Raw genomic sequence first — 144,179 nt, forward strand, 5'->3', positions numbered from 1 at the left:
TCCTGCCTCCCAGCCGAAATTATCAGTTCCCATCCGAAATTATCGGTTCTCAGAATCCACAAAAACAGTGCTAGGAAACGGCTCCAAGACACAGTGATGTAAATCTGGGAGCTGAAGTCTCGTATCTGCAAGCAATTCCCGAGGAAGCTTCTTTCATTTCTTATCTGAGGATATTTCCTTTGTCACCGAAAGCTGCTAGCGCTGAGAAGTATCTCATCGCAAGCTTCAAGAAAACGGTGTTGGCAAACTGATCACTGAAGAGAAGAGTGTAACTCCGTGAGGTGCATTCACACACCGCAATGCCGTTTCTCAGAAAGCTTCTTTCCGCTTCTTATCTGAGGATATTTTCTTTTCCCCGTAGCCCACTATGAGCTCCCAAAGATCACTTTGCAGAATCCACGGCAACAGTGTTAGCAAACTGCTACAAGAAGGTAAAGGTGAATCTCTGTGTGGTGGATTCAACATCACAGAGCAATTTCTGAGACTGCTTCTTTCTAGTTAATATCGGAGGATGTTTCCGTGTTCACTATGGGCCTCAATGCGCCCCCAAATATCACTTTGCAGATTCCACGAAAACGGTGTTAGCAAACTGCTTCCTGAAGACTCAGTTGTAACTCTGTGTGATGAATTCACGTATCACAGAGAAGTTTCTCACACAGCTTCGCTCACGTTTTGCATCGAGGGTATTTCAGCGTAGGCCTGAATTCGAACCGAAGTAGCCCTTCTCAGGTTCCTCAGAGACAGCGTTAAATGACTCTTCCACGAAAGGGGTGTGTAACTCTGTGAGATGAATTCTCACATCACGATCCAGTTTCTAAGACAGCTTCTTTTCTCATTTTATCTGAGGCTATGCCCTCTGTAAGCTTCATTGCGCTAAGAAATATATGCCATGGCAGATTTCAGGAAAACTGTGTGAGCAAGTTGATCACTGAAGAGAAAACTGTAACTCCGTGAGTTGCATTCACACATCCCAACGCCGTTTCTCAAAACACTTCTTTCTTGTTTGTGTCTGTGGATATTTCCCTTTTCACCATAGGCCTCAATGAGCTCCCAAACATCCCTTTGCGGAATCCATGAAAACAATGTTAGCATACTGCTACAAGAGGGTAAAGGTGAAGCTCCGTGTGGGGAATTCAACATCACAAAGCAATGTCTGAGTCAGCTTCCTTCTACTTATCATCCGCGGATGTTTCCTTTGGCACCATGGGCCCTGAATGCGCCCCCAAATATCACTTTGCAGATTCCCGGAAAACAGTGGTGGCAAACTGCTTCCTGAAGATTCAGCTGTAACTCTATGTGTTGAATTCACGTAGCACAGAGAAGTGTCTCACAAAGTTTCCCTCAAGTTTTTAATGGGGGATATGTCCTTCATCAGCGTAGGCCTCAATTCCATCCAAAGTAGCCCTTCTCGGGTTCCTGAGAGACAGTGTTAAACGACTGCCCCACGAAACGCCGATGTAACGCTGGGAGATGATTTCACACATCGCAAACCAGTTTCTAAGAAAGCTTCTCTTAATGTTTTCTGAGGAGATTTCCTTTGTCACCGTAAGCTTCATTGCGCTAAGAAGCATCCCAAGGCAGATTTCAAGGAAACTGTGTGAGCAAACTGGTCACTGAAGAGACAAGTGTCACTCTGTGAGTTGCATTCACACATCGCAATGCAGTTTCTCAGAACGCTTCCTTCCAGTTTTTATCTGAGGCTATTTCCTTTTCCCCGTAGCCCTCAATGAGCTCCCAAATATCACTTTGCAGAATCCAGGGAAACAGTGCTGGCAAAGGGCTACAAGAAGGGAAGGTGAATCTCTGTGTGGTGAAGTGACACATCACAAAGCAATTTCGGAGACAGCTTCTTTCTCGTTACGATCTGAGGATGTTTCCGTTTTCACCGTGGGCCCTCAATGCGCTCCCAGATAGTACTACGCAGATTCCAGGAAAACGGTGTTAGCAAACTGCTTCGCGAAGACTAAGTGGGAACTCTGTGAGATGAATTCACGTTTCACTGAGAAGTTTCTCACAAAGCTTCTTTCCAGTTTTCATTTACGATATTTCCTGGGTCACCGTAAGCTTCATTGCGCTGAGAAATAGCCCAGTGCAGACTGCAATCAAACAGTGTTAGCAAACGGGTCAGTGAAAAGTTGCGTGGAAGTCTAGGAGTCGCATTCACATGTCACAATGCAGTTTCTCCGAAGGCTTCTTTCCAGTTTTTATCTGAGGACCTTTCTTTTCTCACCATATCCCTCCGTGTGCTCCCAAGAGTGGTGAAAGCCTTTGAAATGAACTCACACGTCACAAAGCTGTTTCTCAGAAAGCTGCACCCTGCTTTTTCTCGGAGGATAATCCCTTTCTCCCCACACTCTCCAAACCCATCCGAAATATCAGTTCTCAGAATCCACATAAACAGTGCTGGGAAACGGCTCCAAGAAACAGTGATGTAACTCGGTCAGATGAAGTCACGTATCTGAAAGCAATTTCTGAGGAAGCTTCTGTCATTTTTATCTAGGGATACTTCCTTTGTCACGGTAAGCTGCGTAGCTCCAAGAAGTCTCCCATTGCGGATTTCAAGGAAACGGTCTTGTCAAACTCATCCCTGAAAAGTGTAACTCTGGGAGGTGCACTCACACAGCGCAATGCAGTTTCTCACAAAGCTTCTTTCCTGTGTGCATCTGAGGCTATTTCCTTTTCACCGGAGCCCTCAGTGAGCTCCCAAATATCACTTTGCAAATTCCACGAGAACAGTCTTCGCGAAGGGCTTCATTAGGAGAAAGCTGCAATTCTGTGAGAAGAATTCACAGATCACAAAGAAGTTTCTCAGAAAGCTTCTTTCTCCTTTGTAACGGAGGATATTTCCTTTGGCCCCGTAGTCCTCAAAGGGGTCTGAAATATCAGTTTCCAGATTCCACAGAAACGGGGGTAGCCAACGGCTCCATGAAACGCAGGTGTAATTCAGTGAGTTGAAGTCACACATCACAAAGCAGTTTCTCAGAAAGCTTCTATTTGTCGTTTTCGAGCTGAGGTTATTTGTGGTCTCGGAGCCCCACTGTGTGTCTTAGAGCAGATTCTGCGAAAACACTGTTAGCAAGCGTCTCAAGGGAAACAATGGTAGAACTCTGTGAGCCGAAGTCACCCACAGCAAAGGAGTTTCAGAGGAGGCCTCCCTGCAGATTTGTCTGAGGAGATTTCATGATTCACCATGGGATTCAACGCTATCCAAGATATCACTCGTGAGATTCTACAAACACAGTGCTAGCAAACTCCTCATGAAAGAGTGGTGTAACCCTTTGAAATGAATTCACACATCACAAAGCAGTTTCTCAGAAAGCTTCCTTCCGCTTTTTCTCGGAGGATAGTTCCTGCCTCCCAGCCGAAATTATCAGTTCCCATCCGAAATTATCAGTTCTCAGGATCCACAAAAACAGTGCTAGGAAACGGCTACAAGACACAGTGATGTAACTCTGGGAGCTGAAGTCTCGTATCTAAAAGCAATTCCCGAGGAAGCTTCTTTCATTTCTTATCTGAGGATACTTCCTTTGTCACCGTAAGCTGCTAGTGCTGAGAAGTATCTCATCGCAAGATTCAAGAAAACGGTGTTGGCAAACTGATCACTGAAGAGAAGAGTGTAACTCCGTGAGGTGCATTCACACACCGCAATGCAGTTTCTCAGAAAGCTTCTTTCCGCTTCTTATCTGAGGATATTTTCTTTTCCCCGTAGCCCACAATGAGCTCCCAAAGATCACTGTGCAGAATCCACGGCAACAGTGTTAGCAAACTGCTACAAGAAGGTAAAGGTGAATCTCTGTGTGGTGGATTCAACATCACAGAGCAATTTCTGAGACTGCTTCTTTCTAGTTAATATCGGAGGATGTTTCCGTGTTCACTATGGGCCTCAATGCGCCCCCAAATATCCCTCTGCAGATTCCACGAAAACGGTGTTAGCAAACTGCTTCCTGAAGACTCAGTTGTAACTCTGTGTGATGAATTCACGTATCACAGAGAAGTTTCTCACACAGCTTCGCTCACGTTTTGCATCGAGGGTATTTCAGCGTAGGCCTGAATTCGAACCGAAGTAGCCCTTCTCAGGTTCCTCAAAGACAGTGTTAAATGACTCTTCCACGAAAGCGGTGTGTAACTCTGTGAGATGAATTCTCACATCACGATCCAGTTTCTAAGACAGCTTCTTTTCACATTTTATCTGAGGCTATGCCCTCTGTAAACTTCATTGCGCTAAGAAATATGCCATGGCAGATTTCAGGAAAACTGTGTTAGCAAGTTGATCACTGAAGAGTAAACAGTAACTCCGTGAGTTGCATTCACACATCCCAACGCCGTTTCTCAAAACACTTCTTTCTTGTTTGTGTCTGAGGATATTTCCCTTTTCACCATAGGCCTCAATGAGCTCCCAAACATTCCTTTGCGGAATCCATGAAAACCGTGATAGCATACTGCTACAAGAGGGTAAAGGTGAAGCTCCGTGTGGGGAATTCAACATCACAAAGCAATGTCTGAGTCAGCTTCTTTCTAGTTATCGTCTGAGGATGTTTCCTTTTGCACCATGGGCCCTGAATGCGCCCCCAAATATCACTTTGCAGATTCCCGGAAAACAGTGGTGGCAAACTGCTTCCTGAAGATTCAGCTGTAACTCTATGTGTTGAATTCACGTAGCACAGAGAAGTGTCTCACAAAGCTTCTCTCACGTTTTTAATGGGGGATATTTCCTTCATCAGCGTAGGCCTCAATTCCAGCCAAAGTAGCCCTTCTCGGGTTCCTGAGAGACAGTGTTAAACGACTGCCCCACGAAACGCCGATGTAACGCTGGGAGATGATTTCACACATCGCAAACCAGTTTCTAAGAAAGCTTCTTTTAATGTTTTCTGAGGAGATTTCCTTTCTCACCGTAAGCTTCATTGCACTAAGAAGCATCCCAAGGCAGATTTCAAGGAAACTGTGTGAGCAAACTGGTCACTGAAGAGACACGTGTCACTCTGTGAGTTGCATTCACACATCGCAATGCAGTTTCTCAGAACGCTTCCTTCCAGTTTTTATCTGAGGCTATTTCCTTTTCCCCGTAGCCCTCAATGAGCTCCCAAATATCACTTTGCAGAATCCAGGGAAACAGTGCTGGCAAAGGGCTACAAGAAGGGAAGGTGAATCTCTGTGTGGTGAACTGACACATCACAAAGCAATTTCGGAGACAGCTTCTTTCTCGTTACGATCTGAGGATGTTTCCGTTTTCACCGTGGGCCCTCAATGCGCTCCCAGATAGTACTACGCAGATTCCAGGAAAACGGTGTTAGCAAACTGCTTCGCGAAGACTAAGTGGGAACTCTGTGAGATGAATTCACGTTTCACTGAGAAGTTTCTCACAAAGCTTCTTTCCAGTTTTCATTTACGATATTTCCTGGGTCACCGTAAGCTTCATTGCGCTGAGAACTAGCCCAGTGCAGACTGCAATCAAACAGTGTTAGCAAACGGGTCAGTGAAAAGTTGCGTGGAAGTCTAGGAGTCGCATTCCCATGTCACAATGCAGTTTCTCCGAAGGCTTCTTTCCAGTTTTTATCTGAGGACCTTTCTTTTCTCACAATATCCCTCCGTGTGCTCCCAAGAGTGGTGAAAGCCTTTGAAATGAACTCACACGTCACAAAGCTGTTTCTCAGAAAGCTGCACCCTGCTTTTTCTCGGAGGATAATCCCTTTCTCCCCACACTCTCCAAACCCATCCGAAATATCAGTTCTCAGAATCCACATAAACAGTGCTGGGAAACGGCTCCAAGAAACAGTGATGTAACTCGGTCAGATGAAGTCACGTATCTGAAAGCAATTTCTGAGGAAGCTTCTGTCATTTTTATCTAGGGATACTTCCTTTGTCACGCTAAGCTGCGTAGCTCCAAGAAGTCTCCCATTGCGGATTGCAAGGAAACGGTCTTGTCAAACTCATCACGGAAAAGTGTAACTCTGGGAGGTGCACTCACACAGCGCAATGCAGTTTCTCACAAAGCTTCTTTCCAGTGTGCATCTGAGGCTATTTCCTTTTCACCGGAGCCCTCAGTGAGCTCCCAAATATCACTTTGCAAATTCCACGAGAACAGTCTTCGCGAAGGGCTTCATTAGGAGAAAGCTGCAATTCTGTGAGATGAATTCACAGATCACAAAGAAGTTTCTCAGAAAGCTTCTTTCTCCTTTGTAACGGAGGATATTTCCTTTGGCCCCGTAGTCCTCAAAGGGGTCTGAAATATCAGTTTCCAGATTCCACAGAAACGGGGGTAGCCAACGGCTCCATGAAACGCAGGTGTAATTCAGTGAGTTGAAGTCACACATCACAAAGCAGTTTCTCAGAAAGCTTCTATTTTTCGTTTTCGAGCTGAGGTTATTTGTGGTCTCGGAGCCCCACTGTGTGTCTTAGAGCAGATTCTGCGAAAACACTGTTAGCAAGCGTCTCAAGGGAAACAATGGTAGAACTCTGTGAGCCGAAGTCACCCACAGCAAAGGAGTTTCAGAGGAGGCCTCCCTGCAGATTTGTCTGAGGAGATTTCATGATTCACCATGGGATTCAACGCTATCCAAGATATCACTCGTGAGATTCTACAAACACAGTGCTAGCAAACTCCTCATGAAAGAGTGGTGTAACCCTTTGAAATGAATTCACACATCACAAAGCAGTTTCTCAGAAAGCTTCCTTCCGCTTTTTCTCGGAGGATAGTTCCTGCCTCCCAGCCGAAATTATCAGTTCCCATCCGAAATTATCAGTTCTCAGGATCCACAAAAACAGTGCTAGGAAACGGCTACAAGACACAGTGATGTAACTCTGGGAGCTGAAGTCTCATATCTAAAAGCAATTCCCGAGGAAGCTTCTTTCATTTCTTATCTGAGGATACTTCCTTTGTCACCGTAAGCTGCTAGCGCTGAGAAGTATCTCATCGCAAGATTCAAGAAAACGGTGTTGGCAAACTGATCACTGAAGAGAAGAGTGTAACTCCGTGAGGTGCATTCACACACCGCAATGCAGTTTCTGAGAAAGTTTCTTTCCGCTTCTTATCTGAGGATATTTTCTTTTCCCCGTAGCCCTCAACGAGCTCCCAAATATCACTTTGCAGAATCCAGGGAAACAGTGCTGGCAAAGGGCTACAAGATGGGAAGGTGAATCTCTTTGTGGTGAACTGACACATCACAAAGCAATTTCGGAGACAGCTTCTTTCTCGTTACGATCTGAGGATGTTTCCGTTTTCACCGTGGGCCCTCAATGCGCTCCCAGATAGTACTATGCAGATTCCACGAAAACGGTGTTAGCAAACTGCTTCGCGAAGACTAAGTGGGAACTCTGTGAGATGAATTCACGTTTCACTGAGAAGTTTCTCACAAAGCTTCTTTCCAGTTTTCATTTACGATATTTCCTGGGTCACCGTAAGCTTCATTGCGCTGAGAAATAGCCCAGTGCAGACTGCAATCAAACAGTGTTAGCAAACGGGTCACTGAAAAGTTGCGTGGAAGTCTAGGAGTCGCATTCCCATGTCACAATGCAGTTTCTCCGAAGGCTTCTTTCCAGTTTTTATCTGAGGACCTTTCTTTTCTCACCATATCCCTCCGTGTGCTCCCAAGAGTGGTGAAAGCCTTTGAAATGAACTCACACGTCACAAAGCTGTTTCTCAGAAAGCTGCACCCTGCTTTTTCTCGGAGGATAATCCCTTTCTCCCCACACTCTCCAAACCCATCCGAAATATCAGTTCTCAGAATCCACATAAACAGTGCTGGGAAACGGCTCCAAGAAACAGTGATGTAACTCGGTCAGATGAAGTCACGTATCTGAAAGCAATTTCTGAGGAAGCTTCTGTCATTTTTATCTAGGGATACTTCCTTTGTCACGGTAAGCTGCCTAGCTCCAAGAAGTCTCCCATTGCGGATTTCAAGGAAACGGTCTTGTCAAACTCATCACGGAAAAGTGTAACTCTGGGAGGTGCACTCACACAGCGCAATGCAGTTTCTCACAAAGCTTCTTTCCAGTGTGCATCTGAGGCTATTTCCTTTTCACCGGAGCCCTCAGTGAGCTCCCAAATATCACTTTGCAAATTCCACGAGAACAGTCTTCGCGAAGGGCTTCATTAGGAGAAAGCTGCAATTCTGTGAGATGAATTCACAGATCACAAAGAAGTTTCTCAGAAAGCTTCTTTCTCCTTTGTAACGGAGGATATTTCCTTTGGCCCCGTAGTCCTCAAAGGGGTCTGAAATATCAGTTTCCAGATTCCACAGAAACGGGGGTAGCCAACGGCTGCATGAAACGCAGGTGTAATTCAGTAAGTTGAAGTCACACATCACAAAGCCGTTTCTCAGAAAGCTTCTATTTTTCGTTTTCGAGCTGAGGTTATTTGTGGTCTCGGAGCCCCACTGTGTGTCTTAGAGCAGATTCTGCGAAAACACTGTTAGCAAGCGTCTCAAGGGAAACAATGGTAGAACTCTGTGAGCCGAAGTCACCCACAGCAAAGGAGTTTCAGAGGAGGCCTCTCTGCAGATTTGTCTGAGGAGATTTCATGATTCACCATGGGATTCAACGCTATCCAAGATATCACTCGTGAGATTCTACAAACACAGTGCTAGCAAACTCCTCATGAAAGAGTGGTGTAACCCTTTGAAATGAATTCACACATCACAAAGCAGTTTCTCAGAAAGCTTCCTTCCGCTTTTTCTCGGAGGATAGTTCCTGCCTCCCAGCCGAAATTATCAGTTCCCATCCGAAATTATCAGTTCTCAGAATCCACATAAACAGTGCTAGGAAACGGCTCCAAGACACAGTGATGTAACTCTGGGAGCTGAAGTCTCGTATCTGAAAGCAATTCCCGAGGAAGCTTCTTTCATTTCTTATCTGAGGATATTTCCTTTGTCACCGTAAGGTGCTAGCGCTGAGAAGTATCTCATCGCAAGCTTCAAGAAAACGGTGTTGGCAAACTGATCACTGAAGAGAAGAGTGTAACTCCGTGAGGTGCATTCACACACCGCAATGCAGGTTCTCAGAAAGCTTCTTTCCGCTTCTTATCTGAGGATATTTTCTTTTCCCCGTAGCCCACAATGAGCTCCCAAAGATCACTTTGCAGAATCCACGGCAACGGTGTTAGCAAACTGCTACAAGAAGGTAAAGGTGAATCTCTGTGTGGTGGATTCAACATCACAGAGCAATTTCTGAGACTGCTTCTTTCTAGTTAATATCGGAGGATGTTTCCGTGTTCACTATGGGCCCCAATGCGCCCCCAAATATCACTCTGCAGATTCCACGAAAACGGTGTTAGCAAACTGCTTCCTGAAGACTCAGTTGTAACTCTGTGTGATGAATTCACGTATCACAGAGAAGTTTCTCACACAGCTTCGCTCACGTTTTGCATCGAGGGTATTTCAGCGTAGGCCTGAATTCGAACCGAAGTAGCCCTTCTCAGGTTCCTCAAAGACAGTGTTAAATGACTCTTCCACGAAAGGGGTGTGTAACTCTGTGAGATGAATTCTCACATCACGATCCAGTTTCTAAGACAGCTTCTTTTCTCATTTTATCTGAGGCTATGCCCTCTGTAAGCTTCATTGCGTTAAGAAATATATGCCATGGCAGATTTCAGGAAAACTGTGTGAGCAAGTTGATCACTGAAGAGAAAACTGTAACTCCGTGAGTTGCATTCACACATCCCAACGCCGTTTCTCAAAACACTTCTTTCTTGTTTGTGTCTGAGGATATTTCCCTTTTCACCATAGGCCTCAATGAGCTCCCAAACATCCCTTTGCGGAATCCATGAAAACAGTGTTAGCATACTGCTACAAGAGGGTAAAGGTGAAGCTCCGTGTGGGGAATTCAACATCACAAAGCAATGTCTGAGTCAGCTTCTTTCTAGTTATCGTCTGAGGATGTTTCCTTTTGCACCATGGGCCCTGAATGCGCCCCCAAATATCACTTTGCAGATTCCCGGAAAACAGTGGTGGCAAACTGCTTCCTGAAGATTCAGCTGTAACTCTATGTGTTGAATTCACGTAGCACAGAGAAGTGTCTCACAAAGCTTCTCTCACGTTTTTAATGGGGGATATGTCCTTCATCAGCGTAGGCCTCAATTCCATCCAAAGTAGCCCTTCTCGGGTTCCTGAGAGACAGTGTTAAACGACTGCCCCACGAAACGCCGATGTAACGCTGGGAGATGATTTCACACATCGCAAACCAGTTTCTAAGAAAGCTTCTTTTAATGTTTTCTGAGGAGATTTCCTTTGTCACCGTAAGCTTCATTGCGCTAAGAAGCATCCCAAGGCAGATTTCAAGGAAACTGTGTGAGCAAACTGGTCACTGAAGAGACAAGTGTCACTCTGTGAGTTGCATTCACACATCGCAATGCAGTTTCTCAGAACGCTTCCTTCCAGTTTTTATCTGAGGCTATTTCCTTTTCCCCGTAGCCCTCAATGAGCTCCCAAATATCACTTTGCAGAATCCAGGGAAACAGTGCTGGCAAAGGGCTACAAGAAGGGAAGGTGAATCTCTGTGTGGTGAACTGACACATCACAAAGCAATTTCGGAGACAGCTTCTTTCTCGTTACGATCTGAGGATGTTTCCGTTTTCACCGTGGGCCCTCAATGCGCTCCCAGATAGTACTACGCAGATTCCAGGAAAACGGTGTTAGCAAACTGCTTCGCGAAGACTAAGTGGGAACTCTGTGAGATGAATTCACGTTTCACTGAGAAGTTTCTCACAAAGCTTCTTTCCAGTTTTCATTTACGATATTTCCTGGGTCACCGTAAGCTTCATTGCGCTGAGAACTAGCCCAGTGCAGACTGCAATCAAACAGTGTTAGCAAACGGGTCAGTGAAAAGTTGCGTGGAAGTCTAGGAGTCGCATTCCCATGTCACAATGCAGTTTCTCCGAAGGCTTCTTTCCAGTTTTTATCTGAGGACCTTTCTTTTCTCACCATATCCCTCCGTGTGCTCCCAAGAGTGGTGAAAGCCTTTGAAATGAACTCACACGTCACAAAGCTGTTTCTCAGAAAGCTGCACCCTGCTTTTTCTCGGAGGATAATCCCTTTCTCCCCACACTCTCCAAACCCATCCGAAATATCAGTTCTCAGAATCCACATAAACAGTGCTGGGAAACGGCTCCAAGAAACAGTGATGTAACTCGGTCAGATGAAGTCACGTATCTGAAAGCAATTTCTGAGGAAGCTTCTGTCATTTTTATCTAGGGATACTTCCTTTGTCACGGTAAGCTGCCTAGCTCCAAGAAGTCTCCCATTGCGGATTTCAAGGAAACGGTCTTGTCAAACTCATCACGGAAAAGTGTAACTCTGGGAGGTGCACTCACACAGCGCAATGCAGTTTCTCACAAAGCTTCTTTCCAGTGTGCATCTGAGGCTATTTCCTTTTCACCGGAGCCCTCAGTGAGCTCCCAAATATCTCTTTGCAAATTCCACGAGAACAGTCTTCGCGAAGGGCTTCATTAGGAGAAAGCTGCAATTCTGTGAGATGAATTCACAGATCACAAAGAAGTTTCTCAGAAAGCTTCTTTCTCCTTTGTAATGGAGGATATTTCCTTTGGCCCCGTAGTCCTCAAAGGGGTCTGAAATATCAGTTTCCAGATTCCACAGAAACGGGGGTAGCCAACGGCTCCATGAAACGCAGGTGTAATTCAGTGAGTTGAAGTCACACATCACAAAGCCGTTTCTCAGAAAGCTTCTATTTTTCGTTTTCGAGCTGAGGTTATTTGTGGTCTCGGAGCCCCACTGTGTGTCTTAGAGCAGATTCTGCGAAAACACTGTTAGCAAGCGTCTCAAGGGAAACAATGGTAGAACTCTGTGAGCCGAAGTCACCCACAGCAAAGGAGTTTCAGAGGAGGCCTCTCTGCAGATTGGTCTGAGGAGATTTCATGATTCACCATGGGATTCAACGCTATCCAAGATATCACTCGTGAGATTCTACAAACACAGTGCTAGCAAACTCCTCATGAAAGAGTGGTGTAACCCTTTGAAATGAATTCACACATCACAAAGCAGTTTCTCAGAAAGCTTCCTTCCGCTTTTTCTCGGAGGATAGTTCCTGCCTCCCAGCCGAAATTATCAGTTCCCATCCGAAATTATCGGTTCTCAGAATCCACAAAAACAGTGCTAGGAAACGGCTCCAAGACACAGTGATGTAACTCTGGGAGCTGAAGTCTCGTATCTGAAAGCAATTCCCGAGGAAGCTTCTTTCATTTCTTATCTGAGGATATTTCCTTTGTCACCATAAGCTGCTAGCGCTGAGAAGTATCTCATCGCAAGCTTCAAGAAAACGGTGTTGGCAAACTGATCACTGAAGAGAACAGTGTAACTCCGTGAGGTGCATTCACACACCGCAATGCAGGTTCTCAGAAAGCTTCTTTCCGCTTCTTATCTGAGGATATTTTCTTTTCCCCGTAGCCCACAATGAGCTCCCAAAGATCACTTTGCAGAATCCACGGCAACGGTGTTAGCAAACTGCTACAAGAAGGTAAAGGTGAATCTCTGTGTGGTGGATTCAACATCACAGAGCAATTTCTGAGACTGCTTCTTTCTAGTTAATATCGGAGGATGTTTCCGTGTTCACTATGGGCCTCAATGCGCCCCCAAATATCACTCTGCAGATTCCACGAAAACGGTGTTAGCAAACTGCTTCCTGAAGACTCAGTTGTAACTCTGTGTGATGAATTCACGTATCACAGAGAAGTTTCTCACACAGCTTCGCTCACGTTTTGCATCGAGGGTATTTCAGCGTAGGCCTGAATTCGAACCGAACTAGCCCTTCTCAGGTTCCTCAAAGACAGTGTTAAATGACTCTTACACGAAAGGGGTGTGTAAATCTGTGAGATGAATTCTCACATCACGATCCAGTTTCTAAGACAGCTTCTTTTCTCATTTTATCTGAGGCTATGCCCTCTGTAAGCTTCATTGCGCTAAGAAATATGCCATGGCAGATTTCAGGAAAGCTGTGTGAGCAAGTTGATCACTGAAGAGAAAACTGTAACTCCGTGAGTTGCATTCACACATCCCAACGCCGTTTCTCAAAACACTTCTTTCTTGTTTGTGTCTGAGGATGTTTCCCTTTTCACCATAGGCCTCAATGAGCTCCCAAACATCCCTTTGCGGAATCCATGAAAACAGTGTTAGCATACTGCTACAAGAGGGTAAAGGTGAAGCTCCGTGTGGGGAATTCAACATCACAAAGCAATGTCTGAGTCAGCTTCTTTCTAGTTATCGTCTGAGGATGTTTCCTTTTGCACCATGGGCCCTGAATGCGCCCCCAAATATCACTTTGCAGATTCCCGGAAAACAGTGGTGGCAAACTGCTTCCTGAAGATTCAGCTGTAACTCTATGTGTTGAATTCACGTAGCACAGAGAAGTGTCTCACAAAGCTTCTCTCACGTTTTTAATGGGGGTTTTGTCCTTCATCAGCGTAGGCCTCAATTCCATCCAAAGTAGCCTTTCTCGGGTTCCTGAGAGACAGTGTTAAACGACTGCCCCACGAAACGCCGATGTAACGCTGGGAGATGATTTCACACATCGCAAACCAGTTTCTAAGAAAGCTTCTTTTAATGTTTTCTGAGGAGATTTCCTTTGTCACCGTAAGCTTCATTGCGCTAAGAAGCATCCCAAGGCAGATTTCAAGGAAACTGTGTGAGCAAACTGGTCACTGAAGAGACAAGTGTCACTCTGTGAGTTGCATTCACACATCGCAATGCAGTTTCTCAGAACGCTTCCTTCCAGTTTGTATCTGAGGCTATTTCCTTTTCCCCGTAGCCCTCAATGAGCTCCCAAATATCACTTTGCAGAATCCAGGGAAACAGTGCTGGCAAAGGGCTACAAGAAGGGAAGGTGAATCTCTGTGTGGTGAACTGACACATCACAAAGCAATTTCGGAGACAGCTTCTTTCTCGTTACGATCTGAGGATGTTTCCGTTTTCACCGAGGGCCCTCAATGCGCTCCCAGATAGTACTATGCAGATTCCACGAAAACGGTGTTAGCAAACTGCTTCGCGAAGACTAAGTGGGAACTCTGTGAGATGAATTCACGTTTCACTGAGAAGTTTCTCACAAAGCTTCTTTCCAGTTTTCATTTACGGTATTTCCTGGGTCACCGTAAGCTTCCTTGCGCTGAGAAATAGCCCAGTGCAGACTGCAATCAAACAGTGTTAGCAAACGGGTCAGTGAAAAGTTGCGTGGAAGTCTAGGAGTCGCATTCCCATGTCACAATGCAGTTTCTCCGAAGGCTTCTTTCCAGTTTTTATCTGAGGACCTTTCTTTTCTCACCATATCCCTCCGTGAGCTCCCAAGAGTGGTGAAAGCCTTTGAAATGAACTCACAAGTCACAAAGCTGTTTCTCAGAAACCTGCACCCTGCTTTTTCTCGGAGGATAATCCCTTTCTCCCCACACTCTCCAAACCCATCCGAAACATCAGTTCTCAGAATCCACATAAACAGTGCTGGGAAACGGCTCCAAGAAACAGTGATGTAACTCGGTCAGATGAAGTCACGTATCTGAAAGCAATTTCTGAGGAAGCTTCTGTCATTTTTATCTAGGGATACTTCCTTTGTCACGGTAAGCTGCCTAGCTCCAAGAAGTCTCCCATTGCGGATTTCAAGGAAACGGTCTTGTCAAACTCATCACGGAAAAGTGTAACTCTGGGAGGTGCACTCACACAGCGCAATGCAGTTTCTCACAAAGCTTCTTTCCAGTGTGCATCTGAGGCTATTTCCTTTTCACCGGAGCCCTCAGTGAGCTGCCAAATATCACTTTGCAAATTCCACGAGAACAGTCTTCGCGAAGGGCTTCATTAGGAGAAAGCTGCAATTCTGTGAGATGAATTCACAGATCACAAAGAAGTTTCTCAGAAAGCTTCTTTCTCCTTTGTAACGGAGGATATTTCCTTTGGCCCCGTAGTCCTCAAAGGGGTCTGAAATATCAGTTTCCAGATTCCAAAGAAACGGGGGTAGCCAACGGCTCCATGAAACGCAGGTGTAATTCAGTGAGTTGAAGTCACACATCACAAAGCCGTTTCTCAGAAAGCTTCTATTTTTCGTTTTCGAGCTGAGGTTATTTGTGGTCTCGGAGCCCCACTGTGTGTCTTAGAGCAGATTCTGCGAAAACACTGTTAGCAAGCGTCTCAAGGGAAACAATGGTAGAACTCTGTGAGCCGAAGTCACCCACAGCAAAGGAGTTTCAGAGGAGGCCTCTCTGCAGATTGGTCTGAGGAGATTTCATGATTCACCATGGGATTCAACGCTATCCAAGATATCACTCGTGAGATTCTACAAACACAGTGCTAGCAAACTCCTCATGAAAGAGTGGTGTAACCCTTTGAAATGAATTCACACATCACAAAGCAGTTTCTCAGAAAGCTTCCTTCCGCTTTTTCTCGGAGGATAGTTCCTGCCTCCCAGCCGAAATTATCAGTTCCCATCCGAAATTATCAGTTCTCAGAATCCACATAAACAGTGCTAGGAAACGGCTCCAAGACACAGTGATGTAACTCTGGGAGCTGAAGTCTCGTATCTGAAAGCAATTCCCGAGGAAGCTTCTTTCATTTCTTATCTGAGGATATTTCCTTTGTCACCGTGAGGTGCTAGCGCTGAGAAGTATCTCTTCGCAAGCTTCAAGAAAACGGTGTTGGCAAACTGATCACTGAAGAGAAGAGTGTAACTCCGTGAGGTGCATTCACACACCGCAATGCAGTTTCTCAGAAAGCTTCTTTCCGCTTCTTATCTGAGGATATTTTCTTTTCCCCGTAGCCCACAATGAGCTCCCTAAGATCACTTTGCAGAATCCACGGCAACGGTGTTAGCAAACTGCTACAAGAAGGTAAAGGTGAATCTCTGTGTGGTGGATTCAACATCACAGAGCAATTTCTGAGACTGCTTCTTTCTAGTTAATATCGGAGGATGTTTCCGTGTTCACTATGGGCCTCAATGCGCCCCCAAATATCACTCTGCAGATTCCACGAAAACGGTGTTAGCAAACTGCTTCCTGAAGACTCAGTTGTAACTCTGTGTGATGAATTCACGTATCACAGAGAAGTTTCTCACACAGCTTCGCTCACGTTTTGCATCGAGGGTATTTCAGCGTAGGCCTGAATTCGAACCGAACTAGCCCTTCTCAGGTTCCTCAAAGACAGTGTTAAATGACTCTTACACGAAAGGGGTGTGTAAATCTGTGAGATGAATTCTCACATCACGATCCAGTTTCTAAGACAGCTTCTTTTCTCATTTTATCTGAGGCTATGCCCTCTGTAAGCTTCATTGCGCTAAGAAATATGCCATGGCAGATTTCAGGAAAGCTGTGTGAGCAAGTTGATCACTGAAGAGAAAACTGTAACTCCGTGAGTTGCATTCACACATCCCAACGCCGTTTCTCAAAACACTTCTTTCTTGTTTGTGTCTGAGGATGTTTCCCTTTTCACCATAGGCCTCAATGAGCTCCCAAACATCCCTTTGCGGAATCCATGAAAACAGTGTTAGCATACTGCTACAAGAGGGTAAAGGTGAAGCTCCGTGTGGGGAATTCAACATCACAAAGCAATGTCTGAGTCAGCTTCTTTCTAGTTATCGTCTGAGGATGTTTCCTTTTGCACCATGGGCCCTGAATGCGCCCCCAAATATCACTTTGCAGATTCCCGGAAAACAGTGGTGGCAAACTGCTTCCTGAAGATTCAGCTGTAACTCTATGTGTTGAATTCACGTAGCACAGAGAAGTGTCTCACAAAGCTTCTCTCACGTTTTTAATGGGGGTTTTGTCCTTCATCAGCGTAGGCCTCAATTCCATCCAAAGTAGCCTTTCTCGGGTTCCTGAGAGACAGTGTTAAACGACTGCCCCACGAAACGCCGATGTAACGCTGGGAGATGATTTCACACATCGCAAACCAGTTTCTAAGAAAGCTTCTTTTAATGTTTTCTGAGGAGATTTCCTTTGTCACCGTAAGCTTCATTGCGCTAAGAAGCATCCCAAGGCAGATTTCAAGGAAACTGTGTGAGCAAACTGGTCACTGAAGAGACAAGTGTCACTCTGTGAGTTGCATTCACACATCGCAATGCAGTTTCTCAGAACGCTTCCTTCCAGTTTGTATCTGAGGCTATTTCCTTTTCCCCGTAGCCCTCAATGAGCTCCCAAATATCACTTTGCAGAATCCAGGGAAACAGTGCTGGCAAAGGGCTACAAGAAGAGAAGGTGAATCTCTGTGTGGTGAACTGACACATCACAAAGCAATTTCGGAGACAGCTTCTTTCTCGTTACGATCTGAGGATGTTTCCGTTTTCACCGAGGGCCCTCAATGCGCTCCCAGATAGTACTATGCAGATTCCACGAAAACGGTGTTAGCAAACTGCTTCGCGAAGACTAAGTGGGAACTCTGTGAGATGAATTCACGTTTCACTGAGAAGTTTCTCACAAAGCTTCTTTCCAGTTTTCATTTACGGTATTTCCTGGGTCACCGTAAGCTTCCTTGCGCTGAGAAATAGCCCAGTGCAGACTGCAATCAAACAGTGTTAGCAAACGGGTCAGTGAAAAGTTGCGTGGAAGTCTAGGAGTCGCATTCCCATGTCACAATGCAGTTTCTCCGAAGGCTTCTTTCCAGTTTTTATCTGAGGACCTTTCTTTTCTCACCATATCCCTCCGTGTGCTCCCAAGAGTGGTGAAAGCCTTTGAAATGAACTCACAAGTCACAAAGCTGTTTCTCAGAAAGCTGCACCCTGCTTTTTCTCGGAGGATAATCCCTTTCTCCCCACACTCTCCAAACCCATCCGAAATATCAGTTCTCGGAATCCACATAAACAGTGCTGGGAAACGGCTCCAAGAAACAGTGATGTAACTCGGTCAGATGAAGTCACGTATCTGAAAGCAATTTCTGAGGAAGCTTCTGTCATTTTTATCTAGGGATACTTCCTTTGTCACGGTAAGCTGCGTAGCTCCAAGAAGTCTCCCATTGCGGATTTCAAGGAAACGGTCTTGTCAAACTCATCACGGAAAAGTGTAACTCTGGGAGGTGCACTCACACAGCGCAATGCAGTTTCTCACAAAGCTTCTTTCCAGTGTGCATCTGAGGCTATTTCCTTTTCACCGGAGCCCTCAGTGAGCTCCCAAATATCACTTTGCAAATTCCACGAGAACAGTCTTCGCGAAGGGCTTCATTAGGAGAAAGCTGCAATTCTGTGAGATGAATTCACAGATCACAAAGAAGTTTCTCAGAAAGCTTCTTTCTCCTTTGTAACGGAGGATATTTCCTTTGGCCCCGTAGTCCTCAAAGGGGTCTGAAATATCAGTTTCCAGATTCCACAGAAACGGGGGTAGCCAACGGCTCCATGAAACGCAGGTGTAATTCAGTGAGTTGAAGTCACACATCACAAAGCAGTTTCTCAGAAAGCTTCTATTTTTCGTTTTCGAGCTGAGGTTATTTGTGGTCTCGGAGCCCCACTGTGTGTCTTAGAGCAGATTCTGCGAAAACACTGTTAGCAAGCGTCTCAAGGGAAACAATGGTAGAACTCTGTGAGCCGAAGTCACCCACAGCAAAGGAGTTTCAGAGGAGGCCTCTCTGCAGATTGGTCTGAGGAGATTTCATGATTCACCATGGGATTCAACGCTATCCAAGATATCACTCGTGAGATTCTACAAACACAGTGCTAGCAAACTCCTCATGAAAGAGTGGTGTAACCCTTTGAAATGAATTCACACATCACAAAGCAGTTTCTCAGAAAGCTTCCTTCCGCTTTTTCTCGGAGGATAGTTCCTGCCTCCCAGCCGAAATTATCAGTTCCCATCCGAAATTATCAGTTCTCAGAATCCACATAAACAGTGCTAGGAAACGGCTCCAAGACACAGTGATGTAACTCTGGGAGCTGAAGTCTCGTATCTGAAAGCAATTCCCGAGGAAGCTTCTTTCATTTCTTATCTGAGGATATTTCCTTTGTCACCGTGAGGTGCTAGCGCTGAGAAGTATCTCTTCGCAAGCTTCAAGAAAACGGTGTTGGCAAACTGATCACTGAAGAGAAGAGTGTAACTCCGTGAGGTGCATTCACACACCGCAATGCAGTTTCTCAGAAAGCTTCTTTCCGCTTCTTATCTGAGGTTATTTTCTTTTCCCCGTAGCCCACAATGAGCTCCCAAAGATCACTTTGCAGAATCCACGGCAACGGTGTTAGCAAACTGCTACAAGAAGGTAAAGGTGAATCTCTGTGTGGTGGATTCAACATCACAGAGCAATTTCTGAGACTGCTTCTTTCTAGTTAATATCGGAGGATGTTTCCGTGTTCACTATGGGCCTCAATGCGCCCCCAAATATCACTCTGCAGATTCCACGAAAACGGTGTTAGCAAACTGCTTCCTGAAGACTCAGTTGTAACTCTGTGTGATGAATTCACGTATCACAGAGAAGTTTCTCACACAGCTTCGCTCACGTTTTGCATCGAGGGTATTTCAGCGTAGGCCTGAATTCGAACCGAACTAGCCCTTCTCAGGTTCCTCAAAGACAGTGTTAAATGACTCTTACACGAAAGGGGTGTGTAAATCTGTGAGATGAATTCTCACATCACGATCCAGTTTCTAAGACAGCTTCTTTTCTCATTTTATCTGAGGCTATGCCCTCTGTAAGCTTCATTGCGCTAAGAAATATGCCATGGCAGATTTCAGGAAAGCTGTGTGAGCAAGTTGATCACTGAAGAGAAAACTGTAACTCCGTGAGTTGCATTCACACATCCCAACGCCGTTTCTCAAAACACTTCTTTCTTGTTTGTGTCTGAGGATGTTTCCCTTTTCACCATAGGCCTCAATGAGCTCCCAAACATCCCTTTGCGGAATCCATGAAAACAGTGTTAGCATACTGCTACAAGAGGGTAAAGGTGAAGCTCCGTGTGGGGAATTCAACATCACAAAGCAATGTCTGAGTCAGCTTCTTTCTAGTTATCGTCTGAGGATGTTTCCTTTTGCACCATGGGCCCTGAATGCGCCCCCAAATATCACTTTGCAGATTCCCGGAAAACAGTGGTGGCAAACTGCTTCCTGAAGATTCAGCTGTAACTCTATGTGTTGAATTCACGTAGCACAGAGAAGTGTCTCACAAAGCTTCTCTCACGTTTTTAATGGGGGTTTTGTCCTTCATCAGCGTAGGCCTCAATTCCATCCAAAGTAGCCTTTCTCGGGTTCCTGAGAGACAGTGTTAAACGACTGCCCCACGAAACGCCGATGTAACGCTGGGAGATGATTTCACACATCGCAAACCAGTTTCTAAGAAAGCTTCTTTTAATGTTTTCTGAGGAGATTTCCTTTGTCACCGTAAGCTTCATTGTGCTAAGAAGCATCCCAAGGCAGATTTCAAGGAAACTGTGTGAGCAAACTGGTCACTGAAGAGACAAGTGTCACTCTGTGAGTTGCATTCACACATCTCAATGCAGTTTCTCAGAACGCTTCCTTCCAGTTTGTATCTGAGGCTATTTCCTTTTCCCCGTAGCCCTCAATGAGCTCCCAAATATCACTTTGCAGAATCCAGGGAAACAGTGCTGGCAAAGGGCTACAAGAAGGGAAGGTGAATCTCTGTGTGGTGAACTGACACATCACAAAGCAATTTCGGAGACAGCTTCTTTCTCGTTACGATCTGAGGATGTTTCCGTTTTCACCGAGGGCCCTCAAAGCGCTCCCAGATAGTACTATGCAGATTCCACGAAAACGGTGTTAGCAAACTGCTTCGCGAAGACTAAGTGGGAACTCTGTGAGATGAATTCACGTTTCACTGAGAAGTTTCTCACAAAGCTTCTTTCCAGTTTTCATTTACGGTATTTCCTGGGTCACCGTAAGCTTCCTTGCGCTGAGAAATAGCCCAGTGCAGACTGCAATCAAACAGTGTTAGCAAACGGGTCAGTGAAAAGTTGCGTGGAAGTCTAGGAGTCGCATTCCCATGTCACAATGCAGTTTCTCCGAAGGCTTCTTTCCAGTTTTTATCTGAGGACCTTTCTTTTCTCACCATATCCCTCCGTGTGCTCCCAAGAGTGGTGAAAGCCTTTGAAATGAACTCACAAGTCACAAAGCTGTTTCTCAGAAAGCTGCACCCTGATTTTTCTCGGAGGATAATCCCTTTCTCCCCACACTCTCCAAACCCATCCGAAATATCAGTTCTCGGAATCCACATAAACAGTGCTGGGAAACGGCTCCAAGAAACAGTGATGTAACTCGGTCAGATGAAGTCACGTATCTGAAAGCAATTTCTGAGGAAGCTTCTGTCATTTTTATCTAGGGATACTTCCTTTGTCACGGTAAGCTGCGTAGCTCCAAGAAGTCTCCCATTGCGGATTTCAAGGAAACGGTCTTGTCAAACTCATCACGGAAAAGTGTAACTCTGGGAGGTGCACTCACACAGCGCAATGCAGTTTCTCACAAAGCTTCTTTCCAGTGTGCATCTGAGGCTATTTCCTTTTCACCGGAGCCCTCAGTGAGCTCCCAAATATCACTTTGCAAATTCCACGAGAACAGTCTTCGCGAAGGGCTTCATTAGGAGAAAGCTGCAATTCTGTGAGATGAATTCACAGATCACAAAGAAGTTTCTCAGAAAGCTTCTTTCTCCTTTGTAACGGAGGATATTTCCTTTGGCCCCGTAGTCCTCAAAGGGGTCTGAAATATCAGTTTCCAGATTCCACAGAAACGGGGGTAGCCAACGGCTCCATGAAACGCAGGTGTAATTCAGTGAGTTGAAGTCACACATCACAAAGCAGTTTCTCAGAAAGCTTCTATTTTTCGTTTTCGAGCTGAGGTTATTTGTGGTCTCGGAGCCCCACTGTGTGTCTTAGAGCAGATTCTGCGAAAACACTGTTAGCAAGCGTCTCAAGGGAAACAATGGTAGAACTCTGTGAGCCGAAGTCACCCACAGCAAAGGAGTTTCAGAGGAGGCCTCTCTGCAGATTGGTCTGAGGAGATTTCATGATTCACCATGGGATTCAACGCTATCCAAGATATCACTCGTGAGATTCTACAAACACAGTGCTAGCAAACTCCTCATGAAAGAGTGGTGTAACCCTTTCAAATGAATTCACACATCACAAAGCAGTTTCGCAGAAAGCTTCCTTCCGCTTTTTCTCGGAGGATAGTTCCTGCCTCCCAGCCGAAATTATCAGTTCCCATCCGAAATTATCAGTTCTCAGAATCCACATAAACAGTGCTAGGAAACGGCTCCAAGACACAGTGATGTAACTCTGGGAGCTGAAGTCTCGTATCTGAAAGCAATTCCCGAGGAAGCTTCTTTCATTTCTTATCTGAGGATATTTCCTTTGTCACCGTGAGGTGCTAGCGCTGAGAAGTATCTCATCGCAAGCTTCAAGAAAACGGTGTTGGCAAACTGATCACTGAAGAGAAGAGTGTAACTCCGTGAGGTGCATTCACACACCGCAATGCAGGTTCTCAGAAAGCTTCTTTCCGCTTCTTATCTGAGGATATTTTCTTTTCCCCGTAGCCCACAATGAGCTCCCAAAGATCACTTTGCAGAATCCACGGCAACGGTGTTAGCAAACTGCTACAAGAAGGTAAAGGTGAATCTCTGTGTGGTGGATTCAACATCACAGAGCAATTTCTGAGACTGCTTCTTTCTAGTTAATATCGGAGGATGTTTCCGTGTTCACTATGGGCCTCAATGCGCCCCCAAATATCACTCTGCAGATTCCACGAAAACGGTGTTAGCAAACTGCTTCCTGAAGACTCAGTTGTAACTCTGTGTGATGAATTCACGTATCACAGAGAAGTTTCTCACACAGCTTCGCTCACGTTTTGCATCGAGGGTATTTCAGCGTAGGCCTGAATTCGAACCGAACTAGCCCTTCTCAGGTTCCTCAAAGACAGTGTTAAATGACTCTTCCACGAAAGGGGTGTGTAAATCTGTGAGATGAATTCTCACATCACGATCCAGTTTCTAAGACAGCTTCTTTTCTCATTTTATCTGAGGCTATGCCCTCTGTAAGCTTCATTGCGCTAAGAAATATGCCATGGCAGATTTCAGGAAAACTGTGTTAGCAAGTTGATCACTGAAGAGAAAACTGTAACTCCGTGAGTTGCATTCACACATCCCAACGCCGTTTCTCAAAACACTTCTTTCTTGTTTGTGTCTGAGGATATTTCCCTTTTCACCATAGGCCTCAATGAGCTCCCAAACATCCCTTTGCGGAATCCATGAAAACAGTGTTAGCATACTGCTACAAGAGGGTAAAGGTGAAGCTCCGTGTGGGGAATTCAACATCACAAAACAATGTCTGAGTCAGCTTCTTTCTAGTTATCGTCTGAGGATGTTTCCTTTTGCACCATGGGCCCTGAATGCGCCCCCAAATATCACTTTGCAGATTCCCGGAAAACAGTGGTGGCAAACTGCTTCCTGAAGATTCAGCTGTAACTCTATGTGTTGAATTCACGTAGCACAGAGAAGTGTCTCACAAAGCTTCTCTCACGTTTTTAATGGGGGATATGTCCTTCATCAGCGTAGGCCTCAATTCCATCCAAAGTAGCCCTTCTCGGGTTCCTGAGAGACAGTGTTAAACGACTGCCCCACGAAACGCCGATGTAACGCTGGGAGATGATTTCACACATCGCAAACCAGTTTCTAAGAAAGCTTCTTTTAATGTTTTCTGAGGAGATTTCCTTTGTCACCGTAAGCTTCATTGCGCCAAGAAGCATCCCAAGGCAGATTTCAAGGAAACTGTGTGAGCAAACTGGTCACTGAAGAGACAAGTGTCACTCTGTGAGTTGCATTCACACATCGCAATGCAGTTTCTCAGAACGCTTCCTTCCAGGTTGTATCTGAGGCTATTTCCTTTTCCCCGTAGCCCTCAATGAGCTCCCAAATATCACTTTGCAGAATCCAGGGAAACAGTGCTGGCAAAGGGCTACAAGAAGGGAAGGTGAATCTCTGTGTGGTGAACTGACACATCACAAAGCAATTTCGGAGACAGCTTCTTTCTCGTTACGATCTGAGGATGTTTCCGTTTTCACCGTGGGCCCTCAATGCGCTCCCAGATAGTACTACGCAGATTCCAGGAAAACGGTGTTAGCAAACTGCTTCGCGAAGACTAAGTGGGAACTCTGTGAGATGAATTCACGTTTCACTGAGAAGTTTCTCACAAAGCTTCTTTCCAGTTTTCATTTACGGTATTTCCTGGGTCACCGTAAGCTTCCTTGCGCTGAGAAATAGCCCAGTGCAGACTGCAATCAAACAGTGTTAGCAAACGGGTCAGTGAAATGTTGCGTGGAAGTCTAGGAGTCGCATTCCCATGTCACAATGCAGTTTCTCCGAAGGCTTCTTTCCAGTTTTTATCTGAGGACCTTTCTTTTCTCACCATATCCCTCCGTGTGCTCCCAAGAGTGGTGAAAGCCTTTGAAATGAACTCACACGTCACAAAGCTGTTTCTCAGAAAGCTGCACCCTGCTTTTTCTCGGAGGATAATCCCTTTCTCCCCACACTCTCCAAACCCATCCGAAATATCAGTTCTAAGAATCCACATAAACAGTGCTGGGAAACGGATCCAAGAAACAGTGATGTAACTCGGTCAGATGAAGTCACGTATCTGAAAGCAATTTCTGAGGAAGCTTCTGTCATTTTTATCTAGGGATACTTCCTCTGTCACGGTAAGCTGCCTAGCTCCAAGAAGTCTCCCATTGCGGATTTCAAGGAAACGGTCTTGTCAAACTCATCACGGAAAAGTGTAACTCTGGGAGGTGCACTCACACAGCGCAATGCAGTTTCTCACAAAGCTTCTTTCCAGTGTGCATCTGAGGCTATTTCCTTTTCACCGGAGCCCTCAGTGAGCTCCCAAATATCACTTTGCAAATTCCACGAGAACAGTCTTCGCGAAGGGCTTCATTAGGAGAAAGCTGCAATTCTGTGAGATGAATTCACAGATCACAAAGAAGTTTCTCAGAAAGCTTCTTTCTCCTTTGTAACGGAGGATATTTCCTTTGGCCCCGTAGTCCTCAAAGGGGTCTGAAATATCAGTTTCCAGATTCCACAGAAACGGGGGTAGCCAACGGCTCCATGAAACGCAGGTGTAATTCAGTGAGTTGAAGTCACACATCACAAAGCAGTTTCTCAGAAAGCTTCTATTTTTCGTTTTCGAGCTGAGGTTATTTGTGGTCTCGGAGCCCCACTGTGTGTCTTAGAGCAGATTCTGCGAAAACACTGTTAGCAAGCGTCTCAAGGGAAACAATGGTAGAACTCTGTGAGCCGAAGTCACCCACAGCAAAGGAGTTTCAGAGGAGGCCTCTCTGCAGATTGGTCTGAAGAGATTTCATGATTCACCATGGGATTCAACGCTATCCAAGATATCACTCGTGAGATTCTACAAACACAGTGCTAGCAAACTCCTCATGAAAGAGTGGTGTAACCCTTTGAAATGAATTCACACATCACAAAGCAGTTTCTCAGAAAGCTTCCTTCCGCTTTTTCTCGGAGGATAGTTCCTGCCTCCCAGCCGAAATTATCAGTTCCCATCCGAAATCATCAGTTCTCAGAATCCACATAAACAGTGCTAGGAAACGGCTCCAAGACACAGTGATGTAACTCTGGGAGCTGAAGTCTCGTATCTGAAAGCAATTCCCGAGGAAGCTTCTTTCATTTCTTATCTGAGGATATTTCCTTTGTCACCGTGAGGTGCTAGCGCTGAGAAGTATCTCATCGCAAGCTTCAAGAAAACGGTGTTGGCAAACTGATCACTGAAGAGAACAGTGTAACTCCGTGAGGTGCATTCACACACCGCAATGCAGGTTGTCAGAAAGCTTCTTTCCGCTTCTTATCTGAGGATATTTTCTTTTCCCCGTAGCCCACAATGAGCTCCCAAAGATCACTTTGCAGAATCCACGGCAACGGTGTTAGCAAACTGCTACAAGAAGGTAAAGGTGAATCTCTGTGTGGTGGATTCAACATCACAGAGCAATTTCTGAGACTGCTTCTTTCTAGTTAATATCGGAGGATGTTTCCGTGTTCACTATGGGCCTCAATGCGCCCCCAAATATCACTCTGCAGATTCCACGAAAACGGTGTTAGCAAACTGCTTCCTGAAGACTCAGTTGTAACTCTGTGTGATGAATTCACGTATCACAGAGAAGTTTCTCACACAGCTTCGCTCACGTTTTGCATCGAGGGTATTTCAGCGTAGGCCTGAATTCGAACCGAACTAGCCCTTCTCAGGTTCCTCAAAGACAGTGTTAAATGACTCTTCCACGAAAGGGGTGTGTAACTCTGTGAGATGAATTCTCACATCACGATCCAGTTTCTAAGACAGCTTCTTTTCTCATTTTATCTGAGGCTATGCCCTCTGTAAGCTTCATTGCGCTAAGAAATATGCCATGGCAGATTTCAGGAAAACTGTGTGAGCAAGTTGATCACTGAAGAGAAAACTGTAACTCCGTGAGTTGCATTCACACATCCAACGCCGTTTCTCAAAACACTTCTTTCTTGTTTGTGTCTGAGGATATTTCCCTTTTCACCATAGGCCTCAATGAGCTCCCAAACATCCCTTTGCGGAATCCATGAAAACAGTGTTAGCATACTGCTTCAAGAGGGTAAAGGTGAAGCTCCGTGTGGGGAATTCAACATCACAAAACAATGTCTGAGTCAGCTTCTTTCTAGTTATCGTCTGAGGATGTTTCCTTTTGCACCATGGGCCCTGAATGCGCCCCCAAATATCACTTTGCAGATTCCCGGAAAACAGTGGTGGCAAACTGCTTCCTGAAGATTCAGCTGTAACTCTATGTGTTGAATTCACGTAGCACAGAGAAGTGTCTCACAAAGCTTCTCTCACGTTTTTAATGGGGGATATGTCCTTCATCAGCGTAGGCCTCAATTCCATCCAAAGTAGCCCTTCTCGGGTTCCTGAGAGACAGTGTTAAACGACTGCCCCACGAAACGCCGATGTAACGCTGGGAGATGATTTCACACATCGCAAACCAGTTTCTAAGAAAGCTTCTTTTAATGTTTTCTGAGGAGATTTCCTTTGTCACCGTAAGCTTCATTGCGCCAAGAAGCATCCCAAGGCAGATTTCAAGGAAACTGTGTGAGCAAACTGGTCACTGAAGAGACAAGTGTCACTCTGTGAGTTGCATTCACACATCGCAATGCAGTTTCTCAGAACGCTTCCTTCCAGGTTGTATCTGAGGCTATTTCCTTTTCCCCGTAGCCCTCAATGAGCTCCCAAATATCACTTTGCAGAATCCAGGGAAACAGTGCTGGCAAAGGGCTACAAGAAGGGAAGGTGAATCTCTGTGTGGTGAACTGACACATCACAAAGCAATTTCGGAGACAGCTTCTTTCTCGTTACGATCTGAGGATGTTTCCGTTTTCACCGTGGGCCCTCAATGCGCTCCCAGATAGTACTATGCAGATTCCACGAAAACGGTGTTAGCAAACTGCTTCGCGAAGACTAAGTGGGAACTCTGTGAGATGAATTCACGTTTCACTGAGAAGTTTCTCACAAAGCTTCTTTCCAGTTTTCATTTACGATATTTCCTGGGTCACCGTAAGCTTCATTGCGCTGAGAACTTGCCCAGTGCAGACTGCAATCAAACAGTGTTAGCAAACAGGTCAGTGAAAAGTTGCGTGGAAGTCTAGGAGTCGCATTCCCATGTCACAATGCAGTTTCTCCGAAGGCTTCTTTCCAGTTTTTATCTGAGGACCTTTCTTTTCTCACCATATCCCTCTGTGTGCTCCCAAGAGTGGTGAAAGCCTTTGAAATGAACTCACACGTCACAAAGCTGTTTCTCAGAAAGCTGCACACTGCTTTTTCTCGGAGGATAATCCCTTTCTCCCCACACTCTCCAAACCCATCCGAAATATCAGTTCTCAGAATCCACATAAACAGGGCTGGGAAACGGCTCCAAGAAACAGTGATGTAACTCGGTCAGATGAAGTCACGTATCTGAAAGCAATTTCTGAGGAAGCTCCTGTCATTTTTATCTAGGGATACTTCCTTTGTCACGGTAAGCTGCCTAGCTCCAAGAAGTCTCCCATTGCGGATTTCAAGGAAACGGTCTTGTCAAACTCATCACGGAAAAGTGTAACTCTGGGAGGTGCACTCACACAGCGCAATGCAGTTTCTCACAAAGCTTCTTTCCAGTGTGCATCTGAGGCTATTTCCTTTTCACCGGAGCCCTCAGTGAGCTCCCAAATATCACTTTGCAAATTCCACGAGAACAGTCTTCGCGAAGGGCTTCATTAGGAGAAAGCTGCAATTCTGTGAGATGAATTCACAGATCACAAAGAAGTTTCTCAGAAAGCTTCTTTCTCCTTTGTAACGGAGGATATTTCCTTTGGCCCCGTAGTCCTCAAAGGGGTCCGAAATATCAGTTTCCAGATTCCACAGAAACGGGGGTAGCCAACGGCTCCATGAAACGCAGGTGGAATTCAGTGAGTTGAAGTCACACATCACAAAGCCGTTTCTCAGAAAGCTTCTATTTTTCGTTTTCGAGCTGAGGTTATTTGTGGTCTCGGAGCCCCACTGTGTGTCTTAGAGCAGATTCTGCGAAAACACTGTTAGCAAGCGTCTCAAGGGAAACAATGGTAGAACTCTGTGAGCCGAAGTCACCCACAGCAAAGGAGTTTCAGAGGAGGCCTCTCTGCAGATTTGTCTGAGGAGATTTCATGATTCACCATGGGATTCAACGCTATCCAAGATATCACTCGTGAGATTCTACAAACACAGTGCTAGCAAACTCCTCATGAAAGAGTGGTGTAACCCTTTGAAATGAATTCACACATCACAAAGCAGTTTCTCAGAAAGCTTCCTTCCGCTTTTTCTCGGAGCATAGTTCCTGCCTCCCAGCCGAAATTATCAGTTCCCATCCGAAATTATCAGTTCTCAGAATCCACATAAACAGTGCTAGGAAACGGCTCCAAGACACAGTGATGTAACTCTGGGAGCTGAAGTCTCGTATCTGAAAGCAATTCCCGAGGAAGCTTCTTTCATTTCTTATCTGAGGATATTTCCTTCGTCACCGTAAGGTGCTAGCGCTGAGAAGTATCTCATCGCAAGCTTCAAGAAAACGGTGTTGGCAAACTGATCACTGAAGAGAACAGTGTAACTCCGTGAGGTGCATTCACACACCGCAATGCAGGTTGTCAGAAAGCTTCTTTCCGCTTCTTATCTGAGGATATTTTCTTTTCCCCGTAGCCCACAATGAGCTCCCAAAGATCACTTTGCAGAATCCACGGCAACGGTGTTAGCAAACTGCTACAAGAAGGTAAAGGTGAATCTCTGTGTGGTGGATTCAACATCACAGAGCAATTTCTGAGACTGCTTCTTTCTAGTTAATATCGGAGGATGTTTCCGTGTTCACTATGGGCCTCAATGCGCCCCCAAATATCACTCTGCAGATTCCACGAAAACGGTGTTAGCAAACTGCTTCCTGAAGACTCAGTTGTAACTCTGTGTGATGAATTCACGTATCACAGAGAAGTTTCTCACACAGCTTCGCTCACGTTTTGCATCGAGGGTATTTCAGCGTAGGCCTGAATTCGAACGGAAGTAGCCCTTCTCAGGTTCCTCAAAGACAGTGTTAAAAGACTCTTCCACGAAAGGGGTGTGTAACTCTGTGAGATGAATTCTCACATCACAATCCAGTTTCTAAGACAGCTTCTTTTCTCATTTTATCTGAGGCTATGCCCTCTGTAAGCTTCATTGCGCTAAGAAATATGCCATGGCAGATTTCAGGAAAACTGTGTTAGCAAGTTGATCACTGAAGAGAAAACTGTAACTCCGTGAGTTGCATTCACACATCCCAACGCCGTTTCTCAAAACACTTCTTTCTTGTTTGTGTCTGAGGATATTTCCCTTTTCACCATAGGCCTCAATGAGCTCCCAAACATCCCTTTGCGGAATCCATGAAAACAGTGTTCGCATACTGCTACAAGAGGGTAAAGGTGAAGCTCCGTGTGGGGAATTCAACATCACAAAGCAATGTCTGAGTCAGCTTCTTTCTAGTTATCGTCTGAGGATGTTTCCTTTTGCACCATGGGCCCTGAATGCGCCCCCAAATATCACTTTGCAGATTCCCGGAAAACAGTGGTGGCAAACTGCTTCCTGAAGATTCAGCTGTAACTCTATGTGTTGAATTCACGTAGCACAGAGAAGTGTCTCACAAAGCTTCTCTCACGTTTTTAATGGGGGATATGTCCTTCATCAGCGTAGGCCTCAATTCCATCCAAGGTAGCCCTTCTCTGGTTCCTGAGAGACAGTGTTAAACGACTGCCCCACGAAACGCCGATGTAACGCTGGGAGATGATTTCACACATCGCAAACCAGTTTCTAAGAAAGCTTCTTTTAATGTTTTCTGAGGAGATTTCCTTTGTCACCGTAAGCTTCATTGCGCTAAGAAGCATCCCAAGGCAGATTTCAAGGAAACTGTGTGAGCAAACTGGTCACTGAAGAGACAAGTGTCACTCTGTGAGTTGCATTCACACATCGCAATGCAGTTTCTCAGAACGCTTCCTTCCAGTTTTTATCTGAGGCTATTTCCTTTTCCCCGTAGCCCTCAATGAGCTCCCAAATATCACTTTGCAGAATCCAGGGAAACAGTGCTGGCAAAGGGCTACAAGAAGGGAAGGTGAATCTCTGTGTGGTGAACTGACACATCACAAAGCAATTTCGGAGACAGCTTCTTTCTCGTTACGATCTGAGGATGTTTCCGTTTTCACCGTGGGCCCTCAATGCGCTCCCAGATAGTACTACGCAGATTCCAGGAAAACGGTGTTAGCAAACTGCTTCGCGAAGACTAAGTGGGAACTCTGTGAGATGAATTCACGTTTCACTGAGAAGTTTCTCACAAAGCTTCTTTCCAGTTTTCATTTACGATATTTCCTGGGTCACCGTAAGCTTCATTGCGCTGAGAACTAGCCCAGTGCAGACTGCAATCAAACAGTGTTAGCAAACGGGTCAGTGAAAAGTTGCGTGGAAGTCTAGGAGTCGCATTCACATGTCACAATGCAGTTTCTCCGAAGGCTTCTTTCCAGTTTTTATCTGAGGACCTTTCTTTTCTCACCATATCCCTCCGTGTGCTCCCAAGAGTGGTGAAAGCCTTTGAAATGAACTCACACGTCACAAAGCTGTTTCTCAGAAAGCTGCACCCTGCTTTTTCTCGGAGGATAATCCCTTTCTCCCCACACTCTCCAAACCCATCCGAAATATCAGTTCTCAGAATCCACATAAACAGTGCTGGGAAACGGCTCCAAGAAACAGTGATGTAACTCGGTCAGATGAAGTCACGTATCTGAAAGCAATTTCTGAGGAAGCTTCTGTCATTTTTATCTAGGGATACTTCCTTTGTCACGGTAAGCTGCGTAGCTCCAAGAAGTCTCCCATTGCGGATTTCAAGGAAACGGTCTTGTCAAACTCATCACGGAAAAGTGTAACTCTGGGAGGTGCACTCACACAGCGCAATGCAGTTTCTCACAAAGCTTCTTTCCAGTGTGCATCTCAGGCTATTTCCTTTTCACCGGAGCCCTCAGTGAGCTCCCAAATATCACTTTGCAAATTCCACGAGAACAGTCTTCACGAAGGGCTTCATTAGGAGAAAGCTGCAATTCTGTGAGATGAATTCACAGATCACAAAGAAGTTTCTCAGAAAGCTTCTTTCTCCTTTGTAACGGAGGATATTTCCTTTGGCCCCGTAGTCCTCAAAGGGGTCTGAAATATCAGTTTCCAGATTCCACAGAAACGGGGGTAGCCAACGGCTCCATGAAACGCAGGTGTAATTCAGTGAGTTGAAGTCACACATCACAAAGCCGTTTCTCAGAAAGCTTCTATTTTTCGTTTTCGAGCTGAGGTTATTTGTGGTCTCGGAGCCCCACTGTGTGTCTTAGAGCAGATTCTGCGAAAACACTGTTAGCAAGCGTCTCAAGGGAAACAATGGTAGAACTCTGTGAGCCGAAGTCACCCACAGCAAAGGAGTTTCAGAGGAGGCCTCTCTGCAGATTTGTCTGAGGAGATTTCATGATTCACCATGGGATTCAACGCTATCCAAGATATCACTCGTGAGATTCTACAAACACAGTGCTAGCAAACTCCTCATGAAAGAGTGGTGTAACCCTTTGAAATGAATTCACACATCACAAAGCAGTTTCTCAGAAAGCTTCCTTCCGCTATTTCTCGCAGGATAGTTCCTGACTCCCAGCCGAAATTATCAGTTCCCATCCGAAATTATCAGTTCTCAGAATCCACATAAACAGTGCTAGGAAACGGCTCCAAGACACAGTGATGTAACTCCGGGAGCTGAAGTCTCGTATCTGAAAGCAATTCCCGAGGAAGCTTCTTTCATTTCTTATCTGAGGATATTTCCTTTGTCACCGTAAGCTGCTAGCGCTGAGAAGTATCTCATCGCAAGCTTCAAGAAAACGGTGTTGGCAAACTGATCACTGAAGAGAAGAGTGTAACTCCGTGAGGTGCATTCACACACCGCAATGCAGTTTCTCAGAAAGCTTCTTTCCGCTTCTTATCTGAGGATATTTTCTTTTCCCCGTAGCCCACAATGAGCTCCCAAAGATCACTTTGCAGAATCCACGGCATCGGTGTTAGCAAACTGCTACAAGAAGGTAAAGGTGAATCTCTGTGTGGTGGATTCAACATCATAGAGCAATTTCTGAGACTGCTTCTTTCTAGTTAATATCGGAGGATGTTTCCGTGTTCACTATGGGCCTCATGCGCCCCCAAATATCACTGTGCAGATTCCACGAAAATGGTGTTAGCAAACTGCTTCCTGAAGACTCAGTTGTAACTCTGTATGATGAATTCACGTATCACAGAGAAGTTTCTCACACAGCTTCGCTCACGTTTTGCATCGAGGGTATTTCAGCGTAGGCCTGAATTCGAACCGAAGTAGCCCTTCTCAGGTTCCCAAAGACAGTGTTAAATGACTCTTCCACGAAAGGGGTGTGTAACTCTGTGAGATGAATTCTCACATCACGATCCAGTTTCTAAGACAGCTTCTTTTCTCATTTTATCTGAGGCTATGCCCTCTGTAAGCTTCATTGCGTTAAGAAATATATGCCATGGCAGATTTCAGGAAAACTGTGTGAGCAAGTTGATCACTGAAGAGAAAAGTGTAACTCCGTGAGTTGCATTCACACATCCCAACGCCGTTTCTCAAAACACTTCTTTCTTGTTTGTGTCTGAGGATATTTCCCTTTTCACCATAGGCCTCAATGAGCTCCCAAACATCCCTTTGCGGAATCCATGAAAACAGTGTTCGCATACTGCTACAAGAGGGTAAAGGTGAAGCTCCGTGTGGGGAATTCAACATCACAAAGCAATGTCTGAGTCAGCTTCTTTCTAGTTATCGTCTGAGGATGTTTCCTTTTGCACCATGGGCCCTGAATGCGCCCCCAAATATCACTTTGCAGATTCCCGGAAAACAGTGGTGGCAAACTGCTTCCTGAAGATTCAGCTGTAACTCTATGTGTTGAATTCACGTAGCACAGAGAAGTGTCTCACAAAGCTTCTCTCACGTTTTTAATGGGGGATATGTCCTTCATCAGCGTAGGCCTCAATTCCATCCAAAGTAGCCCTTCTCGGGTTCCTGAGAGACAGTGTTAAACGACTGCCCCACGAAACGCCGATGTAACGCTGGGAGATGATTTCACACATCGCAAACCAGTTTCTAAGAAAGCTTCTTTTAATGTTTTCTGAGGAGATTTCCTTTGTCACCGTAAGCTTCATTGCGCTAAGAAGCATCCCAAGGCAGATTTCAAGGAAACTGTGTGAGCAAACTGGTCACTGAAGAGACAAGTGTCACTCTGTGAGTTGCATTCACACATCGCAATGCAGTTTCTCAGAACGCTTCCTTCCAGTTTGTATCTGAGGCTATTTCCTTTTCCCCGTAGCCCTCAATGAGCTCCCAAATATCACTTTGCAGAATCCAGGGAAACAGTGCTGGCAAAGGGCTACAAGAAGGGAAGGTGAATCTCTGTGTGGTGAACTGACACATCACAAAGCAATTTCGGAGACAGCTTCTTTCTCGTTACGATCTGAGGATGTTTCCGTTTTCACCGTGGGCCCTCAATGCGCTCCCAGATAGTACTACGCAGATTCCAGGAAAACGGTGTTAGCAAACTGCTTCGCGAAGACTAAGTGGGAACTCTGTGAGATGAATTCACGTTTCACTGAGAAGTTTCTCACAAAGCTTCTTTCCAGTTTTCATTTACGATATTTCCTGGGTCACCGTAAGCTTCATTGCGCTGAGAACTAGCCCAGTGCAGACTGCAATCAAACAGTGTTAGCAAACGGGTCAGTGAAAAGTTCCGTGGAAGTCTAGGAGTCGCATTCCCATGTCACAATGAAGTTTCTCCGAAGGCTTCTTTCCAGTTTTTATCTGAGGACCTTTCTTTTCTCACCATATCCCTCCGTGTGCTCCCAAGAGTGGTGAAAGCCTTTGAAATGAACTCACACGTCACAAAGCTGTTTCTCAGAAAGCTGCACCCTGCTTTTTCTCGGAGGATAATCCCTTTCTCCCCACACTCTCCAAACCCATCCGAAATATCAGTTCTCGGAATCCACATAAAGAGTGCTGGGAAACGGCTCCAGGAAACAGTGATGTAACTCGGTCAGATGAAGTCACGTATCTGAAAGCAATTTCTGAGGAAGCTTCTGTCATTTTTATCTAGGGATACTTCCTTTGTCACGGTAAGCTGCGTAGCTCCAAGAAGTCTCCCATTGCGGATTTCAAGGAAACGGTCTTGTCAAACTCATCACGGAAAAGTGTAACTCTGGGAGGTGCACTCACACAGCACAATGCAGTTTCTCACAAAGCTTCTTTCCAGTGTGCATCTGAGGCTATTTCCTTTTCACCGGAGCCCTCAGTGAGCTCCCAAATATCACTTTGCAAATTCCACGAGAACAGTCTTCGCAAAGGGCTTCATTAGGAGAAAGCTGCAATTCTGTGAGATGAATTCACAGATCACAAAGAAGTTTCTCAGAAAGCTTCTTTCTCCTTTGTAACGGAGGACATTTCCTTTGACCCCGTAGTCCTCAAAGGGGTCTGAAATATCAGTTTCCAGATTCCACAGAAACGGGGGTAGCCAACGGCTCCATGAAACGCAGGTGTAATTCAGTGAGTTGAAGTCACACATCACAAAGCAGTTTCTCAGAAAGCTTCTATTTTTCGTTTTCGAGCTGAGGTTATTTGTGGTCTCGGAGCCCCACTGTGTTTCTTAGAGCAGATTCTGCGAAAACACTGTTAGCAAGCGTCTCAAGGGAAACAATGGTAGAACTCTGTGAGCCGAAGTCACCCACAGCAAAGGAGTTTCAGAGGAGGCCTCTCTGCAGATTGGTCTGAGGAGATTTCATGATTCACCATGGGATTCAACGCTATCCAAGATATCACTCGTGAGATTCTACAAACACAGTGCTAGCAAACTCCTCATGAAAGAGTGGTGTAACCCTTTGAAATGAATTCACACATCACAAAGCAGTTTCTCAGAAAGCTTCCTTCCGCTTTTTCTCGGAGGATAGTTCCTGCCTCCCAGCCGAAATTATCAGTTCCCATCCGAAATTATCAGTTTTCAGAATCCACAAATACAGTGCTAGGAAACGGCTCCAAGACACAGTGATGTAACTCTGGGAGCTGAAGTCTCGTAACTGAAAGCAATTCCCGAGGAAGCTTCTTTCATTTCTTATCTGAGGATATTTCCTTTGTCACCGTAAGCTGCTAGCGCAGAGAAGTATCTCATCGCAAGCTTCAAGAAAACGGTGTTGGCAAACTGATGACTGAAGAGAAGAGTGTAACTCCGTGAGGTGCATTCACACACCGCAATGCAGTTTCTCAGAAAGCTTCTTTCCGCTTCTTATCTGAGGATATTTTCTTTTCCCCGTAGCCCACAATGAGCTCCCAAAGATCACTTTGCAGAATCCACGGCAACAGTGTTGGCAAACTGCTACAAGAAGGTAAAGGTGAATCTCTGTGTGGTGGATTCAACATCACAGAGCAATTTCTGAGACTGCTTCTTTCTAGTTAATATCGGAGGATGTTTCCGTGTTCACTATGGGCCTCAATGCGCCCCCAAATATCACTTTGCAGATTCCACGAAAACGGTGTTAGCAAACTGCTTCCTGAAGACTCAGTTGTAACTCTGTGTGATGAATTCACGTATCACAGAGAAGTTTCTCACACAGCTTCGCTCACGTTTTGCATCGAGGGTATTTCAGCGTAGGCCTGAATTCGAACCGAAGTAGCCCTTCTCAGGTTCCTCAAAGACAGTGTTAAATGACTCTTCCACGAAAGGGGTGTGTAACTCTGTGAGATGAATTCTCACATCACGATCCAGTTTCTAAGACAGCTTCTTTTCTCATTTTATCTGAGGCTATGCCCTCTGTAAGCTTCATTGCGCTAAGAAATATGCCATGGCAGATTTCAGGAAAGCTGTGTGAGCAAGTTGATCACTGAAGAGAAAACTGTAACTCCGTGAGTTGCATTCACACATCCCAACGCCGTTTCTCAAAACACTTCTTTCTTGTTTGTGTCTGAGGATGTTTCCCTTTTCACCATAGGCCTCAATGAGCTCCCAAACATCCCTTTGCGGAATCCATGAAAACAGTGTTAGCATACTGCTACAAGAGGGTAAAGGTGAAGCTCCGTGTGGGGAATTCAACATCACAAAACAATGTCTGAGTCAGCTTCTTTCTAGTTATCGTCTGAGGATGTTTCCTTTTGCACCATGGGCCCTGAATGCGCCCCCAAATATCACTTTGCAGATTCCCGGAAAACAGTGGTGGCAAACTGCTTCCTGAAGATTCAGCTGTAACTCTATATGTTGAATTCACGTAGCACAGAGAAGTGTCTCACAAAGCTTCTCTCACGTTTTTAATGGGGGATATGTCCTTCATCAGCGTAGGCCTCAATTCCATCGAAAGTAGCCTTTCTCGGGTTCCTGAGAGACAGTGTTAAACGACTGCCCCACGAAACGCCGATGTAACGCTGGGAGATGATTTCACACATCGCAAACCAGTTTCTAAGAAAGCTTCTTTTAATGTTTTCTGAGGAGATTTCCTTTGTCACCGTAAGCTTCATTGCGCTAAGAAGCATCCCAAGGCAGATTTCAAGGAAACTGTTTGAGCAAACTGGTCACTGAAGAGACAAGTGTCACTCTGTGAGTTGCATTCACACATCGCAATGCAGTTTCTCAGAACGCTTCCTTCCAGGTTGTATCTGAGGCTATTTCCTTTTCCCCGTAGCCCTCAATGAGCTCCCAAATATCACTTTGCAGAATCCAGGGAAACAGTGCTGGCAAAGGGCTACAAGAAGGGAAGGTGAATCTCTGTGTGGTGAACTGACACATCACAAAGCAATTTCGGAGACAGCTTCTTTCTCGTTACGATCTGAGGATGTTTCCGTTTTCACCGTGGGCCCTCAATGCGCTCCCAGATAGTACTATGCAGATTCCACGAAAACGGTGTTAGCAAACTGCTTCGCGAAGACTAAGTGGGAACTCTGTGAGATGAATTCACGTTTCACTGAGAAGTTTCTCACAAAGCTTCTTTGCAGTTTTCATTTACGGTATTTCCTGGGTCACCGTAAGCTTCCTTGCGCTGAGAAATAGCCCAGTGCAGACTGCAATCAAACAGTGTTAGCAAACGGGTCAGTGAAATGTTGCGTGGAAGTCTAGGAGTCGCATTCCCATGTCACAATGCAGTTTCTCCGAAGGCTTCTTTCCAGTTTTTATCTGAGGACCTTTCTTTTCTCACCATATCCCTCCGTGTGCTCCCAAGAGTGGTGAAAGCCTTTGAAATGAACTCACACGTCACAAAGCTGTTTCTCAGAAAGCTGCACCCTGCTTTTTCTCGGAGGATAATCCCTTTCTCCCCACACTCTCCAAACCCATCCGAAATATCAGTTCTCAGAATCCACATAAACAGTGCTGGGAAACGGATCCAAGAAACAGTGATGTAACTCGGTCAGATGAAGTCACGTATCTGAAAGCAATTTCTGAGGAAGCTTCTGTCATTTTTATCTAGGGATACTTCCTCTGTCACGGTAAGCTGCCTAGCTCCAAGAAGTCTCCCATTGCGGATTTCAAGGAAACGGTCTTGTCAAACTCATCACGGAAAAGTGTAACTCTGGGAGGTGCACTCACACAGCGCAATGCAGTTTCTCACAAAGCTTCTTTCCAGTGTGCATCTGAGGCTATTTCCTTTTCACCGGAGCCCTCAGTGAGCTCCCAAATATCACTTTGCAAATTCCACGAGAACAGTCTTCGCGAAGGGCTTCATTAGGAGAAAGCTGCAATTCTGTGAGATGAATTCACAGATCACAAAGAAGTTTCTCAGAAAGCTTCTTTCTCCTTTGTAACGGAGGATATTTCCTTTGGCCCCGTAGTCCTCAAAGGGGTCTGAAATATCAGTTTCCAGATTCCACAGAAACGGGGGTAGCCAACGGCTCCATGAAACGCAGGTGTAATTCAGTGAGTTGAAGTCACACATCACAAAGCAGTTTCTCAGAAAGCTTCTATTTTTCGTTTTCGAGCTCAGGTTATTTGTGGTCTCGGAGCCCCACTGTGTGTCTTAGAGCAGATTCTGCGAAAACACTGTTAGCAAGCGTCTCAAGGGAAACAATGGTAGAACTCTGTGAGCCGAAGTCACCCACAGCAAAGGAGTTTCAGAGGAGGCCTACTGCAGATTGGTCTGAAGAGATTTCATGATTCACCATGGGATTCAACGCTATCCAAGATATCACTCGTGAGATTCTACAAACACAGTGCTAGCAAACTCCTCATGAAAGAGTGGTGTAACCCTTTGAAATGAATTCACACATCACAAAGCAGTTTCTCAGAAAGCTTCCTTCCGCTTTTTCTCGGAGGATAGTTCCTGCCTCCCAGCCGAAATTATCAGTTCCCATCCGAAATTATCAGTTCTCAGAATCCACATAAACAGTGCTAGGAAACGGCTCCAAGACACAGTGATGTAACTCTGGGAGCTGAAGTCTCGTATCTGAAAGCAATTCCCGAGGAAGCTTCTTTCATTTCTTATCTGAGGATATTTCCTTTGTCACCGTAAGCTGCTAGCGCTGAGAAGTATCTCATCGCAAGCTTCAAGAAAACGGTGTTGGCAAACTGATCACTGAAGAGAACAGTGTAACTCCGTGAGGTGCATTCACACACCGCAATGCAGGTTGTCAGAAAGCTTCTTTCCGCTTCTTATCTGAGGATATTTTCTTTTCCCCGTAGCCCACAATGAGCTCCCAAAGATCACTTTGCAGAATCCACGGCAACGGTGTTAGCAAACTGCTACAAGAAGGTAAAGGTGAATCTCTGTGTGGTGGATTCAACATCACAGAGCAATTTCTGAGACTGCTTCTTTCTAGTTAATATCGGAGGATGTTTCCGTGTTCACTATGGGCCTCAATGCGCCCCCAAATATCACTCTGCAGATTCCACGAAAACGGTGTTAGCAAACTGCTTCCTGAAGACTCAGTTGTAACTCTGTGTGATGAATTCACGTATCACAGAGAAGTTTCTCACACAGCTTCGCTCACGTTTTGCATCGAGGGTATTTCAGCGTAGGCCTGAATTCGAACCGAACTAGCCCTTCTCAGGTTCCTCAAAGACAGTGTTAAATGACTCTTCCACGAAAGGGGTGTGTAACTCTGTGAGATGAATTCTCACATCACGATCCAGTTTCTAAGACAGCTTCTTTTCTCATTTTATCTGAGGCTATGCCCTCTGTAAGCTTCATTGCGCTAAGAAATATGCCATGGCAGATTTCAGGAAAACTGTGTGAGCAAGTTGATCACTGAAGAGAAAACTGTAACTCCGTGAGTTGCATTCACACATCCCAACGCCGTTTCTCAAAACACTTCTTTCTTGTTTGTGTCTGAGGATATTTCCCTTTTCACCATAGGCCTCAATGAGCTCCCAAACATCCCTTTGCGGAATCCATGAAAACAGTGTTAGCATACTGCTACAAGAGGGTAAAGGTGAAGCTCCGTGTGGGGAATTCAACATCACAAAACAATGTCTGAGTCAGCTTCTTTCTAGTTATCGTCTGAGGATGTTTCCTTTTGCACCATGGGCCCTGAATGCGCCCCCAAATATCACTTTGCAGATTCCCGGAAAACAGTGGTGGCAAACTGCTTCCTGAAGATTCAGCTGTAACTCTATGTGTTGAATTCACGTAGCACAGAGAAGTGTCTCACAAAGCTTCTCTCACGTTTTTAATGGGGGATATGTCCTTCATCAGCGTAGGCCTCAATTCCATCCAAAGTAGCCCTTCTCGGGTTCCTGAGAGACAGTGTTAAACGACTGCCCCACGAAACGCCGATGTAACGCTGGGAGATGATTTCACACATCGCAAACCAGTTTCTAAGAAAGCTTCTTTTAATGTTTTCTGAGGAGATTTCCTTTGTCACCGTAAGCTTCATTGCGCTAAGAAGCATCCCAAGGCAGATTTCAAGGAAACTGTGTGAGCAAACTGGTCACTGAAGAGACAAGTGTCACTCTGTGAGTTGCATTCACACATCGCAATGCAGTTTCTCAGAAAGCTTCCTTCCAGGTTGTATCTGAGGCTATTTCCTTTTCCCCGTAGCCCTCAATGAGCTCCCAAGTATCACTTTGCAGAATCCAGGGAAACAGTGCTGGCAAAGGGCTACAAGAAGGGAAGGTGAATCTCTGTGTGGTGAACTGACACATCACAAAGCAATTTCGGAGACAGCTTCTTTCTCGTTACGATCTGAGGATGTTTCCGTTTTCACCGTGGGCCATCAATGCGCTCCCAGATAGTACTATGCAGATTCCACGAAAACGGTGTTAGCAAACTGCTTCGCGAAGACTAAGTGGGAACTCTGTGAGATGAATTCACGTTTCACTGAGAAGTTTCTCACAAAGCTACTTTCCAGTTTTCATTTACGATATTTCCTGGGTCACCGTAAGCTTCATTGCGCTGAGAAATAGCCCAGTGCAGACTGCAATCAAACAGTGTTAGCAAACGGGTCAGTGAAAAGTTCCGTGGAAGTCTAGGAGTCGCATTCCCATGTCACAATGCAGTTTCTCCGAAGGCTTCTTTCCAGTTTTTATCTGAGGACCTTTCTTTTCTCACCATATCCCTCCGTGTGCTCCCAAGAGTGGTGAAAGCCTTTGAAATGAACTCACACGTCACAAAGCTGTTTCTCAGAAAGCTGCACCCTGCTTTTTCTCGGAGGATAATCCCTTTCTCCCCACACTCTCCAAACCCATCCGAAATATCAGTTCTCGGAATCCACATAAAGAGTGCTGGGAAACGGCTCCAGGAAACAGTGATGTAACTCGGTCAGATGAAGTCACGTATCTGAAAGCAATTTCTGAGGAAGCGTCTGTCATTTTTATCTAGGGATACTTCCTTTGTCACGGTAAGCTGCGTAGCTCCAAGAAGTCTCCCATTGCGGATTTCAAGGAAACGGTCTTGTCAAACTCATCACGGAAAAGTGTAACTCTGGGAGGTGCACTCACACAGCACAATGCAGTTTCTCACAAAGCTTCTTTCCAGTGTGCATCTGAGGCTATTTCCTTTTCACCGGAGCCCTCAGTGAGCTCCCAAATATCACTTTGCAAATTCCACGAGAACAGTCTTCGCGAAGGGCTTCATTAGGAGAAAGCTGCAATTCTGTGAGATGAATTCACAGATCACAAAGAAGTTTCTCAGAAAGCTTCTTTCTCCTTTGTAACGGAGGATATTTCCTTTGACCCCGTAGTCCTCAAAGGGGTCTGAAATATCAGTTTCCAGATTCCACAGAAACGGGGGTAGCCAACGGCTCCATGAAACGCAGGTGTAATTCAGTGAGTTGAAGTCACACATCACAAAGCAGTTTCTCAGAAAGCTTCTATTTTTCGTTTTCGAGCTGAGGTTATTTGTGGTCTCGGAGCCCCACTGTGTTTCTTAGAGCAGATTCTGCGAAAACACTGTTAGCAAGCGTCTCAAGGGAAACAATGGTAGAACTCTGTGAGCCGAAGTCACCCACAGCAAAGGAGTTTCAGAGGAGGCCTCTCTGCAGATTTGTCTGAGGAGATTTCATGATTCACCATGGGATTCAACGCTATCCAAGATATCACTCGTGAGATTCTACAAACACAGTGCTAGCAAACTCCTCATGAAAGAGTGGTGTAACCCTTTGAAATGAATTCACACATCAGAAAGCAGTTTCTCAGAAAGCTTCCTTCCGCTTTTTCTCGGAGGATAGTTCCTGCCTCCCAGCCGAAATTATCAGTTCCCATCCGAAATTATCAGTTTTCAGAATCCACAAATACAGTGCTAGGAAACGGCTCCAAGACACAGTGATGTAACTCTGGGAGCTGAAGTCTCGTAACTGAAAGCAATTCCCGAGGAAGCTTCTTTCATTTCTTATCTGAGGATATTTCCTTTGTCACCGTAAGCTGCTAGCGCAGAGAAGTATCTCATCGCAAGCTTCAAGAAAACGGTGTTGGCAAACTGATGACTGAAGAGAAGAGTGTAACTCCGTGAGGTGCATTCACACACCGCAATGCAGTTTCTCAGAAAGCTTCTTTCCGCTTCTTATCTGAGGATATTTTCTTTTCCCCGTAGCCCACAATGAGCTCCCAAAGATCACTTTGCAGAATCCACGGCAACAGTGTTGGCAAACTGCTACAAGAAGGTAAAGGTGAATCTCTGTGTGGTGGATTCAACATCACAGAGCAATTTCTGAGACTGCTTCTTTCTAGTTAATATCGGAGGATGTTTCCGTGTTCACTATGGGCCTCAATGCGCCCCCAAATATCACTTTGCAGATTCCACGAAAACGGTGTTAGCAAACTGCTTCCTGAAGACTCAGTTGTAACTCTGTGTGATGAATTCACGTATCACAGAGAAGTTTCTCACACAGCTTCGCTCACGTTTTGCATCGAGGGTATTTCAGCGTAGGCCTGAATTCGAACCGAAGTAGCCCTTCTCAGGTTCCTCAAAGACAGTGTTAAATGACTCTTCCACGAAAGGGGTGTGTAACTCTGTGAGATGAATTCTCACATCACGATCCAGTTTCTAAGACAGCTTCTTTTCTCATTTTATCTGAGGCTATGCCCTCTGTAAGCTTCATTGCGCTAAGAAATATGCCATGGCAGATTTCAGGAAAGCTGTGTGAGCAAGTTGATCACTGAAGAGAAAACTGTAACTCCGTGAGTTGCATTCACACATCCCAACGCCGTTTCTCAAAACACTTCTTTCTTGTTTGTGTCTGAGGATGTTTCCCTTTTCACCATAGGCCTCAATGAGCTCCCAAACATCCCTTTGCGGAATCCATGAAAACAGTGTTAGCATACTGCTACAAGAGGGTAAAGGTGAAGCTCCGTGTGGGGAATTCAACATCACAAAACAATGTCTGAGTCAGCTTCTTTCTAGTTATCGTCTGAGGATGTTTCCTTTTGCACCATGGGCCCTGAATGCGCCCCCAAATATCACTTTGCAGATTCCCGGAAAACAGTGGTGGCAAACTGCTTCCTGAAGATTCAGCTGTAACTCTATATGTTGAATTCACGTAGCACAGAGAAGTGTCTCACAAAGCTTCTCTCACGTTTTTAATGGGGGATATGTCCTTCATCAGCGTAGGCCTCAATTCCATCCAAAGTAGCCTTTCTCGGGTTCCTGAGAGACAGTGTTAAACGACTGCCCCACGAAACGCCGATGTAACGCTGGGAGATGATTTCACACATCGCAAACCAGTTTCTAAGAAAGCTTCTTTTAATGTTTTCTGAGGAGATTTCCTTTGTCACCGTAAGCTTCATTGCGCTAAGAAGCATCCCAAGGCAGATTTCAAGGAAACTGTGTGAGCAAACTGGTCACTGAAGAGACAAGTGTCACTCTGTGAGTTGCATTCACACATCGCAATGCAGTTTCTCAGAACGCTTCCTTCCAGGTTGTATCTGAGGCTATTTCCTTTTCCCCGTAGCCCTCAATGAGCTCCCAAATATCACTTTGCAGAATCCAGGGAAACAGTGCTGGCAAAGGGCTACAAGAAGGGAAGGTGAATCTCTGTGTGGTGAACTGACACATCACAAAGCAATTTCGGAGACAGCTTCTTTCTCGTTACGATCTGAGGATGTTTCCGTTTTCACCGTGGGCCCTCAATGCGCTCCCAGATAGTACTATGCAGATTCCACGAAAACGGTGTTAGCAAACTGCTTCGCGAAGACTAAGTGGGAACTCTGTGAGATGAATTCACGTTTCACTGAGAAGTTTCTCACAAAGCTTCTTTCCAGTTTTCATTTACGGTATTTCCTGGGTCACCGTAAGCTTCCTTGCGCTGAGAAATAGCCCAGTGCAGACTGCAATCAAACAGTGTTAGCAAACGGGTCAGTGAAATGTTGCGTGGAAGTCTAGGAGTCGCATTCCCATGTCACAATGCAGTTTCTCCGAAGGCTTCTTTCCAGTTTTTATCTGAGGACCTTTCTTTTCTCACCATATCCCTCCGTGTGCTCCCAAGAGTGGTGAAAGCCTTTGAAATGAACTCACACGTCACAAAGCTGTTTCTCAGAAAGCTGCACCCTGCTTTTTCTCGGAGGATAATCCCTTTCTCCCCACACTCTCCAAACCCATCCGAAATATCAGTTCTCAGAATCCACATAAACAGTGCTGGGAAACGGATCCAAGAAACAGTGATGTAACTCGGTCAGATGAAGTCACGTATCTGAAAGCAATTTCTGAGGAAGCTTCTGTCATTTTTATCTAGGGATACTTCCTCTGTCACGGTAAGCTGCCTAGCTCCAAGAAGTCTCCCATTGCGGATTTCAAGGAAACGGTCTTGTCAAACTCATCACGGAAAAGTGTAACTCTGGGAGGTGCACTCACACAGCGCAATGCAGTTTCTCACAAAGCTTCTTTCCAGTGTGCATCTGAGGCTATTTCCTTTTCACCGGAGCCCTCAGTGAGCTCCCAAATATCACTTTGCAAATTCCACGAGAACAGTCTTCGCGAAGGGCTTCATTAGGAGAAAGCTGCAATTCTGTGAGATGAATTCACAGATCACAAAGAAGTTTCTCAGAAAGCTTCTTTCTCCTTTGTAACGGAGGATATTTCCTTTGGCCCCGTAGTCCTCAAAGGGGTCCGAAATATCAGTTTCCAGATTCCACAGAAACGGGGGTAGCCAACAGCTCCATGAAACGCAGGTGGAATTCAGTGAGTTGAAGTCACACATCACAAAGCCGTTTCTCAGAAAGCTTCTATTTTTCGTTTTCGAGCTGAGGTTATTTGTGGTCTCGGAGCCCCACTGTGTGTCTTAGAGCAGATTCTGCGAAAACACTGTTAGCAAGCGTCTCAAGGGAAACAATGGTAGAACTCTGTGAGCCGAAGTCACCCACAGCAAAGGAGTTTCAGAGGAGGCCTCTCTGCAGATTTGTCTGAGGAGATTTCATGATTCACCATGGGATTCAACGCTATCCAAGATATCACTCGTGAGATTCTACAAACACAGTGCTAGCAAACTCCTCATGAAAGAGTGGTGTAACCCTTTGAAATGAATTCACACATCACAAAGCAGTTTCTCAGAAAGCTTCCTTCCGCTTTTTCTCGGAGCATAGTTCCTGCCTAACAGCCGAAATTATCAGTTCCCATCCGAAATTATCAGTTCTCAGAATCCACATAAACAGTGCTAGGAAACGGCTCCAAGACACAGTGATGTAACTCCGGGAGCTGAAGTCTTGTATCTGAAAGCAATTCCCGAGGAAGCTACTTTCATTTCTTATCTGAGGATATTTCCTTTGTCACCGTAAGCTGCTAGCGCTGAGAAGTATCTCATCGCAAGCTTCAAGAAAACGGTGTTGGCAAACTGATCACTGAAGAGAAGAGTGTAACTCCGTGAGGTGCATTCACACACCGCAATGCAGTTTCTCAGAAAGCTTCTTTCCGCTTCTTATCTGAGGATATTTTCTTTTCCCCGTAGCCCACAATGAGCTCCCAAAGATCACTTTGCAGAATCCACGGCATCAGTGTTAGCAAACTGCTACAAGAAGGTAAAGGTGAATCTCTGTGTGGTGGATTGAACATCACAGAGCAATTTCTGAGACTGCTTCTTTCTAGTTAATATCGGAGGATGTTTCCGTGTTCACTATGGGCCTCAATGCGCCCCCAAATATCACTGTGCAGATTCCACGAAAATGGTGTTAGCAAACTGCTTCCTGAAGACTCAGTTGTAACTCTGTATGATGAATTCACGTATCACAGAGAAGTTTCTCACACAGCTTCGCTCACGTTTTGCATCGAGGGTATTTCAGCGTAGGCCTGAATTCGAACCGAAGTAGCCCTTCTCAGGTTCCCAAAGACAGTGTTAAATGACTCTTCCACGAAAGGGGTGTGTAACTCTGTGAGATGAATTCTCACATCACGATCCAGTTTCTAAGACAGCTTCTTTTCTCATTTTATCTGAGGCTATGCCCTCTGTAAGCTTCATTGCGTTAAGAAATATATGCCATGGCAGATTTCAGGAAAACTGTGTTAGCAAGTTGATCACTGAAGAGAAAAGTGTAACTCCGTGAGTTGCATTCACACATCCCAACGCCGTTTCTCAAAACACTTCTTTCTTGTTTGTGTCTGAGGATATTTCCCTTTTCACCATAGGCCTCAATGAGCTCCCAAACATCCCTTTGCGGAATCCATGAAAACAGTGTTCGCATACTGCTACAAGAGGGTATAGGTGAAGCTCCGTGTGGGGAATTCAACATCACAAAGCAATGTCTGAGTCAGCTTCTTTCTAGTTATCGTCTGAGGATGTTTCCTTTTGCACCATGGGCCCTGAATGCGCCCCCAAATATCACTTTGCAGATTCCCGGAAAACAGTGGTGGCAAACTGCTTCCTGAAGATTCAGCTGTAACTCTATGTGTTGAATTCACGTAGCACAGAGAAGTGTCTCACAAAGCTTCTCTCACGTTTTTAATGGGGGATATGTCCTTCATCAGCGTAGGCCTCAATTCCATCCAAAGTAGCCCTTCTCGGGTTCCTGAGAGACAGTGTTAAACGACTGCCCCACGAAACGCCGATGTAACGCTGGGAGATGGTTTCACACATCGCAAACCAGTTTCTAAGCTTCTTTTAATGTTTTCTGAGGAGATTTCCTTTGTCACCGTAAGCTTCATTGCGCTAAGAAGCATCCCAAGGCAGATTTCAAGGAAACTGTGTGAGCAAACTGGTCACTGAAGAGACAAGTGTCACTCTGTGAGTTGCATTCACACATCGCAATGCAGTTTCTCAGAACGCTTCCTTCCAGTTTGTATCTGAGGCTATTTCCTTTTCCCCGTAGCCCTCAATGAGCTCCCAAATATCACTTTGCAGAATCCAGGGAAACAGTGCTGGCAAAGGGCTACAAGAAGGGAAGGTGAATCTCTGTGTGGTGAACTGACACATCACCAAGCAATTTCGGAGACAGCTTCTTTCTCGTTACGATCTGAGGATGTTTCCGTTTTCACCGTGGGCCCTCAATGCGCTCCCAGATAGTACTACGCAGATTCCAGGAAAACGGTGTTAGCAAACTGCTTCGCGAAGACTAAGTGGGAACTCTGTGAGATGAATTCACGTTTCACTGAGAAGTTTCTCACAAAGCTTCTTTCCAGTTTTCATTTACGATATTTCCTGGGTCACCGTAAGCTTCATTGCGCTGAGAAATAGCCCAGTGCAGACTGCAATCAAACAGTGTTAGCAAACGGGTCAGTGAAAAGTTCCGTGGAAGTCTAGGAGTCGCATTCCCATGTCACAATGCATTTTCTCCGAAGGCTTCTTTCCAGTTTTTATCTGAGGACCTTTCTTTTCTCACCATATCCCTCCGTGTGCTCCCAAGAGTGGTGAAAGCCTTTGAAATGAACTCACACGTCACAAAGCTGTTTCTCAGAAAGCTGCACCCTGCTTTTTCTCGGAGGATAATCCCTTTCTCCCCACACTCTCCAAACCCATCCGAAATATCAGTTCTCGGAATCCACATAAAGAGTGCTGGGAAACGGCTCCAGGAAACAGTGATGTAACTCGGTCAGATGAAGTCACGTATCTGAAAGCAATTTCTGAGGAAGCTTCTGTCATTTTTATCTAGGGATACTTCCTTTGTCACGGTAAGCTGCGTAGCTCCAAGAAGTCTCCCATTGCGGATTTCAAGGAAACGGTCTTGTCAAACTCATCACGGAAAAGTGTAACTCTGGGAGGTGCACTCACACAGCACAATGCAGTTTCTCACAAAGCTTCTTTCCAGTGTGCATCTGAGGCTATTTCCTTTTCACCGGAGCCCTCAGTGAGCTCCCAAATATCACTTTGCAAATTCCACGAGAACAGTCTTCGCGAAGGGCTTCATTAGGAGAAAGCTGCAATTCTGTGAGATGAATTCACAGATCACAAAGAAGTTTCTCAGAAAGCTTCTTTCTCCTTTGTAACGGAGGATATTTCCTTTGGCCCCGTAGTCCTCAAAGGGGTCTGAAATATCAGTTTCCAGATTCCACAGAAACGGGGGTAGCCAACGGCTCCATGAAACGCAGGTGTAATTCAGTGAGTTGAAGTCACACATCACAAAGCAGTTTCTCAGAAAGCTTCTATTTTTCGTTTTCGAGCTGAGGTTATTTGTGGTCTCGGAGCCCCACTGTGTTTCTTAGAGCAGATTCTGCGAAAACACTGTTAGCAAGCGTCTCAAGGGAAACAATGGTAGAACTCTGTGAGCCGAAGTCACCCACAGCAAAGGAGTTTCAGAGGAGGCCTCTCTGCAGATTTGTCTGAGGAGATTTCATGATTCACCATGGGATTCAACGCTATCCAAGATATCACTCGTGAGATTCTACAAACACAGTGCTAGCAAACTCCTCATGAAAGAGTGGTGTAACCCTTTGAAATGAATTCACACATCAGAAAGCAGTTTCTCAGAAAGCTTCCTTCCGCTTTTTCTCGGAGGATAGTTCCTGCCTCCCAGCCGAAATTATCAGTTCCCATCCGAAATTATCAGTTTTCAGAATCCACAAATACAGTGCTAGGAAACGGCTCCAAGACACAGTGATGTAACTCTGGGAGCTGAAGTCTCGTAACTGAAAGCAATTCCCGAGGAAGCTTCTTTCATTTCTTATATGAGGATATTTCCTTTGTCACCGTAAGCTGCTAGCGCAGAGAAGTATCTCATCGCAAGCTTCAAGAAAACGGTGTTGGCAAACTGATGACTGAAGAGAAGAGTGTAACTCCGTGAGGTGCATTCACACACCGCAATGCAGTTTCTCAGAAAGCTTCTTTCCGCTTCTTATCTGAGGATATTTTCTTTTCCCCGTAGCCCACAATGAGCTCCCAAAGATCACTTTGCAGAATCCACGGCAACAGTGTTGGCAAACTGCTACAAGAAGGTAAAGGTGAATCTCTGTGTGGTGGATTCAACATCACAGAGCAATTTCTGAGACTGCTTCTTTCTAGTTAATATCGGAGGATGTTTCCGTGTTCACTATGGGCCTCAATGCGCCCCCAAATATCACTTTGCAGATTCCACGAAAACGGTGTTAGCAAACTGCTTCCTGAAGACTCAGTTGTAACTCTGTGTGATGAATTCACGTATCACAGAGAAGTTTCTCACACAGCTTCGCTCACGTTTTGCATCGAGGGTATTTCAGCGTAGGCCTGAATTCGAACCGAAGTAGCCCTTCTCAGGTTCCTCAAAGACAGTGTTAAATGACTCTTCCACGAAAGGGGTGTGTAACTCTGTGAGATGAATTCTCACATCACGATCCAGTTTCTAAGACAGCTTCTTTTCTCATTTTATCTGAGGCTATGCCCTCTGTAAGCTTCATTGCGCTAAGAAATATGCCATGGCAGATTTCAGGAAAGCTGTGTGAGCAAGTTGATCACTGAAGAGAAAACTGTAACTCCGTGAGTTGCATTCACACATCCCAACGCCGTTTCTCAAAACACTTCTTTCTTGTTTGTGTCTGAGGATGTTTCCCTTTTCACCATAGGCCTCAATGAGCTCCCAAACATCCCTTTGCGGAATCCATGAAAACAGTGTTAGCATACTGCTACAAGATGGTAAAGGTGAAGCTCCGTGTGGGGAATTCAACATCACAAAGCAATGTCTGAGTCAGCTTCTTTCTAGTTATCGTCTGAGGATGTTTCCTTTTGCACCATGGGCCCTGAATGCGCCCCCAAATATCACTTTGCAGATTCCCGGAAAACAGTGGTGGCAAACTGCTTCCTGAAGATTCAGCTGTAACTCTATGTGTTGAATTCACGTAGCACAGAGAAGTGTCTCACAAAGCTTCTCTCACGTTTTAATGGGGGATATGTCCTTCATCAGCGTAGGCCTCAATTCCATCCAAAGTAGCCCTTCTCGGGTTCCTGAGAGACAGTGTTAAACGACTGCCCCACGAAACGCCGATGTAACGCTGGGAGATGATTTCACACATCGCAAACCAGTTTCTAAGAAAGCTTCTTTTAATGTTTTCTGAGGAGATTTCCTTTGTCACCGTAAGCTTCATTGCGCTAAGAAGCATCCCAAGGCAGATTTCAAGGAAACTGTGTGAGCAAACTGGTCACTGAAGAGACAAGTGTCACTCTGTGAGTTGCATTCACACATCGCAATGCAGTTTCTCAGAACGCTTCCTTCCAGTTTTTATCTGAGGCTATTTCCTTTTCCCCGTAGCCCTCAATGAGCTCCCAAATATCACTTTGCAGAACCCAGGGAAACAGTGCTGGCAAAGGGCTACAAGAAGGGAAGGTGAATCTCTGTGTGGTGAACTGACACATCACAAAGCAATTTCGGAGACAGCTTCTTTCTCGTTACGATTTGAGGATGTTTCCGTTTTCACCGTGGGCCCTCAATGCGCTCCCAGATAGTACTACGCAGATTCCAGGAAAACGGTGTTAGCAAACTGCTTCGCGAAGACTAAGTGGGAACTCTGTGAGATGAATTCACGTTTCACTGAGAAGTTTCTCACAAAGCTACTTTCCAGTTTTCATTTACGATATTTCCTGGGTCACCGTAAGCTTCATTGCGCTGAGAAATAGCCCAGTGCAGACTGCAATCAAATAGTGTTAGCAAACGGGTCAGTGAAAAGTTCCGTGGAAGTCTAGGAGTCGCATTCCCATGTCACAATGCAGTTTCTCCGAAGGCTTCTTTCCAGTTTTTATCTGAGGACCTTTCTTTTCTCACCATATCCCTCCGTGTGCTCCCAAGAGTGGTGAAAGCCTTTGAAATGAACTCACACGTCACAAAGCTGTTTCTCAGAAAGCTGCACCCTGCTTTTTCTCGGAGGATAATCCCTTTCTCCCCACACTCTCCAAACCCATCCGAAATATCAGTTCTCAGAATCCACATAAACAGTGCTGGGAAGCGGCTCCAAGAAACAGTGATGTAACTCGGTCAGATGAAGTCACGTATCTGAAAGCAATTTCTGAGGAAGCTTCTGTCATTTTTATCTAGGGATACTTCCTTTGTCACGGTAAGCTGCGTAGCTCCAAGAAGTCTCCCATTGCGGATTTCAAGGAAATCGTCTTCTCAAACTCATCACGGAAAAGTGTAACTCTGGGAGGTGCACTCACACAGCGCAATGCAGTTTCTCACAAAGCTTCTTTCCAGTGTGCATCTGAGGCTATTTCCTTTTCACCGGAGCCCTCAGTGAGCTCCCAAATATCACTTTGCAAATTCCACGAGAACAGTCTTCGCGAAGGGCTTCATTAGGAGAAAGCTGCAATTCTGTGAGATGAATTCACAGATCACAAAGAAGTTTCTCAGAAAGCTTCTTTCTCCTTTGTAACGGAGGATATTTCCTTTGGCCCCGTAGTCCTCAAAGGGGTCTGAAATATCAGTTTCCAGATTCCACAGAAACGGGGGTAGCCAACGGCTCCATGAAACGCAGGTGTAATTCAGTGAGTTGAAGTCACACATCACAAAGCAGTTTCTCAGAAAGCTTCTATTTTTCGTTTACGAGCTGAGGTTATTTGTGGTCTCGGAGCCCCACTGTGTGTCTTAGAGCAGATTCTGTGAAAACACTGTTAGCAAGCGTCTCAAGGGAAACAATGGTAGAACTCTGTGAGCCGAAGTCACCCACAGCAAAGGAGTTTCAGAGGAGGCCTCTCTGCAGATTGGTCTGAGGAGATTTCATGATTCACCATGGGATTCAACGCTATCCAAGATATCACTCGTGAGATTCTACAAACACAGTGCTAGCAAACTCCTCATGAAAGAGTGGTGTAACCCTTTGAAATGAATTCACATTTCACAAAGCAGTTTCTCAGAAAGCTTCCTTCCACTTTTTCTCGGAGGATAGTTCCTGCCTCCCAGCCGAAATTATCAGTTCCCATCCGAAATTATCAGTTCTCAGAATCCACAAATACAGTGCTAGGAAACGGCTCCAAGACACAGTGATGTAACTCTGGGAGCTGAAGTCTCGTATCTGAAAGCAATTCCCGAGGAAGCTTCTTTCATTTCTTATCTGAGGATATTTCCTTTGTCACCGTAAGCTGCTAGCGCTGAGAAGTATCTCATCGCAAGCTTCAAGAAAACGGTGTTGGCAAACTGATCACTGAAGAGAAGAGTGTAACTCCGTGAGGTGCATTCACACACCGCAATGCAGTTTCTCAGAAAGCTTCTTTCCGCTTCTTATCTGAGGATATTTTCTTTTCCCCGTAGCCCACAATGAGCTCCCAAAGATCACTTTGCAGAATCCACGGCTACAGTGTTAGCAAACTGCTACAAGAAGGTAAAGGTGAATCTCTGTGTGGTGGATTCAACATCATAGAGCAATTTCTGAGACTGCTTCTTTCTAGTTAATATCGGAGGATGTTTCCGTGTTCACTATGGGCCTCAATGCGCCCCCAAATATCACTTTGCAGATTCCACGAAAACGGTGTTAGCAAACTGCTTCCTGAAGACTCAGTTGTAACTCTGTGTGATGAATTCACGTATCACAGAGAAGTTTCTCACACAGCTTCGCTCACGTTTTGCATCGAGGGTGTTTCAGCGTAGGCCTGAATTCGAACCGAAGTAGCCCTTCTCAGGTTCCTCAAAGACAGTGTTAAATGACTCTTCCACGAAAGGGGTGTGTAACTCTGTGAGATGAATTCTCACATCACGATCCAGTTTCTAAGACAGCTTCTTTTCTCATTTTATCTGAGGCTATGCCCTCTGTAAGCTTCATTGCGTTAAGAAATATATGCCTTGGCAGATTTCAGGAAAACCGTGTTAGCAAGTTGATCACTGAAGAGAAAACTGTAACTCCGTGAGTTGCATTCACACATCCCAACGCCGTTTCTCAAAACACTTCTTTCTTGTTTATGTCTGAGGATGTTTCCCTTTTCACCATAGGCCTCAATGAGCTCCCAAACATCCCTTTGCGGAATCCATGAAAACAGTGTTAGCATACTGCTACAAGATGGTAAAGGTGAAGCTCCGTGTGGGGAATTCAACATCACAAAGCAATGTCTGAGTCAGCTTCTTTCTAGTTATCGTCTGAGGATGTTTCCTTTTGCACCATGGGCCCTGAATGCGCCCCCAAATATCACTTTGCAGATTCCCGGAAAACAGTGGTGGCAAACTGCTTCCTGAAGATTCAGCTGTAACTCTATGTGTTGAATTCACGAAGCACAGAGAAGTGTCTCACAAAGCTTCTCTCACGTTTTTAATGGGGGATATGTCCTTCATCAGCGTAGGCCTCAATTCCATCCAAAGTAGCCCTTCTCGGTTTCCTGAGAGACAGTGTTAAACGACTGCCCCACGAAACGCCGATGTAACGCTGGGAGATGATTTCACACATCGCAAACCAGTTTCTAAGAAAGCTTCTTTTAATGTTTTCTGAGGAGATTTCCTTTGTCACCGTAAGCTTCATTGCGCTAAGAAGCAACCCAAGGCAGATTTCAAGGAAACTGTGTGAGCAAACTGGTCACTGAAGAGACAAGTGTCACTCTGTGAGTTGCATTCACACATCGCAATGCAGTTTCTCAGAACGCTTCCTTCCAGTTTTTATCTGAGGCTATTTCCTTTTCCCCGTAGCCCTCAATGAGCTCCCAAATATCACTTTGCAGAATCTAGGGAAACAGTGCTGGCAAAGGGCTACAAGAAGGGAAGGTGAATCTCTGTGTGGTGAACTGACACATCACAAAGCAATTTCGGAGACAGCTTCTTTCTCGTTACGATCTGAGGATGTTTCCGTTTTCACCGTGGGCCCTCAATGCGCTCCCAGATAGTACTACGCAGATTCCAGGAAAACGGTGTTAGCAAACTGCTTCGCGAAGACTAAGTGGGAACTCTGTGAGATGAATTCACGTTTCACTGAGAAGTTTCTCACAAAGCTTCTTTCCAGTTTTCATTTACGATATTTCCTGGGTCACCGTAAGCTTCATTGCGCTGAGAAATAGCCCAGTGCAGACTGCAATCAAACAGTGTTAGCAAACGGGTCAGTGAAAAGTTGCGTGGAAGTCTAGGAGTCGCATTCACATGTCACAATGCAGTTTCTCCGAAGGCTTCTTTCCAGTTTTTATCTGAGGACCTTTCTTTTCTCACCATATCCCTCCGTGTGCTCCCAAGAGTGGTGAAAGCCTTTGAAATGAACTCACACGTCACAAAGCTGTTTCTCAGAAAGCTGCACCCTGCTTTTTCTCGGAGGATAATCCCTTTCTCCCCACACTCTCCAAACCAATCCGAAATATCAGTTCTTGGAATCCACATAAACAGTGCTGGGAAACGGCTCCAAGAAACAGTGATGTAACTCGGTCAGATGAAGTCACGTATCTGAAAGCAATTTCTGAGGAAGCTTCTGTCATTTTTATCTAGGGATACTTCCTTTGTCACGGTAAGCTGCGTAGCTCCAAGAAGTCTCCCATTGCGGATTTCAAGGAACGGTCTTGTCAAACTCATCACGGAAAAGTGTAACTCTGGGAGGTGCACTCACACAGCGCAATGCAGTTTCTCACAAAGCTTCTTTCCAGTGTGCATCTGAGGCTATTTCCTTTTCACCGGAGCCCTCAGTGAGCTCCCAAATATCACTTTGCAAATTCCACGAGAACAGTCTTCGCGAAGGGCTTCATTAGGAGAAAGCTGCAATTCTGTGAGATGAATTCACAGATCACAAAGAAGTTTCTCAGAAAGCTTCTTTCTCCTTTGTAACGGAGGATATTTCCTTTGGCCCCGTAGTCCTCAAAGGGGTCTGAAATATCAGTTTCCAGATTCCACAGAAACGGGGGTAGCCAACGGCTCCATGAAACGCAGGTGTAATTCAGTGAGTTGAAGTCACACATCACAAAGCAGTTTCTCAGAAAGCTTCTATTTTTCGTTTTCGAGCTGAGGTTATTTGTGGTCTCGGAGCCCCACTGTGTGTCTTAGAGCAGATTCTGCGAAAACACTGTTAGCAAGCGTCTCAAGGGAAACAATGGTAGAACTCTGTGAGCCGAAGTCACCCACAGCAAAGGAGTTTCAGAGGAGGCCTCTCTGCAGATTGGTCTGAGGAGATTTCATGATTCACCATGGGATTCAACGCTATCCAAGATATCACTCGTGAGATTCTACAAACACAGTGCTAGCAAACTCCTCATGAAAGAGTGGTGTAACCCTTTCAAATGAATTCACACATCACAAAGCAGTTTCGCAGAAAGCTTCCTTCCGCTTTTTCTCGGAGGATAGTTCCTGCCTCCCAGCCGAAATTATCAGTTCCCATCCGAAATTATCAGTTCTCAGAATCCACATAAACAGTGCTAGGAAACGGCTCCAAGACACAGTGATGTAACTCTGGGAGCTGAAGTCTCGTATCTGAAAGCAATTCCCGAGGAAGCTTCTTTCATTTCTTATCTGAGGATATTTCCTTTGTCACCGTGAGGTGCTAGCGCTGAGAAGTATCTCATCGCAAGCTTCAAGAAAACGGTGTTGGCAAACTGATCACTGAAGAGAAGAGTGTAACTCCGTGAGGTGCATTCACACACCGCAATGCAGGTTCTCAGAAAGCTTCTTTCCGCTTCTTATCTGAGGATATTTTCTTTTCCCCGTAGCCCACAATGAGCTCCCAAAGATCACTTTGCAGAATCCACGGCAACGGTGTTAGCAAACTGCTACAAGAAGGTAAAGGTGAATCTCTGTGTGGTGGATTCAACATCACAGAGCAATTTCTGAGACTGCTTCTTTCTAGTTAATATCGGAGGATGTTTCCGTGTTCACTATGGGCCTCAATGCGCCCCCAAATATCACTCTGCAGATTCCACGAAAACGGTGTTAGCAAACTGCTTCCTGAAGACTCAGTTGTAACTCTGTGTGATGAATTCACGTATCACAGAGAAGTTTCTCACACAGCTTCGCTCACGTTTTGCATCGAGGGTATTTCAGCGTAGGCCTGAATTCGAACCGAACTAGCCCTTCTCAGGTTCCTCAAAGACAGTGTTAAATGACTCTTCCACGAAAGGGGTGTGTAAATCTGTGAGATGAATTCTCACATCACGATCCAGTTTCTAAGACAGCTTCTTTTCTCATTTTATCTGAGGCTATGCCCTCTGTAAGCTTCATTGCGCTAAGAAATATGCCATGGCAGATTTCAGGAAAACTGTGTTAGCAAGTTGATCACTGAAGAGAAAACTGTAACTCCGTGAGTTGCATTCACACATCCCAACGCCGTTTCTCAAAACACTTCTTTCTTGTTTGTGTCTGAGGATATTTCCCTTTTCACCATAGGCCTCAATGAGCTCCCAAACATCCCTTTGCGGAATCCATGAAAACAGTGTTAGCATACTGCTACAAGAGGGTAAAGGTGAAGCTCCGTGTGGGGAATTCAACATCACAAAGCAATGTCTGAGTCAGCTTCTTTCTAGTTATCGTCTGAGGATGTTTCCTTTTGCACCATGGGCCCTGAATGCGCCCCCAAATATCACTTTGCAGATTCCCGGAAAACAGTGGTGGCAAACTGCTTCCTGAAGATTCAGCTGTAACTCTATGTGTTGAATTCACGTAGCACAGAGAAGTGTCTCACAAAGCTTCTCTCACGTTTTTAATGGGGGATATGTCCTTCATCAGCGTAGGCCTCAATTCCATCCAAAGTAGCCCTTCTCGGGTTCCTGAGAGACAGTGTTAAACGACTGCCCCACGAAACGCCGATGTAACGCTGGGAGATGATTTCACACATCGCAAACCAGTTTCTAAGAAAGCTTCTTTTAATGTTTTCTGAGGAGATTTCCTTTGTCACCGTAAGCTTCATTGCGCCAAGAAGCATCCCAAGGCAGATTTCAAGGAAACTGTGTGAGCAAACTGGTCACTGAAGAGACAAGTGTCACTCTGTGAGTTGCATTCACACATCGCAATGCAGTTTCTCAGAACGCTTCCTTCCAGGTTGTATCTGAGGCTATTTCCTTTTCCCCGTAGCCCTCAATGATCTCCCAAATATCACTTTGCAGAATCCAGGGAAACAGTGCTGGCAAAGGGCTACAAGAAGGGAAGGTGAATCTCTGTGTGGTGAACTGACACATCACAAAGCAATTTCGGAGACAGCTTCTTTCTCGTTACGATCTGAGGATGTTTCCGTTTTCACCGTGGGCCCTCAATGCGCTCCCAGATAGTACTATGCAGATTCCACGAAAACGGTGTTAGCAAACTGCTTCGCGAAGACTAAGTGGGAACTCTGTGAGATGAATTCACGTTTCACTGAGAAGTTTCTCACAAAGCTTCTTTCCAGTTTTCATTTACGGTATTTCCTGGGTCACCGTAAGCTTCCTTGCGCTGAGAAATAGCCCAGTGCAGACTGCAATCAAACAGTGTTAGCAAACGGGTCAGTGAAATGTTGCGTGGAAGTCTAGGAGTCGCATTCCCATGTCACAATGCAGTTTCTCCGAAGGCTTCTTTCCAGTTTTTATCTGAGGACCTTTCTTTTCTCACCATATCCCTCCGTGTGCTCCCAAGAGTGGTGAAAGCCTTTGAAATGAACTCACACGTCACAAAGCTGTTTCTCAGAAAGCTGCACCCTGCTTTTTCTCGGAGGATAATCCCTTTCTCCCCACACTCTCCAAACCCATCCGAAATATCAGTTCTCAGAATCCACATAAACAGTGCTGGGAAACGGATCCAAGAAACAGTGATGTAACTCGGTCAGATGAAGTCACGTATCTGAAAGCAATTTCTGAGGAAGCTTCTGTCATTTTTATCTAGGGATACTTCCTCTGTCACGGTAAGCTGCCTAGCTCCAACAAGTCTCCCATTGCGGATTTCAAGGAAACGGTCTTGTCAAACTCATCACGGAAAAGTGTAACTCTGGGAGGTGCACTCACACAGCGCAATGCAGTTTCTCACAAAGCTTCTTTCCAGTGTGCATCTGAGGCTATTTCCTTTTCACCGGAGCCCTCAGTGAGCTCCCAAATATCACTTTGCAAATTCCACGAGAACAGTCTTCGCGAAGGGCTTCATTAGGAGAAAGCTGCAATTCTGTGAGATGAATTCACAGATCACAAAGAAGTTTCTCAGAAAGCTTCTTTCTCCTTTGTAACGGAGGATATTTCCTTTGGCCCCGTAGTCCTCAAAGGGGTCTGAAATATCAGTTTCCAGATTCCACAGAAACGGGGGTAGCCAACGGCTCCATGAAACGCAGGTGTAATTCAGTGAGTTGAAGTCACACATCACAAAGCAGTTTCTCAGAAAGCTTCTATTTTTCGTTTTCGAGCTGAGGTTATTTGTGGTCTCGGAGCCCCACTGTGTGTCTTAGAGCAGATTCTGCGAAAACACTGTTAGCAAGCGTCTCAAGGGAAACAATGGTAGAACTCTGTGAGCCGAAGTCACCCACAGCAAAGGAGTTTCAGAGGAGGCCTCTCTGCAGATTGGTCTGAAGAGATTTCATGATTCACCATGGGATTCAACGCTATCCAAGATATCACTCGTGAGATTCTACAAACACAGTGCTAGCAAACTCCTCATGAAAGAGTGGTGTAACCCTTTGAAATGAATTCACACATCACAAAGCAGTTTCTCAGAAAGCTTCCTTCCGCTTTTTCTCGGAGGATAGTTCCTGCCTCCCAGCCGAAATTATCAGTTCCCATCCGAAATCATCAGTTCTCAGAATCCACATAAACAGTGCTAGGAAACGGCTCCAAGACACAGTGATGTAACTCTGGGAGCTGAAGTCTCGTATCTGAAAGCAATTCCCGAGGAAGCTTCTTTCATTTCTTATCTGAGGATATTTCCTTTGTCACCGTAAGGTGCTAGCGCTGAGAAGTATCTCATCGCAAGCTTCAAGAAAACGGTGTTGGCAAACTGATCACTGAAGAGAACAGTGTAACTCCGTGAGGTGCATTCACACACCGCAATGCAGGTTGTCAGAAAGCTTCTTTCCGCTTCTTATCTGAGGATATTTTCTTTTCCCCGTAGCCCACAATGAGCTCCCAAAGATCACTTTGCAGAATCCACGGCAACGGTGTTAGCAAACTGCTACAAGAAGGTAAAGGTGAATCTCTGTGTGGTGGATTCAACATCACAGAGCAATTTCTGAGACTGCTTCTTTCTAGTTAATATCGGAGGATGTTTCCGTGTTCACTATGGGCCTCAATGCGCCCCCAAATATCACTCTGCAGATTCCACGAAAACGGTGTTAGCAAACTGCTTCCTGAAGACTCAGTTGTAACTCTGTGTGATGAATTCACGTATCACAGAGAAGTTTCTCACACAGCTTCGCTCACGTTTTGCATCGAGGGTATTTCAGCGTAGGCCTGAATTCGAACGGAACTAGCCCTTCTCAGGTTCCTCAAAGACAGTGTTAAATGACTCTTCCACGAAAGGGGTGTGTAACTCTGTGAGATGAATTCTCACATCACGATCCAGTTTCTAAGACAGCTTCTTTTCTCATTTTATCTGAGGCTATGCCCTCTGTAAGCTTCATTGCGCTAAGAAATATGCCATGGCAGATTTCAGGAAAACTGTGTGAGCAAGTTGATCACTGAAGAGAAAACTGTAACTCCGTGAGTTGCATTCACACATCCAACGCCGTTTCTCAAAACACTTCTTTCTTGTTTGTGTCTGAGGATATTTCCCTTTTCACCATAGGCCTCAATGAGCTCCCAAACATCCCTTTGCGGAATCCATGAAAACAGTGTTAGCATACTGCTTCAAGAGGGTAAAGGTGAAGCTCCGTGTGGGGAATTCAACATCACAAAACAATGTCTGAGTCAGCTTCTTTCTAGTTATCGTCTGAGGATGTTTCCTTTTGCACCATGGGCCCTGAATGCGCCCCCAAATATCACTTTGCAGATTCCCGGAAAACAGTGGTGGCAAACTGCTTCCTGAAGATTCAGCTGTAACTCTATGTGTTGAATTCACGTAGCACAGAGAAGTGTCTCACAAAGCTTCTCTCACGTTTTTAATGGGGGATATGTCCTTCATCAGCGTAGGCCTCAATTCCATCCAAAGTAGCCCTTCTCGGGTTCCTGAGAGACAGTGTTAAACGACTGCCCCACGAAACGCCGATGTAACGCTGGGAGATGATTTCACACATCGCAAACCAGTTTCTAAGAAAGCTTCTTTTAATGTTTTCTGAGGAGATTTCCTTTGTCACCGTAAGCTTCATTGCGCCAAGAAGCATCCCAAGGCAGATTTCAAGGAAACTGTGTGAGCAAACTGGTCACTGAAGAGACAAGTGTCACTCTGTGAGTTGCATTCACACATCGCAATGCAGTTTCTCAGAACGCTTCCTTCCAGGTTGTATCTGAGGCTATTTCCTTTTCCCCGTAGCCCTCAATGAGCTCCCAAATATCACTTTGCAGAATCCAGGGAAACAGTGCTGGCAAAGGGCTACAAGAAGGGAAGGTGAATCTCTGTGTGGTGAACTGACACATCACAAAGCAATTTCGGAGACAGCTTCTTTCTCGTTACGATCTGAGGATGTTTCCGTTTTCACCGTGGGCCCTCAATGCGCTCCCAGATAGTACTATGCAGATTCCACGAAAACGGTGTTAGCAAACTGCTTCGCGAAGACTAAGTGGGAACTCTGTGAGATGAATTCACGTTTCACTGAGAAGTTTCTCACAAAGCTTCTTTCCAGTTTTCATTTACGATATTTCCTGGGTCACCGTAAGCTTCATTGCGCTGAGAACTTGCCCAGTGCAGACTGCAATCAAACAGTGTTAGCAAACAGGTCAGTGAAAAGTTGCGTGGAAGTCTAGGAGTCGCATTCCCATGTCACAATGCAGTTTCTCCGAAGGCTTCTTTCCAGTTTTTATCTGAGGACCTTTCTTTTCTCACCATATCCCTCTGTGTGCTCCCAAGAGTGGTGAAAGCCTTTGAAATGAACTCACACGTCACAAAGCTGTTTCTCAGAAAGCTGCACACTGCTTTTTCTCGGAGGATAATCCCTTTCTCCCCACACTCTCCAAACCCATCCGAAATATCAGTTCTCAGAATCCACATAAACAGGGCTGGGAAACGGCTCCAAGAAACAGTGATGTAACTCGGTCAGATGAAGTCACGTATCTGAAAGCAATTTCTGAGGAAGCTCCTGTCATTTTTATCTAGGGATACTTCCTTTGTCACGGTAAGCTGCCTAGCTCCAAGAAGTCTCCCATTGCGGATTTCAAGGAAACGGTCTTGTCAAACTCATCACGGAAAAGTGTAACTCTGGGAGGTGCACTCACACAGCGCAATGCAGTTTCTCACAAAGCTTCTTTCCAGTGTGCATCTGAGGCTATTTCCTTTTCACCGGAGCCCTCAGTGAGCTCCCAAATATCACTTTGCAAATTCCACGAGAACAGTCTTCGCGAAGGGCTTCATTAGGAGAAAGCTGCAATTCTGTGAGATGAATTCACAGATCACAAAGAAGTTTCTCAGAAAGCTTCTTTCTCCTTTGTAACGGAGGATATTTCCTTTGGCCCCGTAGTCCTCAAAGGGGTCCGAAATATCAGTTTCCAGATTCCACAAAAACGGGGGTAGCCAACGGCTCCATGAAACGCAGGTGGAATTCAGTGAGTTGAAGTCACACATCACAAAGCCGTTTCTCAGAAAGCTTCTATTTTTCGTTTTCGAGCTGAGGTTATTTGTGGTCTCGGAGCCCCACTGTGTGTCTTAGAGCAGATTCTGCGAAAACACTGTTAGCAAGCGTCTCAAGGGAAACAATGGTAGAACTCTGTGAGCCGAAGTCACCCACAGCAAAGGAGTTTCAGAGGAGGCCTCTCTGCAGATTGGTCTGAGGAGATTTCATGATTCACCATGGGATTCAACGCTATCCAAGATATCACTCGTGAGATTCTACAAACACAGTGCTAGCAAACTCCTCATGAAAGAGTGGTGTAACCCTTTGAAATGAATTCACATTTCACAAAGCAGTTTCTCAGAAAGCTTCCTTCCACTTTTTCTCGGAGGATAGTTCCTGCCTCCCAGCCGAAATTATCAGTTCCCATCCGAAATTATCAGTTCTCAGAATCCACAAATACAGTGCTAGGAAACGGCTCCAAGACACAGTGATGTAACTCTGGGAGCTGAAGTCTCGTATCTGAAAGCAATTCCCGAGGAAGCTTCTTTCATTTCTTATCTGAGGATATTTCCTTTGTCACCGTAAGCTGCTAGCGCTGAGAAGTATCTCATCGCAAGCTTCAAGAAAACGGTGTTGGCAAACTGATCACTGAAGAGAAGAGTGTAACTCCGTGAGGTGCATTCACACACCGCAATGCAGTTTCTCAGAAAGCTTCTTTCCGCTTCTTATCTGAGGATATTTTCTTTTCCCCGTAGCCCACAATGAGCTCCCAAAGATCACTTTGCAGAATCCACGGCATCAGTGTTAGCAAACTGCTACAAGAAGGTAAAGGTGAATCTCTGTGTGGTGGATTCAACATCACCACGCAATTTCTGAGACTGCTTCTTTCTAGTTAATATCGGAGGATGTTTCCGTGTTCACTATGGGCCTCAATGCGCCCCCAAATATCACTGTGCAGATTCCACGAAAATGGTGTTAGCAAACTGCTTCCTGAAGACTCAGTTGTAACTCTGTATGATGAATTCACGTATCACAGAGAAGTTTCTCACACAGCTTCGCTCACGTTTTGCATCGAGGGTATTTCAGCGTAGGCCTGAATTCGAACCGAAGTAGCCCTTCTCAGGTTCCCAAAGACAGTGTTAAATGACTCTTCCACGAAAGGGGTGTGTAACTCTGTGAGATGAATTCTCACATCACGATCCAGTTTCTAAGACAGCTTCTTTTCTCATTTTATCTGAGGCTATGCCCTCTGTAAGCTTCATTGCGTTAAGAAATATATGCCATGGCAGATTTCAGGAAAACTGTGTGAGCAAGTTGATCACTGAAGAGAAAAGTGTAACTCCGTGAGTTGCATTCACACATCCCAACGCCGTTTCTCAAAACACTTCTTTCTTGTTTGTGTCTGAGGATATTTCCCTTTTCACCATAGGCCTCAATGAGCTCCCAAACATCCCTTTGCGGAATCCATGAAAACAGTGTTCGCATACTGCTACAAGAGGGTAAAGGTGAAGCTCCGTGTGGGGAATTCAACATCACAAAGCAATGTCTGAGTCAGCTTCTTTCTAGTTATCGTCTGAGGATGTTTCCTTTTGCACCATGGGCCCTGAATGCGCCCCCAAATATCACTTTGCAGATTCCCGGAAAACAGTGGTGGCAAACTGCTTCCTGAAGATTCAGCTGTAACTCTATGTGTTGAATTCACGTAGCACAGAGAAGTGTCTCACAAAGCTTCTCTCACGTTTTTAATGGGGGATATGTCCTTCATCAGCGTAGGCCTCAATTCCATCCAAAGTAGCCCTTCTCGGGTTCCTGAGAGACAGTGTTAAACGACTGCCCCACGAAACGCCGATGTAACGCTGGGAGATGATTTCACACATCGCAAACCAGTTTCTAAGAAAGCTTCTTTTAATGTTTTCTGAGGAGATTTCCTTTGTCACCGTAAGCTTCATTGCGCTAAGAAGCATCCCAAGGCAGATTTCAAGGAAACTGTGTGAGCAAACTGGTCACTGAAGAGACAAGTGTCACTCTGTGAGTTGCATTCACACATCGCAATGCAGTTTCTCAGAACGCTTCCTTCCAGTTTGTATCTGAGGCTATTTCCTTTTCCCCGTAGCCCTCAATGAGCTCCCAAATATCACTTTGCAGAATCCAGGGAAACAGTGCTGGCAAAGGGCTACAAGAAGGGAAGGTGAATCTCTGTGTGGTGAACTGACACATCACAAAGCAATTTCGGAGACAGCTTCTTTCTCGTTACGATCTGAGGATGTTTCCGTTTTCACCGTGGGCCCTCAATGCGCTCCCAGATAGTACTACGCAGATTCCAGGAAAACGGTGTTAGCAAACTGCTTCGCGAAGACTAAGTGGGAACTCTGTGAGATGAATTCACGTTTCACTGAGAAGTTTCTCACAAAGCTTCTTTCCAGTTTTCATTTACGATATTTCCTGGGTCACCGTAAGCTTCATTGCGCTGAGAACTAGCCCAGTGCAGACTGCAATCAAACAGTGTTAGCAAACGGGTCAGTGAAAAGTTCCGTGGAAGTCTAGGAGTCGCATTCCCATGTCACAATGAAGTTTCTCCGAAGGCTTCTTTCCAGTTTTTATCTGAGGACCTTTCTTTTCTCACCATATCCCTCCGTGTGCTCCCAAGAGTGGTGAAAGCCTTTGAAATGAACTCACACGTCACAAAGCTGTTTCTCAGAAAGCTGCACCCTGCTTTTTCTCGGAGGATAATCCCTTTCTCCCCACACTCTCCAAACCCATCCGAAATATCAGTTCTCGGAATCCACATAAAGAGTGCTGGGAAACGGCTCCAGGAAACAGTGATGTAACTCGGTCAGATGAAGTCACGTATCTGAAAGCAATTTCTGAGGAAGCTTCTGTCATTTTTATCTAGGGATACTTCCTTTGTCACGGTAAGCTGCGTAGCTCCAAGAAGTCTCCCATTGCGGATTTCAAGGAAACGGTCTTGTCAAACTCATCACGGAAAAGTGTAACTCTGGGAGGTGCACTCACACAGCACAATGCAGTTTCTCACAAAGCTTCTTTCCAGTGTGCATCTGAGGCTATTTCCTTTTCACCAGAGCCCTCAGTGAGCTCCCAAATATCACTTTGCAAATTCCACGAGAACAGTCTTCGCGAAGGGCTTCATTAGGAGAAAGCTGCAATTCTGTGAGATGAATTCACAGATCACAAAGAAGTTTCTCAGAAAGCTTCTTTCTCCTTTGTAACGGAGGATATTTCCTTTGACCCCGTAGTCCTCAAAGGGGTCTGAAATATCAGTTTCCAGATTCCACAGAAACGGGGGTAGCCAACGGCTCCATGAAACGCAGGTGTAATTCAGTGAGTTGAAGTCACACATCACAAAGCAGTTTCTCAGAAAGCTTCTATTTTTCGTTTTCGAGCTGAGGTTATTTGTGGTCTCGGAGCCCCACTGTGTTTCTTAGAGCAGATTCTGCGAAAACACTGTTAGCAAGCGTCTCAAGGGAAACAATGGTAGAACTCTGTGAGCCGAAGTCACCCACAGCAAAGGAGTTTCAGAGGAGGCCTCTCTGCAGATTTGTCTGAGGAGATTTCATGATTCACCATGGGATTCAACGCTTTCCAAGATATCACTCGTGAGATTCTACAAACACAGTGCTAGCAAACTCCTCATGAAAGAGTGGTGTAACCCTTTGAAATGAATTCACACATCAGAAAGCAGTTTCTCAGAAAGCTTCCTTCCGCTTTTTCTCGGAGGATAGTTCCTGCCTCCCAGCCGAAATTATCAGTTCCCATCCGAAATTATCAGTTTTCAGAATCCACAAATACAGTGCTAGGAAACGGCTCCAAGACACAGTGATGTAACTCTGGGAGCTGAAGTCTCGTAACTGAAAGCAATTCCCGAGGAAGCTTCTTTCATTTCTTATCTGAGGATATTTCCTTTGTCACCGTAAGCTGCTAGCGCAGAGAAGTATCTCATCGCAAGCTTCAAGAAAACGGTGTTGGCAAACTGATGACTGAAGAGAAGAGTGTAACTCCGTGAGGTGCATTCACACACCGCAATGCAGTTTCTCAGAAAGCTTCTTTCCGCTTCTTATCTGAGGATATTTTCTTTTCCCCGTAGCCCACAATGAGCTCCCAAAGATCACTTTGCAGAATCCACGGCAACAGTGTTGGCAAACTGCTACAAGAAGGTAAAGGTGAATCTCTGTGTGGTGGATTCAACATCACAGAGCAATTTCTGAGACTGCTTCTTTCTAGTTAATATCGGAGGATGTTTCCGTGTTCACTATGGGCCTCAATGCGCCCCCAAATATCACTTTGCAGATTCCACGAAAACGGTGTTAGCAAACTGCTTCCTGAAGACTCAGTTGTAACTCTGTGTGATGAATTCACGTATCACAGAGAAGTTTCTCACACAGCTTCGCTCACGTTTTGCATCGAGGGTATTTCAGCGTAGGCCTGAATTCGAACCGAACTAGCCCTTCTCAGGTTCCTCAAAGACAGTGTTAAATGACTCTTCCACGAAAGGGGTGTGTAACTCTGTGAGATGAATTCTCACATCACGATCCAGTTTCTAAGACAGCTTCTTTTCTCATTTTATCTGAGGCTATGCCCTCTGTAAGCTTCATTGCGCTAAGAAATATGCCATGGCAGATTTCAGGAAAGCTGTGTGAGCAAGTTGATCACTGAAGAGAAAACTGTAACTCCGTGAGTTGCATTCACACATCCCAACGCCGTTTCTCAAAACACTTCTTTCTTGTTTGTGTCTGAGGATGTTTCCCTTTTCACCATAGGCCTCAATGAGCTCCCAAACATCCCTTTGCGGAATCCATGAAAACAGTGTTAGCATACTGCTACAAGAGGGTAAAGGTGAAGCTCCGTGTGGGGAATTCAACATCACAAAACAATGTCTGAGTCAGCTTCTTTCTAGTTATCGTCTGAGGATGTTTCCTTTTGCACCATGGGCCCTGAATGCGCCCCCAAATATCACTTTGCAGATTCCCGGAAAACAGTGGTGGCAAACTGCTTCCTGAAGATTCAGCTGTAACTCTATATGTTGAATTCACGTAGCACAGAGAAGTGTCTCACAAAGCTTCTCTCACGTTTTTAATGGGGGATATGTCCTTCATCAGCGTAGGCCTCAATTCCATCGAAAGTAGCCTTTCTCGGGTTCCTGAGAGACAGTGTTAAATGACTGCCCCACGAAACGCCGATGTAACGCTGGGAGATGATTTCACACATCGCAAACCAGTTTCTAAGAAAGCTTCTTTTAATGTTTTCTGAGGAGATTTCCTTTGTCACCGTAAGCTTCATTGCGCTAAGAAGCATCCCAAGGCAGATTTCAAGGAAACTGTGTGAGCAAACTGGTCACTGAAGAGACAAGTGTCACTCTGTGAGTTGCATTCACACATCGCAATGCAGTTTCTCAGAACGCTTCCTTCCAGGTTGTATCTGAGGCTATTTCCTTTTCCCCGTAGCCCTCAATGAGCTCCCAAATATCACTTTGCAGAATCCAGGGAAACAGTGCTGGCAAAGGGCTACAAGAAGGGAAGGTGAATCTCTGTGTGGTGAACTGACACATCACAAAGCAATTTCGGAGACAGCTTCTTTCTCGTTACGATCTGAGGATGTTTCCGTTTTCACCGTGGGCCCTCAATGCGCTCCCAGATAGTACTATGCAGATTCCACGAAAACGGTGTTAGCAAACTGCTTCGCGAAGACTAAGTGGGAACTCTGTGAGATGAATTCACGTTTCACTGAGAAGTTTCTCACAAAGCTTCTTTCCAGTTTTCATTTACGGTATTTCCTGGGTCACCGTAAGCTTCCTTGCGCTGAGAAATAGCCCAGTGCAGACTGCAATCAAACAGTGTTAGCAAACGGGTCAGTGAAATGTTGCGTGGAAGTCTAGGAGTCGCATTCCCATGTCACAATGCAGTTTCTCCGAAGGCTTCTTTCCAGTTTTTATCTGAGGACCTTTCTTTTCTCACCATATCCCTCCGTGTGCTCCCAAGAGTGGTGAAAGCCTTTGAAATGAACTCACACGTCACAAAGCTGTTTCTCAGAAAGCTGCACCCTGCTTTTTCTCGGAGGATAATCCCTTTCTCCCCACACTCTCCAAACCCATCCGAAATATCAGTTCTCAGAATCCACATAAACAGTGCTGGGAAACGGATCCAAGAAACAGTGATGTAACTCGGTCAGATGAAGTCACGTATCTGAAAGCAATTTCTGAGGAAGCTTCTGTCATTTTTATCTAGGGATACTTCCTCTGTCACGGTAAGCTGCCTAGCTCCAAGAAGTCTCCCATTGCGGATTTCAAGGAAACGGTCTTGTCAAACTCATCACGGAAAAGTGTAACTCTGGGAGGTGCACTCACACAGCGCAATGCAGTTTCTCACAAAGCTTCTTTCCAGTGTGCATCTGAGGCTATTTCCTTTTCACCGGAGCCCTCAGTGAGCTCCCAAATATCACTTTGCAAATTCCACGAGAACAGTCTTCGCGAAGGGCTTCATTAGGAGAAAGCTGCAATTCTGTGAGATGAATTCACAGATCACAAAGAAGTTTCTCAGAAAGCTTCTTTCTCCTTTGTAACGGAGGATATTTCCTTTGGCCCCGTAGTCCTCAAAGGGGTCTGAAATATCAGTTTCCAGATTCCACAGAAACGGGGGTAGCCAACGGCTCCATGAAACGCAGGTGTAATTCAGTGAGTTGAAGTCACACATCACAAAGCCGTTTCTCAGAAAGCTTCTATTTTTCGTTTTCGAGCTGAGGTTATTTGTGGTCTCGGAGCCCCACTGTGTGTCTTAGAGCAGATTCTGCGAAAACACTGTTAGCAAGCGTCTCAAGGGAAACAATGGTAGAACTCTGTGAGCCGAAGTCACCCACAGCAAAGGAGTTTCAGAGGAGGCCTCTCTGCAGATTTGTCTGAGGAGATTTCATGATTCACCATGGGATTCAACGCTATCCAAGATATCACTCGTGAGATTCTACAAACACAGTGCTAGCAAACTCCTCATGAAAGAGTGGTGTAACCCTTTGAAATGAATTCACACATCAGAAAGCAGTTTCTCAGAAAGCTTCCTTCCGCTTTTTCTCGGAGGATAGTTCCTGCCTCCCAGCCGAAATTATCAGTTCCCATCCGAAATTATCAGTTCTCAGAATCCACATAAACAGTGCTAGGAAACGGCTCCAAGACACAGTGATGTAACTCTGGGAGCTGAAGTCTCGTATCTGAAAGCAATTCCCGAGGAAGCTTCTTTCATTTCTTATCTGAGGATATTTCCTTTGTCACCGTAAGCTGCTAGCGCTGAGAAGTATCTCATCGCAAGCTTCAAGAAAACGGTGTTGGCAAACTGATCACTGAAGAGAACAGTGTAACTCCGTGAGGTGCATTCACACACCGCAATGCAGGTTGTCAGAAAGCTTCTTTCCGCTTCTTATCTGAGGATATTTTCTTTTCCCCGTAGCCCACAATGAGCTCCCAAAGATCACTTTGCAGAATCCACGGCAACGGTGTTAGCAAACTGCTACAAGAAGGTAAAGGTGAATCTCTGTGTGGTGGATTCAACATCACAGAGCAATTTCTGAGACTGCTTCTTTCTAGTTAATATCGGAGGATGTTTCCGTGTTCACTATGGGCCTCAATGCGCCCCCAAATATCACTCTGCAGATTCCACGAAAACGGTGTTAGCAAACTGCTTCCTGAAGACTCAGTTGTAACTCTGTGTGATGAATTCACGTATCACAGAGAAGTTTCTCACACAGCTTCGCTCACGTTTTGCATCGAGGGTATTTCAGCGTAGGCCTGAATTCGAACCGAACTAGCCCTTCTCAGGTTCCTCAAAGACAGTGTTAAATGACTCTTCCACGAAAGGGGTGTGTAACTCTGTGAGATGAATTCTCACATCACGATCCAGTTTCTAAGACAGCTTCTTTTCTCATTTTATCTGAGGCTATGCCCTCTGTAAGCTTCATTGCGCTAAGAAATATGCCATGGCAGATTTCAGGAAAACTGTGTGAGCAAGTTGATCACTGAAGAGAAAACTGTAACTCCGTGAGTTGCATTCACACATCCCAACGCCGTTTCTCAAAACACTTCTTTCTTGTTTGTGTCTGAGGATATTTCCCTTTTCACCATAGGCCTCAATGAGCTCCCAAACATCCCTTTGCGGAATCCATGAAAACAGTGTTAGCATACTGCTACAAGAGGGTAAAGGTGAAGCTCCGTGTGGGGAATTCAACATCACAAAACAATGTCTGAGTCAGCTTCTTTCTAGTTATCGTCTGAGGATGTTTCCTTTTGCACCATGGGCCCTGAATGCGCCCCCAAATATCACTTTGCAGATTCCCGGAAAACAGTGGTGGCAAACTGCTTCCTGAAGATTCAGCTGTAACTCTATGTGTTGAATTCACGTAGCACAGAGAAGTGTCTCACAAAGCTTCTCTCACGTTTTTAATGGGGGATATGTCCTTCATCAGCGTAGGCCTCAATTCCATCCAAAGTAGCCCTTCTCGGGTTCCTGAGAGACAGTGTTAAACGACTGCCCCACGAAACGCCGATGTAACGCTGGGAGATGATTTCACACATCGCAAACCAGTTTCTAAGAAAGCTTCTTTTAATGTTTTCTGAGGAGATTTCCTTTGTCACCGTAAGCTTCATTGCGCTAAGAAGCATCCCAAGGCAGATTTCAAGGAAACTGTGTGAGCAAACTGGTCACTGAAGAGACAAGTGTCACTCTGTGAGTTGCATTCACACATCGCAATGCAGTTTCTCAGAACGCTTCCTTCCAGGTTGTATCTGAGGCTATTTCCTTTTCCCCGTAGCCCTCAATGAGCTCCCAAATATCACTTTGCAGAATCCAGGGAAACAGTGCTGGCAAAGGGCTACAAGAAGGGAAGGTGAATCTCTGTGTGGTGAACTGACACATCACAAAGCAATTTCGGAGACAGCTTCTTTCTCGTTACGATCTGAGGATGTTTCCGTTTTCACCGTGGGCCATCAATGCGCTCCCAGATAGTACTATGCAGATTCCACGAAAACGGTGTTAGCAAACTGCTTCGCGAAGACTAAGTGGGAACTCTGTGAGATGAATTCACGTTTCACTGAGAAGTTTCTCACAAAGCTACTTTCCAGTTTTCATTTACGATATTTCCTGGGTCACCGTAAGCTTCATTGCGCTGAGAAATAGCCCAGTGCAGACTGCAATCAAACAGTGTTAGCAAACGGGTCAGTGAAAAGTTCCGTGGAAGTCTAGGAGTCGCATTCCCATGTCACAATGCAGTTTCTCCGAAGGCTTCTTTCCAGTTTTTATCTGAGGACCTTTCTTTTCTCACCATATCCCTCCGTGTGCTCCCAAGAGTGGTGAAAGCCTTTGAAATGAACTCACACGTCACAAAGCTGTTTCTCAGAAAGCTGCACCCTGCTTTTTCTCGGAGGATAATCCCTTTCTCCCCACACTCTCCAAACCCATCCGAAATATCAGTTCTCGGAATCCACATAAAGAGTGCTGGGAAACGGCTCCAGGAAACAGTGATGTAACTCGGTCAGATGAAGTCACGTATCTGAAAGCAATTTCTGAGGAAGCGTCTGTCATTTTTATCTAGGGATACTTCCTTTGTCACGGTAAGCTGCGTAGCTCCAAGAAGTCTCCCATTGCGGATTTCAAGGAAACGGTCTTGTCAAACTCATCACGGAAAAGTGTAACTCTGGGAGGTGCACTCACACAGCACAATGCAGTTTCTCACAAAGCTTCTTTCCAGTGTGCATCTGAGGCTATTTCCTTTTCACCGGAGCCCTCAGTGAGCTCCCAAATATCACTTTGCAAATTCCACGAGAACAGTCTTCGCGAAGGGCTTCATTAGGAGAAAGCTGCAATTCTGTGAGATGAATTCACAGATCACAAAGAAGTTTCTCAGAAAGCTTCTTTCTCCTTTGTAACGGAGGATATTTCCTTTGACCCCGTAGTCCTCAAAGGGGTCTGAAATATCAGTTTCCAGATTCCACAGAAACGGGGGTAGCCAACGGCTCCATGAAACGCAGGTGTAATTCAGTGAGTTGAAGTCACACATCACAAAGCAGTTTCTCAGAAAGCTTCTATTTTTCGTTTTCGAGCTGAGGTTATTTGTGGTCTCGGAGCCCCACTGTGTTTCTTAGAGCAGATTCTGCGAAAACACTGTTAGCAAGCGTCTCAAGGGAAACAATGGTAGAACTCTGTGAGCCGAAGTCACCCACAGCAAAGGAGTTTCAGAGGAGGCCTCTCTGCAGATTTGTCTGAGGAGATTTCATGATTCACCATGGGATTCAACGCTATCCAAGATATCACTCGTGAGATTCTACAAACACAGTGCTAGCAAACTCCTCATGAAAGAGTGGTGTAACCCTTTGAAATGAATTCACACATCAGAAAGCAGTTTCTCAGAAAGCTTCCTTCCGCTTTTTCTCGGAGGATAGTTCCTGCCTCCCAGCCGAAATTATCAGTTCCCATCCGAAATTATCAGTTTTCAGAATCCACAAATACAGTGCTAGGAAACGGCTCCAAGACACAGTGATGTAACTCTGGGAGCTGAAGTCTCGTAACTGAAAGCAATTCCCGAGGAAGCTTCTTTCATTTCTTATCTGAGGATATTTCCTTTGTCACCGTAAGCTGCTAGCGCAGAGAAGTATCTCATCGCAAGCTTCAAGAAAACGGTGTTGGCAAACTGATGACTGAAGAGAAGAGTGTAACTCCGTGAGGTGCATTCACACACCGCAATGCAGTTTCTCAGAAAGCTTCTTTCCGCTTCTTATCTGAGGATATTTTCTTTTCCCCGTAGCCCACAATGAGCTCCCAAAGATCACTTTGCAGAATCCACGGCAACAGTGTTGGCAAACTGCTACAAGAAGGTAAAGGTGAATCTCTGTGTGGTGGATTCAACATCACAGAGCAATTTCTGAGACTGCTTCTTTCTAGTTAATATCGGAGGATGTTTCCGTGTTCACTATGGGCCTCAATGCGCCCCCAAATATCACTTTGCAGATTCCACGAAAACGGTGTTAGCAAACTGCTTCCTGAAGACTCAGTTGTAACTCTGTGTGATGAATTCACGTATCACAGAGAAGTTTCTCACACAGCTTCGCTCACGTTTTGCATCGAGGGTATTTCAGCGTAGGCCTGAATTCGAACCGAAGTAGCCCTTCTCAGGTTCCTCAAAGACAGTGTTAAATGACTCTTCCACGAAAGGGGTGTGTAACTCTGTGAGATGAATTCTCACATCACGATCCAGTTTCTAAGACAGCTTCTTTTCTCATTTTATCTGAGGCTATGCCCTCTGTAAGCTTCATTGCGCTAAGAAATATGCCATGGCAGATTTCAGGAAAGCTGTGTGAGCAAGTTGATCACTGAAGAGAAAACTGTAACTCCGTGAGTTGCATTCACACATCCCAACGCCGTTTCTCAAAACACTTCTTTCTTGTTTGTGTCTGAGGATGTTTCCCTTTTCACCATAGGCCTCAATGAGCTCCCAAACATCCCTTTGCGGAATCCATGAAAACAGTGTTAGCATACTGCTACAAGAGGGTAAAGGTGAAGCTCCGTGTGGGGAATTCAACATCACAAAACAATGTCTGAGTCAGCTTCTTTCTAGTTATCGTCTGAGGATGTTTCCTTTTGCACCATGGGCCCTGAATGCGCCCCCAAATATCACTTTGCAGATTCCCGGAAAACAGTGGTGGCAAACTGCTTCCTGAAGATTCAGCTGTAACTCTATATGTTGAATTCACGTAGCACAGAGAAGTGTCTCACAAAGCTTCTCTCACGTTTTTAATGGGGGATATGTCCTTCATCAGCGTAGGCCTCAATTCCATCCAAAGTAGCCTTTCTCGGGTTCCTGAGAGACAGTGTTAAACGACTGCCCCACGAAACGCCGATGTAACGCTGGGAGATGATTTCACACATCGCAAACCAGTTTCTAAGAAAGCTTCTTTTAATGTTTTCTGAGGAGATTTCCTTTGTCACCGTAAGCTTCATTGCGCTAAGAAGCATCCCAAGGCAGATTTCAAGGAAACTGTGTGAGCAAACTGGTCACTGAAGAGACAAGTGTCACTCTGTGAGTTGCATTCACACATCGCAATGCAGTTTCTCAGAACGCTTCCTTCCAGTTTGTATCTGAGGCTATTTCCTTTTCCCCGTAGCCCTCAATGAGCTCCCAAATATCACTTTGCAGAATCCAGGGAAACAGTGATGGCAAAGGGCTACAAGAAGGGAAGGTGAATCTCTGTGTGGTGAACTGACACATCACCAAGCAATTTCGGAGACAGCTTCTTTCTCGTTACGATCTGAGGATGTTTCCGTTTTCACCGTGGGCCCTCAATGCGCTCCCAGATAGTACTACGCAGATTCCAGGAAAACGGTGTTAGCAAACTGCTTCGCGAAGACTAAGTGGGAACTCTGTGAGATGAATTCACGTTTCACTGAGAAGTTTCTCACAAAGCTTCTTTCCAGTTTTCATTTACGATATTTCCTGGGTCACCGTAAGCTTCATTGCGCTGAGAAATAGCCCAGTGCAGACTGCAATCAAACAGTGTTAGCAAACGGGTCAGTGAAAAGTTCCGTGGAAGTCTAGGAGTCGCATTCCCATGTCACAATGCAGTTTCTCCGAAGGCTTCTTTCCAGTTTTTATCTGAGGACCTTTCTTTTCTCACCATATCCCTCCGTGTGCTCCCAAGAGTGGTGAAAGCCTTTGAAATGAACTCACACGTCACAAAGCTGTTTCTCAGAAAGCTGCACCCTGCTTTTTCTCGGAGGATAATCCCTTTCTCCCCACACTCTCCAAACCCATCCGAAATATCAGTTCTCGGAATCCACATAAAGAGTGCTGGGAAACGGCTCCAGGAAACAGTGATGTAACTCGGTCAGATGAAGTCACGTATCTGAAAGCAATTTCTGAGGAAGCTTCTGTCATTTTTATCTAGGGATACTTCCTTTGTCACGGTAAGCTGCGTAGCTCCAAGAAGTCTCCCATTGCGGATTTCAAGGAAACGGTCTTGTCAAACTCATCACGGAAAAGTGTAACTCTGGGAGGTGCACTCACACAGCACAATGCAGTTTCTCACAAAGCTTCTTTCCAGTGTGCATCTGAGGCTATTTCCTTTTCACCGGAGCCCTCAGTGAGCTCCCAAATATCACTTTGCAAATTCCACGAGAACAGTCTTCGCGAAGGGCTTCATTAGGAGAAAGCTGCAATTCTGTGAGATGAATTCACAGATCACAAAGAAGTTTCTCAGAAAGCTTCTTTCTCCTTTGTAACGGAGGATATTTCCTTTGGCCCCGTAGTCCTCAAAGGGGTCTGAAATATCAGTTTCCAGATTCCACAGAAACGGGGGTAGCCAACGGCTCCATGAAACGCAGGTGTAATTCAGTGAGTTGAAGTCACACATCACAAAGCAGTTTCTCAGAAAGCTTCTATTTTTCGTTTTCGAGCTGAGGTTATTTGTGGTCTCGGAGCCCCACTGTGTTTCTTAGAGCAGATTCTGCGAAAACACTGTTAGCAAGCGTCTCAAGGGAAACAATGGTAGAACTCTGTGAGCCGAAGTCACCCACAGCAAAGGAGTTTCAGAGGAGGCCTCTCTGCAGATTTGTCTGAGGAGATTTCATGATTCACCATGGGATTCAACGCTATCCAAGATATCACTCGTGAGATTCTACAAACACAGTGCTAGCAAACTCCTCATGAAAGAGTGGTGTAACCCTTTGAAATGAATTCACACATCAGAAAGCAGTTTCTCAGAAAGCTTCCTTCCGCTTTTTCTCGGAGGATAGTTCCTGCCTCCCAGCCGAAATTATCAGTTCCCATCCGAAATTATCAGTTTTCAGAATCCACAAATACAGTGCTAGGAAACGGCTCCAAGACACAGTGATGTAACTCTGGGAGCTGAAGTCTCGTAACTGAAAGCAATTCCCGAGGAAGCTTCTTTCATTTCTTATATGAGGATATTTCCTTTGTCACCGTAAGCTGCTAGCGCAGAGAAGTATCTCATCGCAAGCTTCAAGAAAACGGTGTTGGCAAACTGATGACTGAAGAGAAGAGTGTAACTCCGTGAGGTGCATTCACACACCGCAATGCAGTTTCTCAGAAAGCTTCTTTCCGCTTCTTATCTGAGGATATTTTCTTTTCCCCGTAGCCCACAATGAGCTCCCAAAGATCACTTTGCAGAATCCACGGCAACAGTGTTGGCAAACTGCTACAAGAAGGTAAAGGTGAATCTCTGTGTGGTGGATTCAACATCACAGAGCAATTTCTGAGACTGCTTCTTTCTAGTTAATATCGGAGGATGTTTCCGTGTTCACTATGGGCCTCAATGCGCCCCCAAATATCACTTTGCAGATTCCACGAAAACGGTGTTAGCAAACTGCTTCCTGAAGACTCAGTTGTAACTCTGTGTGATGAATTCACGTATCACAGAGAAGTTTCTCACACAGCTTCGCTCACGTTTTGCATCGAGGGTATTTCAGCGTAGGCCTGAATTCGAACCGAAGTAGCCCTTCTCAGGTTCCTCAAAGACAGTGTTAAATGACTCTTCCACGAAAGGGGTGTGTAACTCTGTGAGATGAATTCTCACATCACGATCCAGTTTCTAAGACAGCTTCTTTTCTCATTTTATCTGAGGCTATGCCCTCTGTAAGCTTCATTGCGCTAAGAAATATGCCATGGCAGATTTCAGGAAAGCTGTGTGAGCAAGTTGATCACTGAAGAGAAAACTGTAACTCCGTGAGTTGCATTCACACATCCCAACGCCGTTTCTCAAAACACTTCTTTCTTGTTTGTGTCTGAGGATGTTTCCCTTTTCACCATAGGCCTCAATGAGCTCCCAAACATCCCTTTGCGGAATCCATGAAAACAGTGTTAGCATACTGCTACAAGATGGTAAAGGTGAAGCTCCGTGTGGGGAATTCAACATCACAAAGCAATGTCTGAGTCAGCTTCTTTCTAGTTATCGTCTGAGGATGTTTCCTTTTGCACCATGGGCCCTGAATGCGCCCCCAAATATCACTTTGCAGATTCCCGGAAAACAGTGGTGGCAAACTGCTTCCTGAAGATTCAGCTGTAACTCTATGTGTTGAATTCACGTAGCACAGAGAAGTGTCTCACAAAGCTTCTCTCACGTTTTAATGGGGGATATGTCCTTCATCAGCGTAGGCCTCAATTCCATCCAAAGTAGCCCTTCTCGGGTTCCTGAGAGACAGTGTTAAACGACTGCCCCACGAAACGCCGATGTAACGCTGGGAGATGATTTCACACATCGCAAACCAGTTTCTAAGAAAGCTTCTTTTAATGTTTTCTGAGGAGATTTCCTTTGTCACCGTAAGCTTCATTGCGCTAAGAAGCATCCCAAGGCAGATTTCAAGGAAACTGTGTGAGCAAACTGGTCACTGAAGAGACAAGTGTCACTCTGTGAGTTGCATTCACACATCGCAATGCAGTTTCTCAGAACGCTTCCTTCCAGTTTTTATCTGAGGCTATTTCCTTTTCCCCGTAGCCCTCAATGAGCTCCCAAATATCACTTTGCAGAACCCAGGGAAACAGTGCTGGCAAAGGGCTACAAGAAGGGAAGGTGAATCTCTGTGTGGTGAACTGACACATCACAAAGCAATTTCGGAGACAGCTTCTTTCTCGTTACGATTTGAGGATGTTTCCGTTTTCACCGTGGGCCCTCAATGCGCTCCCAGATAGTACTACGCAGATTCCAGGAAAACGGTGTTAGCAAACTGCTTCGCGAAGACTAAGTGGGAACTCTGTGAGATGAATTCACGTTTCACTGAGAAGTTTCTCACAAAGCTACTTTCCAGTTTTCATTTACGATATTTCCTGGGTCACCGTAAGCTTCATTGCGCTGAGAAATAGCCCAGTGCAGACTGCAATCAAACAGTGTTAGCAAACGGGTCAGTGAAAAGTTCCGTGGAAGTCTAGGAGTCGCATTCCCATGTCACAATGCAGTTTCTCCGAAGGCTTCTTTCCAGTTTTTATCTGAGGACCTTTCTTTTCTCACCATATCCCTCCGTGTGCTCCCAAGAGTGGTGAAAGCCTTTGAAATGAACTCACACGTCACAAAGCTGTTTCTCAGAAAGCTGCACCCTGCTTTTTCTCGGAGGATAATCCCTTTCTCCCCACACTCTCCAAACCCATCCGAAATATCAGTTCTCAGAATCCACATAAACAGTGCTGGGAAGCGGCTCCAAGAAACAGTGATGTAACTCGGTCAGATGAAGTCACGTATCTGAAAGCAATTTCTGAGGAAGCTTCTGTCATTTTTATCTAGGGATACTTCCTTTGTCACGGTAAGCTGCGTAGCTCCAAGAAGTCTCCCATTGCGGATTTCAAGGAAATCGTCTTCTCAAACTCATCACGGAAAAGTGTAACTCTGGGAGGTGCACTCACACAGCGCAATGCAGTTTCTCACAAAGCTTCTTTCCAGTGTGCATCTGAGGCTATTTCCTTTTCACCGGAGCCCTCAGTGAGCTCCCAAATATCACTTTGCAAATTCCACGAGAACAGTCTTCGCGAAGGGCTTCATTAGGAGAAAGCTGCAATTCTGTGAGATGAATTCACAGATCACAAAGAAGTTTCTCAGAAAGCTTATTTCTCCTTTGTAACGGAGGATATTTCCTTTGGCCCCGTAGTCCTCAAAGGGGTCTGAAATATCAGTTTCCAGATTCCACAGAAACGGGGGTAGCCAACGGCTCCATGAAACGCAGGTGTAATTCAGTGAGTTGAAGTCACACATCACAAAGCAGTTTCTCAGAAAGCTTCTATTTTTCGTTTACGAGCTGAGGTTATTTGTGGTCTCGGAGCCCCACTGTGTGTCTTAGAGCAGATTCTGTGAAAACACTGTTAGCAAGCGTCTCAAGGGAAACAATGGTAGAACTCTGTGAGCCGAAGTCACCCACAGCAAAGGAGTTTCAGAGGAGGCCTCTCTGCAGATTGGTCTGAGGAGATTTCATGATTCACCATGGGATTCAACGCTATCCAAGATATCACTCGTGAGATTCTACAAACACAGTGCTAGCAAACTCCTCATGAAAGAGTGGTGTAACCCTTTGAAATGAATTCACATTTCACAAAGCAGTTTCTCAGAAAGCTTCCTTCCACTTTTTCTCGGAGGATAGTTCCTGCCTCCCAGCCGAAATTATCAGTTCCCATCCGAAATTATCAGTTCTCAGAATCCACAAATACAGTGCTAGGAAACGGCTCCAAGACACAGTGATGTAACTCTGGGAGCTGAAGTCTCGTATCTGAAAGCAATTCCCGAGGAAGCTTCTTTCATTTCTTATCTGAGGATATTTCCTTTGTCACCGTAAGCTGCTAGCGCTGAGAAGTATCTCATCGCAAGCTTCAAGAAAACGGTGTTGGCAAACTGATCACTGAAGAGAAGAGTGTAACTCCGTGAGGTGCATTCACACACCGCAATGCAGTTTCTCAGAAAGCTTCTTTCCGCTTCTTATCTGAGGATATTTTCTTTTCCCCGTAGCCCACAATGAGCTCCCAAAGATCACTTTGCAGAATCCACGGCTACAGTGTTAGCAAACTGCTACAAGAAGGTAAAGGTGAATCTCTGTGTGGTGGATTCAACATCATAGAGCAATTTCTGAGACTGCTTCTTTCTAGTTAATATCGGAGGATGTTTCCGTGTTCACTATGGGCCTCAATGCGCCCCCAAATATCACTTTGCAGATTCCACGAAAACGGTGTTAGCAAACTGCTTCCTGAAGACTCAGTTGTAACTCTGTGTGATGAATTCACGTATCACAGAGAAGTTTCTCACACAGCTTCGCTCACGTTTTGCATCGAGGGTGTTTCAGCGTAGGCCTGAATTCGAACCGAAGTAGCCCTTCTCAGGTTCCTCAAAGACAGTGTTAAATGACTCTTCCACGAAAGGGGTGTGTAACTCTGTGAGATGAATTCTCACATCACGATCCAGTTTCTAAGACAGCTTCTTTTCTCATTTTATCTGAGGCTATGCCCTCTGTAAGCTTCATTGCGTTAAGAAATATATGCCTTGGCAGATTTCAGGAAAACCGTGTTAGCAAGTTGATCACTGAAGAGAAAACTGTAACTCCGTGAGTTGCATTCACACATCCCAACGCCGTTTCTCAAAACACTTCTTTCTTGTTTATGTCTGAGGATGTTTCCCTTTTCACCATAGGCCTCAATGAGCTCCCAAACATCCCTTTGCGGAATCCATGAAAACAGTGTTAGCATACTGCTACAAGATGGTAAAGGTGAAGCTCCGTGTGGGGAATTCAACATCACAAAGCAATGTCTGAGTCAGCTTCTTTCTAGTTATCGTCTGAGGATGTTTCCTTTTGCACCATGGGCCCTGAATGCGCCCCCAAATATCACTTTGCAGATTCCCGGAAAACAGTGGTGGCAAACTGCTTCCTGAAGATTCAGCTGTAACTCTATGTGTTGAATTCACGAAGCACAGAGAAGTGTCTCACAAAGCTTCTCTCACGTTTTTAATGGGGGATATGTCCTTCATCAGCGTAGGCCTCAATTCCATCCAAAGTAGCCCTTCTCGGTTTCCTGAGAGACAGTGTTAAACGACTGCCCCACGAAACGCCGATGTAACGCTGGGAGATGATTTCACACATCGCAAACCAGTTTCTAAGAAAGCTTCTTTTAATGTTTTCTGAGGAGATTTCCTTTGTCACCATAAGCTTCATTGCGCTAAGAAGCAACCCAAGGCAGATTTCAAGGAAACTGTGTGAGCAAACTGGTCACTGAAGAGACAAGTGTCACTCTGTGAGTTGCATTCACACATCGCAATGCAGTTTCTCAGAACGCTTCCTTCCAGTTTTTATCTGAGGCTATTTCCTTTTCCCCGTAGCCCTCAATGAGCTCCCAAATATCACTTTGCAGAATCTAGGGAAACAGTGCTGGCAAAGGGCTACAAGAAGGGAAGGTGAATCTCTGTGTGGTGAACTGACACATCACAAAGCAATTTCGGAGACAGCTTCTTTCTCGTTACGATCTGAGGATGTTTCCGTTTTCACCGTGGGCCCTCAATGCGCTCCCAGATAGTACTACGCAGATTCCAGGAAAACGGTGTTAGCAAACTGCTTCGCGAAGACTAAGTGGGAACTCTGTGAGATGAATTCACGTTTCACTGAGAAGTTTCTCACAAAGCTTCTTTCCAGTTTTCATTTACGATATTTCCTGGGTCACCGTAAGCTTCATTGCGCTGAGAAATAGCCCAGTGCAGACTGCAATCAAACAGTGTTAGCAAACGGGTCAGTGAAAAGTTGCGTGGAAGTCTAGGAGTCGCATTCACATGTCACAATGCAGTTTCTCCGAAGGCTTCTTTCCAGTTTTTATCTGAGGACCTTTCTTTTCTCACCATATCCCTCCGTGTGCTCCCAAGAGTGGTGAAAGCCTTTGAAATGAACTCACACGTCACAAAGCTGTTTCTCAGAAAGCTGCACCCTGCTTTTTCTCGGAGGATAATCCCTTTCTCCCCACACTCTCCAAACCAATCCGAAATATCAGTTCTCGGAATCCACATAAACAGTGCTGGGAAACGGCTCCAAGAAACAGTGATGTAACTCGGTCAGATGAAGTCACGTATCTGAAAGCAATTTCTGAGGAAGCTTCTGTCATTTTTATCTAGGGATACTTCCTTTGTCACGGTAAGCTGCGTAGCTCCAAGAAGTCTCCCATTGCGGATTTCAAGGAACGGTCTTGTCAAACTCATCACGGAAAAGTGTAACTCTGGGAGGTGCACTCACACAGCGCAATGCAGTTTCTCACAAAGCTTCTTTCCAGTGTGCATCTGAGGCTATTTCCTTTTCACCGGAGCCCTCAGTGAGCTCCCAAATATCACTTTGCAAATTCCACGAGAACAGTCTTCGCGAAGGGCTTCATTAGGAGAAAGCTGCAATTCTGTGAGATGAATTCACAGATCACAAAGAAGTTTCTCAGAAAGCTTCTTTCTCCTTTGTAACGGAGGATATTTCCTTTGGCCCCGTAGTCCTCAAAGGGGTCTGAAATATCAGTTTCCAGATTCCACAGAAACGGGGGTAGCCAACGGCTCCATGAAACGCAGGTGTAATTCAGTGAGTTGAAGTCACACATCACAAAGCAGTTTCTCAGAAAGCTTCTATTTTTCGTTTTTGAGCTGAGGTTATTCGTGGTCTCGGAGCCCCACTGTGTGTCTTAGAGCAGATTCTGCGAAAACACTGTTAGCAAGCGTCTCAAGGGAAACAATGGTAGAACTCTGTGAGCCGAAGTCACCCACAGCAAAGGAGTTTCAGAGGAGGCCTCTCTGCAGATTGGTCTGAGGAGATTTCATGATTCACCATGGGATTCAACGCTATCCAAGATATCACTCGTGAGATTCTACAAACACAGTGCTAGCAAACTCCTCATGAAAGAGTGGTGTAACCCTTTGAAATGAATTCACACATCACAAAGCAGTTTCTCAGAAAGCTTCCTTCCGCTTTTTCTCGGAGGATAGTTCCTGCCTCCCAGCCGAAATTATCAGTTCCCATCCGAAATTATCAGTTCTCAGAATCCACAAAAACAGTGCTAGGAAACGGCTCCAAGACACAGTGATGTAACTCTGGGAGCTGAAGTCTCGTATCTGAAAGCAATTCCCGAGGAAGCTTCTTTCATTTCTTATCTGAGGATACTTCCTTTGTCACCGTAAGCTGCTAGCGCTGAGAAGTATCTCATCGCAAGCTTCAAGAAAACGGTGTTGGCAAACTGATCACTGAAGGGAAGAGTGTAACTCCGTGAGGTGCATTCACACACCGCAATGCAGTTTCTCAGAAAGCTTTTTTCCGCTTCTTATCTGAGGATATTTTCTTTTCCCCGTAGCCCACAATGAGCTCCCAAAGATCACTTTGCAGAATCCACGGCAACAGTGTTAGCAAACTGCTACAAGAAGGTAAAGGTGAATCTCTGTGTGGTGGATTCAACATCACAGAGCAATTTCTGAGACTGCTTCTTTCTAGTTAATATCGGAGGATGTTTCCGTGTTCACTATGGGCCTCAATGCGCCCGCAAATATCACTTTGCAGATTCCACGAAAACGGTGTTAGCAAACTGCTTCCTGAAGACTCAGTTGTTAGTCTGTGTGATGAATTCACGTATCACAGAGAAGTTTCTCACACAGCTTTGCTCACGTTTTGCATCGAGGGTATTTCAGCGTAGGCCTGAATTCGAACCGAAGTAGAACTTCTCAGGTTCCTCAAAGACAGTGTTAAATGACTCTTCCACGAAAAGGGTGTGTAACTCTGTGAGATGAATTCTCACATCATGATCCAGTTTCTAAGACAGCTTCTTTTCTCATTTTATCTGAGGCTATGCCCTCTGTAAGCTTCATTGCGTTAAGAAATATATGCCATGGCAGATTTCAGGAAAACCGTGTTAGCAAGTTGATCACTGAAGAGAAAACTGTAACTCCGTGAGTTGCATTCACACATCCCAACGTCGTTTCTCAAAACACTTCTTTCTTGTTTATGTCTGAGGATGTTTCCCTTTTCACCATAGGCCTCAATGAGCTCCCAAACATCCCTTTGCGGAATCCATGAAAACAGTGTTAGCATACTGCTACAAGATGGTAAAGGTGAAGCTCCGTGTGGGGAATTCAACATCACAAAGCAATGTCTGAGTCAGCTTCTTTCTAGTTATCGTCTGAGGATGTTTCCTTTTGCACCATGGGCCCTGAATGCGCCCCCAAATATCACTTTGCAGATTCCCGGAAAACAGTGGTGGCAAACTGCTTCCTGAAGATTCAGCTGTAACTCTATGTGTTGAATTCACGTAGCACAGAGAAGTGTCTCACAAAGCTTCTCTCACGTTTTTAATGGGGGATATGTCCTTCATCAGTGTAGGCCTCAATTCCATCCAAAGTAGCCCTTCTCGGTTTCCTGAGAGACAGTGTTAAACGACTGCCCCACGAAACGCCGATGTAACGCTGGGAGATGATTTCACACATCGCAAACGAGTTTCTAAGAAAGCTTCTTTTAATGTTTTCTGAGGAGATTTCCTTTGTCACCGTAAGCTTCATTGCGCTAAGAAGCATCCCAAGGCAGATTTCAAGGAAACTGTGTGAGCAAACTGGTCACTGAAGAGACAAGTGTCACTCTGTGAGTTGCATTCACACATCGCAATGCAGTTTCTCAGAACGCTTCCTTCCAGTTTGTATCTGAGGCTATTTCCTTTTCCCCGTAGCCCTCAATGAGCTCCCAAATATCACTTTGCAGAATCCAGGGAAACAATGCTGGCAAAGGGCTACAAGAAGGGAAGGTGAATCTCTGTGTGGTGAACTGACACATCACAAAGCAATTTCGGAGACAGCTTCTTTCTCGTTACGATCTGAGGATGTTTCCGTTTTCACCGTGGGCCCTCAATGCGCTCCCAGATAGTACTACGCAGATTCCAGGAAAACGGTGTTAGCAAACTGCTTCGCGAAGACTAAGTGGGAACTCTGTGAGATGAATTCACGTTTCACTGAGAAGTTTCTCACAAAGCTTCTTTCCAGTTTTCATTTACGATATTTCCTGGGTCACCGTAAGCTTCATTGCGCTGAGAAATAGCCCAGTGCAGACTGCAATCAAACAGTGTTAGCAAACGGGTCAGTGAAAAGTTGCGTGGAAGTCTAGGAGTCGCATTCACATGTCACAATGCAGTTTCTCCGAAGGCTTCTTTCCAGTTTTTATCTGATGACCTTTCTTTTCTCACCATTTCCCTCCGTGTGCTCCCAAGAGTGGTGAAAGCCTTTGAAATGAACTCACACGTCACAAAGCTGTTTCTCAGAAAGCTGCACCCTGCTTTTTCTCGGAGGATAATCCCTTTCTCCCCACACTCTCCAAACCCATCCGAAATATCAGTTCTCGGAATCCACATAAACAGTGCTGGGAAACGGCTGCAAGAAACAGTGATGTAACTCCGTCAGATGAAGTCGCGTAGCTGAAAGCAATTTCTGAGGAAGCTTCTGTCATTTTTATCTAGGGATACTTCCTTTGTCACGGTAAGCTGCGTAGCTCCAAGAAGTCTCCTATTGCGGATTGCAAGGAAACGGTCTTGTCAAACTCATCACGGAAAAGTGTAACTCTGGGAGGTGCACTCACACAGCGCAATGCAGTTTCTCACAAAGCTTCTTTCCAGTGTGCATCTGAGGCTATTTCCTTTTCACCGGAGCCCTCAGTGAGCTCCCAAATATCACTTTGCAAATTCCACGAGAACAGTCTTCGCGAAGGGCTTCATTAGGAGAAAGCTGCAATTCTGTGAGATGAATTCACAGATCACAAAGAAGTTTCTCAGAAAGCTTCTTTCTCCTTTGTAACGGAGGATATTTCCTTTGGCCCCGTAGTCCTCAAAGGGGTCTGAAATATCAGTTTCCAGATTCCACAGAAACGGGGGTAGCCAACGGCTCCATGAAACGCAGGTGTAATTCACTGAGTTGAAGTCACACATCACAAAGCAGTTTCTCAGAAAGCTTCTATTTTTCGTTTACGAGCTGAGGTTATTTGTGGTCTCCGAGCCCCACTGTGTGTCTTAGAGCAGATTCTGCGAAAACACTGTTAGCAAGCGTCTCAAGGGAAACAATGGTAGAACTCTGTGAGCCGAAGTCACCCACAGCAAAGGAGTTTCAGAGGAGGCCTCTCTGCAGATTGGTCTGAGGAGATTTCATGATTCACCATGGGATTCAACGCTATCCAAGATATCACTCGTGAGATTCTACAAACACAGTGCTAGCAAACTCCTCATGAAAGAGTGGTGTAACCCTTTGAAATGAATTCACACATCACAAAGCAGTTTCTCAGAAAGCTTCCTTTCGCTTTTTCTCGGAGGATAGTTCCTGCCTCCCAGCCGAAATTATCAGTTCCCATCCGAAATTATCGGTTCTCAGAATCCACAAAAACAGTGCTAGGAAACGGCTCCAAGACACAGTGATATAACTCTGGGAGCTGAAGTCTCGTATCTGAAAGCAATTCCCGAGGAAGCTTCTTTCATTTCTTATCTGAGGATATTTCCTTTGTCACCGTAAGCTGCTAGCGCTGAGAAGTATCTCATCGCAAGCTTCAAGAAAACGGTGTTGGCAAACTGATCACTGAAGAGAAGAGTGTAACTCCGTGAGGTGCATTCACACACCGCAATGCAGTTTCTCAGAAAGCTTCTTTCCGCTTCTTATCTGAGGATATTTTCTTTTCCCCGTAGCCCACAATGAGCTCCCAAAGATCACTTTGCAGAATCCACGGCAACGGTGTTAGCAAACTGCTACAAGAAGGTAAAGGTGAATCTCTGTGTGGTGGATTCAACATCACAGAGCAATTTCTGAGACTGCTTCTTTCTAGTTAATATCGGAGGATGTTTCCGTGTTCACTATGGGCCTCAATGCGCCCCCAAATATCACTCTGCAGATTCCACGAAAACGGTGTTAGCAAACTGCTTCCTGAAGACTCAGTTGTAACTCTGTGTGATGAATTCACGTATCACAGAGAAGTTTCTCACACAGCTTCGCTCACGTTTTGCATCGAGGGTATTTCAGCGTAGGCCTGAATTCGAACGGAAGTAGCCCTTCTCAGGTTCCTCAAAGACAGTGTTAAATGACTCTTCCACGAAAGGGGTGTGTAACTCTGTGAGATGAATTCTCACATCACGATCCAGTTTCTAAGACAGCTTCTTTTCTCATTTTATCTGAGGCTATGCCCTCTGTAAGCTTCATTGCGCTAAGAAATATGCCATGGCAGATTTCAGGAAAACTGTGTGAGCAAGTTGATCACTGAAGAGTAAACTGTAACTCCGTGAGTTGCATTCACACATCCCAACGCCGTTTCTCAAAACACTTCTTTCTTGTTTGTGTCTGAGGATGTTTCCCTTTTCACCATAGGCCTCAATGAGCTCCCAAACATCCCTTTGCGGAATCCATGAAAACAGTGTTAGCATACTGCTACAAGATGTTAAAGGTGAAGCTCCGTGTGGGGAATTCAACATCACAAAGCAATGTCTGAGTCAGCTTCTTTCTAGTTATCGTCTGAGGATGTTTCCTTTTGCACCATGGGCCCTGAATGCGCCCCCAAATATCACTTTGCAGATTCCCGGAAAACAGTGGTGGCAAACTGCTTCCTGAATATTCAGCTGTAACTCTATGTGTTGAATTCACGAAGCACAGAGAAGTGTCTCACAAAGCTTCCCTCACGTTTTTAATGGGGGATATGTCCTTCATCAGCGTAGGCCTCAATTCCATCCAAAGTAGCCCTTCTCGGGTTCCTGAGAGACAGTGTTAAACGACTGCCCCACGAAACGCCGATGTAACGCTGGGAGATGATTTCACACATCGCAAACCAGTTTCTAAGAAAGCTTCTTTTAATGTTTTCTGAGGAGATTTCCTTTTTCACCGTAAGCTTCATTGCGCTAAGAAGCATCCCAAGGCAGATTTCAAGGAAACTGTGTGAGCAAACTGGTCACTGAAGAGACAAGTGTCACTCTGTGAGTTGCCTTCACACATCGCAATGGAGTTTCTCAGAACGCTTCCTTCCAGTTTTTATCTGAGGCTATTTCCTTTTCCCCGTAGCCCTCAATGAGCTCCCAAATATCACTTTGCAAAATCCAGGGAAACAGTGCTGGCAAAGGGCTACAAGAAGGGAAGGTGAATCTCTGTGTGGTGAACTGACACATCACAAAGCAATTTCGGAGACAGCTTCTTTCTCGTTACGATCTGAGGATGTTTCCATTTTCACCGTGGGCCCTTAATGCGCTCCCAGATAGTATTACGCAGATTCCAGGAAAACGGTGTTAGCAAACTGCTTCGCGAAGACTCAGTGGGAACTCTGTGAGATGAATTCACGTTTCACTGAGAAGTTTCTCACAAAGCTTCTTTCCAGTTTTCATTTACGATATTTCCTGGGTCACCGTAAGCTTCATTGCGCTGAGAAATAGCCCAGTGCAGACTGCAATCTAACAGTGTTAGCAAACGGGTCCGTGAAAAGTTGCGTGGAAGTCTAGGAGTCGCATTCACATGTCACAATGCAGTTTCTCCGAAGGCTTCTTTCCAGTTTTTATCTGAGGACCTTTCTTTTCTCACCATATCCCTCCGTGTGCTCCCAAGAGTGGTGAAAGCCTTTGAAATGAACTCACACGTCACAAAGCTGTTTCTCAGAAAGCTGCACCCTGCTTTTTCTCGGAGGATAATCCCTTTCTCCCCACACTCTCCAAACCCATCCGAAATATCAGTTCTCAGAATCCACATAAACAGTGCTGGGAAACGGCTCCAAGAAACAGTGATGTAACTCGGTCAGATGAAGTCACGTATCTGAAAGCAATTTCTGAGGAAGCTTCTGTCATTTTTATCTAGGGATACTTCCTTTTTCACGGTAAGCTGCGTAGCTCCAAGAAGACTCCCATTGCGGATTTCAAGGAAACGGTCTTGTCAAACTCATCACGGAAAAGTGTAACTCTGGGAGGTGCACTCACACAGCGCAATGCAGTTTCTCACAAAGCTTCTTTCCAGTGTGCATCTGAGGCTATTTCCTTTTCACCGGAGCCCTCAGTGAGCTCCCAAATATCACTTTGCAAATTCCACGAGAACAGTCTTCGCGAAGGGCTTCATTAGGAGAAAGCTGCAATTCTGTGAGATGAATTCACAGATCACAAAGAAGTTTCTCAGAAAGCTTCTTTCTCCTTTGTAACGGAGGATATTTCCTTTGACCCCGTAGTCCTCAAAGGGGTCTGAAATATCAGTTTCCAGATTCCACAGAAACGGGGGTAGCCAACGGCTCCATGAAACGCAGGTGGAATTCAGTGAGTTGAAGTCACACATCACAAAGCAGTTTCTCAGAAAGCTTCTATTTTTCGTTTTCGAGCTGAGGTTATTTGTGGTCTCGGAGCCCCACTGTGTGTCTTAGAGCAGATTCTGCGAAAACACTGTTAGCAAGCGTCTCAAGGGAAACAATGGTAGAACTCTGTGAGCCGAAGTCACCCACAGCAAAGGAGTTTCAGAGGAGGCCTCTCTGCAGATTGGTCTGAGGAGATTTCATGATTCACCATGGGATTCAACGCTATCCAAGATATCACTCGTGAGATTCTACAAACACAGTGCTAGCAAACACCTCATGAAAGAGTGGTGTAACCCTCTGAAATGAATTCACACATCACAAAGCAGTTTCTCAGAAAGCTTCCTTTCGCTTTTTCTCGGAGGATAGTTCCTGCCTCCCAGACGAAATTATCAGTTCCCATCCGAAATTATCGGTTCTCAGAATCCACAAAAACAGTGCTAGGAAACGGCTCCAAGACACAGTGATGTAACTCTGGGAGCTGAAGTCTCGTATCTGAAAGCAATTCCCGAGGAAGCTTCTTTCATTTCTTATCTGAGGATATTTCCTTTGTCACCGTAAGCTGCTAGCGCTGAGAAGTATCTCATCGCAAGCTTCAAGAAAACGGTGTTGGCAAACTGATCACTGAAGAGAAGAGTGTAACTCCGTGAGGTGCATTCACACACCGCAATGCAGTTTCTCAGAAAGCTTCTTTCCGCTTCTAATCTGAGGATATTTTCTTTTCCCCGTAGCCCACAATGAGCTCCCAAAGATCACTTTGCAGAATCCACGACAACAGTGTTAGCAAACTGCTACAAGAAGGTAAAGGTGAATCTCTGTGTGGTGGAATCAACATCACAGAGCAATTTCTGAGACTGCTTCTTTCTAGTTAATATCAGAGGATGTTTCCGTGTTCACTATGGGCCTCAATGCGCCCCCAAATATCACTTTGCAGATTCCACGAAAACGGTGTTAGCAATCTGCTTCCTGAAGACTCAGTTGTAACTCTGTGTGATGAATTCACGTATCACAGAGAAGTTTCTCACACAGCTTCGCTCACGTTTTGCATCGAGGGTATTTCAGCGTAGGCCTGAATTCGAACCGAAGTAGCCCTTCTCAGGTTCCTCAAACACAGTGTTAAATGACTCTTCCACGAAAGGGGTGTGTAACTCTGTGAGATGAATTCTCACATCACGATCCAGTTTCTAAGACAGCTTCTTTTCTCATTTTATCTGAGGCTATGCCCTCTGTAAGCTTCATTGCGCTAAGAAATATATGCCATGGCAGATTTCAGGAAAACTGTGTGAGCAAGTTGATCACTGAAGAGAAAACTGTAACTCCGTGAGTTGCATTCACACATCCCAACGCCGTTTCTCAAAACACTTCTTTCTTGTTTGTGTCTGAGGATATTTCGCTTTTCACCATAGGCCTCAATGAGCTCCCAAACATCCCTTTGCGGAATCCATGAAAACACTGTTAGCATACTGCTACAAGAGGGTAAAGGTGAAGCTCCGTGTGGGGAATTCAACATCACAAAGCAATGTCTGAGTCAGCTTCTTTCTAGTTATCGTCTGAGGATGTTTCCTTTGGCACCATGGGCCCTGAATGCGCCCCCAAATATCACTTTGCAGATTCCCGGAAAACAGTGGTGGCAAACTGCTTCCTGAATATTCAGCTGTAACTCTATGTGTTGAATTCACGTAGCACAGAGAGGTGTCTCACAAAGCTTCCCTCACGTTTTTAATGGGGGATATGTCCTTCATCAGCGTAGGCCTCAATTCCATCCAAAGTAGCCCTTCTCGGGGTCCTGAGAGACAGTGTTAAACGACTGCCCCACGAAACGCCGATGTAACGCTGGGAGATGATTTCACACATCGCAAACCAGTTTCTAAGAAAGCTTCTTTTCATGTTTTCTGAGGAGATTTCCTTTGTCACCGTAAGCTTCATTGCGCTAAGAAGCATCCCAAGGCAGATTTCAAGGAAACTGTGTGAGCAAACTGGTCACTGAAGAGACAAGTGTCACTCTGTGAGTTGCATTCACACATCGCAATGCAGTTTCTCAGAACGCTTCCTTCCAGTTTTTTATCTGAGGCTATTTCCTTTTCCCCGTAGCCCTCAATGAGCTCCCAAATATCACTTTGCAGAATCCAGGGAAACAGTGCTGGCAAAGGGCTACAAGAAGGGAAGGTGAATCTCTGTGTGGTGAACTGACACATCACAAAGCAATTTCGGAGACAGCTTCTTTCTCGTTACGATCTGAGGATGTTTCCGTTTTCACCGTGGGCCCTCAATGCGCTCCCAGATAGTACTACGCAGATTCCAGGAAAACGGTGTTAGCAAACTGCTTCACGAAGACTAAGTGGGATCTCTGTGAGATGAATTCACGTTTCACTGAGAAGTTTCTCACAAAGCTACTTTCCAGTTTTCATTTACGATATTTCCTGGGTCACCGTAAGCTTCATTGCGCTGAGAAATAGCCCAGTGCAGACTGCAATCAAACAGTGTTAGCAAACGGGTCAGTGAAAAGTTGCGTGGAAATCTAGGAGTCGCATTCACATGTCACAATGCAGTTTCTCCGAAGGCTTCTTTCCAGTTTTTATCTGAGGACCTTTCTTTTCTCACCATATCCCTCCGTGTGCTCCCAAGAGTGGTGAAAGCCTTTGAAATGAACTCACACGTCACAAAGCTGTTTCTCAGAAAGCTGCACCCTGCTTTTTCTCGGAGGATAATCCCTTTCTCCCCACACTCTCCAAACCCATCCGAAATATCAGTTCTCAGAATCCACATAAACAGTGCTGGGAAACGGCTCCAAGAAACAGTGATGTAACTCGGTCAGATGAAGTCACGTATCTGAAAGCAATTTCTGAGGAAGCTTCTGTCATTTTTATCTAGGGATACTTCCTTTGTCACGGTAAGCTGCGTAGCTCCAAGACGATTCCCATTGCGGATTTCAAGGAAACGGTCTTGTCAAACTCATCACGGAAAAGTGTAACTCTGGGAGGTGCACTCACACAGCGCAATGCAGTTTCTCACAAAGCTTCTTTCCAGTGTGCATCTGAGGCTATTTCCTTTTCACCGGAGCCCTCAGTGAGCTCCCAAATATCACTTTGCAAATTCCACGAGAACAGTCTTCGCGAAGGGCTTCATTAGGAGAAAGCTGCAATTCTGTGAGATGAATTCACAGATCACAAAGAAGTTTCTCAGAAAGCTTCTTTCTCCTTTGTAACGGAGGATATTTCCTTTGGCCCCGTAGTCCTCAAAGGGGTCTGAAATATCAGTTTCCAGATTCCACAGAAACGGGGGTAGCCAACGGCTCCATGAAACGCAGGTGTAATTCAGTGAGTTGAAGTCACACATCACAAAGCAGTTTCTCAGAAAGCTTCTATTTTTCGTTTTCGAGCTGAGGTTATTTGTGGTCTCAGAGCCCCACTGTGTGTCTTAGAGCAGATTCTGTGAAAACACTGTTAGCAAGCGTCTCAAGGGAAACAATGGTAGAACTCTGTGAGCCGAAGTCACCCACAGCAAAGGAGTTTCAGAGGAGGCCTCTCTGCAGATTGGTCTGAGGAGATTTCATGATTCACCATGGGATTCAACGCTATCCAAGATATCACTCGTGAGATTCTACAAACACAGTGCTAGCAAACTCCTCATGAAAGAGTGGTGTAACCCTCTGAAATGAATTCACACATCACAAAGCAGTTTCTCAGAAAGCTTCCTTTCGCTTTTTCTCGGAGGATAGTTCCTGCCTCCCAGCCGAAATTATCAGTTCCCATCCGAAATTATCGGTTCTCAGAATCCACAAAAACAGTGCTAGGAAACGGCTCCACGACACAGTGATGTAACTCTGGGAGCTGCAGTCTCGTATCTGAAAGCAATTCCCGAGGAAGCTTCTTTCATTTCTTATCTGAGGATATTTCCTTTGTCACCGTAAGCTGCTAGCGCTGAGAAGTATCTCATCGCAAGCTTCAAGAAAACGGTGTTGGCAAACTGATCACTGAAGAGAAGAGTGTAACTCCGTGAGGTGCATTCACACACCGCAATGCAGTTTCTCAGAAAGCTTCCTTCCGCTTCTTATCTGAGGATATTTTCTTTTCCCCGTAGCCCACAATGAGCTCCCAAATGTCACTTTGCAGAATCCACGGCAACAGTGTTAGCAAACTGCTACAAGAAGGTAAAGTTGAATCTCTGTGTGGTGGATTCAACATCACAGAGCAATTTCTGAGACTGCTTCTTTCTAGTTAATATCGGAGGATGTTTCCCTGTTCACTATGGGCCTCAATGCGCCCCCAAATATCACTCTGCAGATTCCACGAAAACGGTGTTAGCAAACTGCTTCCTGAAGACTCAGTTGTAAGTCTGTGTGATGAATTCACGTATCACAGAGAAGTTTCTCACACAGCTTCGCTCACGTTTTGCATCGAGGGTATTTCAGCGTAGGCCTGAATTCGAACCGAAGTAGCCCTTCTCAGGTTCCTCAAAGACAGTGTTAAATGACTCTTCCATGAAAAGGGTGTGTAACTCTGTGAGATGAATTCTCACATCACGATCCAGTTTCTAAGACAGCTTCTTTTCTCATTTTATCTGAGGCTAGGCCCTCTGTAAGCTTCATTGCGCTAAGAAATATATGCCATGGCAGATTTCAGGAAAACTGTGTGAGCAAGTTGATCACTGAAGAGAAAACTGTAACTCCGTGAGTTGCATTCACACATCCCAACGCCGTTTCTTAAAACACTTCTTTCTTGTTTGTGTCTGAGGATATTTCCCTTTTCACCATAGGCCTCAATGAGCTCCCAAACATCCCTTTGCGGAATCCATGAAAACAGTGTTAGCATACTGCTACAAGAGGGTAAAGGTGAAGCTCCGTGTGGGGAATTCATCATCACAAAGCAATGTCTGAGTCAGCTTCTTTCTAGTTATCGTCTGAGGATGTTTCCTTTTGCACCATGGGCCCTAAATGCGCCCCCAAATATCACTTTGCAGATTCCCGGAAAAGAGTGGTGGCAAACTGCTTCCTGAAGATCCAGCTGTAACTCTATGTGTTGAATTCACGTAGCACAGAGAAGTGTCTCACAAAGCTTCCCTCACGTTTTTAATGGGGGATATGTCCTTCATCAGCGTAGGCCTCAATTCCATCCAAAGTAGCCCTTCTCGGGGTCCTGAGAGACAGTGTTAAACGACTGCCCCACGAAACGCCGATGTAACGCCGGGAGATGATTTCACACATCGCAAACCAGTTTCTAAGAAAGCTTCTTTTAATGTTTTCTGAGGAGATTTCCTTTGTCACCATAAGCTTCATTGCGCTAAGAAGCATCCCAAGGCAGATTTCAAGGAAACTGTGTGAGCAAACTGGTCACTGAAGAGACAAGTGTCACTCTGTGAGTTGCATTCACACATCGCAATGCAGTTTCTCAGAACGCTTCCTTCCAGTTTTTATCTGAGGCTATTTCCTTTTCCCCGTAGCCCTCAATGAGCTCCCAAATATCACTTTGCAGAATCCAGGGAAACAGTGCTGGCAAAGGGCTACAAGAAGGGAAGGTGAATCTCTGTGTGGTGAACTGACACATCACAAAGCAATTTCGGAGACAGCTTCTTTCTCGTTACGATCTGAGGATGTTTCCGTTTTCATCGTGGGCCCTCAATGCGCTCCCAGATAGTACTACGCAGATTCCAGGAAAACGGTGTTAGCAAACTGCTTCGTGAAGACTAAGTGGGAACTCTGTGAGATGAATTCACGTTTCACTGAGAAGTTTCTCACAAAGCTTCTTTCCAGTTTTCATTTACGATATTTCCTGGGTCACCGTAAGCTTCATTGCGCTGAGAAATAGCCCAGTGCAGACTGCAATCAAACAGTGTTAGCAAACGGGTCAGTGAAAAGTTGCGTGGAAGTCTAGGAGTCGCATTCACATGTCACAATGCAGTTTCTCCGAAGGCTTCTTTCCAGTTTTTATCTGAGGACCTTTCTTTTCTCACCATATCCCTCCGTGTGCTCCCAAGAGTGGTGAAAGCCTTTGAAATGAACTCACACGTCACAAAGCTGTTTCTCAGAAAGCTGCACCCTGCTTTTTCTCGGAGGATAATCCCTTTCTCCCCACACTCTCCAAACCCATCCGAAATATCAGATCTCGGAATCCACATAAACAGTACTGGGAAACGGCTCCAAGAAACAGTGATGTAACTCGGTCAGATGAAGTCACGTATCTGAAAGCAATTTCTGAGGAAGCTTCTGTCATTTTTATCTAGGGATACTTCCTTTGTCACGGTAAGCTGCATAGCTCCAAGCAGTCTCCCATTGCGGATTTCAAGGAAACGGTCTTGTCAAACTCATCACGGAAAAGTGTAACTCTGGGAGGTGCACTCACACAGCGCAATGCAGTTTCTCACAAAGCTTCTTTCCAGTGTGCATCTGAGGCTATTTCCTTTTCACCGGAGCCCTCAGTGAGCTCCCAAATATCACTTTGCAAATTCCACGAGAACAGTCTTCGCGAAGGGCTTCATTAGGAGAAAGCTGCAATTCTGTGAGATGAATTCACAGATCACAAAGAAGTTTCTCAGAAAGCTTCTTTCTCCTTTGTAACGGAGGATATTTCCATTGGCCCCGTAGTCCTCAAAGGGGTCTGAAATATCAGTTTCCAGATTCCACAGAAACGGGGGTAGCCAACGGCTCCATGAAAGGCAGGTGTAGTTCAGTGAGTTGAAGTCACACATCACAAAGCAGTTTCTCAGAAAGCTTCTATTTTTCGTTTTCGAGCTGAGGTTATTTGTGGTCTCGGAGCCCCACTGTGTGTCTTAGAGCAGATTCTGCGAAAACACTGTTAGCAAGCGTCTCAAGGGAAACAATGGTAGAACTCTGTGAGCCGAAGTCACCCACAGCAAAGGAGTTTCAGAGGAGGCCTCTCTGCAGATTGGTCTGAGGAGATTTCATGATTCACCATGGGATTCAACGCTATCCAAGATATCACTCGTGAGATTCAACAAACACAGTGCTAACAAATTCCTCATGAAAGAGAGGTGTAACCCTTTGAAATGAATTCACACATCACAAAGCAGTTTCTCAGAAAGCTTCCTTCCGCTTTTTCTCAGAGGATAGTTCCTGCATCCCAGCCGAAATTATCAGTTCCCATCCGAAATTATCAGTTCTCAGAATCCACAAAAACAGTGCTAGGAAACGGCTCCAAGACACAGTGATGTAACTCTGGGAGCTGAAGTCTCGTATCTGAAAGCAATTCCCGAGGAAGATTCTTTCATTTCTTATCTGAGGATATTTCCTTTGTCACCGTAAGCTGCTAGCGCTGAGAAGTATCTCATCGCAAGCTTCAAGAAAACGGTGTTGGCAAACTGATCACTGAAGAGAAGAGTGTAACTCCGTGAGGTGCATTCACACACCGCAATGCAGTTTCTCAGAAAGCTTCCTTCCGCTTCTTATCTGAGGATATTTTCTTTTCTCGTAGCCCACAATGAGCTCCCAAAGATCACTTTGCAGAATCCACGACAACAGTGTTAGCAAACTGCTACGAGAAGGTAAAGGTGAATCTCTGTGTGGTGGATTCAACATCACAGAGCAATTTCTGAGACTGCTTCTTTCTAGTTAATATCGGAGGATGTTTCCGTGTTCACTATGGGCCTCAATGCGCCCCCAAATATCACTTTGCAGATTCCACGAAAACGGTGTTAGCAAACTGCTTCCTGAAGACTCAGTTGTAACTCTGTGTGATGAATTCACGTATCACAGAGAAGTTTCTCACACAGCTTCGCTCACGTTTTGCATCGAGGGTATTTCAGCGTAGGCCTGAATTCGAACCGAAGTAGCACTTCTCAGGTTCCTCAAAGACTGTGTTAAATGACTCTTCCACGAAAGGGTGTGTAACTCTGTGAGATGAATTCTCACATCACGATCCAGTTTCTAAGACAGCTTCTTTTCTCATTTTGTCTGAGGCTATGCCCTCTGTAAGCTTCATTGCGCTAAGAATTATGCCATGGCAGATTTCAGGAAAACTGTGTGAGCAAGTTGATCACTGAAGAGAAAACTGTAACTCCGTGAGTTGCATTCACACATCCCAACGCCGTTTCTCAAAACACTTCTTTCTTGTTTGTGTCTGAGGATATATCCCTTTTCACCATAGGCCACAATGAGCTCCCAAACATCCCTTTGCGGAATCCATGAAAACAGTGTTAACATACTGCTACAAGAGGGTAAAGGTGAAGCTCCGTGTGGGGAATTCAACATCACAAAGCAATGTCTGAGTCAGCTTCTTTCTAGTTATCGTCTGAGGATGTTTCCTTTGGCACCATGGGCCCTGAATGCGCCCCCAAATATCACTTTGCAGATTCCCGGAAAACAGTGGTGGCAAACTGCTTCCTGAAGATTCAGCTGTAACTCTATGTGTTGAATTCACGTAGCACAGAGAAGTGTCTCACAAAGCTTCTCTCACGTTTTTAATGGGGGATATGTCCTTCATCAGCGTAGGCCTCAATTCCATCCAAAGTAGCCCTTCTCGGGTTCCTGAGAGACAGTGTTAAACGACTGCCCCACGAAACGCCGATGTAACGCCGGGAGATGATTTCACACATCGCAAACCAGTTTCTTAGAAAGCTACTTTTAATGTTTTCTGAGGAGATTTCCTTTGTCACCGTAAGCTTCATTGCGCTAAGAAGCATCCCAAGGCAGATTTCAAGGAAACTGTGTGAGCAAACTGGTCACTGAAGAGACAAGTGTCACTCTGTGAGTTGCATTCACACATTGCAATGCAGTTTCTCAGAACGCTTCCTTCCAGTTTTTATCTGAGGCTATTTCCTTTTCCCCGTAGCCCTCAATGAGCTCCCAAATATCACTTTGCAGAATCCAGGAAACAGTGCTGGCAAAGGGCTACAAGAAGGAAAGGTGAATCTCTGTGTGGTGAACTGACACATCACAAAGCAATTTCGGAGACAGCTTCTTTCTCGTTACGATCTGAGGATGTTTCCGTTTTCACCGTGGGCCCTCAATGCGCTCCCAGATAGTACTATGCAGATTCCACGAAAACGGTGTTAGCAAACTGCTTCGCGAAGACTAAGTGTGAACTCTGTGAGATGAATTCACGTTTCACTGAGAAGTTTCTCACAAAGCTTCTTTGCAGTTTTCATTTACGATATTTCCTGGGTCAACGTAAGCTTCATTGCGCTGAGAAATAGCCCAGTGCGTACTGCATTCAAACAGTGTTAGCAAACGGGTCAGTGGAAAGTTGCGTGGAAGTCTAGGAGTCGCATTCACATGTCACAATGCAGTTTCTCCGAAGGCTTCTTTCCAGTTTTTATCTGAGGACCTTTCTTTTCTCACCATATCCCTCCGTGTGCTCCCAAGAGTGGTGAAAGCCTTTGAAATGAACTCACACGTCACAAAGCTGTTTCTCGGAAAGCTGCACCCTGCTTTTTCTCGGAGGATAATCCCTTTCTCCCCACACTCTCCAAACCCATCCGAAATATCAGTTCTCGGAATCCACATAAACAGTGCTGAGAAACGGCTCCAAGAAACAGTGATGTAACTCGGTCAGATGAAGTCACGTATCTGAAAGCAATTTCTGAGGAAGCTTCTGTCATTTTTATCTAGGGATACTTCCTTTGTCACGGTAAGCTGCGTAGCTCCAAGAAGTCTCCCATTGCGGATTTCAAGGAAACGGTCTTGTCAAACTCATCACTGAAAAGTGTAACTCTGGGAGGTGCACTCACACAGCGCAATGCAGTTTCTCACAAAGCTTCTTTCCAGTGTGCATCTGAGGCTATTTCCTTTTCACCGGAGCCCTCAGTGAGCTCCCAAATATCACTTTGCAAATTCCACGAGAACAGTCTTCGCGAAGGGCTTCATTAGGAGAAAGCTGCAATTCTGTGAGATGAATTCACAGATCACAAAGAAGTTTCTCAGAAAGCTTCTTTCTCCTTTGTAACGGAGGATATTTCCTTTGGCCCCGTAGTCCTCAAAGGGGTCTGAAATATCAGTTTCCAGATTCCACAGAAACGGGGGTAGCCAACGGCTCCATGAAACGCAGGTGTAATTCAGTGAGTTGAAGTCACACATCACAAAGCAGTTTCTCAGAAAGCTTCTATTTTTCGTTTTCGAGCTGAGGTTATTTGTGGTCTCGGAGCCCCACTGTGTGTCTTAGAGCAGATTCTGCGAAAACACTGTTAGCAAGCGTCTCAAGGGAAACAATGGTAGAACTCTGTGAGCCGAAGTCACCCACAGCAAAGGAGTTTCAGAGGAGGCCTCTCTGCAGATTGGTCTGAGGAGATTTCATGATTCACCATGGGATTCAACGCTATCCAAGATATCACTCGTGAGATTCTACAAACACAGTGCTAGCAAACTCCTCATGAAAGAATGGTGTAACCCTTTGAAATGAATTCACACATCACAAAGCAGTTTCTCAGAAAGCTTCCTTCCGCTTTTTCTCGGAGGATAGTTCCTGCCTCCCATCCGAAATTATCAGTTCCCATCCGAAATGATCAGTTCTCAGGATCCACAAAAACAGTGCAAGGAAACGCCTCCAAGACACAGTGATGTAACTCTGGGAGCTGAAGTCTCGTATCTGAAAGCAATTCCCGAGGAAGCTTCTTTCATTTCTTATCTGAGGATATTTCCTTTGTCACCGTAATCTGCTAGCACTGAGAAGTATCTCATCGCAAGCTTCAAGAAAACGGTGTTGGCAAACTGATCACTGAAGAGAAGAGTGTAACTCCGTGAGGTGCATTCACACACCGCAATGCAGTTTCTCAGAAAGCTTCCTTCCGCTTCTTATCTGAGGATATTTTCTTTTCCCCGTAGCCCACAATGAGCTCCCAAAGATCACTTTGCAGAATCCACGGCAACAGTGTTAGCAAACTGCTACAAGAAGGTAAAGGTGAATCTCTGTGTGGTGGATTCAACATCACAGAGCAATTTCTGAGACTGCTTCTTTCTAGTTAATATCGGAGGATGTTTCCGTGTTCACTATGGGCCTCAATGCGCCATAAATATCACTCTGCAGATTCCACGAAAACGGTGTTAGCAAACTGCTTCCTGAAGACTCAGTTGTAACTCTGTGTGATGAATTCACGTATCACAGAGAAGTTTCTCACACAGCTTCGCTCACGTTTTGCATCGAGGGTATTTCAGCGTAGGCCTGAATTCGAACCGAAGTAGCACTTCTCAGGTTCCTCAAAGACAGTGTTAAATGACTCTACCACGAAAGGGGTGTGTAACTCTGTGAGATGAATTCTCACATCACGATCCAGTTTCTAAGACAGCTTCTTTTCTCATTTTATCTGAGGCTATGCCCTCTGTAAGCTTCATTGCGCTAAGAAATATGCCATGGCAGATTTCAGGAAAACTGTGTGAGCAAGTTGATCACTGAAGAGAAAACTGTAACTCCGTGAGTTGCATTCACACATCCCAACGCCGTTTCTCAAAACACTTCTTTCTTGTTTGTGTCTGAGGATGTTTCCCTTTTCACCATAGGCCTCAATGAGCTCCCAAACATCCCTTTGCGGAATCCATGAAAAGAGTGTTAGCATACTGCTACAAGAGAGTAAAGGTGAAGCTCCGTGTGGGGAATTCAACATCACAAAGCAATGTCTGAGTCAGCTTCTTTCTAGTTATCGTCTGAGGATATTTCCTTTGGCACCATGGGCCCTGAATACGCCCCCAAATATCACTTTGCAGATTCCCGAAAAACAGTGGTGGCAAACTGCTTCCTGAAGATTCAGCTGTAACTCTATGTGTTGAATTCACGTAGCACAGAGAAGTGTCTCACAAAGCTTCTCTCACGTTTTTAATGGGGGATATGTCCTTCATCAGCGTAGGCCTCAATTCCATCCAAAGTAGCCCTTCTCGGGTTCCTGAGAGACAGTGTTATACGACTGCCCCACGAAACGCCGATGTACGCTGGGAGATGATTTCACACATCGCAAACCAGTTTCTAAGAAAGCTTCTTTTAATGTTTTCTGAGGAGATTTCCTTTGTCACCGTAAGCTTCATTGCGCTAAGAAGCATCCCAAGGCAGATTTCAAGGAAACTGTGTGAGCAAACTGGTCACTGAAGAGACAAGTGTCACTCTGTGAGTTGCATTCACACATCGCAATGCAGTTTCTCAGAACGCTTCCTTCCAGTTTTTATCTGAGGCTATTTCCTTTTCCCCGTAGCCCTCAATGAGCTCCCAAATATCACTTTGCAGAATCCAGGGAAACAGTGCTGGCAAAGGGCTACAAGAAGGGAAGGTGAATCTGTGTGTGGTGAACTGACACATCACAAAGCAATTTCGGAGACAGCTTCTTTCTCGTTACGATCTGAGGATGTTTCCGTTTTCACCGTGGGCCCTCAATGCGCTCCCATATAGTTCTACGCAGATTCCAGGAAAACGGTGTTAGCAAACTGCTTCGCGAAGACTAAGTGGGAACTCTGTGAGATGAATTCACGTTTCACTGAGAAGTTTCTCACAAAGCTTCTTTCCAGTTTTCATTTACGATATTTCCTGGGTCACCGTAAGCTTCATTGCGCTGAGAAATAGCCCAGTGCATACTGCAATCAAACATTGTTAGCAAACGGGTCAGTGAAAAGTTGCGTGGAAGTCTAGGAGTCGCATTCACATGTCACAATGCAGTTTCTCCGAAGGCTTCTTTCCAGTTTTTATCTGAGGACCTTTCTTGTCTCACCATATCCCTCCGTGTGCTCCCAAGAGTGGTGAAAGCCTTTGAAATGAACTCACACGTCAAAAAGCTGTTTCTCAGAAAGCTGCACCCTGCTTTTTCTCGGAGGATAATCCCTTTCTCCCCACACTCTCCAAACCCATCCGAAATATCAGTTCTCAGAATCCACCTAAACAGTGCTGGGAAACGGCTCCAAGAAACAGTGATGTAACTCGGTCAGATGAAGTCACGTATCTGAAAGCAATTTCTGAGGAAGCTTCTGTCATTTTTATCTAGGGATACTTCCTTTGTCACCGTAAGCTGCGTAGCTCCAAGAAGTCTCCCATTGCGGATTTCAAGGAAACGGTCTTGTCAAACTCATCACTGAAAAGTGTAACTCTGGGAGGTGCACTCACACAGCGCAATGCAGTTTCTCACAAAGCTTCTTTCCAGTGTGCATCTGAGGCTATTTCCTTTTCACCGGAGCCCTCAGTGAGCTCCCAAATATCACTTTGCAAATTCCACGAGAACAGTCTTCGCGAAGGGCTTCATTAGGAGAAAGCTGCAATTCTGTGAGATGAATTCACAGATCACAAAGAAGTTTCTCAGAAAGCTTCTTTCTCCTTTGTAACGGAGGATATTTCCTTTGGCCCCGTAGTCCTCAAAGGGGTCTGAAATATCAGTTTCCAGATTCCACAGAAACGGGGGTAGCCAACGGCTCCATGAAAGGCAGGTGTAATTCAGTGAGTTGAAGTCACACATCACAAAGCAGTTTCTCAGAAAGCTTCTATTTTTCGTTTTCGAGCTGAGGTTATTTGTGGTCTCAGAGCCCCACTGTGTGTCTTAGAGCAGATTCTGTGAAAACACTGTTAGCAAGCGTCTCAAGGGAAACAATGGTAGAACTCTGTGAGCCGAAGTCACCCACAGCAAAGGAGTTTCAGAGGAGGCCTCTCTGCAGATTGGTCTGAGGAGATTTCATGATTCACCATGGGATTCAACGCTATCCAAGATATCACTCGTGAGATTCTACAAACACAGTGCTAGCAAACTCCTCATGAAAGAGTGGTGTAACCCTCTGAAATGAATTCACACATCACAAAGCAGTTTCTCAGAAAGCTTCCTTTCGCTTTTTCTCGGAGGATAGTTCCTGCCTCCCAGCCGAAATTATCAGTTCCCATCCGAAATTATCGGTTCTCAGAATCCACAAAAACAGTGCTAGGAAACGGCTCCACGACACAGTGATGTAACTCTGGGAGCTGCAGTCTCGTATCTGAAAGCAATTCCCGAGGAAGCTTCTTTCATTTCTTATCTGAGGATATTTCCTTTGTCACCGTAAGCTGCTAGCGCTGAGAAGTATCTCATCGCAAGCTTCAAGAAAACGGTGTTGGCAAACTGATCACTGAAGAGAAGAGTGTAACTCCGTGAGGTGCATTCACACACCGCAATGCAGTTTCTCAGAAAGCTTCCTTCCGCTTCTTATCTGAGGATATTTTCTTTTCCCCGTAGCCCACAATGAGCTCCCAAATGTCACTTTGCAGAATCCACGGCAACAGTGTTAGCAAACTGCTACAAGAAGGTAAAGTTGAATCTCTGTGTGGTGGATTCAACATCACAGAGCAATTTCTGAGACTGCTTCTTTCTAGTTAATATCGGAGGATGTTTCCCTGTTCACTATGGGCCTCAATGCGCCCCCAAATATCACTCTGCAGATTCCACGAAAACGGTGTTAGCAAACTGCTTCCTGAAGACTCAGTTGTAAGTCTGTGTGATGAATTCACGTATCACAGAGAAGTTTCTCACACAGCTTCGCTCACGTTTTGCATCGAGGGTATTTCAGCGTAGGCCTGAATTCGAACCGAAGTAGCCCTTCTCAGGTTCCTCAAAGACAGTGTTAAATGACTCTTCCATGAAAAGGGTGTGTAACTCTGTGAGATGAATTCTCACATCACGATCCAGTTTCTAAGACAGCTTCTTTTCTCATTTTATCTGAGGCTAGGCCCTCTGTAAGCTTCATTGCGGTAAGAAATATATGCCATGGCAGATTTCAGGAAAACTGTGTGAGCAAGTTGATCACTGAAGAGAAAACTGTAACTCCGTGAGTTGCATTCACACATCCCAACGCCGTTTCTTAAAACACTTCTTTCTTGTTTGTGTCTGAGGATATTTCCCTTTTCACCATAGGCCTCAATGAGCTCCCAAACATCCCTTTGCGGAATCCATGAAAACAGTGTTAGCATACTGCTACAAGAGGGTAAAGGTGAAGCTCCGTGTGGGGAATTCATCATCACAAAGCAATGTCTGAGTCAGCTTCTTTCTAGTTATCGTCTGAGGATGTTTCCTTTTGCACCATGGGCCCTGAATGCGCCCCCAAATATCACTTTGCAGATTCCCGGAAAAGAGTGGTGGCAAACTGCTTCCTGAAGATTCAGCTGTAACTCTATGTGTTGAATTCACGTAGCACAGAGAAGTGTCTCACAAAGCTTCCCTCACGTTTTTAATGGGGAATATGTCCTTCATCAGCGTAGGCCTCAATTCCATCCAAAGTAGCCCTTCTCGGGGTCCTGAGAGACAGTGTTAAACGACTGCCCCACGAAACGCCGATGTAACGCCGGGAGATGATTTCACACATCGCAAACCAGTTTCTAAGAAAGCTTCTTTTAATGTTTTCTGAGGAGATTTCCTTTGTCACCATAAGCTTCTTTGGGCTAAGAAGCATCCCAAGGCAGATTTCATGGAAACTGTGTGAGCAAACTGGTCACTGAAGAGACAAGTGTCACTCTGTGAGTTGCATTCACACATCGCAATACAGTTTCTCAGAACGCTTCCTTCCAGTTTGTATCTGAGGCTATTTCCTTTTCCCCGTAGCCCTCAATGAGCTCCCAAATATCACTTTGCAGAATCCAGGGAAACAGTGCTGGCAAAGGGCTACAAGAAGGGAAGGTGAATCTCTGTGTGGTGAACTGACACATCACAAAGCAATTTCGGAGACAGCTTCTTTCTCGTTACGATCTGAGGATGTTTCCGTTTTCATCGTGGGCCCTCAATGCGCTCCCAGATAGTACTACGCAGATTCCAGGAAAACGGTGTTAGCAAACTGCTTCGTGAAGACTAAGTGGGAACTCTGTGAGATGAATTCACGTTTCACTGAGAAGTTTCTCACAAAGCTTCTTTCCAGTTTTCATTTACGATATTTCCTGGGTCACCGTAAGCTTCATTGCGCTGAGAAATAGCCCAGTGCAGACTGCAATCAAACAGTGTTAGCAAACGGGTCAGTGAAAAGTTGCGTGGAAGTCTAGGAGTCGCATTCACATGTCACAATGCAGTTTCTCCGAAGGCTTCTTTCCAGTTTTTATCTGAGGACCTTTCTTTTCTCACCATATCCCTCCGTGTGCTCCCAAGAGTGGTGAAAGCCTTTGAAATGAACTCACACGTCACAAAGCTGTTTCTCAGAAAGCTGCACCCTGCTTTTTCTCGGAGGATAATCCCTTTCTCCCCACACTCACCAAACCCATCCGAAATATCAGTTCTCAGAATCCACATAAACAGTGCTGGGAAACGGCTCCAAGAAACAGTGATGTAACTCGGTCAGATGAAGTCACGTATCTGAAAGCAATTTCTGAGGAAGCTTCTGTCATTTTTATCTAGGGATACTTCCTTTGTCACGGTAAGCTGCGTAGCTCCAAGAAGTCTCCCATTGCGGATTTCCAGGAAACGGTCTTGTCAAACTCATCACGGAAAAGTGTAACTCTGGGAGGTGCACTCACACAGCGCAATGCAGTTTCTCACAAAGCTTCTTTCCAGTGTGCATCTGAGGCTATTTCCTTTTCACCGGAGCCCTCAGTGAGCTCCCAAATATCACTTTGCAAATTCCACGAGAACAGTCTTCGCGAAGGGCTTCATTAGGAGAAAGCTGCAATTCTGTGAGATGAATTCACAGATCACAAAGAAGTTTCTCAGAAAGCTTCTTTCTCCTTTGTAACGGAGGATATTTCCTTTGTCCCCGTAGTCCTCAAAGGGGTCTGAAATATCAGTTTCCAGATTCCACAGAAACGGGGGTAGCCAACGGCTCCATGAAACGCAGGTGTAATTCAGTGAGTTGAAGTCACACATCACAAAGCAGTTTCTCAGAAAGCTTCTATTTTTCGTTTTCGAGCTGAGGTTATTTGTGGTCTTGGAGCCCCACTGTGTGTCTTAGAGCAGATTCTGCGAAAACACTGTTAGCAAGCGTCTCAAGGGAAACAATGGTAGAACTCTGTGAGCCGAAGTCACCCACAGCAAAGGAGTTTCAGAGGAGGCCTCTCTGCAGATTGGTCTGAGGAGATTTCATGATTCACCATGGGATTCAACGCTATCCAAGATATCACTCGTGAGATTCTACAAACACAGTGCTAACAAACTCCTGATGAAAGAGTGGTGTAACCCTTTGAAATGAATTCACACATCACAAAGCAGTTTCTCAGAAAGCTTCCTTCCGCTTTTTCTCAGAGGATAGTTCCTGCATCCCAGCCGAAATTATCAGTTCCCATCCGAAATTATCAGTTCTCAGAATCCACAAAAACAGTGCTAGGAAACGCCTCCAAGACACAGTGATGTAACTCTGGGAGCTGAAGTCTCGTATCTGAAAGCAATTCCCGAGGAAGCTTCTTTCATTTCTTATCTGAGGATATTTCCTTTGTCACCGTAAGCTGCTAGCGCTGAGAAGTATCTCATCGCAAGCTTCAAGAAAACGGTGTTGGCAAACTGATCACTGAAGAGAAGAGTGTAACTCCGTGAGGTGCATTCACACACCGCAATGCAGTTTCTCAGAAAGCTTCCTTCCGCTTCTTATCTGAGGATATTTTCTTTTCTCGTAGCCCACAATGAGCTCCCAAAGATCACTTTGCAGAATCCACGGCAACAGTGTTAGCAAACTGCTACAAGAAGGTAAAGGTGAATCTCTGTGTGGTGGATTCAACATCACAGAGCAATTTCTGAGACTGCTTCTTTCTAGTTAATATCAGAGGATGTTTCCGTGTTCACTATGGGCCTCAATGCGCCCCAAATATCACTCTGCAGATTCCACGAAAACGGTGTTAGCAAACTGCTTCCTGAAGACTCAGTTGTAACTCTGTGTGATGAATTCACGTATCACAGAGAAGTTTCTCACACAGCTTCGCTCAGTTTTTGCATCGAGGGTATTTCAGCGTAGGCCTGAATTCGAACCGAAGTAGCCCTTCTCAGGTTCCTCAAAGACAGTGTTAAATGACTCTTCCACGAAAGGGGTGTGTAACTCTGTGAGATGAATTCTCACATCACGATCCAGTTTCTAAGACAGCTTCTTTTCTCATTTTATCTGAGGCTATGCCCTCTGTAAGCTTCATTGCGCTAAGAAATATATGCCATGGCAGATTTCAGGAAAACTGTGTGAGCAAGTTGATCACTGAAGAGAAAACTGTAACTCCGTGAGTTGCATTCACACATCCCAACGCCGTTTCTCAAAACACTTCTTTCTTGTTTGTGTCTGAGGATGTTTCCCTTTTCACCATAGGCCTCAATGAGCTCCCAAACATCCCTTTGCGGAATCCATGAAAACAGTGTTAGCATACTGCTACAAGAGGGTAAAGGTGAAGCTCCGTGTGGGGAATTCAACATCACAAAGCAATGTCTGAGTCAGCTTCTCTCTAGTTATCGTCTGAGGATGTTTCCTTTGGCACCATGGGCCCTGAATGCGCCCCCAAATATCACTTTGCAGATTCCCGGAAAACAGTGGTGGCAAACTGCTTCCTGAAGATTCAGCTGTAACTCTATGTGTTAAATTCACGTAGCACAGAGAAGTGTCTCACAAAGCTTCTCTCACGTTTTTAATGGGGGATATGTCCTTCATCAGCGTAGGCCTCAATTCCATCCAAAGTAGCCCTTCTCGGGTTCCTGAGAGACAGTGTTAAACGACTGCCCCATGAAACGCCGATGTAACGCTGGGAGATGATTTCACACATCGCAAACGAGTTTCTAAGAAAGCTTCTTTTAATGTTTTCTGAGGAGATTTCCTTTGTCACCGTAAGCTTCATTGCGCTAAGAAGCATCCCAAGGCAGATTTCAAGGAAACTGTGTGAGCAAACTGGTCACTGAAGAGACAAGTGTCACTCTGTGAGTTGCATTCACACATCGCAATGCAGTTTCTCTGAACGCTTCCTTCCAGTTTTTATCTGAGGCTATTTCCTTTTCCCCGTAGCCCTCAATGAGCTCCCAAATATCACTTTGCAGAATCCAGGGAAACAGTGCTGGCAAAGGGCTACAAGAAGGGAAGGTGAATCTCTGTGTGGTGAACTGAAACATCACAAAGCAATTTCGGAGACAGCTTCTTTCTCGTTACGATCTGAGGATGTTTCCGTTTTCACCGTGGGCCCTCAATGCGCTCCCAGATAGTACTATGCAGATTCCACGAAAACGGTGTTAGCAAACTGCTTCGCGAAGACTAAGTGGGAACTCTGTGAGATGAATTCACGTTTCACTGAGAAGTTTCTCACAAAGCTTCTTTCCAGTTTTCATTTACGATATTTCCTGGGTCACCGTAAGCTTCATTGCGCTGAGAAATAGCCCAGTGCGTACTGCAATCAAACAGTGTTAGCAAACGGGTCAGTGAAAAGTTGCGTGGAAGTCTAGGAGTCGCATTCACATGTCACAATGCAGTTTCTCCGAAGGCTTCTTTCCAGTTTTTATCTGAGGACCTTTCTTTTCTCACCATATCCCTCCGTGTGCTCCGAAGAGTGGTGAAAGCCTTTGAAATGAACTCACACGTCACAAAGCTGTTTCTCGGAAAGCTGCACCCTGCTTTTTCTCGGAGGATAATCCCTTTCTCCCCACACTCTCCAAACCCATCCGAAATATCAGATCTCGGAATCCACATAAACAGTACTGGAAACGGCTCCAAGAAACAGTGATGTAACTCGGTCAGATGAAGTCACGTATCTGAAAGCAATTTCTGAGGAAGCTTCTGTCATTTTTATCTAGGGATACTTCCTTTGTCACGGTAAGCTGCATAGCTCCAAGAAGTCTCCCATTGCGGATTTCAAGGAAACGGTCTTGTCAAACTCATCACGGAAATGTGTAACTCTGGGAGGTGCACTCACACAGCGCAATGCAGTTTCTCACAAAGCTTCTTTCCAGTGTGCATCTGAGGCTATTTCCTTTTCACCGGAGCCCTCAGTGAGCTCCCAAATATCACTTTGCAAATTCCACGAGAACAGTCTTCGCGAAGGGCTTCATTAGGAGAAAGCTGCAATTCTGTGAGATGAATTCACAGATCACAAAGAAGTTTCTCAGAAAGCTTCTTTCTCCTTTGTAACGGAGGATATTTCCATTGGCCCCGTAGTCCTCAAAGGGGTCTGAAATATCAGTTTCCAGATTCCACAGAAACGGGGGTAGCCAACGGCTCCATGAAAGGCAGGTGTAATTCAGTGAGTTGAAGTCACACATCACAAAGCAGTTTCTCAGAAAGCTTCTATTTTTCGTTTTCGAGCTGAGGTTATTTGTGGTCTCGGAGCCCCACTGTGTGTCTTAGAGCAGATTCTGCGAAAACACTGTTAGCAAGCGTCTCAAGGGAAACAATGGTAGAACTCTGTGAGCCGAAGTCACCCACAGCAAAGGAGTTTCAGAGGAGGCCTCTCTGCAGATTGGTCTGAGGAGATTTCATGATTCACCATGGGATTCAACGCTATCCAAGATATCACTCGTGAGATTCTACAAACACAGTGCTAACAAACTCCTGATGAAAGAGTGGTGTAACCCTTTGAAATGAATTCACACATCACAAAGCAGTTTCTCAGAAAGCTTCCTTCCGCTTTTTCTCAGAGGATAGTTCCTGCATCCCAGCCGAAATTATCAGTTCCCATCCGAAATTATCAGTTCTCAGAATCCACAAAAACAGTGCTAGGAAACGGCTCCAAGACACAGTGATGTAACTCTGGGAGCTGAAGTCTCGTATCTGAAAGCAATTCCCGAGGAAGCTTCTTTCATTTCTTATCTGAGGATATTTCCTTTGTCACCGTAAGCTGCTAGCGCTGAGAAGTATCTCATCGCAAGCTTCAAGAAAACGGTGTTGGCAAACTGATCACTGAAGAGAAGAGTGTAACTCCGTGAGGTGCATTCACACACCGCAATGCAGTTTCTCAGAAAGCTTCCTTCCGCTTCTTATCTGAGGATATTTTCTTTTCTCGTAGCCCACAATGAGCTCCCAAAGATCACTTTGCAGAATCCACGGCAACAGTGTTAGCAAACTGCTCCAAGAAGGTAAAGGTGAATCTCTGTGTGGTGGATTCAACATCACAGAGCAATTTCTGAGACTGCTTCTTTCTAGTTAATATCAGAGGATGTTTCCGTGTTCACTATGGGCCTCAATGCGCCCCAAATATCACTCTGCAGATTCCACGAAAACGGTGTTAGCAAACTGCTTCCTGAAGACTCAGTTGTAACTCTGTGTGATGAATTCACGTATCACAGAGAAGTTTCTCACACAGCTTCGCTCAGTTTTTGCATCGAGGGTATTTCAGCGTAGGCCTGAATTCGAACCGAAGTAGCCCTTCTCAGGTTCCTCAAAGACAGTGTTAAATGACTCTTCCACGAAAGGGGTGTGTAACTCTGTGAGATGAATTCTCACATCACGATCCAGTTTCTAAGACAGCTTCTTTTCTCATTTTATCTGAGGCTATGCCCTCTGTAAGCTTCATTGCGCTAAGAAATATATGCCATGGCAGATTTCAGGAAAACTGTGTGAGCAAGTTGATCACTGAAGAGAAAACTGTAACTCCGTGAGTTGCATTCACACATCCCAACGCCGTTTCTCAAAACACTTCTTTCTTGTTTGTGTCTGAGGATGTTTCCCTTTTCACCATAGGCCTCAATGAGCTCCCAAACATCCCTTTGCGGAATCCATGAAAACAGTGTTAGCATACTGCTACAAGAGGGTAAAGGTGAAGCTCCGTGTGGGGAATTCAACATCACAAAGCAATGTCTGAGTCAGCTTCTCTCTAGTTATCGTCTGAGGATGTTTCCTTTGGCACCATGGGCCCTGAATGCGCCCCCAAATATCACTTTGCAGATTCCCGGAAAACAGTGGTGGCAAACTGCTTCCTGAAGATTCAGCTGTAACTCTATGTGTTAAATTCACGTAGCACAGAGAAGTGTCTCACAAAGCTTCTCTCACGTTTTTAATGGGGGATATGTCCTTCATCAGCGTAGGCCTCAATTCCATCCAAAGTAGCCCTTCTCGGGTTCCTGAGAGACAGTGGTAAACGACTGCCCCATGAAACGCCGATGTAACGCTGGGAGATGATTTCACACATCGCAAACGAGTTTCTAAGAAAGCTTCTTTTAATGTTTTCTGAGGAGATTTCCTTTGTCACCGTAAGCTTCATTGCGCTAAGAAGCATCCCAAGGCAGATTTCAAGGAAACTGTGTGAGCAAACTGGTCACTGAAGAGACAAGTGTCACTCTGTGAGTTGCATTCACACATCGCAATGCAGTTTCTCAGAACGCTTCCTTCCAGTTTTTATCTGAGGCTATTTCCTTTTCCCCGTAGCCCTCAATGAGCTCCCAAATATCACTTTGCAGAATCCAGGGAAACAGTGCTGGCAAAGGGCTACAAGAAGGGAAGGTGAATCTCTGTGTGGTGAACTGACACATCACAAAGCAATTTCGGAGACAGCTTCTTTCTCGTTACGATCTGAGGATGTTTCCGTTTTCACCGTGGGCCCTCAATGCGCTCCCAGATAGTACTATGCAGATTCCACGAAAACGGTGTTAGCAAACTGCTTCGCGAAGACTAAGTGGGAACTCTGTGAGATGAATTCACGTTTCACTGAGAAGTTTCTCACAAAGCTTCTTTGCAGTTTTCATTTACGATATTTCCTGGGTCACCGTAAGCTTCATTGCGCTGAGAAATAGCCCAGTGCGTACTGCAATCAAACAGTGTTAGCAAACGGGTCAGTGAAAAGTTGCGTGGAAGTCTAGGAGTCGCATTCACATGTCACAATGCAGTTTCTCCGAAGGCTTCTTTCCAGTTTTTATCTGAGGACCTTTCTTTTCTCACCATATCCCTCCGTGTGCTCCGAAGAGTGGTGAAAGCCTTTGAAATGAACTCACACGTCACAAAGCTGTTTCTCGGAAAGCTGCACCCTGCTTTTTCTCGGAGGATAATCCCTTTCTCCCCACACTCTCCAAACCCATCCGAAATATCAGATCTCGGAATCCACATAAACAGTACTGGGAAACGGCTCCAAGAAACAGTGATGTAACTCGGTCAGATGAAGTCACGTATCTGAAAGCAATTTCTGAGGAAGCTTCTGTCATTTTTATCTAGGGATACTTCCTTTGTCACGGTAAGCTGCATAGCTCCAAGAAGTCTCCCATTGCGGATTTCAAGGAAACGGTCTTGTCAAACTCATCACGGAAATGTGTAACTCTGGGAGGTGCACTCACACAGCGCAATGCAGTTTCTCACAAAGCTTCTTTCCAGTGTGCATCTGAGGCTATTTCCTTTTCACCGGAGCCCTCAGTGAGCTCCCAAATATCACTTTGCAAATTCCACGAGAACAGTCTTCGCGAAGGGCTTCATTAGGAGAAAGCTGCAATTCTGTGAGATGAATTCACAGATCACAAAGAAGTTTCTCAGAAAGCTTCTTTCTCCTTTGTAACGGAGGATATTTCCATTGGCCCCGTAGTCCTCAAAGGGGTCTGAAATATCAGTTTCCAGATTCCACAGAAACGGGGGTAGCCAACGGCTCCATGAAACGCAGGTGTAATTCAGTGAGTTGAAGTCACACATCACAAAGCAGTTTCTCAGAAAGCTTCTATTTTTCGTTTTCGAGCTGAGGTTATTTGTGGTCTCGGAGCCCCACTGTGTGTCTTAGAGCAGATTCTGCGAAAACACTGTTAGCAAGCGTCTCAAGGGAAACAATGGTAGAACTCTGTGAGCCGAAGTCACCCACAGCAAAGGAGTTTCAGAGGAGGCCTCTCTGCAGATTGGTCTGAGGAGATTTCATGATTCACCATGGGATTCAACGCTATCCAAGATATCACTCGTGAGATTCAACAAACACAGTGCTAACAAATTCCTCATGAAAGAGTGGTGTAACCCTTTGAAATGAATTCACACATCACAAAGCAGTTTCTCAGAAAGCTTCCTTCCGCTTTTTCTCAGAGGATAGTTCCTGCATCCCAGCCGAAATTATCAGTTCCCATCCGAAATTATCAGTTCTCAGAATCCACAAAAACAGTGCTAGGAAACGGCTCCAAGACACAGTGATGTAACTCTGGGAGCTGAAGTCTCGTATCTGAAAGCAATTCCCGAGGAAGCTTCTTTCATTTCTTATCTGAGGATATTTCCTTTGTCACCGTAAGCTGCTAGCGCTGAGAAGTATCTCATCGCAAGCTTCAAGAAAACGGTGTTGGCAAACTGATCACTGAAGAGAAGAGTGTAACTCCGTGAGGTGCATTCACACACCGCAATGCAGTTTCTCAGAAAGCTTCCTTCCGCTTCTTATCTGAGGATATTTTCTTTTCTCGTAGCCCACAATGAGCTCCCAAAGATCACTTTGCAGAATCCACGACAACAGTGTTAGCAAACTGCTACGAGAAGGTAAAGGTGAATCTCTGTGTGGTGGATTCAACATCACAGAGCAATTTCTGAGACTGCTTCTTTCTAGTTAATATCGGAGGATGTTTCCGTGTTCACTATGGGCCTCAATGCGCCCCCAAATATCACTTTGCAGATTCCACGAAAACGGTGTTAGCAAACTGCTTCCTGAAGACTCAGTTGTAACTCTGTGTGATGAATTCACGTATCACAGAGAAGTTTCTCACACAGCTTCGCTCACGTTTTGCATCGAGGGTATTTCAGCGTAGGCCTGAATTCGAACCGAAGTAGCACTTCTCAGGTTCCTCAAAGACTGTGTTAAATGACTCTTCCACGAAAGGGTGTGTAACTCTGTGAGATGAATTCTCACATCACGATCCAGTTTCTAAGACAGCTTCTTTTCTCATTTTGTCTGAGGCTATGCCCTCTGTAAGCTTCATTGCGCTAAGAATTATGCCATGGCAGATTTCAGGAAAACTGTGTGAGCAAGTTGATCACTGAAGAGAAAACTGTAACTCCGTGAGTTGCATTCACACATCCCAACGCCGTTTCTCAAAACACTTCTTTCTTGTTTGTGTCTGAGGATATTTCCCTTTTCACCATAGGCCACAATGAGCTCCCAAACATCCCTTTGCGGAATCCATGAAAACAGTGTTAGCATACTGCTACAAGAGGGTAAAGGTGAAGCTCCGTGTGGGGAATTCAACATCACAAAGCAATGTCTGAGTCAGCTTCTTTCTAGTTATCGTCTGAGGATGTTTCCTTTTGCACCATGGGCCCTGAATGCGCCCCCAAATATCACTTTGCAGATTCCCGGAAAACAGTGGTGGCAAACTGCTTCCTGAATATTCAGCTGTAACTCTATGTGTTGAATTCACGTAGCACAGAGAAGTGTCTCACAAAGCTTCTCTCACGTTTTTAATGGGGGATATGTCCTTCATCAGCGTAGGCCTCAATTCCATCCAAAGTAGCCCTTCTCGGGTTCCTGAGAGACAGTGTTAAACGACTGCCCCACGAAACGCCGATGTAACGCCGGGAGATGATTTCACACATCGCAAACCAGTTTCTTAGAAAGCTACTTTTAATGTTTTCTGAGGAGATTTCCTTTGTCACCGTAAGCTTCATTGCGCTAAGAAGCATCCCAAGGCAGATTTCAAGGAAACTGTGTGAGCAAACTGGTCACTGAAGAGACAAGTGTCACTCTGTGAGTTGCATTCACACATTGCAATGCAGTTTCTCAGAACGCTTCCTTCCAGTTTTTATCTGAGGCTATTTCCTTTTCCCCGTAGCCCTCAATGAGCTCCCAAATATCACTTTGCAGAATCCAGGAAACAGTGCTGGCAAAGGGCTACAAGAAGGAAAGGTGAATCTCTGTGTGGTGAACTGACACATCACAAAGCAATTTCGGAGACAGCTTCTTTCTCGTTACGATCTGAGGATGTTTCCGTTTTCACCGTGGGCCCTCAATGCGCTCCCAGATAGTACTATGCAGATTCCACGAAAACGGTGTTAGCAAACTGCTTCGCGAAGACTAAGTGTGAACTCTGTGAGATGAATTCACGTTTCACTGAGAAGTTTCTCACAAAGCTTCTTTGCAGTTTTCATTTACGATATTTCCTGGGTCAACGTAAGCTTCATTGCGCTGAGAAATAGCCCAGTGCGTACTGCATTCAAACAGTGTTAGCAAACGGGTCAGTGGAAAGTTGCGTGGAAGTCTAGGAGTCGCATTCACATGTCACAATGCAGTTTCTCCGAAGGCTTCTTTCCAGTTTTTATCTGAGGACCTTTCTTTTCTCACCATATCCCTCCGTGTGCTCCCAAGAGTGGTGAAAGCCTTTGAAATGAACTCACACGTCACAAAGCTGTTTCTCGGAAAGCTGCACCCTGCTTTTTCTCGGAGGATAATCCCTTTCTCCCCACACTCTCCAAACCCATCCGAAATATCAGTTCTCGGAATCCACATAAACAGTGCTGAGAAACGGCTCCAAGAAACAGTGATGTAACTCGGTCAGATGAAGTCACGTATCTGAAAGCAATTTCTGAGGAAGCTTCTGTCATTTTTATCTAGGGATACTTCCTTTGTCACGGTAAGCTGCGTAGCTCCAAGAAGTCTCCCATTGCGGATTTCAAGGAAACGGTCTTGTCAAACTCATCACTGAAAAGTGTAACTCTGGGAGGTGCACTCACACAGCGCAATGCAGTTTCTCACAAAGCTTCTTTCCAGTGTGCATCTGAGGCTATTTCCTTTTCACCGGAGCCCTCAGTGAGCTCCCAAATATCACTTTGCAAATTCCACGAGAACAGTCTTCGCGAAGGGCTTCATTAGGAGAAAGCTGCAATTCTGTGAGATGAATTCACAGATCACAAAGAAGTTTCTCAGAAAGCTTCTTTCTCCTTTGTAACGGAGGATATTTCCTTTGGCCCCGTAGTCCTCAAAGGGGTCTGAAATATCAGTTTCCAGATTCCACAGAAACGGGGGTAGCCAACGGCTCCATGAAACGCAGGTGTAATTCAGTGAGTTGAAGTCACACATCACAAAGCAGTTTCTCAGAAAGCTTCTATTTTTCGTTTTCGAGCTGAGGTTATTTGTGGTCTCGGAGCCCCACTCTGTGTCTTAGAGCAGATTCTGCGAAAACACTGTTAGCAAGCGTCTCAAGGGAAACAATGGTAGAACTCTGTGAGCCGAAGTCACCCACAGCAAAGGAGTTTCAGAGGAGGCCTCTCTGCAGATTGGTCTGAGGAGATTTCATGATTCACCATGGGATTCAACGCTATCCAAGATATCACTCGTGAGATTCTACAAACACAGTGCTAGCAAACTCCTCATGAAAGAATGGTGTAACCCTTTGAAATGAATTCACACATCACAAAGCAGTTTCTCAGAAAGCTTCCTTCCGCTTTTTCTCGGAGGATAGTTCCTGCCTCCCATCCGAAATTATCAGTTCCCATCCGAAATGATCAGTTCTCAGGATCCACAAAAACAGTGCAAGGAAACGCCTCCAAGACACAGTGATGTAACTCTGGGAGCTGAAGTCTCGTATCTGAAAGCAATTCCCGAGGAAGCTTCTTTCATTTCTTATCTGAGGATATTTCCTTTGTCACCGTAATCTGCTAGCACTGAGAAGTATCTCATCGCAAGCTTCAAGAAAACGGTGTTGGCAAACTGATCACTGAAGAGAAGAGTGTAACTCCGTGAGGTGCATTCACACACCGCAATGCAGTTTCTCAGAAAGCTTCCTTCCGCTTCTTATCTGAGGATATTTTCTTTTCCCCGTAGCCCACAATGAGCTCCCAAAGATCACTTTGCAGAATCCACGGCAACAGTGTTAGCAAACTGCTACAAGAAGGTAAAGGTGAATCTCTGTGTGGTGGATTCAACATCACAGAGCAATTTCTGAGACTGCTTCTTTCTAGTTAATATCGGAGGATGTTTCCGTGTTCACTATGGGCCTCAATGCGCCATAAATATCACTCTGCAGATTCCACGAAAACGGTGTTAGCAAACTGCTTCCTGAAGACTCAGTTGTAACTCTGTGTGATGAATTCACGTATCACAGAGAAGTTTCTCACACAGCTTCGCTGACGTTTTGCATCGAGGGTATTTCAGCGTAGGCCTGAATTCGAACCGAGGTAGCACTTCTCAGGTTCCTCAAAGACAGTGTTAAATGACTCTACCACGAAAGGGGTGTGTAACTCTGTGAGATGAATTCTCACATCACGATCCAGTTTCTAAGACAGCTTCTTTTCTCATTTTATCTGAGGCTATGCCCTCTGTAAGCTTCATTGCGCTAAGAAATATGCCATGGCAGATTTCAGGAAAACTGTGTGAGCAAGTTGATCACTGAAGAGAAAACTGTAACTCCGTGAGTTGCATTCACACATCCCAACGCCGTTTCTCAAAACACTTCTTTCTTGTTTGTGTCTGAGGATGTTTCCCTTTTCACCATAGGCCTCAATGAGCTCCCAAACATCCCTTTGCGGAATCCATGAAAAGAGTGTTAGCATACTGCTACAAGAGAGTAAAGGTGAAGCTCCGTGTGGGGAATTCAACATCACAAAGCAATGTCTGAGTCAGCTTCTTTCTAGTTATCGTCTGAGGATATTTCCTTTGGCACCATGGGCCCTGAATACGCCCCCAAATATCACTTTGCAGATTCCCGAAAAACAGTGGTGGCAAACTGCTTCCTGAAGATTCAGCTGTAACTCTATGTGTTGAATTCACGTAGCACAGAGAAGTGTCTCAAAAAGCTTCTCTCAGGTTTTTAATGGGGGATATGTCCTTCATCAGCGTAGGCCTCAATTCCATCCAAAGTAGCCCTTCTCGGGTTCCTGAGAGACAGTGTTATACGACTGCCCCACGAAACGCCGATGTACGCTGGGAGATGATTTCACACATCGCAAACCAGTTTCTAAGAAAGCTTCTTTTAATGTTTTCTGAGGAGATTTCCTTTGTCACCGTAAGCTTCATTGCGCTAAGAAGCATCCCAAGGCAGATTTCAAGGAAACTGTGTGAGCAAACTGGTCACTGAAGAGACAAGTGTCACTCTGTGAGTTGCATTCACACATCGCAATGCAGTTTCTCAGAACGCTTCCTTCCAGTTTTTATCTGAGGCTATTTCCTTTTCCCCGTAGCCCTCAATGAGCTCCCAAATATCACTTTGCAGAATCCAGGGAAACAGTGCTGGCAAAGGGCTACAAGAAGGGAAGGTGAATCTGTGTGTGGTGAACTGACACATCACAAAGCAATTTCGGAGACAGCTTCTTTCTCGTTACGATCTGAGGATGTTTCCGTTTTCACCGTGGGCCCTCAATGCGCTCCCATATAGTTCTACGCAGATTCCAGGAAAACGGTGTTAGCAAACTGCTTCGCGAAGACTAAGTGGGAACTCTGTGAGATGAATTCACGTTTCACTGAGAAGTTTCTCACAAAGCTTCTTTCCAGTTTTCATTTACGATATTTCCTGGGTCACCGTAAGCTTCATTGCGCTGAGAAATAGCCCAGTGCATACTGCAATCAAACATTGTTAGCAAACGGGTCAGTGAAAAGTTGCGTGGAAGTCTAGGAGTCGCATTCACATGTCACAATGCAGTTTCTCCGAAGGCTTCTTTCCAGTTTTTATCTGAGGACCTTTCTTTTCTCACCATATCCCTCCGTGTGCTCCCAAGAGTGGTGAAAGCCTTTGAAATGAACTCACACGTCACAAAGCTGTTTCTCAGAAAGCTGCACCCTGCTTTTTCTCGGAGGATAATCCCTTTCTCCCCACACTCTCCAAACCCATCCGAAATATCAGTTCTCGGAATCCACATAAAGAGTGCTGGGAAACGGCTCCAAGAAACAGTGATGTAACTCGGTCAGATGAAGTCACGTATCTGAAAGCAATTTCTGAGGAAGCTTCTGTCATTTTTATCTAGGGATACTTCCTTTGTCACGGTAAGCTGCGTAGCTCCAAGAAGTCTCCCATTGCGGATTTCAAGGAAACGGTCTTGTCAAACTCATCACGGAAAAGTGTAACTCTGGGAGGTGCACTCACACAGCGCAATGCAGTTTCTCACAAAGCTTCTTTCCAGTGTGCATCTGAGGCTATTTCCTTTTCACCGGAGCCCTCAGTGAGCTCCCAAATATCACTTTGCAAATTCCACGAGAACAGTCTTCGCGAAGGGCTTCATTAGGAGAAAGCTGCAATTCTGTGAGATGAATTCACAGATCACAAAGAAGTTTCTCAGAAAGCTTCTTTCTCCTTTGTAACGGAGGATATTTCCTTTGGCCCCGTAGTCCTCAAAGGGGTCTGAAATATCAGTTTCCAGATTCCACAGAAACGGGGGTAGCCAACGGCTCCATGAATGGCAGGTGTAATTCAGTGAGTTGAAGTCACACATCCCAAAGCAGTTTCACAGAAAGCTTCTATTTTTCGTTTTCGAGCTGAGGTTATTTGTGGTCTCGGAGCCCCACTGTGTGTCTTAGAGCAGATTCTGCGAAAACACTGTTAGCAAGCGTCTCAAGGGAAACAATGTAGAACTCTGTGAGCCGAAGTCACCACAGCAAAGGAGTTTCAGAGGAGGCCTCTCTGCAGATTTGTCTGAGGAGATTTCATGATTCACCATGGGATTTAACGCTATCCAAGATATCACTCGTGAGGTTCTACAAACACAGTGCTAGCAAACTCCTCATGAAAGAGTGGTGTAACCCTTTGAAATGAATTCACACATCACAAAGCAGTTTCTCAGAAAGCTTCCTTCCGCTTTTTCTCGGAGGATAGTTCCTGCCTCCCAGCCGAAATTATCAGTTCCCATCCGAAATTATCAGTTCTCAGAATCCACAAAAACAGTGCTAGGAAACGGCTCCAAGACACAGTGATGTAACTCTGGGAGCTGAAGTCTCGTATCTGAAAGCAATTCCCGAGGAAGCTTCTTTCATTTCTTATCTGAGGATATTTCCTTTGTCACCGTAAGCTGCTAGCGCTGAGAAGTATCTCATCGCAAGCTTCAAGAAAACGGTGTTGGCAAACTGATCACTGAAGAGAAGAGTGTAACTCCGTGAGGTGCATTCACACACCGCAATGCAGTTTCTCAGAAAGCTTCTTTCCGCTTCTTATTTGACGATATTTTCTTTTCCCCGTAGCCCACAATGAGCTCCCAGAGATCACTTTGCAGAATCCACGGCAACAGTGTAAGCAAACTGCTACAAGAAGGTAAAGGTGAATCTCTGTGTGGTGGATTCAACATCACAGAGCAATTTCTGAGACTGCTTCTTTCTAGTTAATATCGGAGGATGTTTCCGTGTTCACTATGGGCCTCAATGCGCCCCCAAATATCACTCTGCAGACTCCACGGAAACGGTGTTAGCAAACTGCTTCCTGAAGACTCAGTTGTAACTCTGTGTGATGAATTCACGTATCACAGAGAAGTTTCTCACACAGCTTCGCTCACGTTTTGCATCGAGGGTATTTCAGCGTAGGCCTGAATTCGAACCGAAGTAGCCCTTCTCAGGTTCCTCAAAGACAGTGTTAAATGACTCTTCCACGAAAGGGGTGTGTAACTCTGTGAGATGAATTCTCACATCACGATCCAGTTTCTAAGACAGCTTCTTTTCTCATTTTATCTGAGGCTATGCCCTCTGTAAGCTTCATTGCGCTAAGAAATACATGCCATGGCAGATTTCAGGAAAACTGTGTTAGCAAGTTGATCAGTGAAGAGAAAACTGTAACTCCGTGAGTTGCATTCACACATCCCAACGCCGTTTCTCAAAACACTGCTTTCTTGTTTGCGTCTGAGGATATTTCCCTTTTCACCATAGGCCTCAATGAGCTCCCAAACATCCCTTTGCGGAATCCATGAAAACAGTGTTAGCATACTGCTACAAGAGGGTAAAGGTGAAGCTCCGTGTGGGGAATTCAACTTCACAAAGCAATGTCTGAGTCAGCTTCTTTCTAGTTATCGTCTGAGGATGTTTCCTTTTGCACCATCGGCCCTGAACGCGCCCCCAAATATCACTTTGCAGATTCCCGGAAAACAGTGGTGGCAAACTGCTTCCTGAAGATTCAGCTGTAACTCTATGTGTTGAATTCACGTAGCACAGAGAAGTGTCTCACAAAGCTTCTCTCACGTTTTTAATGGGGGATATGTCCTTCATCAGCGTAGGTCTCAATTCCATCCAAAGTAGCCCTTCTCGAGTTCCTGAGAGACAGTGTTAAACGACTGCCCCACGAAACGCCGATGTAACGCTGGGAGATGATTTCACACATCGCAAACCAGTTTCTAAGAAAGCTTCTTTTAATGTTTTCTGAGGAGATTTCCTTTGTCACCGTAAGCTTCATTGCGCTAAGAAGCATCCCAAGGCAGATTTCAAGGAAACTGTGTGAGCAAACTGGTCACTGAAGAGACAAGTGTCACTCTGTGAGTTGCATTCACACATCGCAATGCAGTTTCTCAGAACGCTACCTTCCAGTTTTTATCTGAGGCTATTTCCTTTTCCCCGTAGCCCTCAATGAGCTCCCAAATATCACTTTGCAGAATCCAGGGAAACAGTGCTGGCAAAGGGCTACAGAAGGGAAGGTGAATCTCTGTGTGGTGAACTGACACATCACAAAGCAATTTCGGAGACAGCTTCTTTCTCGTTACGATCTGAGGATGTTTCTGTTTTCACCGTGGGCCCTCAATGCGCTCCCAGATAGTACTATGCAGATTCCACGAAAACGGTGTTAGCAAACTGCTTCGCGAAGACTAAGTGGGAACTCTGTGAGAGGAATTCACGTTTTACTGAGAAGTTTCTCACAAAGCTTCTTTCCAGTTTTCATTTACGATGTTTCCTGGGTCACCGTAAGCTTCATTGCGCTGAGAAAGAGCCCAGTGGAGACTGCAATCAAACAGTGTTAGCAAACGGGTCAGTGAAAAGTTGCGTGGAAGTCTAGGAGTCGCATTCCCATGTCACAATGCAGTTTCTCCGAAGGCTTCTTTCCAGTTTTTATCTGAGGACCTTTCTTGTCTCACCATATCCCTCCGTGTGCTCCCAAGAGTGGTGAAAGCCTTTGAAATGAACTCACACGTCAAAAAGCTGTTTCTCAGAAAGCTGCACCCTGCTTTTTCTCGGAGGATAATCCCTTTCTCCCCACACTCTCCAAACCCATCCGAAATGTCAGTTCTCAGAATCCACCTAAACAGTGCTGGGAAACGGCTCCAAGAAACAGTGATGTAACTCGGTCAGATGAAGTCACGTATCTGAAAGCAATTTCTGAGGAAGCTTCTGTCATTTTTATCTAGGGATACTTCCTTTGTCACCGTAAGCTGCGTAGCTCCAAGAAGTCTCCCATTGCGGATTTCAAGGAAACGGTCTTGTCAAACTCATCACTGAAAAGTGTAACTCTGGGAGGTGCACTCACACAGCGCAATGCAGTTTCTCACAAAGCTTCTTTCCAGTGTGCATCTGAGGCTATTTCCTTTTCACCGGAGCCCTCAGTGAGCTCCCAAATATCACTTTGCAAATTCCACGAGAACAGTCTTCGCGAAGGGCTTCATTAGGAGAAAGCTGCAATTCTGTGAGATGAATTCACAGATCACAAAGAAGTTTCTCAGAAAGCTTCTTTCTCCTTTGTAACGGAGGATATTTCCTTTGGCCCCGTAGTCCTCAAAGGGGTCTGAAATATCAGTTTCCAGATTCCACAGAAACGGGGGTAGCCAACGGCTCCATGAAAGGCAGGTGTAATTCAGTGAGTTGAAGTCACACATCACAAAGCAGTTTCTCAGAAAGCTTCTATTTTTCGTTTTCGAGCTGAGGTTATTTGTGGTCTCGGAGCCCCACTGTGTGTCTTAGAGCAGATTCTGCGAAAACACTGTTAGCAAGCGTCTCAAGGGAAACAATGGTAGAACTCTGTGAGCCGAAGTCACCCACAGCAAAGGAGTTTCAGAGGAGGCCTCTCTGCAGATTTGTCTGAGGAGATTTCATGATTCACCATGGGATTCAACGCTATCCAAGATATCACTCATGAGATTCTACAAACACAGTGCTAGCAAACTCCTCATGAAAGAGTGGTGTAACCCTTTGAAATGAATTCACACATCACAAAGCAGTTTCTCAGAAAGCTTCCTTCCGCTTTTTCTCGGAGGATAGTTCCTGCCTCCCAGCCGAAATTATCAGTTCCCATCCGAAATTATCAGTTCTCAGAATCCACAAAAACAGTGCTAGGAAACGGCTCCAAGACACAGTGATGTAACTCTGGGAGCTGAAGTCTCGTATCTGAAAGCAATTCCCGAGGAAGCTTCTTTCATTTCTTATATGAGGATATTTCCTTTGTCACCGTAAGCTGCTAGCGCTGAGAAGTATCTCATCGCAAGCTTCAAGAAAACGGTGTTGGCAAACTGATCACTGAAGAGAAGAGTGTAACTCCGTGAGGTGCATTCACACACCGCAATGCAGTTTCTCAGAAAGCTTCCTTCCGCTTCTTATCTGAGGATATTTTCTTTTCCCCGTAGCCCACAATGAGCTCCCAAAGATCACTTTGCAGAATCCACGGCAACAGTGTTAGCAAACTGCTACAAGAAGGTAAAGGTGAATCTCTGTGTGGTGGATTCAACATCACAGAGCAATTTCTGAGACTGCTTCTTTCTAGTTAATATCGGAGGATGTTTCCGTGTTCACTATGGGCCTCAATGCGCCCCCAAATATCACTTTGCAGATTCCACGAAAACGGTGTTAGCAAACTGCTTCCTGAAGACTGAGTTGTAACTCTGTGTGATGAATTCACGTATCACAGAGAAGTTTCTCACACAGCTTCGCTCACGTTTTGCATCGAGGGTATTTCAGCGTAGGCCTGAATTCGAACCGAAGTAGCCCTTCTCAGGTTCCTCAAAAACAGTGTTAAATGACTCTTCCACGAAAGGGGTGTGTAACTCTGTGAGATGAATTCTCACATCACGATCCAGTTTCTAAGACAGCTTCTTTTCTCATTTTATCTGAGGCTATGCCCTCTGTAAGCTTCATTGCGCTAAGAAATATATGCCATGGCAGATTTCAGGAAAACTGTGTGAGCAAGTTGATCACTGAAGAAAAAACTGTAACTCCGTGAGTTGCATTCACACATCCCAACGCCGTTTCTCAAAACACTTCTTTCTTGTTTGCGTCTGAGGATATTTCCCTTTTCACCATAGGCCTCAATGAGCTCCCAAACATCCCTTTGCGGAATACATGAAAACAGTGTTAGCACACTGCTACAAGAGGGTAAAGGTGAAGCTCCGTGTGGGGAATTCAACATCACAAAGCAATGTCTGAGTCAGCTTCTTTCTAGTTATCGTCTGAGGATGTTTCCTTTTGCACCATGGGCCCTGAATGCGCCCCCAAATATCACTTTGCAGATTCCCGGAAAACAGTGGTGGCAAACTGCTTCCTGAAGATTCAGCTGTAACTCTATGTGTTGAATTCACGTAGCACAGAGAAGTGTCTCACAAAGCTTCTCTCACGTTTTTAATGGGGGATATGTGTTTCATCAGCATAGGCCTCAATTCCATTCAAAGTAGCCCTTCTCGGGTTCCTGAGAGACAGTGTTAAACGACTGCCCCACGAAACGCCGATGTAACGCTGGGAGATGATTTCACACATCGCAAAACAGTTTCTAAGAAAGCTTCTTTTAATGTTTTCTGAGGAGATTTCCTTTGTCACCGTAAGCTTCATTGCGCTAAGAAGCATCCCAAGGCAGATTTCAAGGAAACTGTGTGAGCAAACTGGTCACTGAAGAGACAAGTGTCACTCTGTGAGTTGCATTCACACATCGCAATGCAGTTTCTCAGAACGCTTCCTTCCAGTTTTTATCTGAGGCTATTTCCTTTTCCCCGTAGCCCTGGGCTACAAGAAGGGAAGGTGAATCCCTGTGTGGTGAACTGACACATCACAAAGGAATTTCGGAGACAGCTTCTTTCTCGTTACGATCTGAGGATGTTTCCGTTTTCACCGTGGGCCCTCAATGAGCTCCCACATAGTACTATGCAGATTCCAGGAAAACGGTGTTAGCAAACTGCTTCGCGAAGACTAAGTGGGAACTCTGTGAGATGAATTCACGTTTCACTGAGAAGTTTCTCACAAAGCTTCTTTCCAGTTTTCATTTACGATATTTCCTGGGTCACCGTAAGCTTCATTGCGCTGAGAAATAGCCCAGTGCAGACTGCAATCAAACAGTGTTAGCAAACGGGTCAGTGAAAAGTTGCGTGGAAGTCTGGGAGACGCATTCACATGTCACAATGCAGTTTCTCCGGAGGCTTCTTTCCAGTTTTTATCTGAGGACCTTTCTTTTCTCACCATATCCCTCCATGTGCTCCCAAGAGTGGTGAGAGCCTTTGAAATGAACTCACACGTCATAAAGCTGTTTCTCAGAAAGCTGCACCCTGCTTTTTCTCGGAGGATAATCCCTTTCTCCCCACACTCTCCAAACCCATCCGAAATATCAGTTCTCAGAATCCACCTAAACAGTGCTGGGAAACGGCTCCAAGAAACAGTGATGTAACTCGGTCAGATGAAGTCACGTATCTGAAAGCAATTTCTGAGGAAGCTTCTGTCATTTTTATCTAGGGATACTTCCTTTGTCACGGTAAGCTGCGTAGCTCCAAGAAGTCTCCCATTGCGGATATCAAGGAAACGGTCTTGTCAAACTCATCACGGAAAAGTGTAACTCTGGGAGGTGCACTCACACAGCGCAATGCAGTTTCTCACAAAGCTTCTTTCCAGTGTGCGTCTGAGGCTATTTCCTTTTCACCGGAGCCCTCAGTGAGCTCCCAAATATCATTTTGCAAATTCCACGAGAACAGTCTTCGCGAAGGGCTTCATTAGGAGAAAGCTGCAATTCTGTGAGACGAATTCACAGATCACAAAGAAGTTTCTCAGAAAGCTTCTTTCTCTTTTGTAACGGAGGATATTTCCTTTGGCCCCGTAGTCCTCAAAGGGGTCTGAAATATCAGTTTCCAGATTCCACAGAAACGGGGTTAGCCAACGGCTCCATGAAACGCAGGTGGAATTCAGTGAGTTGAAGTCACACATCACAAAGCCGTTTCTCAGAAAGCTTCTATTTTTCGTTTTCCAGCTGAGGTTATTTGTGGTCTCGGAGCCCCACTGTGTGTCTTAGAGCAGATTCTGCGAAAACACAGTTAGCAAGCGTCTCAAGGGAAACAATGGTAGAACTCTGTGAGCCGAAGTCACCCACAGCAAAGGAGTTTCAGAGGAGGCCTCCCTGCAGATTTGTTTGAGGAGATTTCATGATTCACCATGGGATTCAACGCTATCCAAGATATCACTCGTGAGATTCTACAAACACAGTGCTAGCAAACTCCTCATGAAAGAGTGGTGTAACCCTTTGAAATGAATTCACACATCACAAAGCAGTTTCTCAGAAAGCTTCCTTCCGCTTTTTCTCGGAGGATAGTTCCTGCCTCCCAGCCGAAATTATCAGTTCCCATCCGAAATTATCAGTTCTCAGAATCCACAAAAACAGTGCTAGGAAACGGCTCCAAGACACAGTGATGTAACTCTGGGAGCTGAAGTCTCGTATCTGAAAGCAATTCCCGAGGAAGCTTCTTTCATTTCTTATCTGAGGATATTTCCTTTGTCACCGTAAGCTGCTAGCGCTGAGAAGTATCTCATCGCAAGCTTCAAGAAAACGGTGTTGGCAAACTGATCACTGAAGAGAAGAGTGTAACTCCGTGAGGTGCATTCACACACCGCAATGCAGTTTCTCAGAAAGCTTCTTTCCGCTTCTTATCTGAGGATATTTTCTTTTCCCCGTAGCCCACAATGAGCTCCCAAAGATCACTTTGCAGAATCCACGGCAACAGTGTTAGCAAACTGCTACAAGAAGGTAAAGGTGAATCTCCGTGTGGTGGATTCAACATCACAGAGCAATTTCTGAGACTGCTTCTTTCTAGTTAACAACGGAGGATGTTTCCGTGTTCACTATGGGCCTCAATGCGCCCCCAAATATCACTCTGCAGATTCCACGAAAACGGTGTTAGCAAACTGCTTCCTGAAGACTCAGTTGTAACTCTGTGTGATGAATTCACGTATCACAGAGAAGTTTCTCACACAGCTTCGCTCACGTTTTGCATCGAGGGTATTTCAGCGTAGGCCTAAATTCGATCCGAAGTAGCCCTTCCCAGGTTCCTCAAAGACAGTGTTAAATGACTCTTCCACGAAAGGGGTGTGTAACTCTGTGAGATGAATTCTCACATCACGATCCAGGTTCTAAGACAGCTTCTTTTCTCATTTTATCTGAGGCTATGCCCTCTGTAAGCTTCATTGCGCTAAGAAATATGCCATGGCAGATTTCAGGAAAACTGTGTTAGCAAGTTGATCACTGAAGAGAAAACCGTAACTCCGTGAGTTGCATTCACACATCCCAACGCCGTTTCTCAAAACACTTCTTTCTTGTTTGTGTCTGAGGATATTTCCCTTTTCACCATAGGCCTCAATGAGCTCCCAAACATCTCTTTGCGGAATCCATGAAAACAGTGTTAGCGTACTGCTACAAGAGGGTAAAGGTGAAGCTCCGTGTGGGGAATTCAACATCACAAAGCAATGTCTGAGTCAGCTTCTTTCTAGTTATCGTCTGAGGATGTTTCCTTTTGCCCCATGGGCCCTGAATGCGCCCCCAAATATCACTTTGCAGATTCCCGGAAAACAGTGGTGGCAAACTGCTTCCTGAAGATTCAGCTGTAACTCTATGTGTTGAATTCACGTAGCACAGAGAAGTGTCTCACAAAGCTTCTCTCACGTTTTTAATGGGGGATATGTCCTTCATCAGCGTAGGCCTCAATTCCATCCAAAGTAGCCCTTCTCGGGTTCCTGAGAGACAGTGTTAAACGACTGCTCCACGAAACGCTGATGTAACGCTGGGAGATGATTTCACACATCGCAAACCAGTTTCTAAGAAAGCTTCGTTTAATGTTTTCTGAGGAGATTTCCTTTGTCACCGTAAGCTTCATTGCACTAAGAAGCATCCCAAGGCAGATTTCAAGGAAACTGTGTGAGCAAACTGGTCACTGAAGAGACAAGTGTCACTCTGTGAGTTGCATTCACACATCGCAATGCAGTTTCTCAGAACGCTTCCTTCCAGTTTTTATCTGAGGCTATTTCCTTTTCCCCGTAGCCCTCAATGAGCTCCCAAATATCACTTTGCAGAATCCAGGGAAACAGTGCTGGCAAAGGGCTACAAGAAGGGAAGGTGAATCTCTGTGTGGTGAACTGATACATCACAAAGCAATTTCGGAGACAGCTTCTTTCTCGTTACGATCTGAGGATGTTTCCGTTTTCACCGTGGGCCCTCAATGCGCTCCCAGATAGTACTATGCAGATTCCACGAAAACGGTGTTAGCAAACTGCTTCGCGAAGACTAAGTGGGAACTCTGTGAGACGAATTCACGTTTCACTGAGAAGTTTCTCACAAAGCTTCTTTCCAGTTTTCATTTACGATATTTCCTGGGTCACCGTAAGCTTCATTGCGCTGAGAAATAGCCCAGTGCAGACTGCAATCAAACAGTGTTAGCAAACGGGTCAGTGAAAAGTTGCGTGGAAGTCTAGGAGTCGCATTCACATGTCACAATGCAGTTTCTCCGAAGGCTTCTTTCCAGTTTTTATCTGAGGACCTTTCTTTTCTCACCATATCCCTCCGTGTGCTCCCAAGAGTGGTGAAAGCCTTTGAAATGAACTCACACGTCACAAAGCTGTTTCTCAGAAAGCTGCACCCTGCTTTTTCTCGGAGGATAATCCCTTTCTCCCCACACTCTCCAAACCCATCCGAAATATCAGTTCTAGGAATCCACATAAACAGTGCTGGGAAACGGCTCCAAGAAACAGTGATGTAACTCGGTCAGATGAAGTCACGTATCTGAAAGCAATTTCTGAAGAAGCTTCTGTCATTTTTATCTAGGGATACTTCCTTTGTCACGGTAAGCTGCCTAGCTCCAAGAAGTCTCCCATTGCGGATTTCAAGGAAACGGTCTTGTCAAACTCATCACGGAAAAGTGTAACTCTGGGAGGTGCACTCACACAGCGCAATGCAGTTTCTCACAAAGCTTCTTTCCAGTGTGCATCTGAGGCTATTTCCTTTTCACCGGAGCCCACAGTGAGCTCCCAAATATCACTTTGCAAATTCCACGAGAACAGTCTTCGCGAAGGGCTTCATTAGGAGAAAGCTGCAATTCTGTGAGATGAATTCACAGATCACAAAGAAGTTTCTCAGAAAGCTTCTTTCTCCTTTGTAACGGAGGATATTTCCTTTGGCCCCGTAGTCCTCAAAGGGGTCTGAAATATCAGTTTCCAGATTCCACAGAAACGGGGGTAGCCAACGGCTCCATGAAACGCAGGTGGAATTCAGTGAGTTGAAGTCACACATCACAAAGCCGTTTCTCAGAAAGCTTCTATTTTTCGTTTTCGAGCTGAGGTTATTTGTGGTCTCGGAGCCCCACTCTGTGTCTTAGAGCAGATTCTGCGAAAACACTGTTAGCAAGCGTCTCAAGGGAAACAATGGTAGAACTCTGTGTGCCGAAGTCACCCACAGCAAAGGAGTTTCAGAGGAGGCCTCCCTGCAGATTTGTCTGAGGAGATTTCATGATTCACCATGGGATTCAACGCTATCCAAGATATCACTCGTGAGATTCTACAAACACAGTGCTAGCAAACTCCTCATGAAAGAGTGGTGTAACCCTTTGAAATGAATTCACACATCACAAAGCAGTTTCTCAGAAAGCTTCCTTCCGCTTTTTCTCGGAGGATAGTTCCTGCCTCCCAGCCGAAATTATCAGTTCCCATCCGAAATTATCAGTTCTCAGAATCCACAAAAACAGTGCTAGGAAACGGCTCCAAGACACAGTGATGTAACTCTGGGAGCTGAAGTCTCGTATCTGAAAGCAATTCCCGAGGAAGCTTCTTTCATTTCTTATCTGAGGATACTTCCTTTGTCACCGTAAGCTGCTAGCGCTGAGAAGTATCTCATCGCAAGCTTCAAGAAAACGGTGTTGGCAAACTGATCACTGAAGAGAAGAGTGTAACTCCGTGAGGTGCATTCACACACCGCAATGCAGTTTCTCAGAAAGCTTCTTTCCGCTTCTTATCTGAGGATATTTTCTTTTCCCCGTAGCCCACAATGAGCTCCCAAAGATCACTTTGCAGAATCCACGGCAACAGTGTTAGCAAACTGCTACAAGAAGGTAAAGGTGAATCTCCGTGTGGTGGATTCAACATCACAGAGCAATTTCTGAGACTGCTTCTTTCTAGTTAATATCGGAGGATGTTTCCGTGTTCACTATGGGCCTCAATGCGCCCCCAAATATCACTCTGCAGATTCCACGAAAACGGTGTTAGCAAACTGCTTCCTGAACACTCAGTTGTAACTCTGTGTGATGAATTCACGTATCACAGAGAAGTTTCTCACACAGCTTCGCTCACGTTTTGCATCGAGGGTATTTCAGCGTAGGCCTAAATTCGATCCGAAGTAGCCCTTCCCAGGTTCCTCAAAGACAGTGTTAAATGACTCTTCCACGAAAGGGGTGTGTAACTCTGTGAGATGAATTCTCACATCACGATCCAGTTTCTAAGACAGCTTCTTTTCTCATTTTATCTGAGGCTATGCCCTCTGTAAGCTTCATTGCGCTAAGAAATATGCCATGGCAGATTTCAGGAAAACTGTGTTAGCAAGTTGATCACTGAAGAGAAAACCGTAACTCCGTGAGTTGCATTCACACATCCCAACGCCCTTTCTCAAAACACTTCTTTCTTGTTTGTGTCTGAGGATATTTCCCTTTTCACCATAGGCCTCAATGAGCTCCCAAGCATCCCTTTGCGGAATCCATGAAAACAGTGTTAGCATACTGCTACAAGAGGGTAAAGGTGAAGCTCCGTGTGGGGAATTCAACATCACAAAGCAATGTCTGAGTCAGCTTCTTTCTAGTTATCGTCTGAGGATGTTTCCTTTTGCACCATGGGCCCTGAATGCGCCCCCAAATATCACTTTGCAGATTCCCGGAAAACAGTGGTGGCAAACTGCTTCCTGAAGATTCAGCTGTAACTCTATGTGTTGAATTCACGTAGCACAGAGAAGTGTCTCACAAAGCTTCTCTCACGTTTTTAATGGGGGATATGTCCTTCATCAGCGTAGGCCTCAATTCCATCCAAAGTAGCCCTTCTCGGGTTCCTGAGAGACAGTGTTAAACGACTGCCCCACGAAACGCCGATGTAACGCTGGGAGATGATTTCACACATCGCAAACCAGTTTCTAAGAAAGCTTCTTTTAATGTTTTCTGAGGAGATTTCCTTTGTCACCGTAAGCTTCATTGCGCTAAGAGGCATCCCAAGGCAGATTTCAAGGAAACTGTGTGAGCAAACTGGTCACTGAAGAGACAAATGTCACTCTGTGAGTTGCATTCACACATCGCAATGCAGTTTCTCAGAACGCTTCCTTAAAGTTTTTATCTGAGGCTCTTTCCTTTTCCCCGTAGCCCTCAATGAGCTCCCAAATATCACTTTGCAGAATCCAGGGAAACAGTGCTGGCAAAGGGCTACAAGAAGGGAAGGTGAATCTCTGTGTGGTGAACTGACACATCACAAAGCAATTTCGGAGACAGCTTCTTTCTCGTTACGATCTGAGGATGTTTCCGTTTTCAAGGTGGGCCCTCAATGCGCTCCCAGATAGTACTATGCAGATTCCACGAAAACGGTGTTAGCAAACTGCTTCCCGAAGACTAAGTGGGAACTCTGTGAGAGGAATTCACGTTTCACTGAGAAGTTTCTCACAAAGCTTCTTTCCAATTTTCATTTACGATATTTCCTGGGTCACCGTAAGCTTCATTGCGCTGAGAAATAGCCCAGTGCAGACTACAATCAAACAGTGTTAGCAAACGGGTCAGTGAAAAGTTGCGTGGAAGTCTAGGAGTCGCATTCACATATCACAATGCAGTTTCTCCGAAGGCTTCTTTCCAGTTTTTATCTGAGGACCTTTCTTTTCTCACCATATCCCTCCGTGTGCTCCCAAGAGTGGTGAAAGCCTTTGAAATGAACTCACACGTCACAAAGCTGTTTCTCAGAAAGCTGCACCCTGCTTTTTCTCGGAGGATAATCCCTTTCTCCCCACACTCTCCAAACCCATCCGAAATATCAGTTCTCGGAATCCACATAAACAGTGCTGGGAAACGGCTCCAAGAAACAGTGATGTAACTCGGTCAGATGAAGTCACGTATCTGAAAGCAATTTCTGAGGAAGCTTCTGTCATTTTTATCTAGGGATGCTTCCTTTGTCACGGTAAGCTGCGTAGCTCCAAGAAGTCTCCCATTGCGGATTTCAAGGAAACGGTCTTGTCAAACTCATCACGGAAAAGTGTAACTCTGGGAGGTGCACTCACACAGCGCAATGCAGTTTCTCACAAAGCTTCTTTCCAGTGTGCATCTGAGGCTATTTCCTTTACACCGGAGCCCACAGTGAGCTCCCAAATATCACTTTGCAAATTCCACGAGAACAGTCTTCGCGAAGGGCTTCATTAGGAGAAAGCTGCAATTCTGTGAGATGAATTCACAGATCACAAAGAAGTTTCTCAGAAAGCTTCTTTCTCCTTTGTAACGGAGGATATTTCCTTTGGCCCCGTAGTCCTCAAAGGGGTCTGAAATATCAGTTTCCAGATTCCACAGAAACGGGGGTAGCCAACGGCTCCATGAAAGGCAGGTGTAATTCAGTGAGTTGAAGTCACACATCACAAAGCAGTTTCTCAGAAAGCTTCTATTTTTCGTTTTCGAGCTGAGGTTATTTGTGGTCTCGGAGCCCCACTCTGTGTCTTAGAGCAGATTCTGCGAAAACACTGTTAGCAAGCGTCTCAAGGGAAACAATGGTAGAACTCTGTGAGCCGAAGTCACCCACAGCAAAGGAGTTTCAGAGGAGGCCTCCCTGCAGATTTGTCTGAGGAGATTTCATGATTCACCATGGGATTCAACGCTATCCAAGATATCACTCGTGAGATTCTACAAACACAGTGCTAGCAAACTCCTCATGAAAGAGTGGTGTAACCCTTTGAAATGAATTCACACATCACAAAGCAGTTTCTCAGAAAGCTTCCTTCCGCTTTTTCTCGGAGGATAGTTCCTGCCTCCCAGCCGAAATTATCAGTTCCCATCCGAAATTATCAGTTCTCAGAATCCACAAAAACAGTGCTAGGAAACGGCTCCAAGACACAGTGATGTAACTCTGGGAGCTGAAGTCTCGTATCTGAAAGCAATTCCCGAGGAAGCTTCTTTCATTTCTTATCTGAGGATACTTCCTTTGTCACCGTAAGCTGCTAGCGCTGAGAAGTATCTCATCGCAAGCTTCAAGAAAACGGTGTTGGCAAACTGATCACTGAAGAGAAGAGTGTAACTCCGTGAGGTGCATTCACACACCGCAATGCAGTTTCTCAGAAAGCTTCTTTCCGCTTCTTATCTGAGGATATTTTCTTTTCCCCGTAGCCCACAATGAGCTCCCAAAGATCACTTTGCAGAATCCACGGCAACAGTGTTAGCAAACTGCTACAAGAAGGTAAAGGTGAATCTCCGTGTGGTGGATTCAACATCACAGAGCAATTTCTGAGACTGCTTCTTTCTAGTTAACATTGGAGGATGTTTCCGTGTTCACTATGGGCCTCAATGCGCCCCCAAATATCACTCTGCAGATTCCACGAAAACGGTGTTAGCAAACTGCTTCCTGAACACTCAGTTGTAACTCTGTGTGATGAATTCACGTATCACAGAGAAGTTTCTCACACAGCTTCGCTCACGTTTTGCATCGAGGGTATTTCAGCGTAGGCCTAAATTCGATCCGAAGTAGCCCTTCCCAGGTTCCTCAAAGACAGTGTTAAATGACTCTTCCACGAAAGGGGTGTGTAACTCTGTGAGATGAATTCTCACATCACGATCCAGTTTCTAAGACAGCTTCTTTTCTCATTTTATCTGAGGCTATGCCCTCTGTAAGCTTCATTGCGCTAAGAAATATGCCATGGCAGATTTCAGGAAAACTGTGTTAGCAAGTTGATCACTGAAGAGAAAACCGTAACTCCGTGAGTTGCATTCACACATCCCAACGCCGTTTCTCAAAACACTTCTTTCTTGTTTGTGTCTGAGGATATTTCCCTTTTCACCATAGGCCTCAATGAGCTCCCAAACATCCCTTTGCGGAATCCATGAAAACAGTGTTAGCGTACTGCTACAAGAGGGTAAAGGTGAAGCTCCGTGTGGGGAATTCAACATCACAAAGCAATGTCTGAGTCAGCTTCTTTCTAGTTATCGTCTGAGGATGTTTCCTTTTGCCCCATGGGCCCTGAATGCGCCCCCAAATATCACTTTGCAGATTCCCGGAAAACAGTGGTGGCAAACTGCTTCCTGAAGATTCAGCTGTAACTCTATGTGTTGAATTCACGTAGCACAGAGAAGTGTCTCACAAAGCTTCTCTCACGTTTTTAATGGGGGATATGTCCTTCATCAGCGTAGGCCTCAATTCCATCCAAAGTAGCCCTTCTCGGGTTCCTGAGAGACAGTGTTAAACGACTGCCCCACGAAACGCCGATGTAACGCTGGGAGATGATTTCACACATCGCAAACCAGTTTCTAAGAAAGCTTCTTTTCATGTTTTCTGAGGAGATTTCCTTTGTCACCGTAAGCTTCATTGCGCTAAGAAGCATCCCAAGGCAGATTTCAAGGAAACTGTGTGAGCAAACTGGTCACTGAAGAGACAAGTGTCACTCTGTGAGTTGCATTCACACATCGCAATGCAGTTTCTCAGAACGCTTCCTTCCAGTTTTTATCTGAGGCTATTTCCTTTTCCCCGTAGCCCTCAATGAGCTCCCAAATATCACTTTGCAGAATCCAGGGAAACAGTGCTGGCAAAGGGCTACAAGAAGGGAAGGTGAATCTCTGTGTGGTGAACTGACACATCACAAAGCAATTTCGGAGACAGCTTCTTTCTCGTTACGATCTGAGGATGTTTCCGTTTTCACCGTGGGCCCTCAATGCGCTCCCAGATAGTACTACGCAGATTCCAGGAAAACGGTGTTAGCAAACTGCTTCGCGAAGACTAAGTGGGAACTCTGTGAGATGAATTCATGTTTCACTGAGAAGTTTCTCACAAAGCTTCTTTCCAGTTTTTATTTACGATATTTCCTGGGTCACCGTAAGCTTCATTGCGCTGAGAAATAGCCCAGTGCAGACTGCAATCAAACAGTGTTAGCAAACGGGTCAGTGAAAAGTTGCGTGGAAGTCTAGGAGTCGCATTCACATGTCACAATGCAGTTTCTCCGAAGGCTTCTTTCCAGTTTTTATCTGAGGACCTTTCTTTTCTCACCATATCCCTCCATGTGCTCCCAAGAGTGGTGAAAGCCTTTGAAATGAACTCACACGTCACAAAGCTGTTTCTCAGAAAGCTGCACCCTGCTTTTTCTCGGAGGATAATCCCTTCCTCCCCACACTCTCCAAACCCATCCGAAATATCAGTTCTCGGAATCCACATAAACAGTGCTGGGAAACGGCTCCAAGAAACAGTGATGTAACTCGGTCAGATGAAGTCACGTATCTGAAAGCAATTTCTGAGGAAGCTTCTGTCATTTTTATCTAGGGATACTTCCTTTGTCACGGTAAGCTGCCTAGCTCCAAGAAGTCTCCCATTGCGGATTTCAAGGAAACGGTCTTGTCAAACTCATCACGGAAAAGTGTAACTCTGGGAGGTGCATTCACACAGCGCAAGGCAGTTTCTCACAAAGCTTCTTTCCAGTGTGCATCTGAGGCTATTTCCTTTTCACCGGAGCCCTCAGTGAGCTCCCAAATATCACTTTGCAAATTCCACGAGAACAGTCTTCGCGAAGGGCTTCATTAGGAGAAAGCTGCAATTCTGTGAGATGAATTCACAGATCAAAAGAAGTTTCTCAGAAAGCTTCTTTCTCCTTTGTAACGGAGGATATTTCCTTTGGCCCCGTAGTCCTCAAAGGGGTCTGAAATATCAGTTTCCAGATTCCACAGAAACGGGGGTAGCCAACGGCTCCATGAAAGGCAGGTGTAATTCAGTGAGTTGAAGTCACACATCACAAAGCAGTTTCTCAGAAAGCTTCTATTTTTCGTTTTCGAGCTGAGGTTATTTGTGGTCTCGGAGCCCCACTGTGTGTCTTAGAGCAGATTCTGCGAAAACACTGTTAGCAAGCGTCTCAAGGGAAACAATGGTAGAACTCTGTGAGCCGAAGTCACCCACAGCAAAGGAGTTTCAGAGGAGGCCTCTCTGCAGATTGGTCTGAGGAGATTTCATGATTCACCATGGGATTCAACGCTATCCAAGATATCACTCGTGAGATTCTACAAACACAGTGCTAGCAAACTCCTCATGAAAGAGTGGTGTAACCCTTTGAAATGAATTCACACATCACAAAGCAGTTTCTCAGAAAGCTTCCTTCCGCTTTTTCTCGGAGGATAGTTCCTGCCTCCCAGCCGAAATTATCAGTTCCCATCCGAAATTATCAGTTCTCAGAATCCACATAAACAGTGTTAGGAAACGGCTCCAAGACACAGTGATGTAACTCTGGGAGCTGAAGTCTCGTATCTGAAAGCAATTCCCGAGGAAGCTTCTTTCATTTCTTATCTGAGGATATTTCCTTTGTCACCGTAAGCTGCTAGCGCTGAGAAGTATCTCATCGCAAGCTTCAAGAAAACGGTGTTGGCAAACTGATCACTGAAGAGAAGAGTGTAACTCCGTGAGGTGCATTCACACACCGCAATGCAGTTTCTCAGAAAGCTTCTTTCCGCTTCTTATCTGAGGATATTTTCTTTTCCCCGTAGCCCACAATGAGCTCCCAAAGATCACTTTGCAGAATCCACGGCAACAGTGTTAGCAAACTGCTACAAGAAGGTTAAGGTGAATCTCTGTGTGGTGGATTCAACATCACAGAGCAACTTCTGAGACTGCTTCTTTCTAGTTAATATCGGAGGATGTTTCCGTGTTCACTATGGGCCTCAATGCGCCCCCAAATATCACTCTGCAGATTCCACGAAAACGGTGTTAGCAAACTGCTTCCTGAAGACTCAGTTGTAACTCTGTGTGATGAATTCACGTATCACAGAGAAGTTTCTCACACAGCTTCGCTCACGTTTTGCATCGAGGGTATTTCAGCGTAGGCCTGAATTCGAACCGAAGTAGCCCTTCCCTGCTTCCTCAAAGACAGTGTTAAATGACTCTTCCACGAAAGGGGTGTGTAACTCTGTGAGATGAATTCTCACATCACGATCCAGTTTCTAAGACAGCTTCTTTTCTCATTTAATCTGAGGCTATGCCCTCTGTAAGCTTCATTGCGCTAAGAAATATGCCATGGCAGATTTCAGGAAAACTGTGTTAGCAAGTTGATCACTGAAGAGAAAACCGTAACTCCGTGAGTTGCATTCACACATCCCAACGCCGTTTCTCAAAACACTTCTTTCTTGTTTGTGTCTGAGGATATTTCCCTTTTCACCATAGGCCTCAATGAGCTCCCAAGCATCCCTTTGCGGAATCCATGAAAACAGTGTTAGCATACTGCTACAAGAGGGTAAAGGTGAAGCTCCGTGTGGGGAATTCAACATCACAAAGCAATGTCTGAGTCAGCTTCTTTCTAGTTATCGTCTGAGGATGTTTCCTTTTGCACCATGGGCCCTGAATGCGCCCCCAAATATCACTTTGCAGATTCCCGGAAAACAGTGGTGGCAAACTGCTTCCTGAAGATTCAGCTGTAACTCTATGTGTTGAATTCACGTAGCACAGAGAAGTGTCTCACAAAGCTTCTCTCACGTTTTTAATGGGGGATATGTCCTTCATCAGCGTAGGCCTCAATTCCATCCAAAGTAGCCCTTCTCGGGTTCCTGAGAGACAGTGTTAAACGACTGCCCCACGAAACGCCGATGTAACGCTGGGAGATGATTTCACACATCGCAAACCAGTTTCTAAGAAAGCTTCTTTTCATGTTTTCTGAGGAGATTTCCTTTGTCACCGTAAGCTTCATTGCGCTAAGAAGCATCCCAAGGCAGATTTCAAGGAAACTGTGTGAGCAAACTGGTCACTGAAGAGACAAGTGTCACTCTGTGAGTTGCATTCACACATCGCAATGCAGTTTCTCAGAACGCTTCCTTCCAGTTTTTATCTGAGGCTATTTCCTTTTCCCCGTAGCCCTCAATGAGCTCCCAAATATCACTTTGCAGAATCCAGGGAAACAGTGCTGGCAAAGGGCTACAAGAAGGGAAGGTGAATCTCTGTGTGGTGAACTGACACATCACAAAGCAATTTCGGAGACAGCTTCTTTCTCGTTACGATCTGAGGATGTTTCCGTTTTCACCGTGGGCCCTCAATGCGCTCCCAGATAGTACTACGCAGATTCCAGGAAAACGGTGTTAGCAAACTGCTTCGCGAAGAGTAAGTGGGAACTCTGTGAGATGAATTCACGTTTCACTGAGAAGTTTCTCACAAAGCTTCTTTCCAGTTTTTATTTACGATATTTCCTGGGTCACCGTAAGCTTCATTGCGCTGAGAAATAGCCCAGTGCAGACTGCAATCAAACAGTGTTAGCAAACGGGTCAGTGAAAAGTTGCGTGGAAGTCTAGGAGTCGCATTCACATGTCACAATGCAGTTTCTCCGAAGGCTTCTTTCCAGTTTTTATCTGAGGACCTTTCTTTTCTCACCATATCCCTCCGTGTGCTCCCAAGAGTGGTGAAAGCCTTTGAAATGAACTCACAAGTCACAAAGCTGTTTCTCAGAAAGCTGCACCCTGCTTTTTCTCGGAGGATAATCCCTTTCTCCCCACACTCTCCAAACCCATCCGAAATATTAGTTCTCGGAATCCACATAAACAGTGCTGGGAAACGGCTCCAAGAAACAGTGATGTAACTCGGTCAGATGAAGTCACGTATCTGAAAGCAATTTCTGAGGAAGCTTCTGTCATTTTTATCTAGGGATACTTCCTTTGTCACGGTAAGCTGCGTAGCTCCAAGAAGTCTCCCATTGCGGATTTCAAGGAAACGGTCTTGTCAAACTCATCACGGAAAAGTGTAACTCTGGGAGGTGCACTCACACAGCGCAATGCAGTTTCTCACAAAGCTTCTTTCCAGTGTGCATCTGAGGCTATTTCCTTTTCACCGGAGCCCTCAGTGAGCTCCCAAATATCACTTTGCAAATTCCACGAGAACAGTCTTCGCGAAGGGCTTCATTAGGAGAAAGCTGCAATTCTGTGAGATGAATTCACAGATCACAAAGAAGTTTCTCAGAAAGCTTCTTTCTCCTTTGTAACGGAGGATATTTCCTTTGGCCCCGTAGTCCTCAAAGGGGTCTGAAATATCAGTTTCCAGATTCCAAAGAAACGGGGGTAGCCAACGGCTCCATGAAACGCAGGTGGAATTCAGTGAGTTGAAGTCACACATCACAAAGCAGTTTCTCAGAAAGCTTCTATTTTTCGTTTTCGAGCTGAGGTTATTTGTGGTCTCGGAGCCCCACCGTGTGTCTTAGAGCAGATTCTGCGAAAACACTGTTAGCAAGCGTCTCAAGGGAAACAATGGTAGAACTCTGTGAGCCGAAGTCACCCACAGCAAAGGAGTTTCAGAGGAGGCCTCTCTGCAGATTTGTCTGAGGAGATTTCATGATTCACCATGGGATTCAACGCTATCCAAGATATCACTCGTGAGATTCTACAAACACAGTGCTAGCAAACTCCTCATGAAAGAGTGGTGTAACCCTTTGAAATGAATTCACACATCACAAAGCAGTTTCTCAGAAAGCTTCCTTCCGCTTTTTCTCGGAGGATAGTTCCTGCCTCCCAGCCGAAATTATCAGTTCCCATCCGAAATTATCGGTTCTCAGAATCCACAAAAACAGTGCTAGGAAACGGCTCCAATACACAGTGATGTAACTCTGGGAGCTGAAGTCTCGTATCTGAAAGCAATTCCCGAGGAAGCTTCTTTCATTTCTTATCTGAGGATATTTCCTTTGTCACCGTAAGCTGCTAGCGCTGAGAAGTATCTCATCGCAAGCTTCAAGAAAACGGTGTTGGCAAACTGATCACTGAAGAGAAGAGTGTAACTCCGTGAGGTGCATTCACACACCGCAATGCAGTTTTCAGAAAGCTTCTTTCCGCTTCTTATCTGAGGATATTTTCTTTTCCCCGTAGCCCACAATGAGCTCCCAAAGATCACTTTGCAGAATCCACGGCAACAGTGTTAGCAAACTGCTACAAGAAGGTAAAGGTGAATCTCCGTGTGGTGGATTCAACATCACAGAGCAATTTCTGAGACTGCTTCTTTCTAGTTAACAACGGAGGATGTTTCCGTGTTCACTATGGGCCTCAATGCGCCCCCAAATATCACTCTGCAGATTCCACGAAAACGGTGTTAGCAAACTGCTTCCTGAAGACTCAGTTGTAACTCTGTGTGATGAATTCACGTATCACAGAGAAGTTTCTCACACAGCTTCGCTCACGTTTTGCATCGAGGGTATTTCAGCGTAGGCCTAAATTCGATCCGAAGTAGCCCTTCCCAGGTTCCTCAAAGACAGTGTTAAATGACTCTTCCACGAAAGGGGTGTGTAACTCTGTGAGATGAATTCTCACATCACGATCCAGTTTCTAAGACAGCTTCTTTTCTCATTTTATCTGAGGCTATGCCCTCTGTAAGCTTCATTGCGCTAAGAAATATGCCATGGCAGATTTCAGGAAAACTGTGTTAGCAAGTTGATCACTGAAGAGAAAACTGTAACTCCGTGAGTTGCATTCACACATCCCAACGCCGTTTCTCAAAACACTTCTTTCTTGTTTGTGTCTGAGGATATTTCCCTTTTCACCATAGGCCTCAATGAGCTCCCAAGCATCCCTTTGCGGAATCCATGAAAACAGTGTTAGCATACTGCTACAAGAGGGTAAAGGTGAAGCTCCGTGTGGGGAATTCAACATCACAAAGCAATGTCTGAGTCAGCTTCTTTCTAGTTATCGTCTGAGGATGTTTCCTTTTGCACCATGGGCCCTGAATGCGCCCCCAAATATCACTTTGCAGATTCCCGGAAAACAGTGGTGGCAAACTGCTTCCTGAAGATTCAGCTGTAACTCTATGTGTTGAATTCACGTAGCACAGAGAAGTGTCTCACAAAGCTTCTCTCACGTTTTTAATGGGGGATATGTCCTTCATCAGCGTAGGCCTCAATTCCATCCAAAGTAGCCCTTCTCGGGTTCCTGAGAGACAGTGTTAAACGACTGCCCCACGAAACGCCGATGTAACGCTGGGAGATGATTTCACACATCGCAAACCAGTTTCTAAGAAAGCTTCTTTTCATGTTTTCTGAGGAGATTTCCTTTGTCACCGTAAGCTTCATTGCGCTAAGAAGCATCCCAAGGCAGATTTCAAGGAAACTGTGTGAGCAAACTGGTCACTGAAGAGACAAGTGTCACTCTGTGAGTTGCATTCACACATCGCAATGCAGTTTCTCAGAACGCTTCCTTCCAGTTTTTATCTGAGGCTATTTCCTTTTCCCCGTAGCCCTCAATGAGCTCCCAAATATCACTTTGCAGAATCCAGGGAAACAGTGCTGGCAAAGGGCTACAAGAAGGGAAGGTGAATCTCTGTGTGGTGAACTGACACATCACAAAGCAATTTCGGAGACAGCTTCTTTCTCGTTACGATCTGAGGATGTTTCCGTTTTCACCGTGGGCCCTCAATGCGCTCCCAGATATTACTACGCAGATTCCAGGAAAACGGTGTTAGCAAACTGCTTCGCGGAGACTAAGTGGGAACTCTGTGAGATGAATTCACGTTTCACTGAGAAGTTTCTCACAAAGCTTCTTTCCAGTTTTCATTTACGATATTTCCTGGGTCACCGTAAGCTTCATTGCGCTGAGAAATAGCCCAGTGCAGACTGCAATCAAACAGTGTTAGCAAACGGGTCAGTGAAAAGTTGCGTGGAAGTCTAGGAGTCGCATTCACATGTCACAATGCAGTTTCTCCGAAGGCTTCTTTCCAGTTTTTATCTGAGGACCTTTCTTTTCTCACCATATCCCTCCGTGTGCTCCCAAGAGTGGTGAAAGCCTTTGAAATGAACTCACACGTCACAAAGCTGTTTCTCAGAAAGCTGCACCCTGCTTTTTCTCGGAGGATAATCCCTTTCTCCCCACACTCTCCAAACCCATCCGAAATATCAGTTCTCGGAATCCACATAAACAGTGCTGGGAAACGGCTCCAAGAAACAGTGATGTAACTCGGTCAGATGAAGTCACGTATCTGAAAGCAATTTCTGAGGAAGCTTCTGTCATTTTTATCTAGGGATACTTCCTTTGTCACAGTAAGCTGCGTAGCTCCAAGAAGTCTCCCATTGCGGATTTCAAGGAAACGGTCTTGTCAAACTCATCACGGAAAAGTGTAACTCTGGGAGGTGCACTCACAGAGCGCAATGCAGTTTCTCACAAAGCTTCTTTCCAGTGTGCATCTGAGGCTATTTCCTTTTCACCGGAGCCCTCAGTGAGCTCCCAAATATCACTTTGCAAATTCCACGAGAACAGTCTTCGCGAAGGGCTTCATTAGGAGAAAGCTGCAATTCTGTGAGATGAATTCACAGATCAAAAGAAGTTTCTCAGAAAGCTTCTTTCTCCTTTGTAACGGAGGATATTTCCTTTGGCCCCGTAGTCCTCAAAGGGGTCTGAAATATCAGTTTCCAGATTCCACAGAAACGGGGGTAGCCAACGGCTCCATGAAAGGCAGGTGTAATTCAGTGAGTTGAAGTCACACATCACAAAGCAGTTTCTCAGAAAGCTTCTATTTTTCGTTTTCGAGCTGAGGTTATTTGTGGTCTCGGAGCCCCACTGTGTGTCTTAGAGCAGATTCTGCGAAAACACTGTTAGCAAGCGTCTCAAGGGAAACAATGGTAGAACTCTGTGAGCCGAAGTCACCCACAGCAAAGGAGTTTCAGAGGAGGCCTCCCTGCAGATTTGTCTGAGGAGATTTCATGATTCACCATGGGATTCAACGCTATCCAAGATATCACTCGTGAGATTCTACAAACACAGTGCTAGCAAACTCCTCATGAAAGAGTGGTGTAACACTTTGAAATGAATTCACACATCACAAAGCAGTTTCTCAGAAAGCTTCCTTCCGCTTTTTCTCGGAGGATAGTTCCTGCCTCCCAGCCGAAATTATCAGTTCCCATCCGAAATTATCAGTTCTCAGAATCCACATAAACAGTGCTAGGAAACGGCTCCAAGACACAGTGATGTAACTCTGGGAGCTGAAGTCTCGTATCTGAAAGCAATTCCCGAGGAAGCTTCTTTCATTTCTTATCTGAGGATATTTCCTTTGTCACCGTAAGCTGCTAGCGCTGAGAAGTATCTCATCGCAAGCTTCAAGAAAACGGTGTTGGCAAACTGATCACTGAAGAGAAGAGTGTAACTCCGTGAGGTGCATTCACACACCGCAATGCAGTTTCTCAGAAAGCTTCTTTCCGCTTCTTATCTGAGGATATTTTCTTTTCCCCGTAGCCCACAATGAGCTCCCAAAGATCACTTTGCAGAATCCACGGCAACAGTGTTAGCAAACTGCTACAAGAAGGTAAAGGTGAATCTCCGTGTGGTGGATTCAACATCACAGAGCAATTTCTGCGACTGCTTCTTTCTAGTTAATATCGGAGGATGTTTCCGTGTTCACTATGGGCCTCAATGCGCCCCCAAATATCACTCTGCAGATTCCACGAAAACGGTGTTAGCAAACAGCTTCCTGAAGACTCAGTTGTAACTCTGTGTGATGAATTCACGTATCACAGAGAAGTTTCTCACACAGCTTCGCTCACGTTTTGCATCGAGTGTATTTCAGCGTAGGCCTAAATTCGATCCGAAGTAGCCCTTCCCAGGTTCCTCAAAGACAGTGTTAAATGACTCTTCCACGAAAGGGGTGTGTAACTCTGTGAGATGAATTCTCACATCACGATCCAGTTTCTAAGACAGCTTCTTTTCTCATTTTATCTGAGGCTATGCCCTCTGTAAGCTTCATTGCGCTAAGAAATATGCCATGGCAGATTTCAGGAAAACTGTGTTAGCAAGTTGATCACTGAAGAGAAAACCGTAACTCCGTGAGTTGCATTCACACATCCCAACGCCGTTTCTCAAAACACTTCTTTCTTGTTTGTGTCTGAGGATATTTCCCTTTTCACCATAGGCCTCAATGAGCTCCCAAACATCCCTTTGCGGAATCCATGAAAACAGTGTTACCGTACTGCTAGAAGAGGGTAAAGGTGAAGCTCCGTGTGGGGAATTCAACATCACAAAGCAATGTCTGTGTCAGCTTCTTTCTAGTTATCGTCTGAGGATGTTTCCTTTTGCCCCATGGGCCCTGAATGCGCCCCCAAATATCACTTTGCAGATTCCCGGAAAACAGTGGTGGCAAACTGCTTCCTGAAGATTCAGCTGTAACTCTATGTGTTGAATTCACGTAGCACAGAGAAGTGTCTCACAAAGCTTCTCTCACGTTTTTAATGGGGGATATGTCCTTCATCAGCGTAGGCCTCAATTCCATCCAAAGTAGCCCTTCTCGGGTTCCTGAGAGACAGTGTTAAACAACTGCCCCACGAAACGCCGATGTAACGCTGGGAGATGATTTCACACATCGCAAACCAGTTTCCAAGAAAGCTTCTTTCAATGTTTTCTGAGGAGATTTCCTTTGTCACCGTAAGCTTCATTGCGCTAAGAAGCATCCCAAGGCAGATTTCAAGGAAACTGTGTGAGCAAACTGGTCACTGAAGAGACAAGTGTCACTCTGTGAGTTGCATTCACACATCGCAATGCAGTTTCTCAGAACGCTTCCTTCCAGTTTTTCTCTGAGGCTATTTCCTTTTCCCCGT

This window comes from Macaca mulatta, chromosome Y, assembly GCF_049350105.2.
Source record: "Macaca mulatta isolate MMU2019108-1 chromosome Y, T2T-MMU8v2.0, whole genome shotgun sequence".
Lineage (NCBI taxonomy): Eukaryota > Metazoa > Chordata > Mammalia > Primates > Cercopithecidae > Macaca > Macaca mulatta.